The 144,179-nt window shown below is 38.6% G+C and overlaps 1 protein-coding gene across 2 annotated transcripts; it reads left to right on the top strand.

Moving 5' to 3' along the window:
- The first annotated feature begins 29,509 nt into the window (after positions 1–29,509).
- On the top strand, positions 29,510–132,259 carry CDYL (chromodomain Y like). 2 transcript variants are annotated; one of them, XM_062491864.1, is made up of 8 exons: positions 29,510–29,829; positions 74,917–75,583; positions 109,809–109,853; positions 120,924–121,180; positions 121,775–121,947; positions 124,888–125,098; positions 129,180–129,323; positions 130,368–132,259. In XM_062491864.1, the coding sequence occupies exons 1-8, from the start codon at positions 29,806–29,808 to the stop codon at positions 130,524–130,526; spliced, it is 1,680 nt and encodes a 559-aa protein (XP_062347848.1). In that variant the 5' UTR covers positions 29,510–29,805; the 3' UTR covers positions 130,527–132,259. The 2 variants fall into 2 exon arrangements, with proteins under 2 accessions (XP_062347848.1, XP_062347935.1); XM_062491951.1 differs by lacking the exon at positions 109,809–109,853.
- The last annotated feature ends 11,920 nt before the right edge of the window (positions 132,260–144,179 follow it).

The following is a 144,179-nucleotide window of genomic DNA, read 5'->3' as shown; positions in this document are numbered from 1 at the left end:
TGACTCTCTCCTCTAGCTCCTTTTTTTGCTATCACATAAAGAATTAGGTGGGTTTTCTTGTTGTTTTTTTGTTTTGTTTTGTTTAAAGAATGCCTTCCAGGCATATTTCCACTTTTCAAGCTGTCTTGTTCATTCTTGGTATGTCAGTTTTTGTCTGCAACTGATTACCTACAGGAGTTTTCTTGAGTTTTCCTTTACTGCTTCATAGGTTTGAAAGGATAGCCCTGCAAATGACCAGCCCTACTGCCCTACTGGATGTGCTAAATATTGGAGTCACTGGTGCTCCCACAGTGGAAATAATAATAATGATTAATGTGTACAACATGAATTCTTAACCCAAGGTCAGATATGTGTCACTGAATCAGCACATCACATAGGCTGGAACAGACCAAACAATAATCTCTAGTCCAGCCCCATGCCCAAAGCAGACCCAGGTGGAACAGGATTCCCAGAACTGTGTCTGGATGGGTATTACATCCCTCCAGCGTGGGAGGATGGACTACATTGTCCCCTCTGGACATCTGCTCCAGTGTCTAATAATTTTCATAGTATCTTGCCCTTTCACAATGTCCCTCCAAGAGAGCAGATTCCTCTTTTGTACACCCCCCTTTTGCTGTAAACAGCAAAAATGTGCCCAAACTTCTCTTTTTACAAATAAAAGTGTCGCCTGAATGAGTAAAAAGAAATCTAGAGTTTGAAGTCAATACGAGATATATTCAGGTAGGAGAGGGCATGTCCATTTTTATTTTTAACTGACTGCAAATTAACAACTAATTAGAAGGATATATTTGACCTTTGTCACTTGAGAGCAAAGTTAAAGTTAGATGTCTTTCTCTAAGAGTCTCAAAGATACATTGAGGTCTTGGGAAAGAAATTACAAGACGAGATTTTTTTTATTTGCATTATAAAAACAAAATGCAAAATCAAGCATCAGGTCACCAAAATGCTAATTTCTTTTTTTTTTAAAGAGGATTTTCCCATTAACAACTGAAAGAAAAAGGGAGGTGATTTGAAGCCAACAGACTTTTCTAAATGCACAGTGCTACAATGCTAATGTTCCTGTTACAGGCGTCTGATTTTACAACAGTGGAACTGTTCAGCCCATATCATACATAAGATATAATCTCAGGTAATTCATATGAAAAGTTCTTCAGCCCTAAAACAGCGATACTGCCACACAATTTTTAAAGGAACATTAAACTTTCAGGGTTTCTTAGTTAAGAAGACAAATGACAAAAGAAGACAAAGCCAATCCTTGTGGTGGATTAACCTCAGCCTGATGCCAGGTGCTCACCATGTTGGTCTATCACTTCTCCTCTTCAACTGGACAAAACAGAAAACAAAACACAAAACAAAACCCAAAATCATCCTTTTTGCAAATTCTTTGGCACATTAAGTTTAAGTGACTTAGAATAAAATACATTGACTCTGTTTCAACTGACCAATGCTTCCATGTATGTGTGTAAACAAAACAAAATCTCTTCACCCCCACACTATTTCCTGTTCCTGACTCACTAACATCCTCCAGTCTGTGACAGGCTCCTCCTTTGTCCGTAACCAACCAGTTCTTTTGAGGTCTATGGAGAGGTCTATAGATAATATGGAAGTCATAAAAAATACAAATGTCTGCTCAGAAGGTGAGTGGAGCAAACAATTTGGTAGTTGTTTTACCATTTGGAAATCTTTCTTTACTACATGTCAGCGCCCCATCAAAAGCTTCTGACATTAGTTGTCTGTTCCAGAGAGCTGCCACTTCAGTGCTGAGTGATTGATTTTGCTTGTCAGGGACTAGTAAGATTTAACGTTCCTCCCATTGCCTTAACGCTGATTAGCTTCTCTAAAAATCCCACCTTTAATAATGAAATTGGAATGCCTCAGCAAGGCTTATGATCAATCTCACCTAATTCTACCTCATAAGCCTCTCTATCTGAGCTACTCGTATTGGGCTCACTCAAGTCAAAAAAGACAGAGAATTTACAGGGAATGATTCATTTCACATTTAGATATTTACCTTATACTTAAGCAAATCATATCTAGAAGTGCCATTTTCTCTCTCATTTATTACAAAAGGAGTCTAGACAAAAAGTTCAAAAGATAGACATCGCTGACATCTAATTCTGGTCAGACAAATCCTACCTCTTCTTCTGTTGATACTTTTACAGTGACATCAGTGATAAAAGTCAGATGTTTCACTCTTAACACATAAGATCCAAGCACAATTTACTGATATGGTGGACCCTTTATATATTCTTATTCTACAGTGTTTTATATATATAAATATATTGAAAAATAATGCCTCTCTTCATAAGGCTCACAATCCAAAGTTCTCACATCTTCATAAACCGAAGTTTAGGCATCTCTATGTCACCATTTTCATAGATGAGTGGATCAGCTGTGTTTGATAGTTTTCAGATGTACAGAATGGTAAAGAAAAATAGATATTTCAGTGAAAATCCAGAGAGATATGGCCTGGTCTATGTACTATTCACATGTAAAGTTACTATCCTTCCAACACAACTCTTGAAGCCAAAACTGGAATAATCTCTGTCATTTTATATCCTTACAAAAGCTCTTTTTAAGGACTTCAAAATTACCTGGAGATGAGGAGAATACTGAGGATTAAACCAAATAGCTAAGAATTTTGGTTACTTGTCTGACAAAATACATCTGTCAAAGCAGCACGGTTTATGGTTATGTATATTTTAAATTTTACTTTTAAGTAAATTTTACTTTTAAAGTTATCCGCTTGGAATGCATAAGAAGGACATGGAACTGTTGGAGCTAATCCTGAGTAGGGAGACAAAATTGATCAGAAGACTGATGTAATTCCCCTGCAAAGACAGGCTGAGAATGTTGGGGCTGTTCAGCCTGGAGAAGAGAAGGCTGTATCGACATCTCACAGCAGCCTTCCAGGACCTGAAGGGGACCTACCGGAAAGCCGGAGAGGGACACGGCATGAGGAATTGTAGCAATAGGACAAGAAGTAACAGGTAGAAACAGAGGGGGAAAATTTAGGTTGAATTAGGAAGAATTTCTTTACTGTGAGGGTGATGAGCTACTGCAGCATGTTTCCCAGGGAGATTGTGGATGCCCCAACCCTGGAAGTGTACAAAGCCTTGAGCATCCTGGTCTAGTGGAAGGTGACCCTGTCCATGGCAGGGAGGTTGGAACTAAAGAATCCTTAAGAGCCCTTCCAATCCTTAACATTCTATGATTCTGTGGTTCTAATATGTTCATGTGACTTTCATCAAAGGATTAGAAGAGAAGGCATTAAAAAGCATCAGACTGCTGTTTTTCTAATCTCACTAAGGGTGGGATTCAGCTCACTAATATTAATCATATAGAATCTAGTCTCCTATCTGAGTTGTCAAGGCTCCCTCTATAGTCAACACAGAGAGAGACTGGCACTTCCCAACTATGATTAACCAAAATGTAGAATAAATGTCTAAAGGGCATTAGCTGAGTCCTTTTTGAAGTCTCTAATTCTATTGATTGATTAAAGAAGATCTACCCGACTAGCACACAGCAAATAAATAACTTTTAGATGACTAGAGGCACAAGAATTAACCTTGATAAAATTTTATCTTACTTGTGTAATAACTGTTAACTTGTAATGGCTACCAGCCTCTGGCCAAAGGTAAATAGGATGAAAACGTTTTGGTAGTATGTGGCAGTATTTTAAAAAGTCAAATTACAATAGCTATCTGGATATTAGGGAAATCTCCACAGACTTATCATTTCACCATGCTTATTGTAGACAGTATTGAAAAAAATGCACTGAGCAACCTATAGAGTATCTTGAGTTCATTTGTTTGAGGCAGAAAATACAGTATAATCATCATGCATGAATATTAAACACTATTTTCAAAAGAAAAAACTTTCTGAAATATATCCTGCTATCTTTAGCTGGAGATATTTTATCTAAAATGTTAGGGAATTACAAGAGAAACACTTGTGAATCATTTAGCGCATTTTTTAATAAGCAACATCCCCTTGGCTTGTTTAGAGCTTTCTCAAAGGAGTCTTGCTCTTGGAGCATGCCAATTTAGTTGCAACATGAAATTAAAGGTGTGATTAGGGAGGGTCCTCAAAACACACCTATCTTTGATCCAGTGCACTGTTAGAACAGTGATCTAATAGTCAGGACAGGGGGATGGAAGAACTATTTGCAGCTCTGACATTGGCTCTCTGTGACATTGCGTAAGTCACAATTCTGCAAAGTCAGAGAAAATTATTAAACCAGGGGGAGGGGAGAAGGCTCCTATCCACTTTCAAAAGCACAGTCTCCATCTGGAAAGTGAAGAGACTGAGAATAAAATTCAGTCCTCACAATGAATCTCAGGACAGTAATATTTGCCCTAATTAAGGGTTGAAATAGTACAAGCACATTTTATCTCCCAGCACTACTGAAATGGCACACCCATGACCTGTTAGCTTTTTTTACAACTGTATTTGAGTTCATCTCTGTAATTGTTTGTGATGACCCTGACTGGCATTAGGAATCAACATGTTCCAGTGGATGGATTGGAATTCTCCAAAGGATGCAGAAAATACTATGTGTAGGAAAATTACATACTTGGTTGCTAAAAAATAATTTGTTTCAACAATGAATACTGGGCAGGTTCTCTAGAGATGACTCTTACACATGCACAAGATTCCATTGCTGTTAATGGGGCTTCATCTGTTGTAAAGAATCGACCCACCAGATGAGGCTGCAAAATTAGAGCTTTAAAGCAGTCATTTTTAAAGCTCCGTGACCTCGAGCAGACAGCTGAAGAAATAGATCATAAGAAACAAGCTCTGTTTAATCAGTGAAGTCTACTTACTGCCAAGTTCTCACCCTGCTTCTTTCCTTTTCCTCCTGCAGTGAATAGAATATTGACCACTACCAAGAATACCCTCCTAATTAACTTCTAGACTCAGTCCCTACTGTACAGGTTAGGAATTGCCTAAATTCTATCCAAGAGCCCCATGGACTAATGAAGTAGGTAGGATCTGCCCCAGAGTCAACACTTCACTTTTGTATGCTTCTCTATCCTCCCTTTCCACTTTGGACTTTTTTTTTTTCTTAAGAAGGGAAAGAAGAAAAAATAAATGGGTTTTTTTTGCTTAGGTGAACTAGGTGACAAAGGAGCTACATAATTGGGTCACTAATATTGACAAGTCAGAGGACTTCTACCCCCATTTTAAATTTCATACATCATTGCTAAATAAAATCAGGAAATTGCTGTTGCAGCCAAAAGGTGCTTATTGCCATTGGCTCATTCACTTTTAGAAAAAGTATTTTCTTTGACCAGAAACTCCACTGAGACTTCAAAGTAATTCACAGGTAGGAAAAAACATATAGATATATAAGTTAGTAATTCGGTTAACTTGCCAAGGAAAAGTGACTGTGCTAATTAAATTATTATTCTTCTAAGATTAGAGTACTGGAAAAGTGTTGATAGGAAACAAGTGGGACAGAGGAAGTAAAGTAGTTAGGATAGGTTGAGGAGGAGGATATTTACTGGTAGCAAAGGAAGTGAAGAGACTGGGAATGAAGAAAACAAACAGATTCTGTTTGTGATTAAAAAAGTGAGAAAGAAGAAATCACAAAATAGGAGACAGGAAGAAAATGTAGTCAGAGAATATAACCCTAAGGATACACATGCAGTTCTGTAATAGATTTTTAAGTGTGTCAGAGCAAATTCAAACACAGGGCTCAAGGCCATCAGTCCTGACTTGACTTCAACCCTTTTCTTCTTTTTGCCCTTTTTTTTTCATGATGACATCATGACCATGGCATAAAGAACCCGTATTTCCTCAGTGCCTCTAGAGCTGTGACTGCCCTGAGAACAGCCAGTACACTTAAGCTTGTTATGTCATCCATTTGTTTCCAAGGCCTCCCTGTGACATGCAATGAATTTTATCAGCATTCCAATCTTAAATGTTTTTAGTATAAGAATAAGGAAGTTTTGCATTAAGTTGCATGCTGCCCATAGCCCTGTAACATGTGGATGACTTACCTAAGTCATGTAGGAACCTACATCAAAGGGTAGAGAAGCTGACTCAGTGAATATGGAAACTATTTATGATACATACCTGGTACTCATGCTTATGTTGGCAACTATCCCAGACTTATGCCTTAACTTCTGCTTTGTCCTCCCAGATGTGTCATCATTGTGAAATTTGCAGAGCTCGGCTTACAAAAATGGATTATATATTACTTCAAAATAATCCTGTTGTACTGCAAACAGAGATCATTCCATGTCAGGTTCTTTTCAAGTACCTTTAAGTTTTGAGTGATAGAGATGGAGAAGTAAAAATGGGTTAGAAGTTGCAGCACTGAAGAAACACCAGGAAAGAAACATGATACGGTTCAGAAACAGATGCTTTGCCAAAACTGTGTGTGGAGTAGAGAATGTAGCCATCTTTGTGTTTGGCTTTAGTCACATACTATTCAGGAAATAATGTAAATCTAATCATCCCAAACAAATCATGTGGCTGGTCTGGAGGCTGCATGTGTTATGATGCTACTCTGGGAAAATTGCTGGACATGGGCAAAAGGCTAATCATTAGCACTGGTGCTTGTGCTCATCTGGTCAGAGACATAAACAGGCAAAAACAGCCATCCACCCCACTCAGTTGGATATAACTCACACTTGAAGAGCCATATGCAGGATCTAGCCAGTTTGTGCACTCCTATGCATGTTCGCCTTCCAGATGCACACTTCTTCAAAGTCTGCTGGGCAACTCAAGCCTCGAAAGTATTTTTTTTTCTCATTGGCTCTTGATCTATCTTATCCACAATGATCCAATGGGCAAAGATTTGCAGAATCTGCTATCTGTACATTTAGAGACAGAAGCATTTGGTTTCTTCTGCAATGGAAGCCCATTGCAGGGAGGTGCGAGACACTGCGAAGGTGCTGCTGATATTCCGGGATATTCTCCAGACATAAGACAGCATCATGGGATAGGCGGAAAACTGAATGAAGGTGACTCTGCTATAGGCTGCTAAGACCCAGAATACATCCAAAGTTAGATAATTTTCTTCTTAACTGGATGATATTTAGTATTAAAGGAATATTGGAATAAAAGGACACTGCACTGAGAAACCCGAGCTCTCACCTCATTATTGTACCACAAACAGTGTAGACCATTACATTATTCCCCAGGAAGAGTGTGAACAGGCATGTCAGTGAAAACTGTCCTATCAGACAACACTTAATAAGATTCTTCCTACTCTTATTCTCATGTCACATCAAGTTTTATGCTACATATGTAATGTAGCATCACAAATTACAAAAGTACCCAATGTGGTTGGATCCAATGAGCATAACAAAGCTGGATGTTGGTGATTACATATCTGTTGTGTTCTGTTTTGGTGTACTACAGTTCTAACCTACAAAGGATCCAGCTAAAGTTTATGATAAAAGCATGAGACTGAACAAGACTCCCTAAAAACACAGTTCCTCTGAAGCACTCATATAACATCAAACTGCATAGATACTTCAATATCTCAGACATTTTTTGCCCAAATTTTAATGATGATCCTTCTTAGAATAATTGTAGGTTTCAAATCTGGTCAAATTCCAGAGGCAAAGCAGCATGTTAAAAGATCCTGAGAAAAGATAAGAAAGGAGTCCAGTCTAGGTAATGACACAAATAAAATAATTTGTACAGCAGGAGTAGGAGTTCAGTTACAAGCCTGTTTGCAAGACAGTCTAATACAGAAGAAATAGGGGATTTATGGTAACACACAGAAGTCATCAAACAGCACTTGGATAGTATGAATTCAAGCTTTGCCATTGTTAAGAATTTTATATGTATAGTTTGCATTCTGAAGGAGCTCTTTCAGGAACACTTGTACTGAAAACAATAATTCAGGTGTAAGAGCTAATACTTCAAAATGCTTTCTAATCAATGTGCATATCCAGATTATTCTGAAAATTTATGTGCCTAGGAAAGAATTAAAAGTGCAAGTTTAAGGTAATTTTCTTCAGTTACCTTTCTGCTCAAAGATACTAATTTTCATAAACAAGATGCTTGATTTACATATGTAGGCTCATGGTGCTGAAAATTGCAATAGTGGTGGCTGAAGCAGAACTAGTGGTAGAAACTCAAGATCTTTCGACTAAGGCACTTCCAATATGCAATGCACACTGTACAACACCTTTCAACTTTAAATGTGTTCTGAAGTCTATATAAATAACTGAATGCTGATGTGTCCAGACAATTAATCATTTTCTTCTGCAGGAAAATCTTGAGACATTTAGTCCAAGAATTCCTCAGATGTAACTCTCCTCAGGAAATAGCTGATTTTATTATCAAGAGTGTTTTAAATTCCATGTTGACAGTGCAGTTGTTTGGAAAACTGTCAAACTTTGAACAAAGGTAGGTGAACACATTAGGTTGACGAGCTGCCTTAACCCCCAAGAACTCATGTGAACATCTCAGTTCATTTCTATTGACTCCTCTCAGTACATCTCCTACAGGTATGTATGAGCTATTTCATATTTAGTCCAAAGGGGCTAAGGTCCCTTTCTTAAATATTATCAATTCAAAATCAAGTAAAGGATCTAGAGCTCTCTCATACAGTCATTATTCTTACTCTAATAATCAGGAGATGTTTGCCACATTGTCTGTCAATTTACAATTTAGTGTTTGCTGTAGTCCATCTTAGAATTCAGCACACAAACCTTTCCCATGGTGGCAAAAACAGATGGAAGAGTTTTTATCCTACCCCACCCCAAGCCATTCATTTCTGCATTTTTCATAGGATTTCACTGCTCAGTTTTGCTGTGCTAATAAGACTGTGAGGCTCTGTTATAACATGGACCAGCAACCTAATGTGAGGTTAAAAATTAATGTGTTTTTTTTACCCTAATCCAAGTTTCTGACAATAAGCAGAACTGAAGTATGATTTGATATCTGAGTAGCAGAACCTGAATTTATGTTCTGAAGTAATGTTGTGCTCGCACATATATCTTCTGAACCTTGAGAGTGATACATTTCACCTTTCCCCAATAAGATGCATGTCTGTACGCTTCTTCTTCACTCCTCGTCCCCATGCTTACTACTGTTGTCTTGAAATTGGATAAAATGGGTATACATTTTAAACTGTAGGAATACTGCATGTCAATAACAGCAGTATAACAACATTAAAAACAGTATAAATAACAGCAGTTTTGACATCCAGGTTTCACTGGAGCAATTGTCATCTGGCCGACTTTCCACAGGTTTCCAGATGGAAAAGTTATCACATAAAAAAGTTCACCCAGCCAGTTTCCTCAACTGATCATCCACTGCCTGTCATGAAGCTTTCATGTGGCATCCTACATATAAGTCCCAGGTGTGCATCTTCATTGGCAACACTTTTCTGAAAAGAAGGGAAACTGATTGCCACTTACCTACTAAAGTTCAGCCTAAACAATGACTTCTTACATTATTCCCAAATGTGAGCTGTACTTACGCTTCAAATCACTGAAAATCTATAATACTAATAAAGACCTTAAATCTGAAGGGACCAGAAATAGAGGATTGAAGTAATGCTAGGGAAATACTGACAGCAAAGGAATGATTGTTTTCCTCCTATCAGTGCTTCTACTTGTAGGCATGGATAATACACACACAGCAAGGAGCAGGAGATTTATTTAGTACTTAGATTTTCCTAAAACTTTGAGCAGGAATGAGCCGAGATGCTTTGGAGAGGAAGCTGTATGAAACAGAAGTATGTGAAACAGAAGAGTGTTATCATACTTAGCTAGAAATGCTCTCTGGGCTTTCCCAAAGAAAGCCTAATAATTACTGAGTAGATTTTTCAAGAAAGAGTCATAACCTTGCCAAATTAAATTCTTTGTCCAAAATTACTGGAATGTAACATCTAGTTAGTTAGTTTTATTCTAACACAGAGGGAGAAAAATCCTCAAAGGTTTTATATTTTGTTTCAGAAGAAAATTGAAACAAACCTTCTGGAAAAGGATAAGTCCAAATCTGAGTCCAGATGGCCTTTAAGTTTTTTTAAAAATAACAGTAAAATGAAAATAAACACATAATTGAACATGTGGAGCAACTACTGAGGCTCCCTGCAACAAAAAATTACTTCTTAAATTGCCTACCTTGAGACGGAGGTTAAGCTACGTAGAAATGAATTCTTTAGTGAGCAGGAGGAAGTACTCAGGAAGCTTGTTTTGCTTCAGTCCTTTGTCCCTAAACAACCACAGTCCTTCTCCCAGAGGCAACATCATGGGATTAGCTACCTTGCTGCTGATTTTCAATACATATTAGGGAACTCTGAGATCTTTATCCTTCTGTTAATTTCATTTGAAATTATTTCACAGATTTATAGGTCATTAGAGATAATCCATTAAAATATATCACATAAACTGCAATTTATCAAGCTACCAAATACAAACATTCTTTCATTTCCAAAATGAGGAATTTCCTTATGAGAGAGAGCCTTATAATACATGGCTATATAATTAATATAAAAAGCAATTTTCTTCCATGCAAACAAACAGTTAGGATTCAATCAGGTAGCAAGACTACAGTGGAAAACAAAGCCAGGATGCATCTTAGAAACCAGCTCTCAGGTAAAATGCAGCAGCTGATGGTCTCTGTATTCTCTGCTATGCAAACTCAAAATAAGTTAGCATGTAACCCTGTTAAAATAGAAATAAAACTGTTGTGACAAAAACTTATACTATATTTTCACTGTAAAATAACTATTCATTAGTGACTAATGGAATGTCTCCCTCTCACCATTATAGTGAAAAATGTTAGATTGTTACTAAGCAGTTTTTTTCTAAACCTCACAGGAAAATAATGTATTATTTTCTTAATTTTCCTCTGAAAACTAAATAGATTACCAGTTGATAAGTGATGACTTCTATTCAATGCCTTTATTTTTAAATTTTTTTAAATTTTATTTTATTTATTTTTTTAATTGTTGTGACCTGTTTAAATACTGAAATTATTTGTATGAGATTCTCATATGCATTTCTTACATGGGTGAGTGACTCAAAAATTGGCAGCAAAATAGCTTCTGTGTCAGGGATGAGCCTTTCGTAATCTCCCTGATGAACTGCCACAATGATAAGCCTTTTATGAGAATCACTCTTTGCTCATGCCCAGCAGTGCCTCTCCACAATTTGACAGCTACAGTTCCTTAAGAGTCATTCTACACTGAGGTGCTGAGCTGGACAATCCCTTTCGTTGCTCCAGGTAGAGCACTGTGGGAGCCAGCATCTGAGCTGGAAACAGGAGGACTCCTCTCTGTGGTCTTGATATTTTTGCACTGATGAGTCAGAGTAAGTACCTGAATGTGATAAATTTAAAAAAAACCAGGAAAGCCAATATGTCTGAAATGCCAAAATGTAGCAAAGCTTGGGCTGGGGGAGTTTGGATGGACTATGGGGACAAGACAACTGGTTGTTCTTATTGGTAAATTAAGAAAAGGGTATCAGCTTCAGGAAAGCAAGCTTGGAACTAAGATAGCTAGCAGATGAGCAGGCTGAAACAGAATGGGAAGTTGAAGGGAATCCTGGGACTAAACAAAGAAACTGGAGCAAGAGTTGAAGGAATGAAAGAGAGGTTGGAAGTAGCAAGGTCAACCATGCTCATGGAAAATTGCAGCAAGACTGAGAGAAGTGGCTGTGATTTTGTGTGTGTGTGGGTGTGTGTGTGTGTAGGTGTGTGTGTGTGTGGGTGTGTGTGTGTTTGAGTAGAATTACACAGAATAGGGAGCAGGGAGCCAGGGCTCAGAATCCTGCAAAATGGCTAAGCACTCTAACCAGAGCAGGAACCTGGTGGTGAGCCACAGCCAAAAACACAGAATGGGGGTTGGGAGTCCGGAGCTGCAGGAAGAATCCTGCAATTGCAGTCATACCACTTCAGCAGTAAGTGAAAGACAGAGAGACCATACTCAGATTCTAAAGTTAAAAAAAAAAAAAAAAAAAAAAAAAACACAAAAAAAAACCAACAAGAACAAAAAAAAAACACAGAAAGACTGATCTGGGTGGATGGAGACAGAAAAATCAACTTGTGGTCCTCCAGCAGATCACACCCTGGAGGCACTTTGACCTGAACCCAGGTTTCTTGACTGTTCTGCTGTCAGCAAACACTTGTGAAAGTCACTAAGGTTTGTTCTTCAGTGGATTTTAGATCACACTTCCACAGGAAAGAATGAGCATGCACTGTCTCTTGTCTCTGGCTGCCCCTTCCTTGCTTCAGTATTAATGAGTGTGGATGCAGCTCATAGAGCTAATCAGACACAGCACACTATTTTTCAGAGAGAGGTTTCATTAAGATCAGTGAGCTGATCTGATTTACTGTGTTGCCACTCAAATGTTCAGGTTGACAAAAGTTAAAATGGCAGAAGCTGCAGCCGAGACAGATGTGAATGCAGGGAATATCTCCACTCTGGATTTTTTTGGACTCTCTGGCCCTACATTCACTTATACCAACCCTGAAATGATGCCCTCTTTCCCTGCCACCTATGGACTTCATGGGGGGGATAACTTACTGATACTTTTACTCACTAATTGAATTGTAGGAACCTTCTTTCTGCAACTAAAAATTTTAACCCTGCTGGTGAATGGCAATGCTGCAATCTGCATGGTGGCACATAAGATTTTGAGTTTCACTTGCTTCTTTAATTGTCTATAAAAAAAAGTAAAATTAAAAAGTCATCTGAGGTAGCAGGTTATGAAACTTGCAAAGTAAGGATTCTGAGATAAGGAATTAAAGTTGCCTTGTGGAAAACCAAAATGTAATTGTATAACTAAAGTCAGTGTCATAACAGCCATAAAATAGAGCTCCCTCAAAGCGGCTCCAGAGTTTTTGATTTTGCAACTTTCATAATGTTCTTTCAAGGTTTCCTGTGCACATGTAGTAGAATACAAACTCATTTGAACCTCTGATTAAGTATTTTAGAAAGGCTGAGAAAAAAGGAGAAAGAGGCATGTGTGTTTTATAGGTATAAGCCAGCAACGAAAGGCAACATAGCTGAAAGAGAGTGAAATGAAAGGCACATATATCATACAGCTTGCCTGCAATAAAACTCTAAACACACCAAGAATTCTTGAATATTCCCTTGAGGTGGCTTATTAGCACCTGCAAATCAAAAAGAATTCATTGTATTCTATTAATTATAATGTCTCTGTACCACTACAAATAATGCAAAAGTACTTGCTTTTTTACTCTGAGGGAGAAGGGAAATAGTCTGTACCAGTCAGCTTTTTAAAATAACTATTATATTAATTACTTGAAATTCCATTTACAGAATTCATTTTACTGCACTTAGAATTTGATTGAATTGTATACATTTCAATAAAATTTTAATCATTGATTAGGGAAAATGTGTGAAGTTTGCAAAAGATGCCTCTAAGTCAATAGAATCACTCTGCCTTTACAGGAAGTGGACTTTGGTTTGGTAACTAAATTTATTACCAACAAACTCATGGAGGAAACATTTCCATTGTACAGGCGTATCTACTTGGAGATTGTGTACCTGCATAAAATGAGTTTGAGTTTGACTGGAGCAGGCTGGAGCTACATTTGCAGAGTGGACTTCGGAGAATTATTGGGCTTGTCACCAAGGGCATGACAGATGATGGTCAGGCTGTCATGTTGGTCACAGCCTGTCTCAGAGCAGAATGCTGAACCAGCTAGTTGCTCAAATAAGTTGGTTTCTATAGAGGTGATTTTCTTTAGACTGGACCACGAAAGAAGAGGCCCTCCCTTTGCTACTCTTCATATCACCAAAGCCAAGCAGATTGAAGAGTAGGAGGAATTTGCATTTGTGTGGTTGAGCATACGCATGATGGAAAGTTTTTGTACAATAATTATTCCCACTTTTCTCCAAATAAAGGACAGCTGTATTAATGTTCTCAAAGGATATTGTAGATGGAGAAAAGTAATTGAGAGTGATAACTAACAAGGTTTAGTTTCAATTTTCAGACCCAAAAATTAACGGCATTAAATGGAAGTGGAAGGCTCTAGGATTTAGTAATTTTGTTTTTTAGACAGGGCAATAGGATTAATTCACTTCAGCCTTTATTGCTCGCTCTGGCACATAGCAGAAGAGACATAGTTTAGGATTTAGCAAGACTGAGTTAGCAGCTCATTTCATCAGAGACTTGTCCTTGGGATTTAATTGTGGAACATGTCCTTTTTTCTGTGTTTTGAAACTGTTATATATATGATTTACACAATTAATATTCTTATCTGGCAGCAGACAATACATCAGAGGATAAATGCACTGAATGTGTATTGATCACAAGAATCCCCTCTAAATCATTATTACAGAAACTTACAACAAAAATTATTTTGTGGAAGTTGCAAATTGGTTGAGCAAAAAGTAGACTCATTTGGGGATGGGGAGCAAAATATTTATGCCAATTTTCATGGGCTGTCAACAATACTGCAGGCCCTCTGAAATACCTGTGAATATTAGTAAGTTTTAGAAAATGGTTCCATCACTACTGTAGTTGCTCCAAGTGAGTAACAGCCCACTTAATTAGAAATAAAAAACTCAAGACTCACACATTTGAAAGGTTTGTTGAGCTGTAACTTGGAAGCAGATTTGGTGGATACTACTGTATCACAGAATGAGTTAGAAAAGGCTTCAGGGAAAGTGTCAGAACAAACTGTACAGGCATTTTTGCCAAGCGTCATTACTTTCTATGAATGCATTGCATTATCTGGTAAAATAGTTTGAATGTGTCACCAGGTATGTCATGCCCACCTGCACTTGGAGATAATGTCTGAAAAGATCAACAGAAAATCTCTAAAGAGCAAATTTCACATTATTCACACTTTGAAAACCAGAAATGTCAAAGCAAGTTGCCACAAGTGTATAGCAGCTTGATAGTATGGACAGTGATGGAAATCTCTATTACATATTTCTCAATTCACTCTATACATAGCAAAAGTATAAAAAAGCCAATGTGAAAAAGTCTCAGTAAAAAATTATCTGTATCAGACTTAATTTGAAAGGTGCTTTTTTTTTTTTTACAATTAATTATTTGGTTAGGGTTGCAAAAATAACAAAACTTACGTACTCTTACTCAAGTGCATATATAAATTAAACTAAATTAAATTATGCTTTCTGAGCAAAATCACTTACAGTGGTGGCAGTGTTGGCTTCCAAAATATTGTTAGTGAGTACTGAAGTGCAACTATACTGCACTAGAGTTTAATGGACTAAGTTTCTGACATCAGAAGATATATCACCTACTATTTAAGATGCCACAGTGTAAACAGAATAGGAAAAATGTAGATGGAACTTTATTCCTCAAATCACATTTTGAACAACTTTTTTTTCTGTGTATAGCAATAATGATAATCAATATTATAAATTATAATATTTTTTCTCTTCAGATTGAAAGGATCTTAAAAAGATCTTGAAAGTAACAACTTTTCATGCCACTTAAAGGAAAATAACAGCCTCTTGCAAAATCCAGGGGAAAAAAGAGTCTTACATAGTCAATGAGGTCCTCAAAACTTAGAAGTGCCTGAAAATGAAAACTCTATTCACAATGAAATCTGACTGAAATGTTCATCTCTGAATGAAAGTCATAGCTGACCAGTCTTAGTCTTTTAGACCAAGGTTCCTCTCTGGGATCCATTTTAGGCCTAGTGCTCGTCAATATCTTCATAAGCTGCTTGAGCACAGAGCTTGAAGGAATACTAAGTGTGCTGACACTAAATTGAGAGGGACTGTTGTCTCCCTTGAAGGCAAAGAGGCCCTTCAGAGAGAACCTGATAAATTAGGGGGCTGAGCAATCAACAGCTGTAGGGAGTTCAACAAGGGCAAGTGCTGGATTCTGCACCTGGGATGGGGCAACCCTGGATGTACAGACTGGGGGATGAGAGGTTGGAAAGGAGCCCCATGGAAAGGGACCTGGGGGTCCTGGTCGATGGCAAGTTGAACCTGAGTCAGCAGTGCCCTGGCAGCCAGGAGGGCCAACCCTGTCCTGGGGACATCAGGCACAGCATGGCCAGGCAGGCAAGGGAGGGGATTGTCCTGCTCTGCTCTGAGCTGGGGCAGCCTCACCTCCAGAGCTGGGGGCAGCTCTGGGTGCTCCAATGTAAGAAAGACATGGAGCTATTAGAGAGCATCCAAAGGAGGGCCACAAGGATGGTGAAGAGCCTTGAGGAAAAGCCATGTGAGGAGTGCCTGAGGTCACTTGGTCTGTTCAGCCTGGAGAAGAGGAGACTGAGGGGAGACCTCATTGCAGTTACAACTTCTCATGAGGGGAAGAGAAGGGGCAGACACTGATCTGCTCCATGTGACAGGACCCGAGGGAATGGCCTGGAGTTGTCAGGGAGGTTTAGGTTCGATATCAGGGAAAGGTTCTTCACCCAGAGGGTGGTTGGGCACTGGAGCAGCTCCCCAGGGCAGTGATCACAGCACCAAGCCTGACAGAGCTCAAGGAGTGTTTGGATAATGCTTTCAGGAACATCGTGTGACTCTTGGAATTGTCCTGTACAGAGGGCCAGGAGCTGGGATTGATGATCCTTCTGGGTCCCTTCCAACTCAGGATGCTCTATGATTCTATGATTCCATATCTCTAATTACTACTGTCACTAAAAGAAAAACTGTAGACATACGTTCATTTGGTTTTGTTGAATGCAGGAAAGATGAGAGCAAATTTAAGCAAAACTGACATGTTTCATGACTATGACCACAGAGGACAAGGTGATAAAAGAAGCCCAAAACACCGCAAGAAATTACAATCGGATTTTTCAGATTTTGTCTTTTAGTTGAAGACTTAGAAATAAATTATGTTGATGCTTGATTACCATTTGCTAGTAATCCAAAAATTTAAATTTCTCATCAACTTTTACCTTATTAGACTCTTAGCAGCCAGAACTTGAAATTCCACAAAGAAATGGAATTGTTTGCTCTCTTTCCAGGCATATGACTGTTTTCTGAATTAATATCCATGTGGAGACTTTTAGTTTTTGCCAATTACTTCCCCAAAAAAATATTTATAATTCCCCAACAAGATTTAAATAGAAATTGCATTTCTTCAGCAAGCCTGAATCAGCAAGACATCGGTCTACGTGTTGAAGACTATTTATAGTGAAGGGGAAAATCTGTGTGTGTGCATAGATGTCTTGCTTTAAGGTTTGTATTCTACTGAAAACAAAAATTCTCTCTTTACATACTACAATGCAAAACAAATTTTTACCTTGGGCTGCTCTTTAAAACCCAAAGATCCAAACAGCCATGCAAATGCTGCTTTAAGTATTTTTCAGTGTCAGGAATTGCATAGAGTATGGTTATTTATCTTCAGCTTCATGAATTTCCCCCACGCCCTGAGATTCCAAATTAGCTGACAGGGCCAAAAATTCTCCTTAACCAGTTGGACAGAAAACAGACCTAGTTACCTTGTTCACTTGCTACATTTTCATCAGCAGCAATGTAATTGTTTCATGTTACTGAGATGGTACCCCTGTTGGAAGATGGCAAGGACTTCCATGACCAGAATAAACAAGAAGATAGAAAGTGGAATACGAAAATATATATATATTTATCTTCAATAACTGCTGTGTTGTTTCATCTCTGTTGAGAACATACCTACAGATGTTCTTCCACTTTCTCTAAAAAAACTAGTATTATATTTCCTTATGTGACATTTCCATGATAACACTGAACATATGTTTTAACTGACCTTAGAATATCAGATAAATGCAAAAATATTGTAATCAGTTCTTTTATTCATGTGTCTGTGTTTATTTTATTTTTGTCAGATATTGTCTTCTTCTCACACAATGTAATAGGAATGTGATAGTGACAAGCGCAGGTGTGTCTTTGAATAATTTTTCATGCTGAATTTGGATCTGTCTTCAGTATGAAATTCTGCACTATACATAAGGCACTGGACACAGGACTTTCAGACCTTGATGTGAATTTTCACTTCCAGCTGGGTGACAGACACAGACATGTGAACACCTGCGTTAACCTTCTGTGGATGAGAGTATTCCCACAATGGAGCAGTACCATCATTAATATCCCCACTGATTTTTAAACTCACTCATATAAGTCGGGTTATTTGAGCCAATATACCTTTTCAGAGCTGATTGTGCCAGTTTTTAGAGGTTGCTTGTCCTTGGTGGGGAAGGAATTGTGAGAAGCCATTTGATGACTATCAGCATGACTATGTTATTTCTGCATACCCCTATGCAGTGGAGTGGTTCCAGCTGGACCTTAACCAAAACTGAACTAAATATGTGCTTAGGCTCTTTGGTGTTTCTAGAATCACCATTTCTCTCATGCTTTATTCCAGCTGCTAAATAAAGATGTCTTCTTTTAAGGAGCTGTTTGTCAATCAAAAGAAAAACAGGTGCCTGAAACCAGTCAGATGTGCAGCATGATAGACATTGGTATATACAGGATAGCACTTGCCTCCTTACTGAAAATAAAAGAAAAGCAAGATGGCACACAAACACAAACCCAGCATCAGACAAGTCAGAGAGGAGCCATAGGTGAAGTCACTCCTGTAATACTGGAAATTACATGTTTGGACTCTGGAAAAGGCTGGCACCAACTCCGTTGTCTACTCCTGCAATTACAACTCTCTGCAAAAAAAACCCCACCCACAACACTTTTGACTTTATTACCCCTCGAATACATATAAATTCTCTGCCTATGAATGAATACTTATCTTCAGCAAAAATTATATTTGCTCACTCTAGAAGTTGCTTCATAAAACTTTGACCTTTGAAGTCGATGAGAGTACTATCACCTGACTAATGGAGTATGTCCCTAAAGCATAAAAATCTATTTTGTCTTACTATATGCCACTTGCTGATTTTCCTTGGCATGTTTCAAGTATGCTCAAGAACAACTAATGTAAAGAATAGAATTTGAAATAAGCCCTGAGCCCTTGGCTTCTCCTGTTTCCTGCAGAAGCAGGGAAATTTCTTCTGTGATGCCATCTCCAGTTTCCTTGACACGTTCCACATGACAGAGTCTCTGAATAGAGCCAGGAAGATGAACAGTTACTGTTTTCTGCTCTGGACTGAGACAGTTTTTAAAGAAATGTAAGTAATTTCTGATACATTTTTAATGGTTGACAGGGTTTTTTCCCCTTGCCATTCTTCAGAGCCTTTAGCAGAAAAAGTCTATTCCTTTAGGATATCCCAGTGTTCCAGACTCTTTAGGTGTAAGAAATCCTTTATTGTGTTTTAGAATCATTTCCATGTACAGAAACAATTTTAAGTATTTCTGAGGCTTTTTGCAGATATTTCTTTCAAGACTTCATCTTATCTGAACCTTGAACTATTGCAATCAAGTTAATTAGAGCAGCCTTTACAGGTTCAAAATATTCTGACAACAATTGCAATACTGTTGTAATGGTTTAGTTTGTTCATTTCCCAGCCAATGCATCAAAAATGTAATAGTTTAAGGTTTGCCAATTGTAATATATTTACCTTTTGTTGTGAAATAGAATTAAGAGTAAAAGTAAAGCATGCCTAAAACTTAAAAAGGGAATAAAGCAAAAACTTTATTAATAACACAAAGAATGATGATGATGATGATAATAATAATAATAATAATAATAATAATAATAATAAATTCAGAACAGATCTTCAGACCAGTTTTTCTTTCCCCCTTTGTTACAGCTTAACAACATACAGGGACAACTCAGTCAATTCCTTACTTAAATAATCTTTTTCAGTTCCCTTTAGGGAGAGGAGTTTCTTTTTGTTTAGCTATAAGGATCTTTTACCAAGAGAGGAAACGACCAGTTCTCTCCTGACTCCACTTTGTCATGATTAACAGCCACCAGGGATCTGCTATCATGAATTTCCTCCCACTTTACAGTCTTTCCAGAACTGAGTTGCGGGCCATGTAAAAAAGTCATGGCGTATTACTTTTAAGGATGAGCTACTCAAAGGCAAAAGTTCTCTTCAGCTCACTTCTCTCTGTTCATACTTCACTCCCAGGAACAGAGATCCCCCTTTTTCCATCGGGGCAAAGGCTCCTTCAATCACTTTACACCTTGCTCCACCCCCCTATGTCTCTCTTTTTTTCATGGTTTAAAGAAATTTTTCGTGAAGTACAGTCCACCCCTATAACTTACAAAAAAGATATTTCAGCCCACCTTCATGGCATTTCCTCATTCTCCTTCCATTTAGAAACTTGGCTTTTACTTCATTGACTTTGTTGTATCCTTTCTGTTCTTCCTCTCACCCAAGGAAAGATGAAAGTCTATAAGTCTTATCTGAGCATTGGAAAAAAAATTAGAACCTCACACAGAAGTTGCAGGGGCTGTGCCAGGCCATGCCGGAGCTGTGTCGGGATCTCAGGGTGCCCAGGCCACGCTGGAGGGTGCAGGTGGACGAAAACTGCAAAGTGCATCCAGAGGAGAAATGGGTGCCAAGGCCGTGTGTCCATGGCTTTCCCCCGGCGCTGCCCGCCCCCAGCTCCAGCCGCAGCCCGGGGGTTCTCCCTCTGCCCTGCCCAGCACACAAAGCCCTGGGGGCTCTCCCGAACCGGGCCCGGCTGCCCGAGCCGGGACAGGGCAGGGATACACCGGGAAAAGGTGAGAATCCCAGCAATGGGCCTCTCCTCCTCTTGACCACTGGGGCCCCTGGTTAAAGACGGGGCCCAGCAGCCCCTGGAGCTCGGCCCTCCACCCGGCCCGGGTTCCCCACTAGAAGGGACCCGCGCTAGCCCAGTGCCACACCGTAAGAGGCCGAAAATGCAAGAGAGCTTTCCCGGGGGTTACTTGCTTCAAATGCGATTCACGGAGCGAACTGACTTTTCCAATTAGGTTTCTCAGGCTGTCAACAACTAAACCAACCTCCAATTGGTCCCATCAATCCACAGAGGAAGTTCTCATGGAGAAAAACTTCCTAGTGTGCCCTCCCACCAGGGTAAAACCAGCACAACTGTTTTCACAAATTTTCAAATACTTTTCAAATAATTACTCTGTGATATATGTATTATATGGAAAAAAATGTAGCACTATGATGTTATAAAGATATTATCTTCTGCACTCATTTGGGCTTACCTGCATGACTAATTCATAACTATGCTCTTTGTGAGGAATGGCATCATCCCACATTAATCTTGAAGAATTTTATAATATCTATGCCTGTGATGATCTAAGATTGTATCTTTGGGTATAGATACACTGTTTTATTACAGTCAATTCATATAGTACTGCCTACAGTTAACGCTTCTTGACAGTTTCTAGTATAAGACATTTTATGTCAGCATCTTTGCTGACTTCAAACCATTTGGGTGGCAACTTCTGAATATATGACCCTTGACAAATTCTTTGAAGGAATACTTAATCTGAAAAGATTCAGTTTGAAGTTGGGTTTGCGGGTTTTTTTTGTTTGCTTGTTTGTTTCTTTATTTCTTTTTTCCAAGAACAAAGTTTTTTAAAAATGTTATTCTTTGAACAGCTTTTCTAGTTTTCATTATTGGGACGTGCCAACAATACAACCTGGCAGTGGATCGACTCCTTGAGAAAGTACTCACTGGAGTGTCTTGATATCTCCTTTCCTCACTTATTTTCCTCACTGCTGCCTAGTGATCTTAGGGTAAAATTACAAAAGGTAAGGAACTTTTAAAGGCAGGAGTTCCTTACAAACTGTTCAAACTATGTTCAATTCAGCGAGCCAAGATGACAAAAACACAACAGCATCAGCCAAAACCACCTCAGGCATTTAGTTAATTTCTGTTTGATTAGGCATGAGTTGAGATAATTTTGATTTATTAACTTTATTTTGTTGCTTTTAAAAATAATGAATGTGCTGCAACACAAAATAATTAATACCAAAATATAATATAATAATTGTGACTTTGTATGCTGACTTTCTAGAGGAAAACTCATTTCCTATTACATTCCTAGAAAGATTGATAGAAACATATCCATGCTCTTCTAAAACATGATCTCCTTGTGTGAGGACAATGAACACAGTCCAAGCTGACATAGAGGCTTCATGGCAAAACCTAGTGAAGTATTTACTAGTGAATTTACCCTTGTTTATTGATAGCAAAACTTGTATTATGATGCCAAATGATCACCAGTGAGCAGCTGCTAAAATATAACAGAGCAAATCCAGTAGAATTCAGCCTATCCTAATACAGGCAAACTTCTGGAACAAGGCCTTTTGTTCCAGTGCCGCCAGTCTGAACAACAAGGCTATTGACTACATGTGCCAGCCTTTGTTACTGGGGGCTACCTGAAAAGATTAAAATTGCATGAATCTGCAATTTCGGATCCATCAATTCTCAGCTGCAAAACCTCCATCTGTAAACTGACCCGGGAGGAGCAGACTGTTGACTTAAGCTCCTATGTTAAAGAGTCCTACTGTCATAGTATATCCCTAGGAAATATATTTATTTCCAGTGCCAGTGCTAAATAAGTTTCAAGAAGCTATAGCATAGTTTTGATCTTTCATATTGCCACAATTATTGCAAAAGGTCATTAATTCATCTCTGGACCCTCAGTCAAATCAGTAAGTCCTTTAGACAACAGAAAGGAAACAAAATGAAAGGCATTCAGACCACTTCCTCTTCCACTCTGTCACAATTTTACCAAGCTATATACTGACATGAACATGCTCCTCCAAAAAGGAACTGCTTGTGAATCATCTCTAAGACGAGCCACTAAAGATTCCTTACCTTTTGCACCTCTTCTTTATGGAATATAACATTATTTTTTTTTCAGGCTACACTGAATCCACAGTGAAATCTGCAGGCTAACAATGAATCAAGCATACATTTTACTTTCCCTTCTCTATGCTGAAAGACAGTTTGCACAGTTTTGTGAAAAGTTTACCAAACACTAAGCCTAACATTAGCATAATATTCTTACATGAGTCAAGCTCCTGGTAAGAAGTATTGGTAGAACTAGGCTGCACTGCAGTCTACTGAAAAAAATCTACATTATGATGATTACAGGAAGACTAAATTGTCCTGGTTCTGGCCAGGACAGGGGTAATTTTTGCAGTAGCCAAGAGGGGCATGGCTAGGACCCAGAGGTTATTCTGTACCACCTCACATCATCTTCCAGGGATGGGGAAGGACTTCCTTCCAAGTGGGCATAGCATTGCAGAGGGGGCGGTTGGGAATCCTCTGTTGTCAGGGGGTTTCCATGTCAATCATTTGCTTTTCGTACCCCCTGTCATTAGCATTATTGATTATAGTGTTTGCTTTCCTATCTCATGGATGTTTCCAGTAAAATGGTGTTGAATATTCAAACTAGAAAAAAACCCATAGATCCTAAGTTTATATTGTTTATTCATAAAAAGGTTTTATAGCTTTAGAAGATAACTCTCCTCTACATTGTTCAGTTTTCCCTTTTTCAGTTATTTAAGAAGAAAAGACTGTTAGACATTTTTATTTTTCTCATCTAAATGGAAAAAAATTATGGTTTTCAGTCCTTCTCCATTTATCAGAAGAAACACCCTGTTCTTTCACAATGTTTACAAATGTCCTTATTTTCCTAAAGGAAAATACCTAACAGTTTACCACCCAAACTAACATTCTCTTCACTGGAAAGCACTGGTTATAGGATTCGGAAAAGACTTGATAGGCCATGATGAGAAAAAAATGATGCTGGAGATATTTACACTCTTGAAAAATCAACCTGTAAATACCATACCCATAACCAGAAAAAAACCCCAAAGCTCTCTATGAAAAAATATCTTGCATGAGCTGTAACAGAATAATGTTCTTCATTAAAAATCTGTAAGGCTCTCTGCAATCTCTGTAAAAACACAGAATTTCAGATGTCCCTATTCTCCATGTACTTACTCATTCTAAAGTGTACTTAGTCATGAGACCGCAAATTACAAATTCAAAGAGAAAAGCAAATAATGTCTGTCTTTCAGACACGGTACCTACATTTGCATCAGTCCTCAACCTACAGCTTTCTTAGATTATGACACCTCCTTTCAAAAAGTGATGAGGACATTCCCTAATTTAATGTTCAGGTAATGCACTCTTCATAATGATCATTACATTCACTATGAGAACGAGCAAATTGTTATGGCTGATCAGACATTTAAAGTGCTCTATAAGGATAAAATTATCCTTCGTCTTCACTCCATGCTTCCATCCCAACCCAACTATTAAGCCAGGATTTTGTTTTCTTCGTTCTTTTATAAACCTGTTCTCATCCTCACCAAGGCAAGAGAAGCTACATACCAGTGGTAAGACAGCACTACTTTGAATAGAGCCAAAGAGTTCAAGGAGGTAGCTAGAAGTTTTTATCTGTGATGAGGATGTAAACATCTAAACTCTGCTGGTGACCAATAGGGTGAGCTGAAAGGGCAAGCAGTGTGATTGCACAAGATTCTTTTTATTTCAGATTTCCAGTTTGAGGCTTTTTAACATAAGCTCATTTTAAGATAGCTAGTATTGGTGCATCTTCACCTTCTCCGTGTGTTCTCAAATACGCTGTTTGAATTGCCTTTTCCATGGAGCTTTTGCCTCATTCAAAGGACAAATCCTCTTCTAGGAATAAATGAGAAATGTGTAAAATATACGCAGACTAATCAGGGACGTAAAGATACTCATTTCATCCCTGTTAGCATTGGCTTCACAGCACCCATAGTCAGAACTATCTACGTCTGTTGCAGATGGAAGTTGTTGCATGTAAGATTCCAATTTCAAGTGTTGCAGAACTAGAAAGGCAGGTGGTGAAAGCATCAGGAGAATGCACAAAGAGAAAAGCAGGTACTGTAGATAGAACGTGCATTCTGTCCCACGTAATTTAGTCCTAATTCTGTTGTAAAACTTCTGTTTGATACTAAGCAACCCATTAAACCATAGTTAAGCATGGATTCTAAATGTAACTTCAGAAAGACCATTCAAGATATGGGGTATCCAGCTAGAGGTACGATAGCATCAAGTATTTACACCTATAAAAAAATATCAATAAAAATGCTACTTAGAAAAGAACAGGTACTATATTCCCTTGGGTTTTTAAATCTAGGCCTCTTTAATTGAAATCAGTGGACAACTCTGACAATATTTTCTGTAATTTCATGTCTTAGTTCTACATGGGTGGAGAATGGATAACAAACCCCCCCTTATTAAATGAGCATATTGCAAAGAAAAATCATTGGTTCTCAAAAAAATGCCTACATTGAGTCTATCATTGAAGTCCACAAGGAAACAGTGTATTCATCACATTCTTTGAAAGCAAAAATTTGGGAAAGAAACTGTCCTTATCAATAAAGAACAAAATATCACATTGTCGGTCCAAAAAATTACCATGGATATATTACTCTAAATATTGCCATTCCTTTCTCCAGTTATTTAAACTTGATTGTGCTACTCTCTTAATCTAATCAAGAATCAATGTTTTTCAGATCAATGGAACTAATGTCTCAGTAGTTTAGAAAAATAGAAGGTCCTCTCTCCCAGACTTTCATGTAACGAATCTTGTTCAACAGTTGTTCCTTCAAGTGATCCCACTTTCCTCCATGTGTTGAAAACTAAGCCCTTTTATCTGCCTGAAATGATCTTTCTTGAAACTGCACCCACTACAAAATGGGGAAACATAACTCTTAGCTCTGGAGTGTTGGAAGTACAGACTGCAAGAAATACTTTTTTCTATAATTTCTGTTTCTTAACATCTCAGACCCCTTAGAAGACAACAGACGGAGATGGAGATGAGAAAGAGGTGAGGAAACTAAAGAGGGACAGAATTTACAGAGAATAACAAATTAGAAGGATGAGCCACACCCCAGGATCTGAGGGCAAATGAGCATAGGATCAAAATAGGAGAGAAAAAACTATTAGGTGCAAAGGGATATTATGCATTTCAGATCTAAACTGTCAACATAATTTGGCCATTACAGAGTTTTAAACCATCCAGCTGTCTTAGATCAAGAATGCCTGGGTTATAGAAACATGAGTAAGATTAATCTCAACTTTCTCTAAGCAGCTGCAGAATAGGTGACATAATTCCGATCAGTTAAAAAAAAAATGTCAACAAAATAAATCAGATTTTGACTTTGATTCAGCTGACCAGGCATAGGCATCTGCATTAGGATGAGATGAAGCAGGCTGAGAATTCCACCGATGATGCTGACTATCTCTCCCTTGATTGTGAAAAAGTGCATAGGATGTATGGATCAGGTGTTAACGCCTACAGCACAGACCATCCCATTCAGCTGTATCAATCCCACCTTTTGATATCCTTTAGTTAATCACTGGCTGTATCTCAATGACTAAATGCTTCCTTTCTAAGTCTTATTCCCAAATACCAAAAGGTAGATAATCACCTTAACATAACCAAACATAAGTTACTGATAGTCTCTTTATTATCAAGAGTTATGATCTAGTGGATAAATCTCTGCATATTAAGTATGTCTGTGATCCCTCAGTTAGAGCAAATCCTAAGAGATGTAGACCCATTCCCATTCAATACAGATATCCATGATATTTTCAATACTGTAAGCTTTCAATTAGCTGTGACCTACCACCACAACTATTTCAAATTCAGCTGTTCCACCATCTATGAAGATCTTTATGGACATTACAGTACCACACAACGAGGTCAAAATTGAGTTGACCTTTCATATGAACTTGATTCCATTATCTATATTTTGCCCATAAATTAGAACATTCTTTATTCTGCTAAACAGAAGAACAATTGTCCTCCTGACTTTACCAGGAGTGCCACTAAGGCAACTGTCCACTTCAAACTGGAAGCTCTGTATGCACATTGCAAAACTTCCTGCCTGGCTGACATGGTCTGGCTTTTTCCCAAGCTGGATTAACCGAGGCTGTTCAACCACCTCTGAAAACATTTGCTGCCACTGTCAGAACTCAAACTGGCCTGGCTTTCCAGTCTTCCTAGACTGCTCCGTTACTGCATTCCATACAACTTTTCTTCTGGAAATATTTACATGCAATATTAGGAAAGCCATGTAGGAAGCTGGCAGTAAGGTTGGTTTCAACAAACAAAATATTGTTGAAATTTGATGCGTCCTGCCCCCAGTGAGGAATTATAAAACATCTTAAGAAATAAGAAAGAAACAATGACTTTGTCAATTCATCATGCAACATTTGGACAACTTGATTTGTTTTCTAGAGGAAGCAAGATAAGAAAAAGCTAACATGGAACCTTGAGTAGCAAAAGACATCTGCAAAAACCCGTCACAAAAACCTGGTGCCTCTCAGATGCTTCAACCATAGCACTGTCTCATGGTATTTTTGAAAGTGTGATGGATTCTCCTGGAAATTCTTACCAAGCAACAAGGACAAAAGGTTAGAATGGAAGGCAAAAAAGAATTAATGACAATGCAAGTAATGAATATGTGTAAAAGAAGAAATTCTTTCACTCTAGTTGAATTGTGGAGCACGGCCAGAACACTACAACCTAGTGTTAACTTTGGCTCTTTCCTTGAAAAACTAAAAATGGAGAAGTACTGATGAATAGTATTTCTTTTGAATGATTCAGAAACTCAAAATGCCTAAGACCCAGTTTACTGCAATGGTAAGACCCTTAGTACAAATTAAGATGTTCTATTTTTATGTCTTTGCAAAGCAAAGTAATATCTTCAGCAACCACTGCTGCCATCTCTTTGCTATCATGTGAATACTGATTACCTTCAAAGACTGTCCTTCAAACAGAGGCTAGAACAGTGACAATATGCTGTACACAGCTCAAAAACTGTTTGTCCCACTTCCTAGGAATGGTGATTAAATGCTCATCTCCAGAAGGCAGTTACAGAGTTACTACATCTTAACCATCTTAACTTTCTATGTAGGCCCATCCTTCCACCAACGATCCTGCTACTGTCACTGAGCAACCCCCTCCATTACCACCTGAGATTAAGCCTAGCCCTTAAAGATACCAAAGAATGGTTTAAAAACCTTTTTGTAGAGTAGTTTAGAAGATTAAGAAAGTAATGTAAAGTATGAAAGTTCTTAGATGTTTTATCTGCACAAATGATGTCCATCTCGAAAACCAGTACAGAATTTCAGTTATCCACATGAAGGACGTTGACCTTGGAGACATTGTTGTATTTGTCATAAAGAATGGGCAGATTGATCAAGCCTGAGAAAGGAATCTTCAGCTCTTTCTACATAAATCATCCAAAGCCCATAAATGAACCAAAATTTTCCGAATGAGTATCTGCTGGCCAAACGTCCAAAACTTGCCATCAAAGTAGAACGTTTAAGAACATTTTTTTTTTTAGAAAGACCTATGAAAAAAGAATAAAAACTTTGGTAAAAAATGAGTTGACTGAACGGGTCGGTTGGTTGCACAAATGTGACAAACTCTAAGTCAACCTGTCCTGTTGTCCTGTTCTGTGGCAGAGAATGGCTCCTTGGTGTGGCATGGAGTAAGAAACACTCGCTGCGGTTCTGGGGGAACAGTTTTGGTGTTCCTGTCCTGACACGGAACGTGTCAGCTTCCTCCCGCTTCAGCCCTTTTGAGATCCGAAACTATGCCTTGAAGAATTTTCACTCGGAGAAGTAGCTCCTTACATCTACCTTTGCATAACAAACCCTTCTATTCATCAAGCTAATGGCGTGCTACACAGCACCTCAAGTGAGGCAGCCTCAGATGACACACGAGGTGACAAGAACAGGTTGCAGGGTGTAGCTAGCGATGGACTCATAAGCAAGTCAACAGTTCAGCTACTTTCTGCTGGCCCATCATCCCACGGAGGCTTTGGCAGGGCCTTCCCGGCTTGGCAAACACGGTCAGCCGGGAGATGGAAGGCACACATCCGGTGTTGGCAGCCACCGTCGAGGGCTGCTTAGTTTCTTTTACGGCAAAGGCATCCAGCCGAGGAAGTTTGGACGGGGAAGAAGCGCGTGCAGGCGCGCTACACAAGGCGCTGCCGACGGGCGACGGACCGGGCGATGGCGGAGCCCGCGGGGGAGCGGAGCTCGGGGGGTCACGGAGGGGCGGGCACGGGCGGGGGCTCGGGGGCGTGACGGGGGCCCTGCACGTGCGTGGGGCCCCACGTCCTCCCGCCTCCGCCCCGCTCCGAACTCCGCGCCCGTCCCGCGGGCGCATCCCACGCCCGCGCACCCCCCCCGCCCACCCCGTCCCCCGTCCCCCTCCCCCGCCTCCCGCTCCCATCACCCGCGGCTTCCCGGGCGCGCGCCCCCGCCGCCCCCCGCGCGCCGCCGGGCTCAGCTGAGCAGACAATGGGAGATCAAAGCCGGGATGGGGTGGGGGGAGGAGGAGAAGGAGCAGCAGGAGGAGGAGGATGGTGCCGGGCGGAGGGGGGGTGGCGGCTGGCGGAGCCGGCGGGGCGGAGAGCGGCTGTTCGCGTGTGGCGCTGCCTCTCTGCGCTCGATTAGTGTTCCTGGGGAGGGAGCGAGCGAGTGTAGCCGGCGGCGGACGGAGGGGTGCGGGGGGGGGGGGGGGCGAGCGCGCGCGTGAGTTCTGTGCGCGCGGGTGCGCGCGCTGCGTGCTCCCGCGGGCGCGCGCTCGGGTGCGTGCGCGCCGGGCAGCGCGAGGGCGAGCGGGGAGAGCGAGCGAGTTGCGCAGCTGCCGTGCGCGCACCCCCCCCCCCCGCCGCCGCCGCCGCCGCCAGCAGCAGCAGCAGGGGCAGGAACAGGAGCACCTCACTGGCATTTAACGAGCGGAGCTGCTAGTTGCGCTGGAGAGAGACGCGCAGGGAGGAGGAGGAAGAAGAGGAGGAGGAGGACGGGAAGAGGAGAAGGAGGAGGGGAAGAGGAGGAGGAGAAGAAGAAAAAGAAGAAGAAGAAGAAGACGAGGAGGGAGAAGAGCAGGAGGAGGCCAAACGGACACCAACTGAAACAAAAGTATTTCCAGACCAGCACCCAACTCCACCTTGTGAGGCTCCCACAGCATGGCTTCCGAGGAACTCTACGAGGTAAGAGCCCCCGAGCCCCGCCGGCCCTGCCCCCGGCCCCACCGGCCACCCCACCCCACCCCACCGCACCCGAGAGCGTTTTTGTTGCTCCCCGGGAGCGCCGGCGGGCTTGTCACCCACACTTGCCGCGGCTGCTGCCCCTTCCCGCTGGGCCCAGCGCCTGCGTGTGTGCCCAGCCTGGCCCCCCGCCCCCCCTTCCCTCCCCAGTTTTGCTGGAGGAGGACGGAAATGTGACTGAACGGAGGAGACGGCAAAGTGTTACCGTGGCCTGCGCTCCCCCCCGCCAGTCCTTTCCCCACGTTCACACAACACTTTGACTCCGGCAGGAGAAGGGGGGTGCTGGATGGGGCTAGCAGCTCTGACAGCCCCGGCAGTGAGCACGTCGAAGTGCGAGCCCGGCGCTATGCTAAAATGTGAGCAAAGCCGAGTTATTGCCTCTGTCCGGGCCGGGGGGTGGGGAGGAGGGCAGAGGGGCTTTCCTCTTAGATTTGTGTCCGTGCCAAAGTCCTGTGCCACCATCGTGTGCCTTGGCCGTACAGCAAGCTGCGGCGGTGCAAAATATTAAAATTCAAACTCCTCGGCTCTTCGTGCTCCAACGATAGGGTTGAGGTTGCGAGAGAGAAGCCAAAAAGATTGAAAGTTAAGGCTCTGACACGCCATCCTTCACTCGTCGCTCGGGAGGTGATCAAAGCCTGTGCTGAAGGGAGAGGGAGGTCTTGGGGTGAAGAAGGGAACAAGGTGACAGCCGAACTTTGAATTTCCTATCTTAGGAGTGTCGATTTCACATCCTTGCCCTTAACTGAAGAGCATCATGGTCCTCTTGGATTGAACTTCCTTGTTTTTATTTTTACAAGAAGTCATCCCTGGGAGTGAAAAGCCATTGTTGTTTTGGAGCTGTTCTTTTCTTTTGGGTAGAGAAGTGGCCTCACAAAACCAAAAATGTTCTTATCTGATAGTTAATATTCATCCAGACGGTGATTTATTAAAAGTATATATCCAGAGGCTGGAACCCTTGAGGTTAAGAGGAGGCAGATAGCCTTCAGGACACCTGACAGAAGATGTCTTACTGAACAGCTGGTGCACTCGTATCTCTCACTAATGGAGTTACATCTGTGATGCCATTGGTGAGCAGATGCTGTGGAAGTCCGTGGAAGGTGCCCTGGGTGAGCTTGTATTTTAAGCAAGTTGACTGTCAAGCAGAGGTGCTGAACTGATAGACTAGAAAGAAGACCAAGGGCCTGTATTCTCAGGACAGATAAATCACGGCTAATTGCTTCGGCAAGTTTCCCCATACACACAATGTGGCTTACGCCAATCTAGAAGGGATCATCCCTGGAAGTAGGAGAGAAATTTAGGAGCCACTCTGCCTCTCAAGGGATTGCCAAAAAACTTGCTTTGACTTTGGAAAATGTTTTGTTGGGTTTGTGGAGTTGGGCCTGTAGACTGTGCTGCGGCCCATATTCGCTCTACGTTGCTGTGTTTGACCAAAGATGGACAATAAGATACTGGTTGCGATGGGAGCAAAGAAATGACCAGGAAAATTCTGTTTGCTGGGTATTGGGCTGAGGGAGGCTAAGAACGATCACTGTGCATGATTCTTCCTGGATCTCTTAAATTGTGTTCAAAATGTTGGCTTGTTGGCTCAGTAGTCTGTGGGGCGCAGTTGTCCTCTGGGCAGGCTGCACCTTGTGACCATTGTGCAAATGCCGTTCCTGAAAAACACCTGAAGAGATACTTTTAAATTTTAAAAGTCAGGCAGATTCTTTAATCGTGCAAGTGCAAAGTTTATTTAAGATGCCAAAATGGTTAATGCTTTTGGACTTGTATGTGGTCAAGCCCTCTTTTTTCTAAATTGTTGCTCGTTTTTGACAAGTTTCGTCTTATAATGAATTTTCTAGCCACGTCTGAGAAAATTGTAAAATAATAAGTGATTTAAATATAGTGAGCACTAATTTGGGAAGGACATTGCTGCAAGTTGACCTGAAATGCTAATTATTAAGTAATTCAAACTTTTTTGTCAACTGCCTATGTTATTGACATGGTTGTCTTATTTATAACTCATGCCATACAATATTGTTTGAATCTGGTGTTTGAAATCCGGTGCCATTTGTTATGCTTCCATTTTTTCTTCTGGATCTTGATCTGGTGTCTTGATCAAAAAAATGTTGTGTAATCTATTTGCAATTGTTAGCTCAAGTATGAATGCCAACTATTTCTGCTGATATGTGTCATGATTCTTCCAAAACACAAATGAAAAATCCTCTTACAAGAAAATGAAGGTTAAGAAAAAGAAAGAAAAATCTTAGTGGATTCACTTGTTTGTGGGATTCTTTTTATTCTGGATGTCATCCCTGAAGAGAGGGAGCTAATCTCTATGTAGGCAAGTGATTTGGAATTCAAAGATCAAGACCTTGAAATCTACTAATGGACTGGCTGTGTGATTGTGGGTCTGGCTGCTGTGTATCCTCAATGTCATTTGTTCCCATGCATTTTAGAGGTTATGGTGATGACTACCCACCTTTTTTTTTTTTTAACTGGAATACAGATGTTGAAGAGACTCTTTTTTTCTTGATGGAAAATTAAACAATCAGTAATGTTGCCAGCCTTTGTGGATGAGGCAAATAACAGATTTTCTGTTTGCAAATTGTTTCTTCAAGGGACAACCCATTTGTTAGTGAGGTGGACAGACATGCAGAAGCTGGTGAACAAGACAGGTGAAGGAAAACATAAGAACAGGTGCATTAGGTTTTTATTTCACCAAGTTTGTTTCAACAGGCATTGGCATCTTATGGCACCTCTCTCTGTATGTGCCTGCTGCAATTTGTTAGTGTGGTTTTTGAAAGATCCTTTATACAGCCTTTGCAAAAATGGTGGGGTTACCTTCTTCATTGTGACAGCTTTCCTTTGGCTTACCAACCTGTTTCACATTGTTACTTGTTATCGTCTTCACTGTAGTAATTAGAAGTAGACCTCATTTCCAAGGTTGTTTTGGAAGCCAGCTATGTTTGCTCTCTCTGCAGTCAAATCCCTTGACCGCCTTTGGCAAACTCTGGCAAGTGGTGTCTGGGATTGAAGTCACCCCGATCTGTGGTTGGCATGACAAGTTTGTTTGATGAAATGTTAAGATGATTCTGTACAAGTGCTCTATGGGAGCGCTGTGTGCACTAGCCAGCAGGTCAGATGTACCAAGTCGGTAGACAGCTAGTAATCTGTGCTGGGTTTGGAAGAGTCTCTTTCTCATAAAGTTTAATAATTTGTTTTTGTATTAGGTGAGGTAGAAATGCAGTGAAGTTCTCTGCTGTTAGACATTGTATGTAGTCAAATTACTGAGTGTTTCTGCCTTTCCTCTGGGAGCTGCTGGTACAGCTGACACCCATAATATATATACATGGCTCGCTGGATCCATTTGTGTAACTCAGGCTAGGCTTGGGCCATGATAGCTGCTCATACCAAAACACTTCTGCTGGGTTTTACTGATAAGTAAACAAAACATTTTGTGTGAACTTTGTTGGTGTACCTATGCCTTGATGCCTTTTCTTTGCTCTGAATTTAACCTTGGCATTGGTCATAAGACCTAGTGTTTTAAGGTGTTTTAACCAATTTCCTTTAAATATTACAGATTAACATATTGAAAGTCCTGTATGTAAAAATTATACATTTTTGTATGTTTTACAGAATGGAAGATATATTTTTTTTCTAATTCTTCCACTGCCTTGCAAAAAACACGTGTTGTTTTATAGTGGTGTCTAGCATTCTCAAGGTGATACTTCACTTCCAATGATGATTCAGTACTTTTGATTTCTTTAGAACTAAAGCCTTTGACATGAAATTATACAGGTAGAGAAACAAATTTCAGGAGCAACTGGCTGAAGTTCTATGGCCTGGCATTAAGCTATGTGTCAGGTTTAATCACCTAATAAGTAAGCCCAAAGACAAGTATTCCAAGAAAATGTAAGCTTTGTATATAGAGTAGTGGCCACAAGTCAAAAAAGTGATCCTGTGGGCTGTTCTTCATTTAGTATACTAGTTTTTTAAATGACAGAGTGTAGAAAACTGATGGACAAATGCTGTCATTTTGTCGAAAATTTGATACTGCAGAGAAATTAAACTCACTTAAACCCAAAGTTTCTCTCACAGCCCTAGTAACACTACAATGATCGAATCTTCATTGTGTTTTGTGTGCATTTACTGGAAAGTTTAAACATTTGTTTTACTTAAAGTAACTGAAAGGGTAAATCCATTATCTACAGTATTCAGCTACAGAGTTGTAGTTTTTTATGGCTATTTGATGAAAAATTACTATTAACAAATGAGAATTGGCTGTTCAGGCAGTTTTTTTCCTCATTGAAATGGGTTGTTTTAATTCAACCTGTCTTGCAGGAAGTCAGTATGTCTTGGGATCTATCTTCTGCTGCTTGTTTCTGACGTGCTGATTCCGAAGACCTTGGTTAAAGATCTTCTTCATAAAGAGGGTCTTACAGTCACTGAGGTGTAATGCCTGAGTTTTTATGAGTTTATTTTGACCACTGGTGGAAATGTTACTGCTTGTTTCAGGAGAGGTAAAAGACTTAAATTTGCTTGACTGACCCTACCCAACTAAGTAAGATTGGGAATTTACATCAGATGTGTTTGTGTTGCTTCCACCCCTTAGGAACTACACATCTGACTTAAAGTAGAGTTTGAGGATTAGCTGTTCATCCTCCGTGGGTGACTTCCACTTCTTTAAACCAGAGCACGAATACAAGAACACTGCAGGAATGGAGCCATCACATTTAGTGCAAGAAACTTGACTTTTCCATGTCCCTTGCCAAGCTGCTTTTCACCAGCTCAATTAGCCCCAGAACTCTGGACAAGATTGAGGACTAGTGCCCTGTCTTCTGGTGCTGCTGCAGGGGAAGTGTCTGAGGTGCCCCTGGGGTTTCCTCCAGTGTGCCCTGCCCTCCATGGTGCCACTGGCCTGGCAAGGCTCGGGGCTGCTCCCATGGTGAGCTCAAATACATGCGAGCAAAGGAATGAACCTCTGTGTCCCGGGTGGAATGCTGACAGTTCACAGATAATGGAGATGTCTTAGCAGGTTTTATGCACAAAACTCCTTTGTATGTATGTGTATAAAATCAGTATAGTAAAATAAAAAAGTGTTAATTTTTTCTGTGTTATTTTGAATTGCTCATGTCCATCATAGCAAAAAAAAAATTGTGGAAGGGAAAGAAAATGGGAAAGAGATACTTCATCCATGAAGCATGTGATAATTCTTAACCTTCACAGTTCTGTCTTTTTTACTGTGATTTAATTTCTTGAGTTTATTTGGTCAGTCAGAGATTTACCACTGCAGTGCCAGTCACGTTTAGAGTTACAGAACAATTGCTTCCAACTTGCAAGACTACTATCACAGAAGGTTTCTTCCACTCTGCTGACGTTCAGTACCTCTTGAATGAGGATAAATTATCGGACACAAATAACTTAATGAGACACGCCACAGTCCCTTGTCCTTCAGGAATGTTGGTGTAGCTGGAACAGCATCTGTGATGCTGCATCCCTTTTAGACCTCTCAGTAGGTGAAGCTTCATTTCTTCCTGACTGCTGCAGCATTTCTGATCTGTTCCAAAGCAGTAGAGAAAAACAAGTTACTAGCAGTTGTGCTTTCATCTTATTCAGCCAGAATATGTGATAACTGGATGTGCCGATCTGTTGGATATAACAGATAAGCAGCCCTATAATGCCACTCTTATTCTTCTGTAAGAAATTTCAAATCTGCTGTTACTGGGTAGCGTATTATTTTCATGTATCTGTTGGAAGTGCAAGCTCCACAAACTGTATTTGCAGGGTAAAAAGGGATGCACAAGTCTCTCCCTGTTCTCTTCTGTGCCTTTGAGGTTTTGAATAGCTGGATGCCACGTGATAGATATTATGGGTCAATAAATACAGGGTTGATTTTTTTTAATCTCAGAATAAAATATTTATAATTCACATATTAAACATACCATGTGGTTTCTCTGGCAGTATGTTGTTAGTCCAGAAAATATATTATAAGTCTAGTATTTTATGTTGTCAGTTGTATTTTCCAGAGCTGTAGTATCTCTGTAAGAAGAAATCTAATTTTTCTAATTTCTGATGATCTTTTAATATTTACACACAAGAATTTTGTGCTCTTTGAAATTACTTCTTTGAACTTCTCTCCATATTAGTTAGAGGAAAAGAAAACTGGCATGTTACTGGCTCAGTACACTCTAAAGTCAAAAATATTTACTGTTTCCATAAACATCCTCAAAAGATTTACATGTTCCTTAATAGTGACCTGTGGCAGATATTTTTCTAAGTGTCTATTAGTATGTATGAATACATAGGATAGATGTGGATTAAAGAAGTTTTTAATCATAGATTTACATTTTTAAGTTACTTTAAAGTCACTTTAGTAGGATTAATTGCAAAATAAAGCATCTATTTTCTAAGTATCTTTTGACTGTAAATTAGTTGTCCTGAATAGTGGAACTACTGTAACTCAGTTTTGTTGCGATTCTTCAGTGAGTTTTCACATTTTATTATCACAGTACATGCAAATAAATTAGTAAAGCTGTGATCAGATCTTTCTTCTTGGACATGTTAAGTCTGAGGGTTTGTTTCATTTCTTTTGTGGGGAAAGATAAAGTATCTATTTCAAGTGGCCTGACCATGTTTGTAGTTGTGCTTCTCTAACTCTTCTGCCCCCACAGTTTCTTTAAGTTTGCACCTTTTAAGGAAGTTAAGTGTTAATGCTCATTCTTTACTGATTGTCATAGTAGTGCATAAAAAATGAAAACTCTCTTGTTTTTTTAATATCCTGGATTGAAAAGGAAGGGAGGAGCTTCTCTTCTCCTCTTCTCCTCTTCTCCTCCTCTCCTCCTCTCCTCCTCTCCTCCTCTCCTCCTCCCCTCCTCCCCTCCTCCCCTCCTCCCCTCCTCCTCTCCTCCTCTCCTCGTCTTTTCCTCCTCTCCTACTCTCCTCCTCTTCTCCTCTTCTCCTCTTCTCTTCTTGTGATTTTCATTTTGCAGACATCGAAAGACTTCTCTAAGCATCCCCACTTCCTGTAAAATACCAGATTATGGAAATTTGCCTGGTTTATGGAAAAAGGAAAAAAAATTTGCTTTACTATGGAGATGCCACAGCTTAAAGCAAGTTGTGGGAAGTATAGTGTGATGTATTTATCACAGAAAAATGTTATATGCACATTTTGTAAATACGTATGTAGGGGAACCACTGAGGTGCATTCTTAAGAGTGTTGAAATGGAGATATATCAACTTCAAAATACTTTCAAGATTCTGATGTGTTGAAGTTTGTATTCAGTGGATGTTCAGAAGTCTGTAATTTATGAAGTTCCTTCCATTAAATGCAGTTCTTCAATGAAGCATCGTCAGGATATTGATAACATTTTTGTTACTAATAACTAGATGTAGGGTGCAAAACAATTCAAAGTAAATTTGTGAGAGTTAATTGGAGTATAATTTGGCTAGTTGCTAAATCATGCTCATTTGTTGTGTTTTGATTTCAGCACCTGATTTTCCCCAGTTCTATTTATGTATAAAACACAGAATGTGATACTACAGTGTGACAATGCCATTTTACTCTAGGGGCGAGGTCACTGACACAACCAACAGACCTAGGACTGTGTCTGTAAGAAATAATGGGAGTGTAAGGCTCTGTGTGCTGATACAAAAGATCCATCCAGTTCAGCACCCTGATTCCTATCACAGGTCCATAATGTCTTACTGTAGAGCAAAAAAATGGGAAATGTGGCACAGCAGTAGTCATTGGCAGCTGTCATGGCTGTCTTTCTTGGGACAAGGCAGATTTTAGCCTTGGTTATAAAATACTGGCAGCATAACCTGAGCTGCCCAGATGTTCAGAGCCCACCTTCATTGCCTGTGCACATCTGCCAGGGGGTTGTGGCTGCAGGCCGCAAATACATTGTTGTTCCTGAATTCTGTGTTAACTTGAACTCAGATTTTTCAAGAAGTAGTTGTTAGTGTATGTGATCAAAAAAAACAAACACTAGCTCTGTGTAAAACCTCAAGTCATCAGCAGTATATGCTCTAGATACCTACAGATTCTTCAGCACACACTTGATGTGCTTAAGGTCTGTATCCCAAAATAAAGTCTAGCTGGCAGCTGTATGTGAGTACAGTCAGCCTAGAAAATCTGGAGAGAGGAATGTGCCCACAAAATAAGACAAATTGTAATAGCACTTGTAATAATATCTCTAGGAATTAATCTCATTGTAAGTATAAACCATAGTACATTGAACTGAAGTACAATATATAAAATTAGGGAGACTGATGGAAAACTCTTCTGAAAACAGGGGAAAAAAACATAGTTTTTTTCTCCACTGTAGGCTTTTTGCCATATAATTACTTTATAACATAATTCTTAGGTGGCCAGTCATGTTTCCAAGACTAGCACATTTTTTTCCTCACTTGTTTAGGTCACAGATAAGGACTAAACTTGGTCTTGGATTAGAAGAGCTTTCTAAAAACCAAGAAACATAAAGTAAGAGATGTTTACGTCAGACAGAATCTTGAACTTTTGTTCTTAGTGTATTTTTCTGTGGAATTAGTTTGTAAATATAGTTATGCTAAATAGATATATTCGAAGGAACTTGTTGGTTGAGTGAGCATTTCCAGCAAAACAATTCCTAATTTCCTGAAAATGATGCTTCAACCCCAGCTTGCCACCCTCTTTTGCAGCTGAAGGAATAACTAACTAGATGTCCAAGCATTCCCAGGTATAACAGAAGATTTAATGGAGTGCAGTTTTAGAGCAGTCAGTCAGTTTTCACTTGTGATATAGCAAAGTCAGATGTTTCAAAGAGAAAATTTAAACTGTTGGTGCACATCAGGTTTTTTGTAATATATGTATGTAGAGAGGTTAAAACCCAGCTTTGAAATTTGTTCTCTTCTTTGTCTGGTTCATATGCTTACTGTTATGTGCTTTGGTTTTTGATTTGATTGTACAAAAGGGAATGTGTTGAGTGGGAGGAAAAAGGGACACTTGATCTCTATTTGGTTTTAATCTGAAAAAATTTCCATAAGACAATATAATATGGAAGTCTAGGACAAGTTTATCATTATATGACTTATGAAGGCATTGGCTTCCAGAGAATTAACATTGGAATGAGCTTTATTTTTACCCAGGTCATCAAGGAATGATCAATACCAAGAAATAATTTTTTTCCAGATGCCAAAGGCAAGTAGGTTAGCTTCCTGATTCAAAAGATCTGTCAGTGTTTCAGATTCTATTTCACTCCTGTTAGAGGCAGCTCTCTTTTATCAGGGCAGCTCCTTAATTGATTTGTTTTTCCTCTCTCCCACATTGTACTCATCAGCTCTCCTGAGGTTTGTGCTTATTTATTTAAACTACCCAAGAATAAAATATTAAGTTCTGAATGAGAAGATGGAAATCACTGCATTTGAGGATGCTTCTTTGAGATGTAATATTGTAGGACTGTTAAAACATGGAAGCTGGTGCATCAAGCAGGTGTTGATTTGACAGCTTATGTCCATGACTGCAGAAACCCAGTGCATATAAAGGATTATGACTTAACAAAACTTGAAAACTATACAAAGATGGGATCTTGTTCATTTTTTCACCAGCAGGATACACATCACAGGTGTATGCAACCTGTGCCATGCTTCTCTACTTTCATAACAATAAAGATTTAATAACACGGTTGCTGGTCTTTTATAGGATTTTTATTTTAAATGCTTATTGAGGAAAATCATTGAAACACCTCATCTTTCAAACAAATTATTTACAGAGGTTGATTTAGATTTTAAGTTCAGTTTTGCCCTGAAACTGGTGTGGTGCCGAACAACTATATTGAATAAGATGGTGTTTTGGGGGTTATTTGTTGCTTGCCACAAAACATGGATTTAATGGGGAGATAGAATGAGCACTGGGACATGATGTGGTTTCTGTCCCCATGAATGTTAGGTTTTGAGCCACTCATAGTGACAGATGAAACTTTACTCTTATTCATTTATATCTATACCCATATTATTTTCCTATATTTATCGAGATAAAATCACTTGCTATGCTCTGTTCTTCATACCTTCAGATACTTATGGAAAGAAAGCAATGATGGACAGCTATCAGTTAAGTTATACTTAAGGAGTGTGAGATGTATTTTTTAAAGTACAAGCGAACATCTTAGTTTAACATAATGCTGGTATTGGTCTGTAAAATGTGAAGTTCTTTATTGGTGTGTGTAGTTTGAATATATTCAGTATTAATTGAATTATCCTACTATAAGTTCCTTGCTTAAGTAATTACAAACTAGTTCATTCTAAAATATTAAATCCTTCACACCTGAGCATATATATAGCTAATCAAAGCTGAGAAATGTAACAGAACTTTTCCTTGCCCGCACACAAAGTAATTTCTTCACTATAGCATTCTTACTGTCAAGCAAAAATAATGGCAATTAATGAGAGTGATCATTCTAGTATACTGAGACAGTAAATTATGAGAAGGGGAAGAAGAAAATAGTGCTTGACTAGAGAACCAGTGGAATTTTATCTTGTGCTTTTTGCTAAATTAATGCTCCTTTTCTATTAATTTCCCCCTTTTGTCCAATATTTGAGTTCTACCTTCCCGATGTCTTTTCAATACCTGCCTCTCTCATTTTCAGTCAAACCACCAGAAAATTCTTTTTCCATCCAACTTGCTCAGAAAAGGACGCTTTCAGTATAGAATTAGTTGTCTGTTGATTGTAAAATAAGGATGTCTTCTGTTTTTCTGCAAGAATCTGGAACTTGGTTATGTAGTGGAAGAAAGGCCTATGTGTTAAAATTGCTTTATCTTTTGTAGAAGGATGGGTAGGCAGGGGTTTTTGAGTGAAAATGGAGGCTCTCATCATTAGGACACCTGAGTGCCATCTCAAAAAATGTAATCCTCTCTTTTCTCTGTCACAGTCTAGCATTGAGCATATCACTCAGGCTCGGTATTTCAGAGATGATTGCTCATCTTCCTGACAAAGTTTGAATCCCTGAGCCAAAGCACAAGCTGAAAAAAGCCTTTTTCTTTTTTGTTTTTCTTTTTTTCCCCCAAGTAAATATTGTCAAAAGATCTTAGAAAAAAGTTCTAGAGCAGGCTAATTGGGTCTGATAAAGAGAAGCTGTGGTTCAAGTACAAACTACAGACAGACTTGTCCGCTTTTATGTCAATGTTTGGTTTGGTTTTCATGGGGCTAATCACAGAGAGGTACTCAACTTGCAGGCAGTGTTATCTTTGATGTTGTCTGCAGTCAGTGAGGACTTGAGACCAGAAGGCCCTTCAGACATTTAAGTGAAATTTCTCTTAAAGGTCATAGACTTTATCCCCTTCCTCTGTAAAAAAAAAATACAGAGAAGCTAATTGGGTTAATTTAGTCAGTTAAGTTAAATATACTTAAATGTGGCCTCCTAAGCAGTAAGGTTTTGCTTCCTTTTTCTACAGTCTTCTGATCCTAATGCAGGATAATACCCAACTTTTCATTCATTATAGGCTTTCCCTTGGGGCTGTAAACTGTGTTAGTAGGTGAATGTTGCTCAGGGATTGTATTGTTGAAGCATAAAGACTTCAGGCACAGCACTGAACTAGTATGGTGTAAGCTAAGGTTTGTTATCTGAGTGACAAGAATTGATCAAGTTATGTTTTTAAATAATTGTTTTTACTTCCTTTTATATTAAATCTCAGAAGGTATTTGGGTGGCTGCACTTTATGATTGACTTCAGTAGTCTTTGTTCAGATCACTCAGCTGTTCCTTCTGTTTGAGCTACAACAGCAGCTTGGCCATGTTTTAAGAGGATTGGAAAATTGATCTGGCATCATTCAAAGCAACCAAACAAAAAACTCTGGCTCAGAAATGTTTGGTTGGTTGAAGCAGTTCCTCAGCCTGTTTCTGTGCATGGCTGTACATGTACTTGCCAGGATGACAAAGCAGGTATGGAAGGTTTTTGGAGCTGTTGAGCTTCTTAGTGATGGCCACAAAAAAAACAGCCTCAGTGAGCAAGCCCTGAGACCAGGGGGAAAACTTTGTGTATCCTGACTGTGTTTGTATTGTTTTTTCCCTTAGTGTTTCTTCGAATGGTGTTATATTTAACATTTAGGAGACTGTATTCCTTATCCATTTTCAACTGTGAGCCTGCTGGTGTTCTCTTCTCTAGAGCTTAAACAAATTTAGGTGCCACAAGCCTTGCTTGCTGCCACTGTCTTCTCCAGGAAGCCACTCATTCTTCCTCCTTCCTTTGCACCCACACCAATTTCTGTCACTGGGTGAGGTGAATGCTCATTAAGGAAACTTGCCTAGCTGAACGTTGCCCACTGCTTTTACAGAAATAGTTTTCTGGCAATTTATTGACTGGCCAAGGTTGAAATCCAAGAGGTGCCACTTCAAGGGAAGAGACAGGAATATATGGCATGTTGGAAGAGAGACAGGAGAAAATGGGTTAGATGTGGGGGGGATGGTTGTAGCAATGATTTGGCTCTGTTAAATGAAAAAAAAAAAAACAAACCCAAAAAAACAACCCCAAACCTCTGTCAAACTGTAAGCTTAATTTTCAGCTGGATCAACTCGCTGAACAGACTTGCTGTGCAACTGCACAGCTTCTTGCCCATGGCTTGAGCTGACTCAGAGCCGTGTCCCCAGACTCCACCTTGAGGTCACGCAGCCGTGCGGGATGGGCTGAGGAGCAGCGGTCAGAGCTGAAGGCGCTGTGCTGGGTGTTTCAGTGGCTGCTTACCCTTCCATTTCTTGTGAAAGTGGCAAACTCGTGCTTGCAAGAATTTTGGATTCCGGTTACTACTCAGTGTTGCAAAACGTTTATGATTCCCTGAATTTTACTTTCACCATACCAGTTGCAAAGCTCGGTGAAACTTATTACCTTTAATGTGCTATGCAAGTAATGAAATTTCTGCAGCAGTGTAAGGTTGGATTTTCCTTGTCCACCTTGATTATACTGTAACATGCTCCGAGGCTGTTGTGCAAATCCAGCTGGAGGAATGCAGGTGACATACAAGTGTAGTTAAAAAGTATAATTAATTTCTAAGTGTTCTGGTTATTCACTGAGTGGGCAGTGGGCAGGGAGTGGGATGGGACAGGATGTCTCCTCGTAGCTGAGCTCGCTTTAAGCTGCATTTCATTTAAAATGCTGATATTCATAGATTATTTTTAGCCACTCCAGTGGAATTAAATTTCAGAGTACAAGTGCTGTCAATATCTTTTGGGTAGAAAAACTTAGGCTTTAATTACTTTTGGTTTCAGTTTCACGATCAGGAGCAAATTATTTTCGTTTTGAGTGTGTTTATGTGAAGGTGGGAAAACTGATAAGGAAAGTAAACTGCGTTGCTCTCTAAGTCCTTCCAATATATAAATAACAAACTGTCAGGAAGGAAAAACATCTATTAATACTAAAGACTACAAGGCCAGTACTGTGTTATGGAGGTATTTAGGAACATGGAGATGGTAAATGAGAGTTTAAAAAGCAGCTGAGTGCTTTAAGTGCCCCAAATCCAATGTCCTCAGTTCTTTGTGTGTATGTAAGCCCCTTATTTTGCTTATATTAAGTAAAAATATTCTCTCAATTATTTAGGTATAGGTAATAATTAAGAAATTTATTATTTCTGTATGGTAAATATTATTACAAAATACTAGAGTATGTATTCAGCATTTTAAAGACAATTTTATTAAAAAGATTTAATATACTTATTACAAATTCTGCATTTGTATGCAGTTTGAAAACATAAAATAGTTTAAAATATGGTTATCCAAGGGTGTAGCATGCAAAAATTAAAATTGCCTGAATGTACATTCAGATGACTCATTGTTTTAACAGGTGCATGTAGCAATAAGTTTTAAAGCTATACTTAGGTTCTAAACCAGTACAATTTAATAGTATTGCCAGCCATTGACATTGGTCCTTCATTTAGTTAAAAAAACCCCAAACTGACAAATTATTAAATAAAAAATTTAAAAGTAGAAAACAGGATTACAGTCAGGAAAAAAAAAATCTATTGATTGTTGTCTAGAAACTCAGTCGAATATATTCAAATTTATTTACTTGCCAAGAAAGTATTTAAAACAAATCCAAAACCAAGCTGTGAACACTTTAGACTACTTATGTGAAAGTTACTAAGTCAAATAAACTTTCAGTGTGCCAATTTTTGAGTGCCACACTTTAGTAAGAGTAGAATCTAATTATAAAATTGTCCATTATTATTGGCCCTTCCACTCTTCTTCTGTTCCGACTTAGTTTTAATAACCGTCCTAGCCTAGACACTGGGTTCTTTACACACAGAAAACAAGGAATAAAATACTCGGGGTTTGATTTTCCACAAGACAAAAGTAAATAAATAAAGTATACACAACGATAGAAAGTTGCCTGAGAGGGTTTTGGAAAGTTTTTCTTTTTTTTTAGAAGGTACATTTTCCTTAGATTTATGTGACAGAGTAATCTTTCTCTAAATGTTTAGATGCAAAGAAATAACGCACTGTTATTTCAGAGTGATTACATTAGCTGATGATTATTAATATTTTCTTGGAATTGCTAATATGTGTAGGTCATCCATCATATTTTTCTGAGAAAAAAGCAATTGTGTTCTCTTCAGTTCTACTCTTCTGACAAAAGTGAAATGTTATATAAGATTACTTCCATGAAAATAATCAGCCCGGATAGTTATCATTGCTTATTTCAATGCTCTACCAATATTGGATTTGCCAGTAATACATAAATCACTCTAAAGGGATGATGTCCTAAAAATAATTTAATACAGATTTTACTGAAAATATAAAGAATGCAGTTTTGTCTCAAAGTTATATTACTTCCAATAAGAGTTAGTCAGGTGCTTTTTAATTCCTACAATGAGAAATCATTAGAGATAGTTACGAAACTGTCATAGTGCAGTAAGGCAGAGGTGAATAGTCAAATGTATGAAGATTCAGAGAAAATGCCATGAAGAGTAGTGGCTATTAGCTGTAACAGCAAAAAGACCATTCATAGTCAATTATATGGATGTTAATCATAAATCTTCTATCCATGGGGTTAAGAACAGTATGAAAATTCTCTTATCTGTTGAAAGAAAAAAAAAATGCCAGTAACGACATGTGTCTACTAGATAGAAACACTAGTAGTTGAGACAGAAATACTGAAAAAAATAGTATTCTATGATTTTTTAAAAAACATGCTGTGAGTCAGACTGCTGTTGTTTTCTGGCCAAAATCTGGATGCCTTATCTCAGTTTACAGTGATTTACAAATAAATATTTCTTTAGTCTGATAGAAGCAAATTAATTTAAGTTTTTCTTTTGTCTACGGGAGACAGGATTTAAAACAAACAAAAAAAAAAAGCCCCAACCAACTGAAGATATGTAAGGGTATTGTGGTTTGTATTTTGTTTTGTGTTAGTTTTAATTGTTTAGAAATGTAAATTAAGTAAGATAGGCCAGGATGTAATGCAAGTACTAGACTGGACAGGTTGATTTTGATTGCAAAAAGAACTGTGAAAGGTTGAGAACTGCTTAGCAGAAAGTTAAAGAAAGCCGAGTCACTGCTTTCCTGAGTGTTCATGACAATCTGATCTGTACTTACTTCATTATTCTGAGGCTGAAAGTTCTCTTTGGCAAAGATACTCACGTGGGTATAGTAAGCTTTTGTAAATCACCTGATGCAGTACTGCACGGTGTTCTGATTTCTGAAATCTGTCTCCTTGCTAAGTCAACATGGTCCATATCAAATTAATTTCAAACTGGTTGACTGACAGATCATAAAGCAGCAATAGATTAAGGACATTCATGCTGGATTTTATAGAATTTTTTCACAGCCCGTTGCTTTGAGGATTTGGATAATGATCTGGAGGAAAATAGAATGTAATCTCTGGTAAAACACATATGTGCAAAAGTGGACAGATTCATAAGTGTGAGGGATGGTCTGTATTCAGTTAATGGGGATCATGTGAAGATACATTACTAGAGCTGAGGATGCCTGTCCTGGTGGTAGGGTCCTAATACATGCAGAATGGAGAGTGGTGCTTTGGAAAGGAGTAATTTGGTGATACAAGTACACCAGCTAAAATGCACATTGCAGTCCCTTGGTATGGATGTTGGGGATCTCAAGTGGAGTTAGGTGTGCTGTTGCCTTGCTATGTAGCTTTTAGTGAGATGTTAGAAAACTGCATCTTATGTAAGCTTAAAGTGAAAAAAAAACCCAAAACCTTGGTGAATTTACAAAGATTCAGAAAAGCATGTCAAGGACAATTGCAAACCTTAAAAACAAATAAATTGGCAAACCCTGGCATACAGCAGGAGCCTAGAGAAGCTCTCTCTGGTATAGTATTTAGCAAAGGTGATTGATGGCCTGTAAGTACTTACATGGGACAAAGATTTCAGACAAAGCAGTCCTTTAGGTGCACTAGGTTTCCTGCACAAAATGCAAGAACTCAAAGCTGAACTCAGGTGCATTACTTCTAGAAATATAACAAATATAAAATTGAAGTCAGTTATCTATCAGAATAGCTTATTTAAAGATGTTCTGTATACATCAGGAAAAAAAAAGCCCTGTGAATTTTTCCAAAAAGCTTAGTTCTAGCTCAGTATGATGATCTGATACAGGAATTTTGGAGTGAAATTATCTCTTATACAGGAAGGTAGACTAAGTAATTGTTACTTACAGAGGTCATCTACAAAATCTGATCTGAAAAGTGTTATCAGCATCAAAAGCACACTGTGCTCCGTTGTAATGTACACCTGTGTTTTTGATGGGAAGGCTGAAAAAAGAGGGGGAAAGGGAAGGTTAGGAGTGTAATGAGAGGATGTAATAAAGACTGGTTTAAATTTTATTTTACACATAGAGAGCAACTAACTTTGAGATTTATTAAATCAAAATACGTGATCATCCAAGCAACACATACATCTTCCATACAGCATTTAGAAAGATTTTTGCATGCTAATTGTGTGAATTAGCAACCAGTTGGGAACAATACCCTGCTATTTGTTAAAGGAGAGACAATAAAGTTCTTCTAGACAGGAAAGAATCTACATTGTTAACAGATGACCTGAAAGTTCAGCTCATTGAAAAGGCAAATATTTTGACCAGGAGAATAATTCTTCCTGTGGAGCAGTATGAGTTGGTGTGCTAAAGCTATACAGCTATTTTTAACTCTGTCACAGCTATTGAGCTTAGTCTTCAACTTAGTTCATAAACAGTGTAAAAAAGACTAAGGTGGTCTTTCTTTTAGATAAATGCAGAGGTGAATATGTCAGAATTCCTCTTTTTTTTGCAGTTTTTGTTTATTTTGTGCAATTTCTACATTGGTTTTAACAGTTTGGATGTAGATTTTTGTCATTTGTAGTCACTATCTACCACATTCTGTTTCATTAAACTCCACAAACACTATTGCACTGGAGTAACTGTGGTCAAAAGATCAAGTTGCAAGTGAAATGAAGGTTGTTGTGGTCTAGGGGGGAAAAGGTAGAGGCTCTGTATAAAATCCTACTTCCTTCCAGATGACACAGAGTTTTTCAAAAGTTTGTTGTTGAGCACTTCCATGGTTTAAAGAGTTTTATTTTAGTTCTGTTTTTTAGCAGTTGTACAGCAGAATTTGAGGTCAATATGTAACTTCCAAACTTGCCTAGATTCTTTTGGATGCTTGTCTTGAGCATTTAAAATCTTTATCAGAAAATCAAAGATTTTCTGAATTAGGGTTTTTCTGTCTTAAAGGCTGATTTTTTTTGTTTTGTTTTTTTTTAATTTTGTTTTGTTTTGTTTTTGTTTTTTTACTAGGATAAAAGTCTCTGAATTACTTCAGTGCTTACCAACAGTGAAGTTGTTGCCTAAATTATGTCTGCAAGTTAAGGTCCTTCACAAGATATGCTTGTAATATAAATAATATCTTGTTGAAAAATATTTGTGGGAATGAAATGCGGTTTTAAAGACCTACACATATTGTAGATTTAAGATATCTCATTTTTCAAAGACATTAGACTGGAAAATGATACATCAAGGTAAATGTATTTTAAGTTCAGAAATGGACATGACTGACAGTCTTATTAATCTACATAGGTAGGTTTTTGTGGCAGTCTCTGAATGTTATTTTGTGGTAAAACTGTTGCAACTTTGTGTTGTGTATTTAGATTCTATATGATTTCTTTGGGACATGCTGCAGATTTTATGCTCCATCTGTATGTGTGTACTGAATCTTTTGGGAAGAAAACAAGCATCTTACCTCTTTAATTATCATTCCTTGCAATGTGGAAAACATAAGAAAATGTGACCCAAACAGGAGAAACACCTATGAATTGCACAGAATGCAAAGCCCTATGAATTTTGTTTCTTTCTGCTTTTGCAGTTAGTGAGTTTACTCACTGTATCTATTGAAATGGTGAAATTGGGTCAAGTGTAATATTTTCCTTCTTCTTTCCACCACTTCTCCACTCCAGTGCTAATGTTTGTGGGACAATAGAAAGCAGGTACAATGTACTAAATTTCATGATAACTTGATGTTTTGGTCGCATGCTGAGAATATACCAGACTACCTTTAAATATTATTCATGGAAATGAACTGGAAAGTGTAACCACACACACAAACGTTCCTTATGTTTGGCACATTTTGATAGTTCACCATAATTTTTTTAATAACTGCTTTGACAAAGACCACTTGACTGATCAAAAAAAAATTTGATACAATATAAGTGAAATTATACTGAGTCTTCTCTGTGATACAATTAATTGACAATGAATAAGTGTTACCACCAGAAATTTAAAAAAAAAAAAAAAAATACCAAAAAACAAAGAAACTTCAAATTCAGCTTCCACCAAATTATGAGACAATTACTCTTGCTTGCCTGATAAAGACAATATAAGCAAACCAAATTTAGGTTGGCCCCTTGTTCATATATACTAGATAAATCTAATAAAACTCAAGGACTGTTCCTAAGCATCTTTTTTTTCCCTTTATAGATTATGTACCACATTGTAAAAATGCTGTTATTTACATCCCAAATTGAAACACTTTCAATTGAGGAAATGCCAGATTAATGGTTGCCTGTGTGTTCTTAATTCTCTTTATATATATATTTAAAATACATTAAAATATATAAATAAAAATAGTTTATATATATATATATATATAATTTATGCACAGACTGGATCATAGGTCTTGTGGTCAGGGAAGAAAACCATTTGCAGTCATAATTGACAGAGAACTAGAAGGTGCACAGCTGACCTACCCTTTTGGGTTAATTTAGTGGGAAGGGATACTTCCCCTTTAGTGTTCCCAGAGGAGAAGCATAAGCCATGAGCAAAACTCTGCCATGCTTAAGTTCTGCTGTTTATCCTTATTCTCAAGGACTAGAGATTCCCACATATTTCCGAGGCAATGTATGTTCATATCCTTCCCTGTCCTCATCTCCTCACTTGGGTATTCCCTCTACCAACATGTGTAGTCAGGATTCCATACGGAGACATCTTAGGGAGTTTATCCAGCTGAAAAGTCTCCCTCATAACCCCCAATTATTTTTTCATTTTTTTCCCTCCTGTTTGGCTTAATAGCGTTAGTTTGAGGCCAGATTTTCTTCCACAAACAGGTTCAGTTTAAATTTTGGCAATCCCATGCGTATTACTTTAAACAGCTGTGAAAAAGCCTCCTTGGACTGTTAATCTGCTGAGTTTCAGAACCTGCTGACAACTTTGGAGGTGGTATAACTTCTAAATGAGACTGCCATTGTAAAGAAATTTTATATATGCCATTATTTCACTAACAGCTTCCTTATAATGAGATATCTTTAAAGTGGCATGAGAATTTTGTTAAAGGTAAAATAACTTTGCAGTAGAAATACCAACTTTTTGTATTGGTTGCAAGCATCTAGAATGAATTTGTTAATTAAAAGCTGGAGTTGTATCTACTTAAAATAAAAATGGAAAGCCCAAGTTCTCAATTTTGAAGTTAGGAAAACTTCCTAGAAATTTGACTGAAGACTGCCTGTTGTTTTATTAGAAGAGAGCAGATTCAAAGTTTGCTTCTCTTATAGGATTTGCTCTTTACTCATTGATTTTCAACAGTTTCTTAAATTGGATAGCATATGAGGATCTCATGCTTTTGTTGGGGTTTTTTTTTCCCTTTGAATAGTGAGAAAAATTACGGACTAGGGAGGCTACTTCTAAGTAGCACTGCTATGTTTCAAACAATCAATGTTTGAAATTGATGTACTAATACAGTGATCCAGCTGTATTGGTAAGGAGTTAGGTTTTTTTCCCGTACTATCAGGCCTGTAATTCATAATAATGATTTTATTTCTCTTTGTCTACATGGATTTCAGTTAGTGTGCTGAACTTCATGTTCATGGGATCAATTTTGTCAGCTCTTACATGCTTCCTAGAAGCCATTGCTCCTTGTCTTTCGCCACTTGAACTTGAATGTGCCTGTTTTTCAGAGAGTAATATATTTCCTGATGGAACATATTTCCATATAACTTCTCTTCATATCTCTTACCAGGCTTACAAAGCAGCAGCAACCTGCCTACAATATGTATATTTACTTCCTTCTTCAGCAGTAGCTTTGTTAATGGAAGAATAAGTCCACCCCAGAGCATTCATCACTGCCCTCTACCTGGGGTTAGTGCCCTCTCTGGTCTGCTGGCTGAGCTGCTCATGGGAGCTCTCCTTAATCCAATTCAGTCAAATTGAGCCATGTTAGGAAAGATTTGTTATTTAAATTACTTAAGCTGATCTAGCTTATTTTGACTGACATGTTTAGGGAGTTCTTATATATGCAGCTCAGCCAGAAGATTTGAGAAGTGGGAAACGTCAGCAGGATGTGATAATAAGCTGGGCCAGGGGATGGCAAAGAGCAGGTCGTTCCCAGCTATGCTCAAACTGGCTGATGTGTACTTATTTGCAGGCTGAAATTTGGGAACCTGGCTTTTCTTCATGGAGCACTCTGAAGTTTTTTTGGCCATTTAAAAGGAGAAGTCTGCCTGTGCCAGCTCCTCTCTGAGTGTTCCCATTACCCACAATTTCACCCAGAACCACCTAGAGCATATTGGCCAAGAGGCTTTGATTGTCCACTTTTGAATGCCTCCTGCCAGCATTATTTCACAGTTGAACTAAAGTGCAGGTCTCCCTCTGGTGCCTACTTTGTAAAAGCACAAGATTTTATAATTGGGCTGAGCAATTGAAAACCAACTGTATGAAAAGAGAAAGGTCTCTTTGTTGTCCTGGTAATAGCAGTTCTGAGAGCACTGACAGTAATGTTAGACAGTAGACTAGTTTTTTTCTTGTGGTACATAGTGCTAATCTGGACATACTTTCAGAACTCTGTAGTCACTGTCAGCTGCAGCAGTGCTCATCCTGTGCACCTCTTCTAACAGCAAAATGTTCTTTTTGGGAAGTGGGTTTGTTAATATGTGGATATGTGGGTAGTGGATATCAGGATGCAGATGCATATACAGAAATAAAAACATAAAACTGTCATCAGTTTCTAACCTTTTTCACTTTCTTACGAGTTCCTTTTAGCTGTTCATTTTTGGAAATTAGTTGGCCACACAAGCACTGATCCTTCTAATACAACTCTTGGAAAGGCTTAGACATGGGTACATTGAGAGGAGCACACCGCCACACATCCCCAACAAAATGCTAAAAACCGATGTCATCACTGTGGGAGGAATTTTTTATTTACATCACCTTCCACTTCAGGGCCTCTGCCCCTTTCAGAGAATCACATTTTGCATTATCAGTCCTACCACTCAGGGCTATATGTGTGCAAATTTTCCCATTCATATTCTCAAGAACACACAGCACAAGCATTTCTCAGAAAGATCCTGGTTATGCCATACATCAGAAGATCTCCATGCCTTTTGGACTTCGTACCTTTTGGTTGTATCTTGCTGACACAGAGGATTCTTTGGCAACGCCTGCTATCAGCAGGGGTTTCTCAAACACAAGTGATGTGTATGACTCAGTCCAGCAAGTCGCTATTTTCTGATATAAGCCTGCTCTAAAAATGCCTCGAATAATTTTTTAGGAATAAAGTTCTGGGGGAATTCTGGTTAGTGTTTCAGACACATGATTTTTTCATCCTTTGTTGTGGACCAACACATGCCTAAACCCTTCCCTGGTGTAAGAAACAAAACAACACAAAATAACTCGTTTGGACTGCCCAGCATGAGCAAGGTTGGGTTGATGCTTAGAAATGATGAGCTGAAGGCTGCCCACCATCAGATCATCTGTCTGATACAGTCTTACAGCGCAGCCTAATCCTGCATTTGAAGCTTGCCTGGGCATATCTCTGGGGACAATGTCTGGCACAGCAGCCTGCTTGGCTGAGGCTTAGGATGCTTAGTTCTAGAGCAGAGGGACAAGAAGCCATGTAGGACAGGAGTTCACTGCGGGAAGTCCAGTCTATTTGGGATGTTCATTGTTGTCTACGTGTGGGACAAGCTGGTACCCCTGGAAAGAAGACAGGTGGTCATTTAACTCACTCTCTGGAAATCTGCAGAAGGTGGTGATGATCGGGTCCTTTGGGGTTTTGCAAGGGGGCTGGGATGATGTTTGCCTTTAGTCTCCCTGTATTCCTCTACTCCCTTGATGTAAAACTAGTGTTTCTCCTGTCTGTTAGGCCATAGTTTTTGTATGTATTAAATCAATACTGCAGTGGAGGGAGGAGACAACATTTGTTTTTTGGGGATTTTATTTCAGTGCTGCTTCCACTGTGCTGGCTAATCTGTTTTTATGGCTGGATGTGAACCAGGTCCAGAAATGCAGCTAAAATATAAATATTATCCTTCTCAGCAGAATTAGTTCTGTGAATGAATACAGCACACATCTGTTCAACCACTATGCCAGTAAAAGAATCCCTAAAAGGAGGGAAGCAAGGAAGAGCAGGTAGCATGTCACCCAGTGGGGAATACTTTTCTGCAAGTTGCCATTAAAGGGCTTCTGTTCATTCCCAGTAGAATGAATTCTCAGCTTGAGCATCTGGTTGTAACTGGTCCTTGTCTTGTCCTCTTGTCACATATTTTTCAAAGTTTTTTCATTGAAAACAAAACAAAACAAAGTGTTGAAGAAACTTTCGCACTTTCCTCATCTTCTTTCAAAAGGAATAATTTGGCCTCAAAATGCTTTGTAGTTGTGTTGTTCTGCAAGGCAGGTCAGTGACCTCCTCTAAGAGCAAATCAGAGTACTGGGTTACATCCTCACTGCTAGCACTTAGTACCTCCTTAGATTCTGCCCTTGAGTTTAAACATCCTCTGAAAGAAATACTATCTGTGTTCCAGTGGTTGCAGATGTACATGGAGAGGTGGCAAAAGATTGCCTGGAAGGCTCTCAGTTTTCCAGTGGTATAAACAATTGTTTTGTCCTGGCAGCTCAGACAATTTATAGGGCTTTTGAACCTTACTCCTCCATTTCCTTCCCAAGAAAACTTCATTTATTGAAGTAATTGCTCTAAGAATTTGTTTGTTTCTAAGCTTCCAAAGTGTCTTGGAATCAGAGAAGACCTCTCTAGAATACTGTGTTCTCAAAATGCACTCAGTGCTGTGAGGAAATATTGCTCACAAAAGCTTCATAATAAAAGAAAGAAGTCACAAAAGATTGGTGGAGGGTACCCAAATTTCTGTAAGTGCCTGATTATGGGAAAGTTTGATGAAATATAATTGTCCAGCTACCTGTTTATACCTGCACTAGATCCTTAAACTGGGAATCGCAGTAACGATGGCACTACAAGACAAATAATGAGAACTATTTTTTTAGGTTGAGAATTCAAATTCAGACTGCTAGGGGACAAGGAGGTGTTCAGAATATGTGCACAACCATAAAGATAACCCAAAATATCCAAAAGCTTTTCTTGGGAAAAAACAACACCTTTCTGGAAGGCAATACTTAAAGATGATAATTTCAGTGCTGTCCAGTTTCACTGTGTAGAAATAATTCTTGTTTAGCCTGAGAGAAAAACTAAATGGTGATGCATTTCTGTTTTTCTCAGAGTGGCCCTTTTCATAACTTTTTTTTTCAGAATTGCTTAAATTATTTTTACACACATCTTGATCAGATGAGTTTTGTGTAGACTTCAGTGAAATTTGAGTGTTACTTGTAGTCTGAGCCTATCTGCTAGACCACAGTCTTCACTGGAGATTTTATATTTGATCTTTTGTGAGCATTGATTAAGTGTAGCCAGGAACTCGTGTCTCAAAACACTCTGCCATGGAGCATCAGCCAGGCAACTTCTATGCTCACGGTGCTGTAGCCCACTTCTTCATCTGCAGTGTTTTTCCAGCTTTTCCATTTGGCTGGTTTATTCTCACCTTCTACTCCAAGTCACTTGTAAATCTGATACTGCATGCAGTGCTAAAAAGTCACCTGCTTGTCGCTTTGATGACACTACTGCTGTACAGGACTTTCTACATGCAGTCTTCATATCCTTTGTGCTATCCTAATCCTAACCTCCTTTTTACTTGGCTTCTTTCACAGACACTGTTCTCTCTTCTCTTCTGCTTGAATCCTTTTTCTCAAACAATATTTCCTTAAGCCCTTTTAAAAAAAAAACATGCCTTCTATTTTTCCACCTTAAGAAGTGAACACAGCAAGGGATTTGGAGTTTTCTTTAATGCTCTTTTTTTGAGTGTACAGTATTGTTCCTTTCTGTTGACCCTCTTGTCCTCTTTACTCTTTTCTTTCTCTTACTGTACTATCAATCTTTTTGGATCAACGATGTAACTAAGTGCTTACCAGCAGGATTTCAAGTTTGTCAGGTGCCAAGCTGAGCATTTTTTAGATTCCCTCTGGTGTCACAGTATGATCTGGTTCTTCTGAGTTTGATGCATTAGTGTTGTTAGTAGTCAGCAAAATCTCTCTCAAACTGCATTGGTGTGATTGAACCACAACACTAAGTATAAAACTAAGTATTTAAAATTGCAGCAATTCAGAATAAAGTAAATGCTGGTGTCTTGCCAAGTAGTAGGATGTCCATTTCTGTTCTCTAAAAGAATACAAAGCCAATCCTGCAACTTTTACTTTTGTGGAAAATGCATACTCAAGCAAACCAACCATTGTTTAGACTGAATATTTATTTTTTTCCCAAACAATTTAAGATATATTCAAAAAATTGTTTTCTCACATATGAAACATATATGTAATGTTTAGGCCAGAAGAAGTTACAGAGGTGTACATGTACTGGATACTTTATAATAATATGTAAAAGAATCATATGTTGATTCATGGATCTGAAAATGATTATCTGAACAAATCTTCATATACTCTGCTTGGGGCTCCTAATGCTCCTTGACATAGTTCCCTGTTCATTTCCTAGGTTTCAATAGCTGTCCCCAGCTGTTGTGCATTAGCAGATCCTCACTGCTAGTCTAAAAACTGGTTGAAACCATTCTTTAAATTTAGAATTTGTTCTGAGTTTAATTTAGGCAATGTTTACTAGTATAACTTCTCTTTCTCTGCAGAGAAGCTCAGGCAGTGAGTAACATTTAGCAGATAGAGTTGACTCCTGTGTAGCTGTAAGAAAGCTGAACCTGAGGAATTAAAAAGAATTATTTTTGACAGAACATTAAAGTAACTATATTATGCTAAATAAGCAGAAATACACAGATTAATATAAAAATCTGAATATGTGATGATATGATTAGGTGTATTTTAAGTAAGAATTTAACTTCATTGAAAAACTTACTTAAAATATGATACATCCTTTAAAATCTGAACTCTCTATAACTTATGAAGGTACAGAAAACAGCAGAAAAATATAAAATGCTGTGTATTTTTCTGCCATAGAACCTACATCACTGAATCAGTCATGCACAGGTAAATTTAAGTACCTAATCCATTCTTAGCAGTAGTGGCAAAACTTTTGTAGATGCACACGTTCTTCATTCCAGCTTATTCAGCTGTCAATAGAGTAACTTACTAAAAACTAGGAAAATACTTTGCATTTCAGAAATCAAAGTATTGTATGTTCCTGTCTAAATTAAAGAATTGCTATGAGTTTAGATATTTTACTTCCAAAATCTTGAAGCATAGACACAAATCCAACTTAGCTCCCTGCTACTGAATACATTCTTAAAGTGATTTACAATAAAATAATATTAATTTAATAAAGCAAAGTATTTAAGTGCATAACCTATTTTTAGTTAAATAATTCTAAAAAATAATAAATGTACGCTTCATTCATTGTAGCAAAATTTCAGTTTACATACTTTTAAAAAATAAAATTTAAATAAAACCCTAGGTTTCCTTAATTTTTTAAGGATTAAGAATGATGCATTTCCCGACTGAATAAAAAAGCAGTTGAACCTTTTCACACCTTTAACGTCACACTGTGTTGTCCTGTTCAGTTAAACCCACCAACTATGCTTAAAAGACTTTATTTATCATTTTGATTATACAATACCAACCATCAAAAGTGTTTTTTCCTTAAAGTGTAGGATGCAGCTGCTGTTAAAACGTAAGATTCAAGCCAGCAGAAAACCTTGATTGAAACCAGGATTACATCTGTGGTGGTCTTAGATTGGTTGTTTTTGTTTGAATTGTGGGGTTTTTGTGTTTTTTTGTTTTGTTTTGTTTTGTTTGGTTGGTTTTTTTTGTTTGGTTTTGGTTTTTTGGGTTTTTTTTTGTTTTGTTTTTGTTTGGGTTTTTTTTTTTGTTTGTTTGTTTGTTTTTGTTTTGTTGGGTTTTTTTGGTTTGGTTTGGTTTGGTTTGTTTGCTTTTTTTTTTTTTTTAAATTCCGGTGAATCTATTCTGCTGCTCCCATGCCTCTGAGTTTATTCATTCTTATTAAAGCACCTATCTGGTGCAGCAGGGAAGGGTATACCTGTAAAGAAGAACTGAACAAACTGAATCATAAAGGATTTGTTCCCAAAATGTAATGAAAGAAACAAAACTGGATCTTGAATCTTTGGAAATGACAGATATGGTTGAAGAGGAGTAAAAAGATTATTGAACTGAACCAGAGAAGCAGCTCTCACTAAATTGAGTTGATTCATTCCCATTGTGTGTGTGTGTGTCCTGGGTAGTTAAAAGGAGTAGGAAAGAAGGTGGGGAAAAAATTGAGTTAAAGTAAATTTGATTAGTGGCTAGATGGAGAGAAGGATAGAGTGGGAAAAGTAAATTTAAAAAGCAGGTTGAGCAAGAGCCAGCTGAACTTTGTTCTAGCCCATTTGCAGTACCTGAATTTTACTTTATTTTCTCCTTTAAAGTGGGCTTTCTGTTTGGTGTGGTTTAGTTTATTTCTTATTCTCTGTCTGCAGTTGCTGGGTTATGGGGTGGCTTTTTTCTGATCACCTACACTAAAAAAGCCCCACCAAACTCAATTTGAATTTAATTGAGAAAGCTAATGTGGAGTTAACTGCTCATCAAAGTGTAGGATGACTCATGAGTCAGGAGACTCTTGGATTGAAAATGTCCTCAGTTACCAGGGGCTGGAACCAGGTATCCAAACAATAGAGGATGGAGCTGAGTGGCTTCCAGGTGCATTTCAATTGCAGCTTTTAGTCTGAGCTGAATGGAGACAAAAGTCTCTGAGGTTTCCCTTTTGACACTTCCCAAGCTTCAGTTTCCTGCCTTGTGTGAGAGCTGCCGGTGAAGTAGTGGGACTTCAGAGAGCTGGTGAGTTTTATATAATTTTTAAGAAGTATGCAAGTATGGGGGGGATAAAAAATTTCCTAAATCCTCCGTCTGAGATCAGATGAACTCCAGTGCTGCTCCTAAGGAAAGGGTTTGGGGTACCCTCGGGTTGGGAACAGTAGGACTGCCAAATACTTGCCAGGAAACTTCCCTTACCAGAGAGATAGTGATGTGATGTGATGTGATGAAATTACCTTCTTTAAAGGAACATTGCAATACTTAAAAATGTATTTAATATTCTATGGGCTCAGTTAGTAGGGGGCAGTTGATTGTGGAGAGGAAGAGGGGAGAAGAGGGAAGGTAAAACCTGACTGTAAGACATATTGGGACAGTGGGACAAAATGTTCCAAAGGTATTTGTATTTGAGGACAGTTGTAATTGATCACTGAGTGGTGCCTTTTCTCAAGAGTCATAAGAACTGTGAAATTATGTCAGGGAGAAGGGAGAAATTGCAATTTCAGGGAAGAGCTGTCTTCAGTGGGAACTATATCTGATGCCTGCAAAGGCCAACAAACCCAACAAAAAGGTCTCTGAGTTGCACCCAGCTATGATTTTTAAAGACCTTTTTCTCTGTTTTGGTTTCATCTGATTACTGTCAAAGTTCTTAGTTTCAAAGTAAAACAAAAAAAAATAAATTCTGATGCCTGATAACTGACAGAAAAAAAAATAGTTAAAGGAAAATAACCCAGTTATTCCCCATAATGACTAGCTTTCCACTGATTAAAGTAATTAAAGTGATTTTTCAGGAACTGTAATATCCTTATAATTGATACAAGTGGTGGGGAAAAAGTAATAGTGAAATTATACCGGCCTGTTTTAGTTCTTGTTTATAATTCATCTGCAACATAACAGCTTACCTGTAAGCATCTTTAGACCTTCATTCTGTTCCAACAGCCCTAAATGGAACAGCTAAAATTAATGTTTTGTTAGCATAAGTTATCACAGGTGCCACAGAATGTACTTTTCCTGCTCTTGGCTGCTCCTTCCTGCCCTTCTGCATGGCAGAGATTTTGATCAATAGTGATGCAACATGATACTGGAAACAAAGTTAAGTTTAAAATGTTTTTTTTGTTTGTTGTTTAAAAGATTTTAAACCTGGGTCTGTTTCCCCAGCTAGTTTGTTGTGTAGCTAAAAAGCCCTGTGCTACTGTTTGGGGGTGGTCTAAAGAGCACCAGCACCCATACCAAAAGGAAAATTGTCTTAGGTGCCATTGTCTCAGTTATCCTGGTACTTTTAACATATTCTTATGAAAGTGTGGGGGGACGGGGAGGGGTTGTGTTTTAATTTAGGAGGCAAGGCTTTTTGCCTTGCCACAGGTGTCTGGCATTGGTATCCCAGGTATGTGATCGCCTGAACATCACTTTGTGTTGGGGTATGACACCCATTGAGGGTGTGAAGTGCTGAGACTGGGTGGAGCATCTCACTTTTGGGGTCAGGTATCTGTGTGGTGGCATTCTGCTCAGAAAACTGTTGTGTTTTCAGGTCCTCTGCTTTGCCTGATAGGAAGCTAATTAACCTTCAGACATCAGGGTCCACATGAAAGCATTTCTATGAAAAGCTAGCTAATACTTGGAATTTTCAACATGGAATTTCTGACAAACACAGTTTGTTTTTTTCTAAGGGTTTGGGAGGAACCATAGAGGTCAGTTGGGGCATTTTTCTTGGTGGAATACAGTTGAAATTGACTTCTTGACAGTGGAAATTCTCATATTTTTTGGTAATGTTGTCATTGAACTGACTTTTGATCCTTCAGCCTGCATTTTGCCTCTGTGGAATATCATCTTCAGGGTGCTGTTGTTTAGGAACCTTAGCATATTATTTACCCAAAAAGAACTGAGAGCTTCGACCAAGTTATTTCTCACAGAATGTGCTGGGAGTTTTGTCTCTTTTGTGCTTCCTGGACAGGCAGGTGGGGAATATTGCCTTCATATTGAGGAAATGCGTAATTTTCTGAGGAAGGACTTGTGATTCTCTGAAGAGTGGAGGCTTTAGGAGCTCCAAAAAGAGGCCATGGTGTCAACTTTCCTAGGAAAAGGAAGTTAAATTTGTTTTGAATTCCATTAAGGCAGAGTGCATTAAGTGGCTTTAAGTATCATGTTGAGATGTTACAACTTGTATCAGACAAAGAATGAAAAAATGTCTTTTGATTTTATTGATCCCAGAAAATAAAATTCGCAGAGTAATTGAAATTCCTCATGATAACATTGATTTAATGAAAACAGCCTCACTAATAAAAAAATATTTCATTAGAAAAATTCCTGAAACAGTTAAATTTAGTAAGTAGTTGTCATTATGTTGCCTACACTTTCCAAACTGCCTCTGTAACCCAGACTCTGGAACCTCACTGGTCTGAATGAAACTGAAAATAAGGGCTAATACTCCAGTTCAAGCACTTGATAGATCTGCTGGTGGCCTTAGCTTTTCCATAAAGCTTCTTTACCCTGCTGTCAGTGAAGTGTTAATCCTCATCTTCATACGTCTTCAAAATTCCAAGTAGCTTTTGATACAAGAAATGCTCTACAGGACTAGCCCAAGAATCCCCCTAGATCCTAGTGAATGGAAAGAATAAGAAGACACCACAGAGTGAGTCTTCCTTTGGCATACCCTTCTTGTCACTGGGGAACAGTAATTTAAGAGCTTCCTGAGTTATGGTCTGCACTTCATGTTTACGAATCTCTAACGGATCTCTAGATCCTGAATTTGTCTAGTCGCTCCACTATGCAATGAGACAAAAAATTCTGCAACTTGGCTGTGCTTTAATAGGTTTTTGTGGGGTTTTTTCACTAGGTATTCCCTGCTTTTTTGTTGTTGTTGTTGTTGTTGTTATGGGAAGTATAAGAAACATTTCTTATTCATTAGGAAATATTCCCTATTCATTTTCCTATTCATCATATCATACACCTCTTAACTGAAGAGGTGTTTTGTCTTTTCCTTCTTTGGAGACTGATAGTTGTTGCTACTTCAGATCATCTGTTCTCAAAAAAAGACAGAAAGACAACTGCACATATGATGTGGATGGTATTTGAGTTTATTCCATGCAGTTCTTGAAAAATCGAGGCAAACTTCAAAAATTTTTTTGTGTTTTGGGGTTTTCCAAGTTGGAAGAAGGTCTGATCCCCACAGTTAAATATTTTCATATTTGTGATGTGTGGTTTAAAGATGAACCCCGTGGCAAACAATTAATACAAGAGAAAAATAGTGCTTTAGGTTTCCTTGAGGAGAAGATGGGGTGAACTAAATTAATTTTGGACAAAACGTAGGAGAAAAGCACACTCGGAAGGCCACCGGTCCTCATAAAGATGTGTTTAGAGGCTTTGAGATCTCAAGCTTGTTTTGGCAGAGGATTCAGTTTTACACGTAGGGTAGTGTAGCACATCTTGTCATTCCTTGCAAGTGTCAGAAGTTTCAAAAAGAAGCCCCTCAGAATACCCTCTGTTCTAGGAAGTTAGAGTGTAAACTTGTCTTGTCTGTCCAGTCCCACCAAGGTGAAACATAGGCCTTTCCCTCCCCTAGACATGTAAATTCTAAATACTGTCAGCAGAACCGTAATTTCAGTTGTCATTCTAGCAAAGTCTTGAAGATTTTCACTTTAATTCTGGATGTCACCACTTTCATTCTTCAGAACTTGCTCCAAACTCTTTGATGGAGAGAATCACAGCACTTTAATGTGGAAAGCTGTGAAGGTGTAAGAGAGAACCAGCGTGACTTAGGCAGCAGTGATTTTTGGGTGATAGGAGGCAGATTGAAACAGTAACTTTACTGCCGCTGTTGAAGCTGAGTGACTTTTCAAAACTCTTACATCCTCATGCATTTGAAGACATATTAAAAACAAGGAGTGAAGGACAAACATGCAAGCAAGAAATTTAAGGCTTTTAATTCATACACTTCCCAGTACATTTAAAATGTAAATAGTCTTTAAGAATTCTTGATTATGCATTTAATTATATATGATACTTATATACAATTTGTAATTCTTTTCATGCATATAAACGTAGTATTCAGTCTTTAAAGCGATCTCCAAAAATAATTCATTCCTTCAGGTAACTCCCTCACCTCTGGGGTGTTTTTCACATTAAGCTACCTGGGGTTAAATTTCCTTTCTGGTCATGGCAAACCCATATAAATCATACTGCTATGGAACTGCATCCATTTTCATCATAATTCTACGTTATATTGTTCCAGAAAAACTCACCATTTCTATATCTCCACTTCCTTTTTTCTCTGCTCTGTCTCACTTGCATCACATAAGGGGGTGATTACACAGTAAACCAGCTGAAAGCCAAGGCCATTTGGATGTATTTAAGTTTAGGGAGATTCATTCACCAGTTTAATTTGTAACATTGCTACTTTTTGGAAAAGGGAGGAATCAGCTATTTTCTTCACAGTAACAGCCAAATTGTTCCATATTCAACAGAATATGAAACAAAGATGTTTGTTGTCATGGATTATAACTATGAAAATTAGGAAGGTGGATTTTTTAAAGACTTTCTGTTCAAGGAAAAAAGCCCTAAATAAATAGTGCATTCCCCCAGAAATTATGTTAATAAATTACTACCATGTCCTAAAAGAAAGAAAAATTAGGAGAAAAACATTTTGTTAAAGAAAAAAGTTGGAAGTGCTTTTAAATGGTATTTACCTAACAGTTAACTGTTTTGAGCTAAAAAAAATCTATTTCCCATTGATGGCATGACTAATCTCACTCAATATTATAAAAAGCTTAGCTTTAAAATGAAAATCTAAATTAATCAGTGATGTATGTAGAACCATGGAATTATTTCCTTTCAAAGGAACCTGAAAGATTATCTAGTTCCCACTCTGTAGCCGTGGAGGTTCCTTCACTAGACCAGGCTGCTCAAAGCCCTACCAGCCTGGTCACAAACACTTCCAGGAACAGGGGATCCACAGCTTCTCTGGGCAACCTGTTTTATTGCCTCACCACCCTCACAGTAAAGAATTTTTTCTGTATATCTAACCCAAATGTCTCTTCTTTCATTTTGTATCCATTACTCCTTCTATCTAGAGTTCCTGATGAGGAGTCCCTCTCTGGCTTCCCTGTAGGGCCTTTTCAGATACTGGAAGGCTGCTGTGAGGTCTCCATGCAACCTTCTCTTCTCCAGGCTGAACTCTCCTCAATCTAGATTTTAAAAGATCTAGAGGGAAAGCCATATGAAGAGTGGTGAGGCCACTTGGTCTGTTCATCCTGGAGGAGACTGAGGGGAGATCTTACGGCAATCTACAGCTTCCTTACAAGGGAAGAGAAGGGGCACACATTAATGTCTTTCCTGTGGTGCCCAGTGACAGCAATGGCCTGGAGTTCTGTAAGGGGAGGTTTAGGTTGGATATTACAAAAATTTTCTTCACCCAGAGGGTGGTTGGACACTGGTATAGGCTCCCCAGGGAAGTGGTCACAGCCCCAAGGCTGGCAGAGTTCAAGAAGTGTACTGATAATGTTCTCAGGCACATGGTGTGAGTCTTGGGGTTGGTGCTGTGCAGGGCCAGGATATTCTGTGATAACCTTCTCAGCCTGTTTTCTGGCCTACTCCAGTCTTCTTACCAACTTTGTGGCCTTCCTCTGAACTTGCTCCTATAGTTCTCCTCATGTTGAGGGCCCCAAAACTGTATGCAGTGGTCCAGGTGGAGTCTCATGAGAGCAGAGTGGAGTGGAAGAATCATCTCCATCAACCTTTTAGGCAGTCTCCTTTGGATGCAGCCCGGGGCTTTCTGGGCTGGGAGCACACAGCGCCAGCTCATGTTGAGTTTTTTGCCAGTCATCCCCACCAAGTTCTTTTCCACAGGGCTGTTCCCAAACACTTCTCTGCCTGACCTGTGTGTGTTCCTGTGATTGCCCTGACCCACGTGTAAGACTTTGCACTTGGCTTTGTTGAACTCTGTGAGGTTGGCACTGTCCCACCTCTCCAGCCTGTCCAGTCCCTCTGGACGCCATCCCTTCCCCTCCATGTGCTGACCACCCCACACAGTTCAGTGTCATCAGCAAACTTGCCGAGGGTGCCCTTGATCCCACTGCCCATGACGAAGATATTGACCAGCACTGGCCCCAGGACCAACCCCTCAGGGACACCACTTGTCACTGGTCTCCACATGGACATCAAGCCATTGACTGCAACTCTTTGCATGTGGCTAGCCTGCCAATGCTTTATCCATTGAATGGTCTGTCCATATACCCATATCTTGGTGACTGATTAGTAATTATAAAAATAGCAAAGAAAAATATGAGTTTTTGAGTTACTCAAGTAGCAAGGTGTAGAAGATGCAGTCTCATGAGTTACGTGATAAAGTGCAGTAGTCTAGACAGGGTTTACAGGAAATCTCTTTGCACACAGATTAGTGCTTTGGATTGCATCTAAATTTTTGCGTTTGTTTTAGAGACTAAATTCTGTTCTCTGTACCACTCCTGTAATGGTAACAATATGAATTAATTTAGTTTAATTTTTAGTAACTATAGAGATAAGGTGAAATCCTGTGCTGAGTATACTATGATGCTAAAGTATTAAAAAGGCCATCCAAAATGATCACTGAAGACCTCTTATATACAAACATATTTTTTAAAGTTATTCTTTAAAATATATTCAAGTTAATAACTTGCTGTTTTGAATTTACAGATGGTACTGGGCATTGACAAAAATGACTAGATTAACTAGCAGCCCCTGATGAAAGGGAAAGTAGCTGTTTTAAGGAAGATTCTGAATTCCAAGTGTTTTTAAAATGTGACTATTTCTATAAACATGGACACTTGACAAGGAATTGGCAGCATAAATTCTTTAGATACACTGTAATAGGGCTAAGCATAAAGACAAATATATAGGGGAAAAAAAAAGGAGCTCTTACCTGCCCTTGCAGGCAAACTTTAAAGAAAGCAAAATATGTTAGAAGTTTGGAAGACCAACCAGCTCAACCTTGGCCGAGCATACCTTGAATTTGTGGACTTCTTTGTGCAAAGAAACTGACTGGCACTGCTTCTGTAGGAAAGAGGTTTTGTAAGGCAGTAACTGTTTCTGAATGGTAGCTCCCCACTGGTGACATTGGGCTGTGATGACTTTCTCAGTGCAGGCAACTGTAAATAATGCTTATATTGTAATGTGAAGATAATGCTGTATAAATTTTCACGTTCTCTTTGTGGTATAACTTTGTATATCAGTGCTTTTTGGATGGAGAAAACACGATATGGCTAGGCTATTATACATAAAAAATAGCTCTTAAGTAAAAAGGTGTTCACGATTACAGTGCATAATTATACTGACTTCAGATATGAAAAGACAGTGGAGGGGAAGATAGATGCCAGTGTATTACATGCTTAAGTCTTAATTCTCCATGTACACCTGAAATTAGTGAATTTGTCCATTTCATAAACAAGGAGGTGAGATGGTAGTTTATTCTCTACACTACAGAAATAATTTGAGATTTATTAGTTAAACAGCTAAGGAAAAAAGAAAAGTTTGAGTCTAAATTGAAATGCTTTCCATATAATAAAACCTGTTTGTGAACAGTTGCTGCACAGATTGAAGTGAACGTGATGATTTTTAAATTTTTTTATATAAATAAGTTTTATTTTGCAGAGTGTTTTGGAAATTACTTTATTGTTGAATCTGGAGAAATGAGTAAGGGTTTAATACACCATTACAGTGAAAATTATGAGGAAAATAATTGTCAAAGCATATTTTGGAGAGCAAACTGATGTTGGATTAGGAAAAGCACTGCAAATAGCAATGTCAGATTCACACAGCAATGCAGGGATAGGAATTAAAAGTGACCAAAAGTGAATGAGATGCCATGGGAGATGATTTTATCATTTTCCAAAGAACAAAAGAAGTCCAGAAGGTGGGTAAGGATACACCAAAAGCCAATATGGTATCCATATCTGGAGGAAAATATAGAAAAATAATGTTCTTCCTCTGCAAAAAGCACGTGATAGTTTGTTCACCATATTTTTGTAGTTATAATAGTAAGTTGTCAGATTATTTTATTCGACATCTGTGCAGAGGGAAAGACTGGAATGCAGACAGAGAAGGACATTTGTGCTTGTAGAAGGTAACTCTTGGTTCCTTTCCTCTTGAGGGAGGGCTTGAGCAAGTTGCAGTGCTATATCATTTCTGCCTAAGTGGAGATTTCAGTTGTGGTCCTTTTTTAGGAAGAAGTGCTGACTATTCACAAACTTTGTAGAGCAGTGGCAAAATCTCTAGCACAAATAGTTCAGGTTGCTTTAGTATCTGTGTTGTGGCATTAAAGGGCACAATTTTTAAGTGTTTTATCAAGAGTTAAGTGACTACTTCATGCTACACCCACTGTTGAGTTGATGCTTTCTGGAGAAAATAATGTTCAAGAAGAAGTGGTTTGAGTAAAAAATAACCTTTTAAAATATTTTATTACCCAGTTCTGCATGTGCATGTGTTTTCCCTTATCCTAATCCTTCATTCCAGTTTACAGAAAATAGAAGATGCTTATGGAGAAGGTTTTTACATGCATATTGCTTCAGAAATTCATGTTAACCATGTAATAGAGAAATTGGAGCTACCCAGCTTTTTTTTTTTTTTAATGAGTTACTGAATGATGAGTTTAATTACCTCTACAAAAGTTGCTATTAATAAAGCTGGCATTTTCCAAGACTAAAACACTTTGCTTTTTCTGCTTTGTTTTCCTTGCCAAAACATAAGGGATTTTGAAATGGGAGGTGTTTTATTGACCAACATCAGAGTAATCAAATTAATACCTAGTGTCTTTTAATATGCATATATGAACTGATGGCGGATAAAATCAGTAAGTAACAGAGCTTAAGACAGTGCTTATTTTCAAAAGACAACAAAAAACAATCTTAGTCACCAATCCCTTTGATTCAGGAGTTTTAATATCAGTGTAATGTGTTAGGTTGAGTAATTAGTGATTTGATGTTAAAATGTATGTAAGCACTATATGCATTTCAGGAAAATGGTAATTACTGGGAATATATCTTCATGCAGATTACACCAGCAGGAGGTATATGTGTGTTAAAGCCAGCGGTGAAGTGTAGGGTAGTTTTATTTCTGATTGACATGTTTGAAGGATAAAGCTTAGGAAGTTGCAAATACTAGTGAAACAAAAAAGTTATTTGAGTACATACCTTACTGCAGAACTTACACTACTCATGTGTAATGTTCAGGCCTGGTAAAAAGCTAATTATGTGAAGATCATGAACTTATTTGTATTTACACTGAGTCTTTTTTTGTTGTTGTTGTTAGGAAGGTACACAATGGATGAACATTGTAGAACTTGTCTTTACGAGTAAACTTTAAAACCTTGGAATTTTGAAGAATCTTTGCCAAGCAAAGTCACCAGCGATCCCACAGCTTTATTTGTACCCCATAGTCTGGCTACAAAAGTGAATGGGAGAGTGTAATCATGGAAGCTGCAGTAATATTAAATAAGAAATGATTTTAGGTTTAGACTAAAGATGGAGAAATGAAGGAACTTGAGACCCAAAACAGAGAAATAGCTTTTTCCATTTGGAAAAAATAGGTCATCTACTAATAAATCTCTTCAAGGAATAGAATGTCACAGCTAAGAGGCAGCTGTGCAAGCACTGAGTTTGATTAATTAGGGGCAAGTTCCCTATCATCTTTTCCCTATCACCTATCCCTATCCCTTTTCTAGATCAATTATTGAGAGAAGTCCTATTGCAGGCAGAGTGACCAGGGATGCACATTCCTCTTTGACACGTTGGCATTGAGATAAGGAATACAGAAGGAGCCAGCAAATAATGTTTTTCTTAACTGTGATCTAGAATTGTTTAGCATCTTAGTATTTGAAAAGAAAAATTCAGTCATGGTCTTGTATCCAGAAGCTTTATTTCTTACGGAAAGAAGCTTTTGAAGCAAGGGTGAGAGGAGCCAGGTTGGAGGTTCTTAAGTATGTATTGTGCCTTCTTGGATGGAATGATTCCAGAGAAAGCTCTTGCTCTGTAGAACTAGCATCCCAGGACCTCTAAGAGGAAAAAGGGAAAAGAGGCTGCTGCTGAATAAACTTCTGAGAGCTGAGGTCTGTGTCCCTTCTTACTGCGGTTTTGTCAGGTCTACAGTAGATCTGATCTACAGTTGCAGATTTGTCACTGCTGCTTCTGCAAGCAGTAGGCTGCTGAAAAGCCTCGTTTGGTGTAGGTAGATGAAACCATAGTAGAATTAAATGAAATTTGATAAATTGACTACAGCATACCAAGTTCACTCATCCTATGATTTTCTTTCTTCTGGTCCTCTTTCTTGTTACAGTTCTCATTTCTGAAGTTTGTTCAGCTGTGACAAGGTGTTCTCTAAAACTTGGAGTGCAGTTTTGCTATGATCTGCTCTCTCATTAGGGCGCTCTTTTTAGATAAAATATATTTAATCTTTATCAGTCATTTGTACTTGAGCACTGTTGAAGGTCCAGTTTGTCCTGCTTCAGAAGCAAGTCTGTTGTCCTGATGCTTAATATGGACAAATTCTTTATCTGCTAGTCTGTATTATTCTCACTGAAGGACTAAGTGACAATATTTCTCGTGGCCTTATCCTTTAAGTAAATAGTTGTCAAGCTGTTGAAGCTGTGAGGTAGCTTTAGATTATTTCTACATTTTCACAAATTATCACACCCAAAATATTGGCATCTTTTGGTGAAAGTTTTTCTTTCACATTGCCAGAGTTGCCAATTGCATGTATGCATTTCCATTTTCTGTATTTTTTTTATTTAGCAAAACATTGGTAGCACCAAGTTTTGCACCTTCACTTTTTTGTACTGCAGTGGAGACATATAAGCAAGAGAATTTGGCAAGTGCAGAAAGAATATTTTACCTCTGGGAAAAAAATACCCAGGATTTGTCTCCTGACATGTTGGTTTTACAAATGAATTGAAGATGGGAAGAATTTCCTTTGGTGTTCTATATGTGGGTGATGCTGAAATCTTCCAGTAATGATAAAATTTTGAGTAACTTGGTAACATAGTAATACTTATGTAATATCTTTGACTGCCAAAAATGTGTATCCTAAATCCAGTGCTAGTGGGTTTTAATAGTTTCTTCTGATTAGGACTTTTTTCCATTTAAGATAATAAGCCTATTTGATGCTACTTGTTCTTTTTTCAAAAAGGAAAACAGTATATGTTTGGTAAGAATCCACTGTTGCAGGTGTTTGTTTTGATTATGTTTGTACAGATATTATCAGCTTTGCATGGATTTTCAGTCTGCTTTTGTGCAAAGTAGAAAATGTCTTAGTTTAGTGTCAATAAAAGGTTAGAACTGTTGCAAACACTGAGTTAAGATTTTCTAGCCATTCTTGCAATAGCTAGGTGACTATAATTACGGTAAAGCAGTTGATAAATTCTGCTGTAGGCTGTAACTTGCATCGCAACTGTTGTAACTATTTTTCTGTAAATTATATCTGGAAAGGTCTGTGATGCTGACAGTTTAGCATCAATCATCAGTGGTGACTTGTGAGGAAGTAAATCTCAGGCAAACTGTTCATCCAGGGAGTTAATTCTGTAAAGCAAAGTGGCTTTGTCACAGGTCCTTCCTCCTGACAAATAACAAGCTTCACTGGGACAATTGTAATTTTATAGGCAACTTGATTAGAAATTTATATAGAGGGTGAATTAAAATGTGAATTATAACCCTTAGGCCACTATATTAATTGAATGTTACGGATAGCCTCAAAGGTAGCTCTTGCATGACTTGTGTCCAGGGATCCTAAAGGAATGGACAGCCTTTGATTGAAATAGATCTTGGGAAAAAGAGAAATCTTAATATTTGTTTTAGCACAGCTGTTTAATTTTTGAAAGGCGGTCTGAGCTATGCAGTTCTCTTTATTGCACTTGCTAGCACGAAGGACCACAAGAAGTGCATTGTCCCTTATAGGACTCCTGCTCCTAGACACAAAAGTGCTCCAACCTCACTGCGCACACTGCTGCCTCCAAAGGAGGTTGGGAGTGGCTGTGGGTTGTGAAATGATGATCCTGTATGAACTCATCCTGCTGGTCCTGACTGCCTGAAGACAGTCGACTTGGTAGGCTCGATATTGTCAGGCCTTGGGCTAGATCAGGTGTCATCCCTCATCGCAGAGCTGTCACAAAAGCAACACAAAAGCTGCAACGTCTGCTGTAGCTAATTTGACAGAAAGGCAATAATCTGCCCTCATCTAATCCACATTTATTTTGTACAGTTCTGGCTTCCAGAACAATATATATGTAATACAGCCCTCACCATGGCCAGTGCTGTACTGTACAGACACTCTGGTCAGTCATGCCATAAGGATGCAGTAGCTCAGTTTACAGCAATTCATCGACTGTTAATCCAGTCGGTCTGTTCTGCTAATCAAATCAGTCAGCTCCAGGAGCATGTGGCAGCAGGCTTATGTGTGCTCTCCCAGGCTTGTGTCAATGGAGCAACGTGGAGCTGCAGTGAAGATGAATTCTTGGATTTATTTTATATCCTAGTGTCATTTTTAAATGATGCTATTTGAAATGAAACCATACAATATTGTTTTTTTATATTCTTTTCAATACAGATTTTGGTATTCTAAGTGTATGTGTTAAGCTGTTTCTAAAATTTCCCTACTGGTGCTAACTGCAGTGAGCAGTACTCTGACTTGGCCTTAAGTCATCCTATGAGAAATTATGTATTTTCTAATAAAAGGTGTCTATTTAAGGTCTTAGTGCACATTTTATGGACCTTCAGGTGTGTTTTGATGTCCTCATCAAATAACTTTTTGAATAACTGTTTTCCCAAAACTACTTTAAGCAAAACATGGCATTTAATTGTTTTTGTGTGGTATGCTGCTATTTATTAGTTGATTTTTAAAAATGTAGAATGCATTTATTTTATTGACAATAAAGAGCATTTGAATACTGTTTATTGTTGACTTCTGCAAGATTTTAATAAATGGAAGATACAACCACTTGTTAAACATTGCTGATTGCTTATGTGGGATCTTTTAGGTCTCATTTGTGTATGAAATAGTTTCCAATTTAAGAAAGGGTGACTGTTCACTAGTAGTGCATACATACATCATGTAAGACTTGCATTTATTCTAGTTTTCAGTCTCTGAATTGGGGAATAACTCCAGTAGTAATTTGGCTCAGCTGAAGAAAATCAATAGAGTAAAGCAGTTGGTGCTGTGACCTCCACCTCTACATATTCTGCTGTGCAGCATTTTTATTTTGGACTAGATTTTGTGGAGCCTCTCAGGATCAAATATCCATGCCACTACATGTATTGAAACTGTTCAGAGGTGTTGCTTGCTTGGATCTGTGTGCCCCCCTTAGGAAGTATGACAGATGCATTGGTACATTTCCATTTCCAGTTTGTATTTCTCCATAAAGAATCCACATCCCGTATACCAAAACTGTGAATAAAACCATTCCACAGTAAGCGGGAATAGTGCAGAGGAGGGAAGGATTTGGTTCCAAATTGTACTACTGCTCTGAACAAAAGCAGTAACATAAACATAACCTTCAGCTAACAGAACAAGGCCTTCTCCTATATTTTACAGACAGCAGATAGAGTGTGAAGTCCAATAAATTCTGTTCTGTAAACTTTAAATTAATTTAGCCTGACGTGAATGTGAGGGCAAAAGGAACATGATGGGAATACACAATGGTTTTAATATAAACAAAGCAATGCTTATTGAATATTTACATGCCCACGTGTTTTTATTTCAGTCTGTTTTTTGTTGTCTTCCCACCCTCTGACAGATGTAACTTTAGTTTAATTTCTTCAGCTGTTCAAAGTATGAGCTTTTTAATATATATACATACATAATGACTGAGAGCATGCCTTATATGAAGTTTACAAATGTGCCCAAATCATAATGCTTTAGATTGAGAATGTTCATTTGAATTTCATTCTTTTATTGACCTGAACTAAAGAGCTGTCACCAGGGATTAAGAATGCATGCCCTTTTCCTGACAGTGAGGTTACTGGACCAGCCCAGCCCATAGGTGTTTGTTGTCCTGTGCTGAAAGTTGCGGTCCTCTTAGGTGTGTCAGAAAATACCGCAGACGTGGCTGCTCTCTAAACCAGTTATTTCAGGATGCCTACATTAACTCAGGTATTCTTAATTTCTAAACCAGGTCACTTTGACAGAACTACACTAGGGAATAATTACCGAAGTAGTTGTGCTGAGAGATGGGGGGAGGAGCTGTTGTCGCTGAGCAGAAGACAAGGAGGAGGAGTTGCAGTGTTGCCTTTTCACCTGGTGCAGCTGTAGCCAGATAGCATTTCAGCCTGCAACCATATATTGCTTTTGTTTGTTTATTCGTTCATTAGTTGGGATTTTTTTTAACATAATTCTGTAAAATTTGCTAGTAAAAGCATTTAAAATCCTCAGGGAGGGAGAGCAAGCATGACCCAATTTTACCACATTCATGGAAGGAAGGGAAATTTACCATTTTACAGATGGGAAATCTCAGGTATAGTTATGGTGGGTGGGATTATAATTTGTGCATTTCAGTGTTGGATTGTACATCTGAGCACCTCCTTGTTTTTCTGTTAGTTCTTCTGCTATCTGAATTTTTGAGTGTCATTGATTATTATCCCCCCAGGTGGGGAAAGTGATAACTTAGCATGCTAAAATAAGCTGGTTGGTGTTATTTTTTTTGTCACCCAGGTGGTTTGGCTGATAACTTTCCCTCACACCTGTTTTATCTTTTTTTATGTTATTTTGTCTTTTGTTGTGATTATTCTATAGCCCTTGAAAACTAACCATTAATGGCAAATCCTGCAGTACAGAATCGTTTAATCTCTAAAAATAAGTACTACCCCATGGCATAGGGCATGGGATACTGTAGAAATGGTTGTTGTCACAAAGTACTACTTGGTATTTGTAGTGTGATTATGGCAAAGGATGCATCTTGCTCCCAGCTCTGGATGAGAAACAATTATGTAGCTGTTATCATCAGCAAAAGTATTGAAGCAGAATATTCCTGAGCAGTTTTTCAAGTGCATCTAGGGTAGTCAGATTAATGAAACTGAGTCAATCCAAAAACAAAAAGTCCCTCACTAAAGCTCTGAAGCTGAATGATAAATTGTGTATCATAGGTTAATTGTTGTAATTTTTGTACTGTAAATGAAACAAAAAATGTATTCAAGAAAAAATAAAGGGTTACAAAAAACATCTTTAATCAAACGGAGCAATGTCAAAGTAGGTCTTGTTGCAGACTTGGACAATACCAATAAATATAACTGTTTTCTTTATGCATTTCTGCTTGCTCCATAAATCATCAGGTTAAGAATGGATTTTTGTGTCTCCTGCTCTAGAGTTTATCTGTTATCTCTGCAAGGTGTCAGGGTTTTTGGATGAGAGGGATGGCTTCCTACTTGAAAAGGGCATGTCATTAATGGTTGGTCTTTCAGTACTGAAAGACATTGGTAGACCTTTGTGCTTAATAATAGATAGTGTTCATTGCAAGGATTTTGTACTAGAGAATAAAAATACCTTGGTAGTAGCAGTGATCTTTCTCTGAGAATTGTGCTCTTAAAGTCTGTTTTAGAAGTCAAGAGAGGCAGAGAGGATAAGCAAGACTAGCAGTAACTGCTTTTTTTGACAGGATTGGAAGTTTGATTCATGAGTTTGTTCTTATTTTTAATTTAACATTTCTGACTTAATATTTGAATATTTGAAGGTCTTTTTACTCAGTCTCTACTAAGAAAAAATTGAAGGCACGTTTCTCTGCTGTGACTTTCTTCAGCTCTTTGTTGCATTTTCTTTTAAGATGTGTTTAAATAGTTCCTTGGAAAAACAAGTTTCATTTTTCTAGCTGCATGTTTTTTAATCGCAGTAACTGCTAGAAAGTTAAATAATCAGAATAAAAAATAGTTTTAATGTATTTTAAGATTTTAAATAAAATTTAGACAATTTATATTGCATGTCTCTCTGTAGAATGCATTGAACTGATTAACAAGGCAAAGGTGGAACTTGTTTGTATTTGATTCTTATTTTTGTGTTGTTGATTTGGTTGAGTTTTTTTAAGACCTATGCAGACGGAGCTGAGCAACATCCTGATGACACAGTACAACACCTGCAGGGTATCACATGCAGTTGTAGGGTATGTAGGTTATGTCCTTATATCACTGCTGAGATTATAATAATAGTAATCATTTAACGTTACTGTTGAAAACCAGGGAGTACATTATGATAGCATGCCACGTGTAAAATTGAGATGCACTCTCAAGAAAATCTGTTGTCAGTAGTCATATGATTTGGTAATGAATCATATACCCTATATGTACACTGTTTATTTGTGCACCATACGTACTTCTGTTTTCCTCCCATCTTTCTAAACTGTTCTGTAGACATTCCATTTGGTTAATGCCACTCCAGTAAATGTCACTCTTTCTTCAGAGGTACTTCTAGGTAGGTGTGATCTTGGCTTCTATGCATGGATTTTGTTCATGAAGGGCTGAGAATTAAGTTAATAATAGTCCCAAACCCCAAATACCTGCCTTTTTTATTACCAAAAGGAGGAGAGAGATGAGCAAGAAAGCTGTATCAGTCCCATAACTGAAATGAAGTTGGATGGAGGATTTACCAGAAGAATCAGCTTGGGTAGGAAAAATGAAATAAAAAGGGGAAACCCTAGGACTAGCCTTGCATTTATATCTTTTTTTTTCTGAAAGAATTCCCTTTCCACAGGATTAGCATGATTGGCATAAGTTTTAGTCCGAGGCATGAGCCTCTGTTCCTGCAGCTGCTGCTGTCTGCTGCTGTCTGCCCTCCCTGCTTTACCCCAGCGCCTGAATTCCTCCAGCTTATGGGTCCCACATGCAGTTGTAGAATGTGCATGCTTAATACTTGTGACATAAATATCACCTCTGTTTGCAGATAAGTGAGGCATGGTAATTTGTTCAAGTATGTGTATCAAAGGCTCTGGCAAAAACAAATTCTCTGTTTTCACAAGAAGCCTCTAAAAAAATCATCTGAATTTCCTTCCTAAGCTGTTCTGTATTGTCCCTGTCAGCTGAAGGTTAGCTCACTGTAACTAAGAGATTCTCACATATGCCTTATGCTAAGCAAGCAGATTATGCAAACAATATAAAATTGATAAGTTTGGTAAGGTAAACACACTGTATTTATACAGCGTATTTAAACATGCCTTCTATATTGAGAGAGGGAAATCATGTCCACATTGAAGTTGTTGCAAGAGCTTCTCTGAGGCCAGTACTGATTGTCAATTTTAATATGTCATAGTCAGATTCTTGTGCATGTAGAATACTTAGTGAAGAACAATTCTGGTATTCTAGAACATATTTTTTGAGATAAAAGTAACAATCTAAAGTTTAAAGCGAGGGATTTCTAGTCAGCAGTGAAGATTGTAATACTATAGAGCTACAGTACAGAATTACAAAACTACAAGACTATTTTATAATCTGTCTACGTTTAAATTATTTACATGCTGGTCACTCTCTTGAGTTGTATATCTGCCCATGCCTAATGCATATGTTTGTTTTTTTAACAGGTAGAGAGAATTGTTGACAAGAGGAAAAACAAGAAAGGAAAAACAGAGTATTTGGTGCGATGGAAAGGATACGACAGCGAAGATGACACTTGGGAGCCAGAACAGCACCTTGTCAATTGTGAGGAATATATACATGAATTTAACAGACGCCACAATGAAAAGCAGAAAGAAAGCACATTAACCAGGACAAACAGGACCTCTCCAAATAATGCCAGAAAACAAATTTCTAGATCTACCAATAGTTCTTTTTCAAAGACATCTTCTAAATCTTTAGTTATGCCTAAAGAGCACGAATCGAAAAACAGTCAACTTTTCCCTGCCACACAGAAGTTCCGGAAAAACAATTCACCATCGCTTTCTGGACGTAAAAATATGGACCTTGCAAAATCAGGCATTAAAATCCTAGTGCCCAAAAGTCCAATTAAGAGCCGGACAACAGTTGATGGCTTCCAGAATGAAAGCCCAGATAAAATGGACCATATAGAGCAGGATCAAGATGATTCAGTAGCACCAGAAGTAGCAGCAGAAAAACCTGTGGGAGCTTTGTTAGGACCTGGTGCAGAGCGTGCTAGGATGGGGAGCCGACCGAGGATACATCCATTAGTGCCACAATTGCCAGTGCCAGTAACAGCCACAATTGCATCAGCATTAACAATAAATGGGAAAGGTAGGTGTACGAGTCGTCATTTTGGTGGTAATTTTTCATTTGACTGGGTTTTTTTTGCTGTTTAGATGCAGACAAATTATCCACTCTGTTTCAGCCATGCTAAATCAAGTCTGGAGAACTTTATTTTACATAACTATATGACTACAAAGCCATTTCGAATTTTACCAGCTTTTGGTTTCTTTGCAGAGATTCATTGGTGTTTGTGTTTACAGAATCACCATAAGATACATCTGTGTTTGCCTTGACACTGTGTGGTACACATATTTAGTGTACCATTTCCAGATATTACATCATTACTTTAAGTTTATTTAAATAGGTCAACTTTGATATTAATGTTAGAAACATTATTTATTGGAAGAGATGAATGGTGTGAGCAGGGGTTCTTCATAACAATTTATGTATCTATTTTGTTATGAATATTGCCTAGAGAAAAGAACAGTGAGAGAGACGTTGCTTAAAAAGCAAAGTTCCTAAGCTCTGTTTCTGTGAAAATTTGAGCCAGTTATGGAAATACCTATGCCTTCTGCCTGGATTGAAATTTGTTTTAATTATATTTTATCAATATTTTGTTGTTTATACCTCATTTAATATTGAGCACTCGTTTAGGTGTGATGTCTGTCTTGCTAAATATCTCAGTAGATCACAGTTAATTCAATTTGTACTGTAAAATTTGTGACACCAAAATAACCCAAACTGCTCTTCTGGGAGGGAGCTGTTTGTCCCACATCCAGCTGGGACCCTTTTTTAAGATTTCTTGGTCCTTATTGTTGTGCCCCAAACCTTTGTTCTTCCTGGACAGACTCAGTTGTGTGCTAGCAAGTGTTCTCATAAGTGTGCTTTTGAGGCTAAGTTTCCAAGTTCAAATCTTCAAGTAAAGACTGCGCCCTCAAATAAAATGTGGCAGGTCAAATGTGCAGGCAGGTGTGCTATTGATGACAGCTTGCTGGAAAAATTGTCTGGAATTTTTCAAGGAGTGGGCCTGCCAAAAAGCCCACTTAGGGACACTGTATAGTGAACAAATGTGCTAAAGACTTTGGGAGAGTTTGTGTTGGGTACCTCACTGTTGCTTGCATTGAGATTTTCCGAAAGAACAGCTGCAGCCGGGGTGGTTGAGAAACGGTGGACAAGGGAGGAATGTGTTCCTGGAGCTTCAGTGTCAGGTCATGGACCAAGCTGCTGCAGATGAACTAGGTAACCATGGCAATGCACACACGGATGCCAGGAATATCTCTTGCTTTGCATGGGCTAAAGAAGGAATGCAAATCTCAGAGGATGTAAACAAAGCTGAAGGGGAAGATGGAAGAGATGCCAGGATGAGAGCTCTCTGAATAGGTGAGGTAGAGGAGTGTGTTTTCACATGGGATGGTTTTATGATAATTAATAGGTGTTTTGGAGTTTGGGGAGTTCCTAGTGAAGTGATTGATAAGTTCTGCCTTTAGCGTCCCGTTTTTTTGCCTCACGGCATCCAGGAAAAATACCTGGGACATGAAGGACCTTTTTGGGTAGATCAGATTAAATCGTTCCCACCAGCCTCTCGCTTTGGTAGTAGTGGTATGGCCATCAAATGGAAGCAGAAATGCATGCAGAGGAAAGGGATTGATGCAGAAGGTGTTAGGTGAGATATATCCGTTTCACTGCGGTGTGAAAATTTCCTCAACTGCCACCACCTCCTTCAACTCTTCCTAGCATTTGTCTGGGCAACTAACAAGGAAAGCTATTGACTGGCTCTAAGGATGATGGCAATACAAGAGTTTTCTCACACTTACGTGTTCACGAGATCCTAAGGTGTAGATCAAAAAGGGAGAGCCAAGGAGATAGTCACAATACGTGGTGGATGAAACATACACAATATGTTCCACCTTCTGTCTGCTGCTGGAGGCATATCAGTGCATTAACTGAGGCTTTCCCTGTCTGCCCTGATACACCACTGCCAATCCCCAAGCTGAGCTGTGCAATCTGCTGGGAAATCGATGCTAAATATCCGTATTTATTCGGGCTTTATTTTTTCCACTTTTGGGGGTAACTGTCCACTATTTGTGATTGTAAAACTTGGAAAAAAAAGTTGCAAAAGAAAAATACTTTGCACTTACATCTAGCATCAGTCTCTCTTCCTGACTTTTCAGGATTTCTTTGACCCATCTTCCTCATGGAAGCCCAGGCTCCAACTCAGCCATTATGCATGGCCTGAGTGGATTTATTTAGAGAGAAGCAAACAGAAACTGCCCTGTCTTCTAGAGCTCTCCTGGCCTTGGAGCTTCTTGAGCTGACACATTTGCTGTCTTTTCACTGCTTGAAGATGCAGTCTTGTCCTTGCTGTTTTTAACTTCACACTGCAACTCATTAGAAGTGTAGTAAATAGGTGCTTCCCTCCCCTGTATGGAGCTGCTGCAGCTTATGATCTGTTTTGCTCCTTACTCAGGACATTCCTTCAGTCGTAAATGGATACATCATCATTTTCAGCACGACCTCAGGAATCGTATATCATGAGAGGTATTCATTACACAGAAATGCATCTTCATATGCACCAGATCTGACATATTAATAATACAGATGATAGATCTGGCATTTGGAGCACTCTTTCCAAACTTCTCACCTCCTCTGCATATACCTTGTGTTATTTTAAGAATTCCTACTACCACTTGGAGGATGCTGTCAGGAAGACAAAAGCATGTTTTGAAAAATAACTTCTTACTTGAGCTGGTTTAGGATTTTTTTAGCAAGATGTTTTTCTTGGTGAACTGAATTAATCAAAACAGAGATCATTGGTCATAAAGCATAATTTTGAAAGATTCTAGAAAAATATATATTACACTTCAAATAAATTTTAGACAACTTATAAAATTAAAACTGAATTACAATTTTTAAACTAATACCAGAAAAATAATTCCAAGTTTTAGTGTGAAAACAGTGTTCCTAATTTTGAGTATACTGCTGACTGCTTTGAATAGTGTGACTCAGGTTGACCTTTAAGTCCTAGCTCAGGATGGTGAAACTCCTCACTGTTTAGTCTGTTGTTTGTTTTCCTGAGCCTTGTTTTTACTTTATTGTTTGTTTAATTTATAAGAGAAGTGCGCACCAAAAATCCCAGAAACCATATGAAAATGCCATGACAGCAATGAGGAGGACGTATTAGTGTTATTGTAGCACTTAACCCTGCTTTTCCTGTGACGAGCTTCAGTGGTACAGTTCATTTTCCAAAATCTTATAGTCTCAGAAAAGGCAATCAGCAAGTGTTCATATTTTATGAACAATGTTGAATGTTCATATTTTAAAGGCTTGGCCTTGAAAGCTGAGTCAATGGGGTAATATATATACAAGGCTAAGAATTAGGGTGATGGAAGAAGTGAGGACAGATCACTGAATTGAACATGGCTGTGCTTCTGGTGTTTTGAAATATGTGGTGATCGTCAGCTGTTACTAGAAGTTAATACAAGCAATCCTGAAGTGGATGAACAAAATGGAAAGGCAGCAAAGAAATGAAATGTTGTGGTAAAGATGTTAGTGGTACCTACAAGTAAGGCATGTTACTCAAAACTAGGCAAGACAAAAAGTGGCTTTGTGTCTAACAACAGGTTCTGATACTTTAAACGTTTCTGAAAGTTTCCTTCATCAAAGTGGTATGGAAAAGTAGCTTTGAAATCTTATTGCAAATGGTTTCAGCATAGTATGGTCATAATAACCAGGGAAGTTCTATTTAATAGAGTGTACAAGAAGAGAAGCTGTAAAGGGAATCTGATCTGTCAGTCACAGGGCTGGAGAGTTGTCTTGAAATTTAGAAAGGACCATAAGCCAGGGGAATACCATTTCTTGGCAAATTTTCTAGTATTTTTTTCTGGGTAACCCTATAGTTGCTACAGTTTTTATTCAGCTAGCAATGTCCAGCATGTGGATGTAATTGAGAATAAATGCCACAAGAAGGGAAATTTTGCGCAGAAAGGCATGCAGGGCTCAAAGTCTTAAACAAGGAAGAAAAGCACATCTAGCTGCATATGTTGTCAAAATTAGAATAAGGCAGGCTGGTGCTGACGTATGGGAAGAGAAAAAATACAAGAAGTGCAGTGAATTACATCACTTGTTAGTCAGAAAGGCACCACCGGTGTGCATGGTGGCATTCGCATCTCCTATTAGTTCAGATAAACAACTTGCAGGAGCAGCAGTCTGACAGTATGAAGATGCTTACAGTGTAGCACTCTACAAGGAACAGGGGTGCCTACTGATTTTTTAGTTGGAGAATGGTGCTGTTTTTAATCTCAAAACAATTGTACTGTCAGCAAAAGCAAAGCAGGCATTAAAAAAAAAAAAAAAAAAACAAGAAGACTGAAGTTTTGTTTGTTACCTGTTCTCTCCTTTCCTGAAAGCAGTTATGGGATTAAAACCCACAGATTTGGAAAAGATAAAAATCCACTCGGACACCAAAGGAAAATAATGTCTGTTTGGTTAAGTGTCCGATAGCTTTAGTTTCAAAAGGAATCAAGCAAGCGTGGAAGGGATTGTGGAGGCCACTGGAACTGAGGAGAAACATCTCCATGCAATACAAAACCCAGCTGAAAGGAGTTCAACTCCTCCCTGCTCATTAGGTTGAGGGAAGCTCACACACTTCCCTCCCAAATTCTCCCGGTTACTTTTTCAACACTGCCTGGGTGTGCTTGGATGTTGAATTCTGCATGAGGAGTGGTCCGCTGTTGCCAGCATAACTGGCCAAGCTTAAGAGTCCCATGGGAAGAGCACAGCAGCTGACAGAGCTGTGGACCACAGAGTTGTTCAGATGGACCACAAGCCATGCATATAAACCCTCTGAGAAAGCAGAATTAAGAGAAGGGTTGAAGAAGTTCATTGCTGTGAATTTAGAGTACAACAAAAGGAAAGTTAGGATGATGTGTTGCAGGGGTTTTTTTTATTTCTTTTTAGCATCCTGAAAGGACAGAAGCAGCTCTGAGCCCTCCTTTTGTTAGCTGGGAAATTGTTTTGGTTAAATAGTAAAATGTGATTAAAAAAAAAAAAAGCCCTAAGAGAAGAACTCCCTTTTTCAGTGTGTTTTGTACATTGCACTTGGATGGTGGCTTGATCACTGCTTTCCAGAGTGATCTGGAAAGCAACCAAATATTTCATTAGTGCAAACAAAAGCCTATGAAATTTTATTCAAAAAATTTAAAGTCCTTTGCAAAGCCCTCTTAACTTCTAAAATTACTGGTTAAACTTCTTTTTTCAAATGCAGATGTGCGTAATTTTCTATATTTGGTTGTGTATCCATTTAGCAAATCACTAAAGAGTAAAGCATTTTTCATTTAATCAAGTTTAAAGACACCTTTGGGTTGTTTTTTATTTCTATAGAAATTGACTTTTTGTTTTGATTTTATTTCTTAAGAATTCACATTATTATGTCTTATATACCATATTGCAACATTTTAACCTAACATCAAATTTTCCTTCTGTCTTGCAAAGTCATGTTCCTTCAGCTTCTTTACTCTTAATTAAAAGTAATCCGAATTGTTGCCAAATGCTTCTTTATCTGTATTTTCTGGCCTAGTATAAATGCAAAAGTTTTAAGCAATATGGTAGAGTGCAGGGTATATGCCATGTGGAACATTGATCTGTTGCTGTTCTTGTTTTTTGTCTACCCTCTGCCCTATTGCTTCTGCAGTTTATAATACACATTATTGTTACTTTACATGGAGCTCCAGGGTTGAGAACTTGCCGTGAAAATCTCTTATCTTTAGAACCATATTGGTTTATGTCAACAGATAATCATTGTAATAGTAATCAGAATCTAAGTGCAGATCATTTGCTTTCATTTTAAGGCTTTATTCCTGAGAAACATAAGGCATAAGTGACTGATTTCTTTCCTGTTCTGCCTTCTGCCATTTTCCAGTACTCAAAATGGAGATGTCTCAGTTGGATGCTACATTGTTGTAGACTTTCAGTGCTGCTGAGCTAGTGTAAAATGTAGTTACTTTGAAAAGAGTGATCCCTTTCCTTTCCCCAGTTCCAGGTATGGGAGATGTATTTATATATATGATTAATCATATATATATGGCCTAACCAACTGCTCCTTTAAGGGCAGGCTTATTTTTATCAGCCTTCTGGAAATGACAGTGAGGTAGAGGATATGTCCTGGGTAAGGGAGACAGACACTTTTTTCCTTTTTTAATTCTGTCCCTGATAAACCTTTAAAGGAAACTGTGAATCAAACATATTTTTTAAAAACAAAGGAAAGGGTAAGAAATTTCCTAATAAATTCTCAGATTGAACACAAAAACCTCGGCCTAAGTTGCTAGTAAAACTCCTGTGTTGTTTTCACTGGAATTTGTATTACTGCTGTAGCCCACATAAAGTTCATAGTTGTGCAGTTCCTCTGATGGCACATCAGTTTACATGAGCTGAGGATCTGGAGTCTCAGTCTCTCTTGACTGACTGCTCAGATGATGGAGTCAGCCATTGCATTCTCCTACAGCACATCTGCCAACATGAGACAAAAGTAAATTCTGAGGACAGGTTTGTCACACCTGCTGTGCCAAAGCTTAGGAAAGATGAAACACAATGAAGCAGAGCCTCCATTTACAAGGCAGCCTTTCAACCTACTTTGCATACATTTGCACAGAGAAAGTGTGTCGAATATCAGACTGAATGACAGAAAAAAAATGTTGAGCTAGATACAATTCTGAAAATGTTGGATTAAAAAATCTGGAACTTCAGAGCAGCTTTTGAAATGTGAAGTGCAGTCAGAAACACTGATGCCTTTTGCAGTTGTCCCTGGTAGTTACTAGCCACTTTTTTGGTCCCTTGCTCTTTCAGTTTTTGAAAAAGTTTAATCTTCTATCTCTGTTAAAGCTGTGAAATGAATGGAACACATGTTTGCTAAGGCAACTGCCATTATGAATCTATGTTCTATTGAAAAGAAGATTAATCTTAATAGTTCGATGCAAAAACTCACTTTAAAAACTCGACTAAAACAACCATGATGTGGTTTGTGGAAGATTTACGTAGATCCCATTGTCTACGTAAAATAAAGTCAACAAACATCCTCACAGGGAAACTGCTACAGGTGGGATAAAATATCATGTAATTAAGACAAAACTGTGAAATAATTTGTTTACAGCAGTGCTTGTGAAAGAAAGAAAATAGATTTAAGAAGATGCAAAACTGTGATTCAAAACCAATTTCTTTTTAAGGCTAGCTGTTGGGATAACAGCTGGATACAGTCTTGAATGTTACAGATGTTAATAAAAATACCTTTTATTTTTATGTAAACATATTATTATATTGCCTTGGAATAACTACTTCCTACCCAGCCAGAGAAATTTCAGTACTCAAGGTGATGTAATGATGATCTGGAGCTGTGAGTTACTGATAATAACACAATGAAGTACTGTTATTTAAAAGATAACAAATACAGAAGCTGTATGTTTGTAATACTTTATGCATTTTGTTTTCCAAACATAAACGTCTACATTATCTTCTCTACATACTATATATGTTGTAAACTATTTTAAGAACACACTCTGAAATTCATTAGGCCACAAAATATCAAATGGTTAATCCTTCTTAATAACTGTTTTCTTCTTTAGTGACTCTTTGCTTAATTTTGCAATCTTAGAATGCATAAAAAAGTTTTTGTCTTTAGTAAGTAATTTAAAATGCTTTAGAATTTATTATGTTTTAGTCACCTTTAAGAAACAAAGGCAAATCATTAACATTGGCACTTTGAACTATAATATTCTACGTTTAGATGCATCTCAGAAGTCTTAAAATTTAATGTGGAAGAAAAGGAAAGACAGCATCGTACTACTGTATTAGGAGTTCTTTAAAGATCTTATTGAAACATGGATAAAGAAATACAGACTGTCATCTATTTTCTTTGAAAATATTCCTTGAAAGGGGCAACTAAAGAAAGTAAGAAGTTGTGCTTCAAAGACTGCTCTGAAACTGGCTGGAAAGAAGGAAAGAAGAACAGGCTTAGTGGTTCATTGTAGTTGTATCACAAGGTTGACAGTGGGATCTGTGCCTATTTATATATTTTAAAAAGTGTTGCAGTGAGCAGCAAAGGTACAAAACTTGCAGAGAAACACTTTATTACCTATTACTTTTCTACTTAAGGTACAAGAAGACAGAAATTTCAGAGGGACATACCTAAAGCAGGAGGCTAAATGAAGTGATGAAACAGCAGGAAGATAACTTGAGATGATAATTTTTCTTGTTGGCTCCTAAACAGAATTTTTAATCTGGGATGCAGATAGGAATGCCTGAATACTACTAAGAGCAACTCCAAGAAGACTTGGCCTAGTACTGGACTAAAGACACTCTCAAGGTTTCTCTTGTCACACACATTTGTTGTTATTCTTCAGTCACATCTGGTGTGTAATCATTCTGGAGATAACACATTGGCTAGCACAATGTCTTCCATGCCTTAGCACTGCTGTCCTTTGGATTTCAGCTTGAATTCCTGTGTTGTTTGAAAGATGGGCTAGAATGAGAGGGAACAGAGTAAGTGGCTGACAAGGTCCCTATGAGAGATGTCCCAATGTGCTTCCAGTGCATACACAGTTGGGGAATCTAGGCCAAGCCATTGATGAAAGCTGGCACTATGGGATCAAAGAGGATAGTAAGTCATTTGTTTAAAAATCCTGTATCTAAAGGGAATACAGTAAATATTTTGGTGAAGAAACAAATTATAGACATGATGGAATGATGACTGATGTAGCTGGAAATTTCTGTTTTGGAACTGAATGAATAACACAAGGGGACATCTAGAGAATTCAAAAGAGAAAGATTTAGTTAGAGCTTTAATTGTGGCTTCCATTTAGTCCTGAGAAGTCTTTTCTGAAACATGTTTGAGTCCAAGAGAGGGATGTAATGGCCATTAAAAAAATAGGCATTTATGAGAATAATAGGAGTATACTGTATTTATTGGCCTGGTATAGTTTTACAAAGAATGTAAGGTCTTTTTCCTCAGAAGTAAGGAAGTGTTTTGTGACATATTTGAAAATTGTTAATTCAGTCATTTTTATGTTTTTCTACACTGTTAGCCAATATTATTTATGGAATTATTCTCTTAACTATTATTCCTAGAATTAGCTTTCTGCTGTGCAGATGTTCAGAGATTGTAATAATTATCCTGTTAGGGCATCAGGATAGGCACTGGAAAAGCAGCAAGAAGGTAGAGCTCTGCTCTGGTTCCTGCTGATGTCTTCATGTGAAGCACCCTTCCTTTACAAAACTTGCTTATATAAATGTATAAAACAGTAATTTTAGGAAAAGAAATGCTTCAAAGTTCAGATGCTTTAGGTGTAAAGAACACTGGTTTGGTATAGTCAGCTCAAAACCCCATCCAGTGTAAACAGAATGATTGTGTTGTATTCTCCCCTCGTCCATTGGATTTCAAATTCAGTGGGCACTTTTGAGAAATGCAGGAATGAGTTGAAAGCAACAGCAAATGCAAAGCTTATTTTACCAGACATAAAACTTTATTGACAGAGCTAATTTAAAAACAGTTTTCAGCAAACAGAAAGAATATCCTGCCATGGCTTCTCTCAAAGTTGGTAAGTGTGTGAAGATATATTTGTGGCAGTGCAGGGTAACACGCTTTCACCAAGGAATTAAAAGATAGTGGGTTTTTTCTTATATTAGTACAAGCAGGCAAACACAATATGGTCATAATGGATGTTTCAAACAACTTATTACGTGGTTTGTGATTTCCTGTTTCAATTTCTGATTAGAAAGGACAACAGATTATTTTGCATTCTTTAGAGAATCATCTGTTTTTACCTCCTGTGCATGGACAGGCAATTAGCTTGGAAACTTGTTTTAAATATTTAAAAGTTTATACAAAATGCAAGTTACTTATTTCCTATTATTGAAAGCCAGTGGGACATTTTGTTTTCTTGTTTCTTTTCACATTGGTAGTGCTTTTTGTTGCATTAGCTTCATTGAGTCCTGTATAGTCAGTCAAGTTTGGGAGGGGTTTTTACAAATGATCTTTCTGAGCACAGACAGTGGAGCAGTAGAAAAAATGTTTTTAAATAGGTGAGAAGGAGAGAAAAAATAAATCTAAACATTTCTCATTCCACATCCTTGGAAGAAGTGAAAAGTTTTCCATTAAAAAATTGTTTAAAGTAAACAGATTAGAAGTCTTACCATTAATATGTGTAATATTAATATGTATTGTGTAATAACTCTATAGTAAGAGAATGGGTTTTCTCAAATGGTCATATAGTACAAGATAGCAATGATAGGAAGTGGAGGGCTTGCCCAAACCGTAGGTCAGGAGCCAGTACCTCTTCTGAAAGAAATACACTGAAAATAGGGTTTTCTGAACTTATTTTCTGCTCTGAAGAATCAGAGGAAATGTTTATTTAAAGGATTATCTTTCTCTTTCTGGAATGCTAGAGTCCACAGCTCTTTAGATGCTCTGAAGAAAAGGCAGAAAGTAGTAAGTGTATTATGTTTATCAGCTTTGAAAGCAGTGGGTGAAATTATTCAGGTATGGGTACCTTTAAGACTACCTTTATTAAGAAATAAATGTTGTGGGGTTTTTTATTCTTCAGATTGGTGGGTTTTGGTACCTGCTATTTTTCGTGACCTCGTGGAAAAGTGCTGATGCTTTGTATTCAGATTTTTTTTGCATTTCCAAATATAGATGTGACTAGCTAACATCAAAGACTGAACACTAAGTCTTCTGATAAAGTAATACAAGCCAAAACAATTAGCATTGCCCACTGATCCTAATTTTTCAGATTCCTGTGAAGTTTTGAGGAAGAAAATGGGCTTGTAACAATATGTTAAGATATTTTGCTCTTTCTTTTTTCTAGTATAAAGTTTTACTCTGGCACAGTGGTCATCTTCAAGGAATCATTGTTCCTCTCTTATATCTTTTAATAGCTAAGGATTTCCTGCTGCTATTTTGTTGGCATAGTCCAGTTTGAAATGTCATTTTGTCATTAAATAAGGTATATTAATAGAGTAGTGATTGGTGCATGACATGTTAAGGAGTAGTCCAGTCTCTATTAAATGTTTTAGGCATGTCAATAATACACAGTTTTATAAAACAGTAATAAACTCCAGTGTCTTTTCAGTTAAAGTATAATATGAAGAAATTATCACCACACTATTGTGTATTATAAATTAGAAACCTTATAGGCTGCTGTAGTATAAATAGGACAAATACATATGTTCAGGTTAAAAAGGGTGGGAATAATAAATAACATTTATTTCAGGATAAACCTGTATAAAAGTCAGTGGGTCTGTAGTTGACCTGAAATTAACATCTCTATACTTCTCCTTTTGTAATTTTGTCTATTGTTTTAGTACTTAGCCAGTGTCAGCATTTGCTATACTATGACTTTCTAACAACTCAGTCAAATTCAGTGATCACATTTTCAAACGTTTCAAATGTTTTATGTGCTAGGGGTTTTAAAATATACTTAGGTTATCCTGTCTTTCTCCTACAACTACTACATATACTCTTTGGACAGACCTCATACTCTTTGGAGACTAAAACAAAAAAATTCAGTATTCTGAGGCTATTCTAGATTCTCCTGCAGAGAAGTGACTTGGGCAGCACTGTGTCAGGTCAGGGAAGGCCCTTGAGGAGGCTGTTGAAACCTTTGGGAAACTGGAATACTCCAGCATCCCTGGCAATTCTCAGCAGTTCAGGAGGGTTTCTGTTGGTTGCAGGATGATATGAGCTGCTTTGTGATCTTTGTGTGCTTTCAAAGACCTTGTTTATAGGTCAGTAAATTCCTTGGTATGTGTCCAGTTTTCACAGATACTCTTGTAATTCTGCTCTAATTGTATTGTAACTTCATTTATGAATAAAATGTTTTTGTAGAGGGTGAAGTTAGGCAGGCAAATTGGTTTATATTATTTAAGTTTCTTTGTATTTAGATTTTTCAGAAATTGCTGTGAAATTCTAGTACTGCTCTGCCAGTGTTTGTTGTACCTCAGATCAATCTCATTTACATCTCTTAGATACTGTGAAATTACTGTTTTGAACAAATCAACAAATTAAATGCAGTTCTGCTTTGTAATATCTCTGCTACTGATAACCTTGGCTGCACTGGTCACAATATTGTAGTTTGGGATCCTGCTGAACACACTGAAGGTAAACATTGAGACAAGTGTTTTAAATTTTAGGAGAGAATACTTCAGTTTGCTCAGAACTTGGTTGGGAGGGATTCTGTGTGAAGCTAACATGGAGGATAAAGGAGACAGCAAGTGCTGGGAGGTTTTCAAGAACACTCTCCTGGAAGCACAAAAGCCATTCATGCCCTTTAAAGGTGAGGGAAGTAGGGAGAGACCTCCTTGGTTTAACTGCGAGCTTTTGAGTCTGCTCAAAGCCAGGAGAAGTGCACCATAGATGGAAAAGCAGACGGACACCCAGTGAGAACTACAAGAATGTTGCCAGGGTGTGCAGAGATGCAGTTTGACAAGCAAAAGCTCAGCTCAAATTGAAATTGGCCAGAGATGTGAAAAACTACAAGAAAATGTTCTTTAGGTAAGAAAACAACAAGCAGAAACAGAAGGAAAGTACTGGCCCACTGTTAAACAGGAGAAGTGAACAGTCACCAACAGTGCTGGAAAGGCAGAGAGGTTCTCAACACTTTCTTCACCACCGTCTTTACCTGCACTGCTGGGTCCCTGGCCTTGGGAACAAAAATCCAGGTGGATGCAAACGCAGACCATCCATCAGGGAAGGTAGATTTGGTGTGTGACCTGTCACAGGAATTAGACCCATACACACTGATGGGCCCTGTCACTGTCCACCAGAGGTGTTAGGAGGCTGCTGACATCATCACAAGGCCACTCTCCATAATTTTAGAGAAGTTGTGGAGATTAAGGATGTCCCAGGAGGCTGATGTCACCCCCATCTAAAAGAAAGTCTAGAGGAGAATCCAGGAAATTATAGGCCCGTCAGTCTAACTTCAGTCCCTGGGAAAGTGATGGAATGAGTCCTGCTGGGAGCCATCACAGCTCAGATGAAACGTCATTTGGAAGAGCTGGCACAGATTCACCAAAGGCAAATCTTGCTTGACAAAGGTGACCACCTTCTGTGACAAAGTAACCTGCTCGGTGGATGCGGGGGGAGGGGGGAGTGGTGACATTGTATACCTGGATCTCTCCAGGGTTTCCAAGACCGTTTCCTAGAGCCTCCTCCTAAAAAAACTAATATGTGACAGTCTGGCCTGGTATCCCTTGGAAGGAAAATATAATCCAGGAATGTGTCATAGGCTGGGATCTACCCAGCTGAGGGGCAGCTCTGTGGAAAGGGACCTGGGAGTCCTGGTAGACAAACAGCTCAATCTGAGTGAGCAGTGTGCTGCTGCTGCTGCAGCAAAGAAAGCCAGCGGGATTCTGTGCTGCATCAACAAGGGCATCACCAGCAGAGATGGAGAAGTCATTGTTCCTCTCTAACTGGCACTTCTCAGGCTGCACCTGGAATACTGTGTTGGGTTTTGGTCCCCACAATGCAAAAAGGTGTGCACAGGCTGGGGAGGGTCCAGAGAAGAGCATCAAAGATGATCAAAGTCCTGGGAAGGCTGACATGTGAGGGAAGGCTGAGAGAGAAATGGATTTGTTTAGCCTTGATAAATGAAGCCTCAGAGAAGACCTTATCACCATGTCCCAGTATTTGTAGGGTGGCTACAAAAAAGGTGGAGACTCCCTTTTAACGAGTCATATAGAAAAGATGAGGGTTGCAAGTTGTTCCTGGGGAGATGGGTCACAAGAGGAAAAGTTTCACAATGTGAATAATCAGATACTGGAATAATCTCCCCAGGGAAGTGGTGTATTCCCCAGCATTGGACACTTTCAAGAATCAGCTGGACAGGGTGCTAGGTCTTCTTCTCTTGACCATGCTTTTGCAAGAAAAGTTGGGCTAGAACATCTCTGAGGTCCCTTCCAAGCTGGTGTTCTGTGACTCTCTGGTGCTGTTTGTTTCAGTGATGAAGTTTCTGATACTTAGGCATTTAGTTGATTTGTTTAAAACTAATTTGTGTATTTTAAAATGTGGTGTAGGAAGCTGAAGATTTATGAAGAAAAATATGCAACTGAAATTTTATTGACAGAGTATCTACATTCATGGAAAAAATATCTAAAGTTAGGATAAAGCCCATTAGAGGAACGGATGAAAATGGGATTGTACTCTAGTCTTCATGGAAGGTGTAATGCCCTGCTTCACTTCTGAATTTTTATAACCACAGTAAATTGCAATACCCCAATTAGCACAGGGATCCCAACTAGTTTTTATTCTCATTGGGGATCAAATAAAAGACTAAAGCAAAAAAGTGACTACCTCGATTTCAGTATTTCTCAGTTATAGTAGATGAGGGGGGAAATGCTTTTTGTTACTGTCTTTTTCAGTTACAGTACTGGAAAGAACAGCAGCATCATTCTAGTTCCCTGAAGGAATTATTTTCTCATTCATTATATTTTTATATATGTTATATAATTTGTTGTAACCATTCATGCTCCAACTATATGTTTTTTCACACACAAACAGTAACCAGATTTATCTCTGAAAACACAGGAAATCTCTGGCCCAGCAAGTGGGTTTTTCTACTAACTTAAGGGCAGGAGGCCCAGATCCCCAGGTCTTCACTTTCTTTTTCTCTTGGTATCTCATGAGATTCACATTCAGAATTTGGTTTAGGTTTGTTGGGGTTATTTTTAGGAAAAAGTTAAGAAGTGCAGACAGGTTTGAATAGCCCTTACAGGTTCGTTTGCTAGATTTTCACTAGTGTTGAGCTGCTAGTTGGCTGCATTTCCATGGGATTAGTTGTGGGAGAGCCAGACCATGGAGGGAAGTTGTAGCTTGGAAGCTTCATAGGAGCTATTGGAGCTCAATCATCACCTCAGCTGTTGTCTCTTTCCCAAAAGGGGACAGAGAACACAAAATCAGACCAGCTGAAATAGTCTTGGAATTAGTCTTCACTATGAAGAACCATAGAAGAAAAACTGTAGAAGTATCAAAAATTTAATTTTCAGTGTTCCTTTTCAACCTCCAGTGATATTCCGGTACTTGCTAAGTCCCTTCAGTATTCTGGATATAGCAGAGGGGGAAAGTAATGTTGCAGGCTAATCTTCACAAGGGCACTTGAGTTGGGCAAAATCATCCAAATGATAATGGCCCAAACTCTTAAAAATAATAATAAATAAAACCTAGCTTTTATTCTCTTACCTGTGTTCAGGAACAACAAAGTAAATTGAGAGTAAGTAATTGGTAAGAAATGGAATGTTCACAATGAAATTAGTTTAGATTTACCTACTCAATTTACCCTTACAAATATACTAAGAGAAAGAGGGTGACAAAATTTCTTCATAATACTACTACAATTTTGTAAATGTTATCATTCTTTATCATGAGAACTTTGGGTCCAAGCTAGCTTGTGATGCAGTAAATTTGAGAAAATACGCTTTTTTTTTTCCCTTATCATTTTTAACTCCATATAGTAGTTCATCCCAACAGTCAGGTCATAGGCTGAGGTGTTCCCAGGGATCCATTCTTGGTATCTTCTGCCCTTTCCCAAAGAGATGGGACAAAGTGCAATCCAATTCCTCAAGTCCTTCCCTTCCTCTGCTTTGCCAATGGAAGAAATGAAAGGTATAGGGGACAGGAGGGGGAACGACCTCGTTTCACGGAGGGTGCAAGCTGATGATCTCAGGTAGGCGCACAGGGGAGGTGTTGAAAAGGAACTGGAAACACTGTCAGGAAAAGGAAGGGACCTTAAAAGTTTAATGTGATTTCAATGACTGCTGTATTTGAACCACCAAGTATATAACTTGCAAATTCCTTGAGTTGGTATTATTATTCTTCCAATGTGCTCTTATTTAGAAAGAAAACCAGTAAATTGTTACATTATTAGAAAATATTAGGACTGTGCACATTCTTCATGCAGAAAATCCTAAAATTACTTTAGTTTGTGGGAGTCCCTTATATTTTAATTATGCGTTGTATGAGGCCGTAATAAGAGGATGACTCACTTTTGGTGTACTGCACTGTACCATTGTGTGTCCGATTAATCTCAGTACATCAATACACTTGGGTATGTATGACTTTCCTGTTAAAAGGAAAACATGTAGTGTTTATCAGGGATGGCACACAGTGGTCTCTTTGAGTTGAGGTGTAGAGTAGGAAGGGTCAGGAGAGAGGGGAATATTTGATAATACTTGACTTTCTTCTAAATTGCATTTTGTCTGCATGAAGTGATAACATTTTCTTTAACATGATATCCTTCTACAAGTCTTTGTGGTTGTTGCTTAGGTTTTGCAATGAATGGAGATTAAAGGTCATGATTCAGCGGGAATTACATAAAAACTTCATATGAAAGCTATCAGCAATGTCACGCAGATTCCTACAATACAGTGATTGCATGGCAATATTACTAACACTTTCTGACAAGATTTCTTGCCTTTTGTTCTCCTTTGTATAAATACAGAAAATCACGTTAGGCACTTCTGAGTAAACATAGGTCATGGGGCTTGTCTGTCAAATGTGCTCGTCAACACAGAGGCTGCAATTTGTAGTATTTTTTTCCTCCACTTGGAATGCTTTTTTTTATATAGCATTCCAAGTCAAAAGACACTGAGGTCATCTAGTCTGCACTCCAGTGCATTACAAGTCATTACATTTCATCACTTGCTGCTGTATCCTGAGTAAGCTTCAGTTAGCCTAGAGTATCATCAGACTCTGGAGACTAAATTTTTGTTTGTCACTTAATGATGAATAGCAGGGAGTTGATTAGAAAAAATATGTTCAGATGAAAATACTTGTTTTGTGTGTCATGTTCTGCATAACATCTTGAGAGGATGCCATCTGCTTCTGAATAAATAAATAAACTGGATTCCTATTAAAAGAGCTTGCTTGCAAAAAAGCAGCTTATGTTTCAGTCATGTACACATAGCCCAGCTTTGGTAATGTGCCCTCCAAACACTTTCTTCTGGCAACCTCTGCTCTTCCCACCAAGACCCGTGCAGATTGTTACGCCTCCCTGAATGCCTGAGTGTGCTGACAGTGAAAAACTGTGTAGGATGGTTATTAAAACTTCAACTGAGGTCATCCTAAAAAAGGGCTTGCCTTTGCCATTTGTAATTTCTTCCTTTAGCCTCCATCTCAGCTGAGGATGAGAGTACAAGTGGACTTCTCTGACACCTTGGTAGACCTGTGCTGCTAAAACTCTGGACTTTCTCTTGTATGTGAAAGCTCACTTGGCATAAGGGGCTTGATGAATACAAGAGAAGAGTGAGGGTTGTTTGGTTTTTTTTAAATTGCTGTTTCCGATTTTAACAAAAAAGGATTTGGGTTGTTTTGTTTTGTTGTGATCTTTTTGTGATTTTTGTTGCAATTGTCTATAGACTAGCATATCACCAGAGAGACTTTTTAATTTTAAATGTGTCAGGCTGAGCTGTAGTCTGGAAAGATACCTGCAGGGAGATCCAGTGCAAATAGATTTTAAGATAGAAGGTCTCACAAATACACTGGGGTTTTTTGCCTTTTTTTTTTCCCTTCTTGTATTGTCTAGGTTGTGAAGGTTCTGCAAAAGGAAAAAATTAAGTGTCTTCTTGAGTTTCATTCAGTATGTTGTATGCAGCCTCTTTGAAATCTTCATTCTGTACTTCTTTCTTGAAGAGGAGAAATATGGCCACAGGTTTTCTATTAGGCAACTTAGCCCAAGTCATACTTTCCCCCCTATTAAGTACTGTGGTTAAACATTAAGTAGAAGTGCTTCCCTGCACTTGCTTGCACAATGTCTTTTTTCATTCTGTCTTTCCTGCTTGTCACTCCATGGTTTTGGCTGCTTGTTCTTGTCCATATTCTTTAATTTGTGACAGCCTATTTAAAAGGACTTAGCAGACTGAAACCAGCAGGCAACTGGGCAAAGTAAGACCTTGAAATTGACAGTGCTGCTTACTGAAACGTGCTCTAGGTGTATTTTGAAAAGGTTTAGTTTCTCTTTTTTTCCTCCAAAAAATAGCTGAAGTTGTGGGGGGAGTTACCAAAGCTGATTTCTTCACTGAGCAAAAGCCCTTACTGCAATGAGTAGAGAGATGGCTCTGAGGTCCCCTAATTAACAATCTCTGAGTTGCCCATAACCTGATGCAATAGACCAATCTGCTAGCCCCCCTATAGATGCAATCAGTGTCACTAAGCAGCTTCTTCGTATACTGGCAATATGTAATATGTGAACATGGAAACCTCTGAACTCTTAGCAGTGGAAGGATCGCTTTATATCTCAACTCAGCTAATACAGAGCCTTTTAAATGACAATTTAATTTAGCCATTTTCATTCTTTGCATTGGCAGCTGTGTCCCTATGGATGGTAAGAATGAAGGTACTTGACTCAAACCTTTGCCTCAGATAACTTTGCAATTCAGACCCAGCAAAATGTGGCCTGGGCCATTAGTCTGTGTAACTTTTTGGAACTGATGAGGGAAGTTGCTTTTTGACTGAATTTATAATAATGTGATAGCAGGTCATAGAGAGATAGAGGTTAAGCAAATTTTAAAAGGCAGTATTTAGCAGGTAAATATGTCACCATTCTTTATTCAACTCTATAATAAGAATAATTACAAAGATCTAGAGTTAATCCAATGAACAGAATATACTGGGTTGTATTTGGTTATTGAAAAAAAATTATGTGATTCAGTCTTGTGCCTTAAGTTCTGAAGTTGCTTTTCGTCATATATTTTTATGTCCTTGTGAAGGTTGCTCAGGGCTTGTTTAAAATATATGCAAGGACACTTGTTCTAGTACTTGAGTTAGTTCTTTGTGAACTCTTTTTTAAACCTAATGTCAGAATTTCACTGGGTTTTTTTTTCACAACTTTTCATTGCCCCACATACCTTAATGTGCATCTCCAAGAATAATCTGTTTGTGCTTCTGCAGTGATGTATGTCTGGTAATTAAATCCAACATGATCATCAGCTCTTGTGAAGTGCTTTTTTCCTAATGTGTCATGCCATCCTACATAAACTGCAGGAACCAAAATTGTAGTAGTTTTTACTTGTTAAGTTTCAGCACTGGAAATATGATTTCAGAGGGAAAAGAGGGACTTCGTTCAGAGAATGTCCCATCTACTTCAGCAAATAGTCAAACTGAGCTTGTGAACTCTATTCAGACCTTGTTAAGTACTAGTCATGCTTGAATCATTTGATTATTTGGACATGCAGCCTTTGTTACAAATTTGGAGAGTTTGAGAGGTCAATTAGGAATTTTCAAGCAGGTGTTGTTAACCATGTGGGAATTCTGTAGTGTCTGCTCTAGAGTAGGTTAAGATGTCTTAGGGAGTTAATGCCCATATTTGCTCCGTCTTTAGTGGTGCTGATTTCTACCAATAGCTTCAAACAAGCTAGATGGTATCTGTTTATAGTAAGCCTGCTACTCCAACACATTTTCTCCAGTTAGAAATACCAAACATCTTAAGTTTAAGAGCTGTGTAGAACAACATGTCGCTGAAGCAATAAATATTGGCTTTCATTCAAAATAAGATAGCATTGAAACTGGAACTATATGTGTGGAAAGCAGAATTTATTTTTAAACGTCAGGGATTTTGTATGGGCTACAGCTTGGACTCAAGGAGATGCTGATCATCTTAGTCCATTCATGTCCTAAGGCAGAATTGAGCACTTGTTTTCCCTGACAGAGGTTGCATGATCAGTTTCTAAAATACATCCATAACGGGAATTAAACCATCTCTAACTCTCCTTTTATTTGAAAAGTCCACTTGTCTTCTTTGCTCAGTATATTCTAATGGGTACATGGCCACCCAATGTTTTATTTTTCTTCCATACAAACAAAAATTCTCTTTTCAAGCTGTCTTTCAAATTCAGCAATATAATTTAGAAATGCGATACTCCCCTTCTAAACATTTGCAGTCCTTCCAATTTGATGTAATCTGTTCATTTCATGAGTATAGTTTCTCTTACATTGTCGGAGTCTTGATTAAAAAGTACTGTCTTGAATTGGGCCCAAGGCAGACCTTTGACTTGAAAAGTAATTTTAGTTTGATAGTGTGTGAATTTCTTAGTGTATTTTTCAGTTATTCAAATAGCTTGCTTCTGTCGTCTTCCAATGGTTGTTACCTTTTGTGAATAATTCCTTGTTTTACCACCAGTCTCAAAAACATCTGTTCTCTTTTCTTTCCTCTTTACCCTTTATCCTTAGTTTTTTTACTTGATTTCATACAACCTGTAGAGGTTGGTTGTAGGTATGTGGGGTGGTTGTGCTGGTGGTGACTGTCGATTTTTTGGGGGCTGAAGATTGTGTCTCTTCAAAATTGGGTAGCCAAGAGTAGGAGCCAAAATTTTATTGAAAAAATAACAGCAGTGGTGCAAGTATATTTAGAGGGGGAAACATAATGCTTCTGCTGGGGAGGGTTGCACCCGTGTCATCCCCCCATCAGTTCCTATAACCAGTGTCCCAGTCCCTCCTGATCTGTCACAGCAAGCTTTTTGGCCAGACTTGTCTAATCCAGCAGCCATGACCTTCTGAGATTTCCTAACCTTGTTTTGTTGCTTCTCAAACTTAGGGGTGACATTAGCATCTGTGAGACTTTTTAGAGTCTGAAGACTTCCTGATTTTATCCTTATAAAGCTAAAAAGGTGCTGAAGACAACTCACATTGTTCACAGGGCAGCTTAATACCTTAGCTGCTTCCATTGCACTAATATATATTACACTGTGGCAAGAAAATATATTTCTTTTTTCTTTTTAGTTTTGCCCTTTTTTCTTTTCCCTCAGTGAGTTTGGTAGGTTATGGTTATGGTATTTTTGACTGGCACTAGGAAGGCCCAGCATTTTGCTGTCTACATGCTGGACTGGGCTGTGCTCACTGCCTTTTTCTCCACACACAATTCCCAGTGCTTGTAGTGTACTGACTCTTACTGCACAGTGACCTGCAGTTTCAGTAGTTGACACTGCTGAATCAGTTGCACTTTCTGTTTCATTTTTATCTCCCGTCTTTACAAAAAGCTATGCACTGCATCTAAATAATCTGTGTTCTATGCTTGTTCCTCCTCATTCAACAGTGACAGTCCTCTATTTTCTCACATACTTGCCAGTGATCCTCATCCTTTCTTTTAAAATGGTGCCATATTTATTTAAATGTCTTTTTTCATGTGAGTGTAAATGATTTATAGACCGCTTGGGCTCTAGGTATGTGAACTAGTAGCCTTGTTACATTTATATTAAGGCTGTTATTCAGAGGGTGGGGGAAATACTCATGCTCAGAGTATCTCACATATTTATATTATACTAGAATATGTGTTGAAATAATGACTTTCCACTTTATTTTTATCACTTCTAGCTTGACATCATTCAGGAAAGTCATCTTCTAGTTTCATTTTGTTTCTTAGCTATACAGAATTATGGAAAATGTTTCTGGTCAAACAAATGCCTGGTTAAGTTCTAAAAAGAAAAAACAAAACATAGTGATTCAGGTCACTAATTATAAACTGGCAGAACTTCAGTTAAGTGAATTCTGCTAAGAACTTTTCCTGTCCAGGCTCTGGCTTCCTGTCTCAGGTTTAAAGATACAGCATGTGTATTCTGTAAACTCACTTGTCCTTGTACCATGCATGCTCTTCACTTTAAGACTGTTGAATTTTTTTTTTTTGGACCTATTTAGTGCCATAAGCAGTCAAGCATTACCTGAGACTTTGCTGAAAACCTTTGACTCTCCTTGGTTTTAAACGTACTCTAGAAAGTTGAGAAATCTAGCCTGTTTCGGGTTTTTCTTGTTTGCAAAGTAAATATGACCTCAGGCTTTTAAAGAACCAGCTTCATGGGGTCACCACTGAAATGGATTAGAATACTTCATTGTTAAATGTAAGCGAAAATTCTCTGTGCTTAAAAAAATGTAAAGGAAAATTCTCTGTGCTTAATAAAAATATTGGTAGTTTTTGTCCTTTATATTTTCTTATCAAGATACCAGTAAAGACCACCTTATTTCAAGTGTTTGTGCAAGAATTTGACAAATAAAAATGCATGTCTCAACATTTAAATATAGTCTGCAGTTTATGGGCTATGGCAGGATGTTTACAAGGATCTTTATAGTTCTGAAAGAGGTAACAGTTTGCTAGAAGAAAGAGGCAAAATGCTCTCAAGAGTGATATAAGGGAGTAAAAGTACTACCTTCCTAAGAGGTAGTAGTCCAGAAGGTTTGGCGTGTCGAGTGGTACTTTTGACACTGGACAGTGGCAGAAAAGGTACCCTGGCTCACTGTGCAAATGAGAAAATTGTCTTCATTTACAGGCTGAGCAGAAGTACTTAATTTAAGGGCCTCGTCAGTGGCAAATTTTGTCAGTGGCAAATCTTAACTGCTGCTATGTGAAAGCTGCAGTGGGGTAGCTTCCTTCTCGTGCACCTGAGAAGGAAGTGGCATAATAGAATTGTTAAATGTGGATTTTCTAAGGTGAAATATTTGTATATTTATCTGATAGTGCAATTTGTGGTGGTGTGTATATATCACAGTAGAAACATATTTGAGATGACATGGAAAATGAACTTGTGTCTAACGTACACTTTGTCTAATACTACCTGCCCCATAACATTACAGAAACTGATGCTCAGTTCTGAAATGACTGCTTCAGAAACTCCTGCTTTGTAGATTCACAGAACAGGATGGCTGCTGATGTAGTACATATCCAAGCTAATTAGCAGGCTTTGTGGTCTAGAGGTAATAATATAGGTAGAAACCAGTAGGAGGCCTGTAGTCCACAGTGTTCCCCAGGGAGCAGTACTGGCTGCAGTCTCACCCAACTTGTTTGTGAGTGACCTGGGTGAAGGGATGGAATGTACCCTCAGTAACTTCCCTGACAAAACTGGGGGGAGTGGCTGGAACACCTGTAGGCTGTTCTGCCATTCAGCAGGACCTTGATAGGCTGGAGAGTTGAGCAGAGAAGAACCTGATGAGGTCCAACAAGGGTGAGTGTGGTGTCCTGCACCTGGGGAAGACCAGCCCCGGGTACCAGAGCAGGCTGGGGGCTGACACCCTAGAGAGCAGCACTGTGGGGAAGGACCTTGGAGTCTTGGTGGGTGACAAGTTGACCATGAGCTAGCAGTGTGTCCTTGTGGCCAGGAGACCCAATGTTATCCTGGGGAGCATCAGGAAGAGAGTGGCCAGCAGGTGGATGGAGGTGATTAATCCTCCTCTGCTCAGCCCTGGTGAGGCCACATCTCAACTGCTGTGTCCATTTCTGGGCTCCTCAGGAAAGACAAAGAACTCCTGGGGAAGTTCAAGTGTTGTGCCACAAAGATGAATTGGGGTCTGGAGCATCTCTTGCAAGGACAGACTGTGGGAGCTGGGCCTGCTTAGTCTGGAGAAAGGAAGACAGAGATCTCAGTAACGCATATAAATATCTCAGAAGTGGGTGGGTGTCAACAGGATGGTGCCAGACTTGCTTCAGTAGTGCCATAAACTGAAACACAAGAAGTTCCACCCCAACATGAGGAAGAACTTTTTTAAATTGATGGTGGCAGAGCACTGGAACAGGCTGTCCAGAGAGATCGAGGAGTCCCTTTCTCTGGAGACATTAAAAACCCACCTGATGTGTTCCTGTGTCACCTGCTCTGGGTGACCATGCCTTGGCAGGGGGTGTTGGACTCTGTAATCTCCAGAGGTTCCTTCCAAACGTAATGACTCTGTGAATAAAAAAGGGGTGTGTTACTCTATCTCAGTTAAATTATATATGCTTTAATCAACACTGTTTGGTTTTTACTGTCAGTATAATAGGCTTTTGCCCACAAAATTTACTGGACAAACTGTAGAATCAAGTGTTTGGGGAGATTTTTTTGCACAACTTGGGGGAATTCTACTTTCATTGCTTGAGTCTGCTGCTCTGAATTAGTAACATGAGTAATTCTAAAAGGGAGTCAGCTCCAGATCTCTACTGTAAATTTAAGACCATATAACTTGATAAATTTGGTGAGGTATCTTATCTTTTGGTTGAGACTTTTTTTTGTTTGTTTGTTTTAGCATGTTACTAACAGTCAGAATAATAAGATATCCTAAGCCTGTGTCTGTTAAGTATATAGAAAATCCCTACTTCTCAGCTGTTCTGCTGTCTGGTCATGCCAGGGATCTGAGATCAACATGAAGTCATTAAGAAAGCTCTTTAGGTTGGTTGTAAATGCTACAAAAGTATCAGGCTGATCTAAATCCCTAAGTTTTATTAAGACAGTTAATATGCTGTGAAGAGTAATTTCATTCATGGGTATGAAGGGCATTTGCTGCCTCTTCTGTTTCTTTTAGTCTTCTTGTGATTTTTCTTAGGTGATTATTGAAAAACTCAGTCTGGGGAGAGAAAAGCTCAATAGCAAATCATTGAATGATTTGTGACCTACAAAATTAAGAGTGTTTCATAAAGGAGAAAGAGATTTTTGTCCACTATTTTTTGTGACCATCTCATCTGTGCTTTCCCATTACACTTCTGAAATTACTTTTCCTGAGCCTTGTTTCAGTACGTAATATAAATAAAATAGATGGTTCCAGCTGGGAGGTAGAAGCCATCTTGTTTACCTTACAGGTTATAAACTTAACAATTTTATAAACGTCATCCAGTAATGTGCTATAATGGGTAATTAATTGTAGCATTCCTGAGATTTCAGTTTTTGATTTAAAATAAGCAAATGCCAAGGACATAGTACTCTTTCAGTATCAGGTGGCCTGTCTAATGTTTTGGAGTGTATATGTTCTTTTTTACAGAGATTCTTTGCTCATTTCCACTATGAATTTTCATTAAAGTCACTGGCATGAGTGATTTTTCTCATAATTATACATAATTATGCATAGTTCTGGTAGTTAATTGCCTTATAGTAATGCAGATAATTTACCATATTCTGATCTTTCCATGAAAGAGCTAATATTTCTTCAAAGTTCTATTTTGTGTTTTATTAAAAAGTTGAATTTTACTTATGATGATGATGTGGATGCATTTTAAGGAGCTTTTGGAACATTTCTGTCTCTTTTTTCCTTCAAAGTGAGTTTATTCTTTTACTGTAGAGGCAAATACTGCGATGCTTTTCTATGCTTATTGCTACCCAAACAAAAAAAAATTATATGGTACCTCACAAATAAGTTCAGATTTATACTTTTTATTTTTCTGTATATTGTCTTCACTTTTTCTGCCTCCTCCCCCGTCCCGTTTTAGCTTTTCAGTACAATCCTCAAAGCAGGGGTTTGGGTTTTGATAATAATAGATGTCTTTTGGCCCTTATTGTGTAACAGTTTTTCACTTGCTGTGAGGTGAAAAGTCAAAGGGTATGCATAGGCAGTGGGATAGAAATAAAACCTGCAGAGAATGTTTCACTTTGATTTCCTGTACTTGAAAGGATTTAAGCAGTAACAATCTGGAAGACAGCAAGGAATGCTATATAAGAGCACCACAGGCTTCACTGAGTGCAGATTTCTGTAAAACGTTTCCTACTTTGAAAGCTTCTTCCCTCAAACCTGCCTAAGTTTCCTGGGCAGATGACACTCTGCTTCATCTGATGCTTGCTGTTCCACAGCCCCCTTTTTCTGCCAGTCAATTTTATTGTGAAGACCTTCAGAATGATGTTTTGTCTTGGTTCCATCCTTTAAATATTTTCATTTCTGTAGGATGTCAGTATTTGTGGTTGTCTGTATTTGTTTTTTTGCTCTTGCAACCATTGTTAGACTTTTTAAATTGTGAAACAGAAGAACAGCTTAAATAGAAATATTTTAAAGTTTGGAGGGTATTTATTTTCTTTGTCTGTGTATCTTTCAAAACATTGTACATTGTTACAAACCAAAGGAATTCCATAGACAAATACTGTTTTACCAGATGGGTTTGCCTGAAATACCCCGGATTCTGTTCCATTCATTTTATTGCAGATGTTACCAGCAGAGTAGAAGTAATATTCTATCCTTCAGTGCTGTAGTGGTTAGGACTTTCCTAACCTTGGTGCTACCATAATATTGCTATTCTTACCCTCTCATGAGGTTATGGTCTGGTGTTTCAAGTTGCACTGGCCTTTTTTGCTCTAAATCTCATGTATAGGCTCACGGACTACTCGCAAATGTTTTATTTGTTTTATTTATTTATTTATTTATTTATTTATTTAATGAAACTTCGGTACTTGTAACTTTCAATAAGGATGTGAATACTCGAATGACTAATTTTTTCAAAATTAGTATCAAGTTTGGGATGAACATGTATATACTGAAAAATGTCTGTGTGCTTCTGATTGTTTACACTTGCTGTTTTATAGTAATACTTATGAATATGTACTTTGTCATATTTGGTGAAAGAAAATACATCTTTAAGTGGTCACATTGTTAAACTAACTGAGAAATGAGTCTTTAGTAATAGGTAACGAGCTATTTTTGGAATATGGGTTATAAGTGTAAGTAAGATGAGACAATGTTAAATGACTTTAATGAAGTTTAATACTGAAGTCCGCATAGTAAAAGAATTGATTGCATTTGCAAAAAAAGCCTCTACAGAAACTGAATTTAACAGTAATTGACCCTTTTGAAACATAAATGCAGCTTTGCTGAACAGACAAGAAGGAACACTTTTCATTGCAAATTAACATCACTTAGTACTATAGATAAAAGAGCACGTTTTCCAGGAAGACGTTTTTAAAACAAAAGAAAAAGTTTTGCAAAGAACTTTGTGTGTGTGTGTTCACGCAGGTGAACTTTCAATGCAATGTGTGATGGTTAGTTTTTCATTGAAAGTGTAACAGGGAGTCATTGCTACATGTCATATTTTTTGGGGCTGGATTTGTTTTTAGCTATCTTGCTTTCAGTAGTTAAACTTTCACAAAGTGATGAAACTTTATTGGCTTGAGATTTTAGTCTTTTAGAAGAGGAAGGTAAAAACCTCAAGATCTTTCCCTATTATCCAAACTTAAATTACTAGAGAATAAAGGAGAAAAATGTCAATAACAGAAAGTTCTTCAGTGAGTATTGGGCTTGCATTAGAGGGAATTGTATGGTAGAAATGTATAGGATGTCAGGAATTGCCGTATTCTTAGAATGTCATGTGTTGCTCTGCAGTTTGCTTTCTGAGTATCTTTGCTGTCAAAGGCAGTGGAGTCCACACACTGCTCCTCACACAAGCCTTTGTGCAATGATTTGTGCAATTTAGCAGAGCTTTGGCCTGTGTATCAGAGATGTGCTTTTGCTATCATTATCATTTATAATCCATTCAGACTTGGCCACCTTTTAAGTCTTTCTAAAAATGTTTGGCTGTGTGCACACTCAGCAAAACCCTCTTCGTTTTTTATCCATTACATTGCCTGAAGATTGCCTACACTGAGCTTGGTCTGGCTTGGAAATGAATGTAACAATGCCTGCAGATGTTTCCTACTAACACGATGCTAACAGCAGAGGAAGCAGTCTCCTTTTCAGCAAACAGATCTCCTCAGCATAGAAATAGATGTCCTTAAAAAGATATTCTGTTTGTTTTGTGGGTGGATTTTGTTTGGCTTTGAAGTGACGGGGGTTTGTAACCAGCTCCTTTTGCTATGGGATGGCTGGACCTGGGGCAGCTGAACTCTCTCTGGACAGACCAGGTGGGGAAGGGGCTGCTCCCCAAATTGCAGCCAGCTGTGGCCGCCTCTGCTGGCAGACAGCTAAGTGCTTTTTCTGCTTCAGCTCCTTTCCCATCCACCTCCTTCCTCCTTGATTAGTTTAATCAGCCCTTTTTTATCTTTCTCTAACATACCTCTGTGCCTCGCTGTACAGGGGTGTCTCTGTGCCCTTGCTGTATCCTTTCCATTCCTGTCCTGCTGGGAGCCCATCACCTCCTGCCTGCCAGCCTGGGACAGCAGCTGCGAACTGGCAGAGGGACAGAAGCACCGACAGTCTGGAACAGCTTCCTGCAACTCTTGTTCAGCTACTGAACACTCTTGTGGCTCATGAGGATGTTTCCCTGGCAAAGTATTCCTTGATTTAGTGGAGGGGAAAAGGAGGAACCTAAAGGCCCCTCAAGAGAGAACTGGCTCTGCTTTGGCTGAGACTCATGGAAAACTAATTTCCCCCTTCCCTCCCCCATATGCTCTGTATATCAGTTAATTTCCAGTGTTCATGAGTAGCTAGTAACACTGGGCAGTGCTGGACAAAACGGGCAGTTGCAGAGCCACTATAAGTGAAAAAAAAAAAACACAAAAACAAAACAAACAAAAAATACCCACAAAAGTTAACTGTTGTCATCCCACCTCAATCAATGCAGTAAGCCACTCTTGAAATGTATGTGTCCACTCTTGCTGTTGCTCTATCAGATGGTCCAGACTCCCACAATGTCAGGGGGAAAGTGATTTTTATTGTGGTCCACACTTAAATGCCAATATATTAGGGGAATCAGACTGGCTTTACTTCTGTCTGTAACCCTGCCAAATTCTAGTTTAACACCAAGCAGAAGGTCATCTCAGAGAATAATTCCTAGACTTAGCCATGAACTCTGTTGGGCAGTCCAAAAGGTATTGCACAAAGTTTATCCAATAAAATCACCCATATTTAATTTAGACAGTATGTTGGTTGTGCTGAGACTAAGGAGATTAGCAGTTTCCCCTGATGAATGGCTGTTCTTGTTCCTTACCCTTGAAGAAAAATGGAATTGTCATTTTTAATCTGATCATCTGGAAGTTTCCTCTTACCCCAGGCTGTCTTTTGCATCATTATTTTGAAACTGTTAGAAGGCTATCATTTCTTGTATCCAGTCACAGATCCAGTCTGCCAATTTGAAAGTATTTTGCAAATAATGTGTAAACCAAGAGTAATTTTTATAGCACTGAGATAATTGCAGAAATTACCATTTCAGAGTGGAGATCATAATCCATAGGAACATTTTTACAAAGAGCTTACTAGCATGAGACCCTAAACTTTATGGCAGAGGTACAGATACATGTATTGGAGCTGTGGTTGTGGCTTCCCAGATGAATATTCAGGCCTCTCCACAGAAGAGGATTCTTTCCCTCCAGGGTTGATCCAAGGACACAGGCAGAGCTCTCCCCATCTCGGCTGAAAGCAGCAGTTAGCTGAGAATCCAATTGTCACTGTCCAATTTGCTACTCTGCACCTGATCCCATGGATCCAGGCACCTGTCTTAGCATTCCAGCTAGTTGAAAGGCAACTGCCTTCGAGGGGGGGGGAAGGTAGAAGTGTTACAGTGTGGTCACATCACAGAATACTAGGAAATAGGGTTGGAAAAGACCTTTGTCATCTAATCCATCCTTCTTCCCCTCAGACTGCTCTGTAGATGCCATTGTTGATTCAATCAAACTGTTTTCACATGCAGAGGAGTCCATCAGGGTCTGTGAGAACCACCTGTAGCTCTAGGGTTACCGAGTGTGCCAACTAGTAACTCTTGTGTCAGTGTGCAGGAATAAAAGCAAGGAACTGCAAAATGGAGGTACATTTTCTCTGAGGGTCATCTGGTGGAACAGAAGGTGTTTTAGGCAACGTGATGGAGTCAGAATGCCATCTGCTTTTGTAGATGCCCTCAGGACATCAGCAGCATTGATAACTCTAGCTGGTCAAGGAGGTATTGGAAAAGAGTTTTATGAGCAAATTCTTCATTGAAAATAATGTGCATGTCATTGGAGATGCTTGGGTTACTGTAGAATTTTTTTTGTCTATGAGATTACAAAATGCGGGGAATTTTTGTTTTCAGTGTTTGATTTGAGTTTATTTTTTGAAGTGTTTCATTGTATCAGGACATTATAAGGCAGTTCTTGGGCATATAATAAGGTGGATTACAACACACAGCAGTGGATGTACATTATTTTAAATGGACTGTACTTCTCTTTCTTTGCTTATGAGTCCTGATTATTTGCTTTGTTGTGTAGTATGGCTGTACAAGGCTGTCTCTGCTAGCTCTCTAGAGAACCTATGTGGGACAAATGCTTTGGCTTTTGTAGTGGAATCCTACCAGGAGAGGTGGTATTTTTTTAAGGAAAAGAATTGTTGTTTCCAGTTGCTTTGTAACTGCTGACATAGTTTTTGTAAATTACCAAAGCAGAGCAAAATCACTGACGGACCCTTTCAAAGGGTGATCTAGAAATAGCACAGGCCTGAATTCAAGCCACTAATTTCCCTTTACCACATAAAGAATACATATTTTCAATTAAATAATTTCTGTCTTTCAACTAAGCACATGTGGGACTAAAGTTATCATCAGTTTTAAATATAGCATATAATGCTGGGTTTCTTCTGCTTCAGTTCTAACCTTCCTCAAGGAGAATACAGTGAATTAACAGCTGTATTAGTGTTTGCAAATTTTATTATTTCTTATTCATTTTTGCTACAAGTAACATGAAGACTATGGATGATTTGTATTTATACACCAGAAGATTTAAAACTGCTACAGTAGCTCCAGTAGTAAATGCTAAAATTATGTCTGAATGGATACAGGCAACATTCCTTTTAACAGTAGAAATTGCAGCAGAAGTAAAGCTTTGAACATGCAAACATAGAATCCTATTTACATATAACTGCAACTTATTAAATACACATCTGACCCTGATTTGAAGCAGTATTTTAACTTCAGAACAGTTTGAAAACTGATACATAGAAGGAGTAAATCTCAAAAGAGCCACCTGTTTAGGTTTGTTGTGCTTCCGGTTCACCCTCTGAGCCAAAATCTATTATTTGCCCAGTTCTGCATTTGATTATTTCCTACTTCATGGTCATCATACTGGGTTTTCATATTTTATAGGGAGCATACATAAGCTAGATGAAAAAGAAGGGGAAATTTTGAACTTTGAACTCTTAACCATCCTGAAAGGAAAGGAAAAGCTCTGCTTCCTGGCTAATATGCACAGTGAAAGACTTACCTTGGGGAGAAGCAATTGTGAGAGAACCACCCAAGGTGGAACACTGTCAGTCTGTCTCTGGAAACAAAATTATTTGATGGACTGGTAATAATAGAATCATTTAGGTTGGCAGGGGCTTTAAGATCATCTTAACCCATCACAGCCAAGTCCTCTATTAAGCCACGTCCCTAAATACCACATCTGCATGGGCAGTGTGTTGCGGCATTTGAAAGGAATGTTTTACAGTGAAATCTACTCTTTGCCCTAGCTATTCGTTTAGGAATAAAACCTTTCCCAACAGCTTTAGAGTCTATATCCTTTGCACTGTTTTCTGTGTCCTTCAGAAGATTGACAAAGTTGGCAACTAAATAATCCCAAATCGGCTTTTTGAGTACACATGGCACTAATATAATTCTCAGACATGTCAGGGCGCTCTCTAACAACATTTTCTGGGGGCTTACTGGAGCATTAGTTAGACAGATTTGTGAAGCCTCAGCTTGAACTTTAGTTCCTTTTCCTCTCCCTTGTCTACTCTAGCATTTATTGCAGTCTGAACTCTTGCTGCCTAGGCCTAGCAGGCAGGGAAGTCCCTGCTTGTGAAGAGGAGGTGATAAATAGTCACACTTGTCTGACTGCCCCTGTTAGTTCTTCATCCCACTGCAGACTGTGGCAGCTTCAGCGGATGCAAGGCTTTACCTCCCACTCTACCTCTGTCTCAGCAGGACATCCTGTTTGCAGTTTCTTTCCTGGGGCAACTTTTCTCCTTCCTTTTTTTTCTCTAGCTAAGTATTGACAAACTACAAATTGATGGCGGTAACGAAACTGCACTGCATTTCTCTTGCAGATACCTGCAACAGTTTTTCTCGCGATTTTTTTGGGCGAGTTTAAGGAGTTTACATTACAGGCTGTTTTCTGTAGTGAAAATCAACTAGTGAACAGACGTGGTCTAAAGTACAAGTAGTGTTGTGTTTGCAAAAGTAGTTCCCAATCGCAGTGTATTTTGTAGTCACGGAACTGAAATATTAGAAGATAGATTCACAACAGGATGCAGGTTTTGAAACACCAATTGTTATTTGCTAGCCATTAAACTGGAGAAGAATGTGTTAATGTTATCTTTAGACATGGTGCTTTTCACTTTGCTCTGTTATACTGTCCTCTTTCCCCCTACCTCTTCCAGATGAGTTCCTGGTCAGTGGCAGCACATGGGAACAGATCATGCTGAAAGCTAACCCAACATACCCTGCAAAAAATGTTTGGCTTGTTCCTGCTGTTACATTATTTTTGTCATTTTTTGTGGGGGTTCTGGCAAGTCTTCATTTCTTTATGTCAGTTTATTACTCATTTCTTGACACTTAGTCAGAAGTTGATATTTCTGTCCAAATAATGAGCCTTGAGTAGGAAAACACTAATATTTTTGCCCAGATACTCAGCAATAGTTGAACTGTATTTATTGCTTCTAGTAAATTTGGCTTACTATTCCATTGGTCTTACTCAAGACTGGGAAAGGGAAAAACAAAGGAGGTAAAAGTACAGGTGATAGTTTTAAACTGGAATTTGGTTGAACTCTGAAGGGTTCAGCAAATGCATCAGTGGATGGAGGGATGGTATTAACAACCCAGCTGCCTTGTGTGTGGGTTAGGCAGAAATACCTGCCATGAGTGACTCGTTTCTGATATGGCAGACTATAAAAGGAAGAAAGAGCAGTGAAAAAAAAACAAATCTTAATTTTGATGTTATGTAAACTAGATTGCTAATTAAGTACCTCAAAGCAATTCAGTGTGTGCTGCTTGCTCAGGTCACAGGAGGTTGCTGAGGCTTATAGAAGGAGTGATCTTCCTGAATTTTTCAACTAAACAGAGTGTCAGTCTGCAGCAAGAGTGATCAAGCCTCAGGACTTAGATGCAGCAGACTTCCTCCTTGTAGCAGGAATGAACTTGGTTACTCTGTTTGCAGTGTTGGTCTGATATGAGCAAGGGGATGATCGTACTGCTTCTTGCTTATAGTCTCTTTACCTGATTTTGTGAGGTGAGAGATGAGGTCAGGAGGGGAATAATCCCTCTTTGAAAAACAAACCCCACGTTAATTCTTCTAGAAATTTCAGTAAGCTTATAACTTTGTTTAAAAATAGTTGAGAAGGGATGATCTTACTGCAACATTTATCTTAATTGTAATGATTCAAAAGAACAGCTTAAAAATACTTTGAGATTGCAAGCATTTTAACTGAGCTGTAGGGGGAAATATGTAATGGTGTGGTATCTTTTGTGATGTAGCTGGTGTGGAAAAGTCATCAACTATCCTAACTGAGAAAAGACAAGGTGTTAATGATTGCAAAACACAAATATGTTGATGTAAGAACTAAGTGGAAAACTATAAGCAATAACCTTTGTTCCAGTTAACTGTTAATATTAGGGCAACACCATTAGTGATGTGGTAGCATATTCTGAGATCAAATGGAGATGCAGAGTTTCTTATAACTGTGTATATCAATCTGCGAGTTACAGAGAATGTCCACAGAACAACCTTACACAATAACCCTGAAATCTTTGTTGCTACAAATTTCCATTTTTTAAGCGTCAGTACATTTTAGGATTTTTAGGAAGCAAAATTAATTTTGGTTAGAAAATTCTCAGTTTTAAACATACTTCCAACTTGACAGAACTTTGCTCTGTTTCAGTGCTGAGCAAAATAGGGTCGCTTTTGTGATGAGCTTATTATTTTTAAAGCCTGAAATTCACATGTAAGTATATATGATATCAGGGAGGCTTCTGATTCATAATTTGTAATGGTATGAAACTGCAAAATATTGGTAAAATATATTCCAAGTAATGAGTGATCTCTTGTAAAAAGATGAAATTTCTCTATGGTACCCATTGTGGCTCGCCTGAGTATTGCTTTGGATCTCCAGTAGGTTTTAACTGGAAGGACACTTCTGAAACTTGACTTTGAGAGCAGTCTTGTTTATAAACAGAAGTAAACTTCAGATGTTTAAGGCTGCCTTTTTTAAAAGGTGTTTCTTCTACCTGTATGTGAAACTACATCACTACAAATTTTATTACCCAAGGTACCTTCCAAATTTGCTAGTCTTTAAGCAAGCAAGTCTTGGAGGTATTGCAGTTATGATACATTTCCCATATAGACTATTACATTGGTCTGTATCTCTTTTTTTTACTGTCAGCAGTCTTGCCATGGTCAGTTCTTTTAGTCTGTCATTTGTTGTATGTACAATACATTCATACCCATTATAAATATTTTTCCAGTTTCTTATGGCATGCTGGTTTCACCACTAGTATTTTATTTGACTTTGTAAATTACATTACATTTCACTCTTGATTTTGGTCTAATTCTCCTCTCTTTTTTCTTTACCACTGGAAAAATAATTTGTGTTTAGCATCTAACTATGAGAACTTCAGAGTTTTACTTTGCATTTCTAATACCCGTTCTTTATCTGTTTTAGCATCTCCCTGTATTCTTCCCAGTGTTCTTTACTTCCTATTTTCTTGTAAGTATAGCATATTCTCTTTTTCCCCTCAGTTTCTATTGACCTGTTTAATCATGTGGAGTTAATTGAAGCTACATCTCACTCCTGAAGAAAATAATTCGATTATTGTATTTGTTTAGTTTCATTTTTACACCCTCTCCTTATGTCTGGGTTATCTTGTTGTTTGTCTGAAAAGTATTTCATGCAATATCTTTTTACATAACACAGCTACCTAAAATTTCACAGCATTCATCTTAGTAGAAATTCAATTTGAATTCCATTCTGTTTGTTTAGTGGTTGGAATCTGACATGAACAGGTGGGTCCCTGGCAGGTTTCAGGAAACAGCCAGTCATGTAATTCATCTATCATTCTGTCTTACCTATGACATATTTAAATGGTTTCCAAGTTAAAATTGAGCTCACAATTGTGGCTGCTTATGTACTAGTCCCATTATTTTTGTGTACAAGATCTTTGCTTTACTCAGTAGAATTCTACTATCTTTTGTGTCGTGAATCCCCTTGATATCTTTGGTTTCTCTGTGTGTTCTTAGTAGGTTGTATCCTAAAGCAAGATTTAGTATTGTAGGCATCTACTGTACCTAAAAATGTTCAGACCTGTCACCCATGAACCACCTCTTAGTAAATAAAAGTCCGAGCACGGCTTTATGAACTTCCTGCTGAACATGAGGCTTCAGTACTGGACTTTGGAATTGCAGCAGTGGGAGTTGTAACAACCTGCCCAAACTTCAAATGGAGATTTCTTTTTTTTTAACCTTTCCTCTGCTTTTTCAAATAAGTAGGTTGTGGATCTAAGACCTTCCATGAATTTGGAATAATAATATATTTTAAAATCTATGAATTTGCTCTTGAACTGTGAACACATCAGTATGACTCCCATGAAAATATGTGCTCCTGCCCACATCACCAAATAGTCAGATAAACCTTACTTTCCTATTGCCAGCTACACAAACTGTGAAATTCTGTCTGAGGCCAATGCACACTTTGATTTAAAGTATCAGACATGATACACTTTGTTCTTGGTTTTGTGTAGCAACAACCTTTATGGTACCTAACTAAAACTCCTTTGGTTTTCATAGGGTTGATAGTAGTTGCTAAGTCCTGCTCTCTGAGACAGACTTTAACTGGTTTGTCTTTTATGAAACTTTGTTTGGAAATTTGCCTTAAACCACATGTTGGTTGGTTGTTTTCTCTACCACAGATGTAACTTCCTAATTTCTTGATTTTTTTTTTTTCTTGCCCTTCCAAATTTCAGCCTCCCGGTATTAGTCTTTATAATAATTCAGAGGCTGTGGTTTCATATTTATACATTGGTACTGCTGAAATAATGTCCCATTTCAATGTCACCATGCTACTTCTGTTGCTTCTTGAGCTGTCTCTTCTGTATAGCAGTAATAACGTTGTTGGTACTTGTATTTTAATCTAGATACTAATAATTTCTGTAAAGAAAAAAATCCAGTACTTGATAATACTGATGTACTATGCAGATTCTTACAGAAAAAATAGCTTTTGGGTATAGGGACCACCTGTAACTAATAATCCTGGCTTCTATATTCCTTGTTTTGTAGCCTGAGGGGAGCCACTTTGGCAGCTCTGAACCATTTTCTATGTATGGCAGCATGTGTTAACTACTTAATTAGTGGTTTATGGACTTATTAGTTCAGGTTTTTTGTCTGTGAGATTTTTCCTTTGATAATTTGTTCATAAATATGACAACAATTAATGAAGTAGAAAGCCTAAGGTCTTACACAGATGCTTCTTGCTTTCCTCAGCAATATGAAGAGCATGCACCCAAATAGAACCATGTGATACATCCTGCTGTGTCAGGGCAGCCCTTAGCCTCCAGCCCTTCCAGCTGCTGGCTGAGATGCCTTCTCTGTTCACTGCTTTCAGCTGTGGCTATTTCCCTGTGATTTACTATGGGCTTTTTTTGGGGGGGGGGGGGTATTTATTTACCCCTTTGTTGCAAAATTTGATGAAAACTTTTCTTATGATGGGGCATTTTCACAAGGCTTGTGGCCATCATCATAGAATGGTTTGGGGTGGAAGGGACTTTAAGAACCATCCAGTTCCTACCCCTCTGCCAGGGGCAGAGACACCTTCCATTAGACCACAATGTTCAAAGCCCCATCCAGCCTGGCCTTGAACACTTCTAGGGGTGGGGCATTCACAATTTCTCTATCAGGTTGTTGCAGGGCTTCTAGATTTGTTTTAGCACATCTGTGTCCTGCTTATGCTGTGTGCCGTGTTGAAGATCTTTGTCTCTGCAAATCCCAGGTGTGGAGAGCTCTACCATTTGTACTGCAGTCAGGGTGAAGTTATGTGACAACAAATGTCTCCTGTGTTTTCTAGTAATTGCCTGCAGTGATACAGGAAAAAGCCTAATTGAGGGAGATGTCATATTTTTACCTCATGCAAAGCATCCGATCTGAATGTTACTCTTGATAGTCTCCTACTGTTGGCTTTAGGACTTTCTCTGAGGTGTTTATTTTTTAATTTTGTTTCAGTGGAGTAGTGGAGTATTTTTTTATGATGATGATTATTATTATTATAAGGCTATTATTGGATATGCTTCACAAGTTCTCCAGTTGAGGCAGGTCCTCATATATGTGCTGATCCTAGCTAGCATAGCCAAAAAACGAACAGGAGAGACCAGATTCAGCTTCAAAGCACAGGTTGTTGCTTACTCCTTCCTATCATGCCTCCTTTTAGCTGTTGCCAGTAGATCATATCCTCTGCAACAGTATAAAAGGCCAGATTTGGCAAGGTGATACTGTTCTGAATTATGTTTTCTGTTAGAGCATCCCAGTATCCAGCACCTGTTGCATGGGATACCCAAAGATACTTTTCATCACCCCTTCCTCAGACATCCCTAAATCTGTGTTTACATTTTCCCAAGACTTGTAATCGTCTTTTCTCCCTATTTTCTCCCACTGGTGCCAATGCCCAGCTCTTGATTTTTGCTCCACACCCCTTCAGGCGGCAGAGGTGGCCAAGGAGCTGGCAGCTCTCTTGCTTAAGTGCAAGGATCGGGACTAAATACCCAGCACTTCAATGTTTAGTTTTTCACTTGAGGGTTTTGGGAACCTCTTAGAAAAGTCAGAGACTCACTCCTCTTCTGCTCTTCCCCTTCCCACCCCAGCCAGTTATTTCTTCCAAGGTCAGTAAGTTCTGGTAAGAGGGTGCTGCTGCAGAACAGTTTGCCTGTGTGTACATTATGTATTGCAGGTTTCTCAAGTATAAAGTGTAGCTGGTGGTGTTAGGGCCTACAGCTGTGTGTCCTTGTCTACTGGAAGATGGCTTCGGGTTCATTTGCCACCTCTTAATCAACCTCTTGTTGAATATCCCACAGGAGGTTGAGACAGCTTCTGTGAATAGCAGGCATCAGATAGTGGCTGTAAAGACACTTGTACCTTCTCGAGGTAGATACCTAAAAAATAGAGGTGCTTTTTTTGCAGCAGGGATGCTCACTCCAGCCCTCTGGGATTCCCTGAAAAGTTTTAACACATCCATATGAGTGTCTTGAACCACTGAAAGTCCTAAGACTTCCCTGTCTGCTGCTTTTCCGCATTGAAATGCCAAATGGTTTTGGTGGCAGTTGTGAATGGAGCTCTTGCAAACTCTGGTAATGAAGGCCTTGTCTGTATGATAAGAATGAACCTGTCAATTGGTATTCACATTTGTTTTAAAAAACAAGGTAAATGAAAATGTTCTGCCAATACAGTATTACAGCCATCTATTTAAATTTCATTCATAATCCAGCTAAGATATTTTAGAATATTTTTATGTCCTTATAAGCATTTTATAATGTGCACTGCAGCATGTATATGTTTATGTCTATAGTTGAAACTACTGGGATGTCTTTTGGCAGTATCTGTTCTAGACAAGCCTTACATTAGGACACTGATATCCCACAAAAAGAGCCATTTTTCATGTCACTCAGGGGATTGGATTAAATTGCGATGAAGTGCTCTTAATATAGAATGTCTTCACCTTAGGAGTTCATATAAAATAGCTGGGTACACTTCAAGTTTAAACCTTAGCCTATTTTGTAATAGCTTCTCTCTGTAGATGAGCCCCAAGAGATGTCCTTGCTTAACTCTCAAATTTTACAGCATTTTGAATGAATGCTGTGGTATCATAACCTGCAGCTCCAAAAATATCAAGATAGAAGAGTTTTCCCTTATGAAATGCTCCCAGTATTAAAAGACCTCAAAGAGGAGCGAGTCTGTAACCTGGGAAAGGCTTTTCTTGTTTGGCTTATTAATGAAAAAGAAAATGAAACTCTTTGCCTCCCACATCAAATACTTTGGTGCATGCTACTGTGAAATATGGCTGGTTTTTCATGACTGAGTTAATACTGGAGGGACTTTTATATCTGTTTTTTCTTTTCCATCTAAAATGGTGAGAACAGTCATGTGCACTGTTTTCTATTTGTCAGTAGCATCTTGACTATAGATTCAGTGGAAGACAAATCGTTCCAAAACAACGCTAAAACTGCAGTGGAAGGGGAAAGGAGAAGAGTTCTAATTTATCTTTATGTTTGATAAAGGAGAACAAGATTTTACTACCTGAGTAGTATTTGTTTCTCTATTTTTGGTGAAATAATGAGAATAGAGATGTATTTGGAAAACATTTTGGTGTTAGGAGGGGGATATTTTCTTTCCACTGTGAGACTGTGGAAAGCTTACTTAATACATTTTGCATAAAAATGCACAGTTCCTCTTCAAAGGCAGTAAAACTTAATCCTACTACTTAAAAGATATGTTGCCAATTTATCTATTATTTATGTTATCCTTGCTGATTTTGTGAGCATGGTCTTAGCAAATCTTAGGTCTAGTGTTTTGCTGTTCCCATTTTTGACCTATGTAATTTCTTTTAAAATGTCCAAGCGTGCAATATAATCAGGCTAAGGTAAACCTATTTAACTCAAGGGTGAGGAAATGCCATTTTCTCTTGTATTGGTTACCCGCTTCCAGTAACAGAATTTTATGTTCTGATTAGTTGCATTTGGTTGGCATTATGAATTTATCTTCATGGATGCTTATGCTCTGAAAAGGAAAGATAGTCAAAAGCAAAAATAATTAATAGCCTATAACCTACTAAAGTCCAATACAATCAGTAATGCTGCCCTGTTCCTAACAGTATTAAAATAATGCATAAATATATTTGATTCTCTAAGTAATCTAAGAAATCGAGAAAGCTATCTACACAAGGGGGAAAGACGGCTGCTGTAGACAATATTACTCTAAATGTGACATGGCAGCCAAGATTAAAAGCTAGTGTAAAATGGAGAAACTTCCAAAGTTGAGTAGAGAAATATTACTGGGGCGCACGAGTGTGTTTCTCTTCTCTTATTAATTTTGTCCACAACAGCAGTGTCATGTATGAAATGTGGGTTTAACAGAAGCAATATTTCCAAGTGACGTTTACAATTAACACCTTTACAAATTTTTTTGAAAAGAGTAGTAATTAAACAGCATGAGGAAAGGACTTCTTAACAGTTGAAGGTAGACATTGACAATCAAGCCTGCCAGCCACTCCACAACAGCTTGCTGCTGTGTCGTAGTTTCCTGTTCCACCAAGTTCTATCATAATTTGCCAGTTCATCTGTTCTTAAAACCTACAGCCATTGTATTGAAATATGACATATTTGCAAAGACAACAGAAGGTGGCTGCAGAACATCTAATGGATCCCTGTGTAACTATTTTCCTTGAAACAGAATCAAAACTGGTGAACTTCATTTAGCAAGGATAATGTTACCCTGCACAAACATTTCCTCCCTCCCCACAGTAAGAGTTTTGAGGTGAGTGTCAGCAGCAGGGTATTGCAGTGATCATCAGTCTATAATTTGAAAGAATATTATCCTTTGCCCACCCCTCTCCTTCAAGGCATCTTTGGGGATGCCTGTTCTGATGCTGAGGTGTGCACAACTTATTACTGATTGCACTGTTGGTTTGTGCTCTGTATCAGTGGAACACCATGTTCTGGAACTAATTAACTGAAGTTGCATCTTTCTTACGTAAGTGACTGGCACATTTTGAATGCTCTTTCTGAAACACAGAGCAATTGGCATTTTGGTGAAAAATACAATAAATTGAGATTTCCTTTCCTTGCAAATGTTTATTGTGACGTTTCAAAGTAAGTGGAACTTTTGTTTGATTAAAAATGTACTATTAAATATACATACTCAGAAAAAATACATAGGAGGTTTAGAACCCTCATTTTTAGTTTCTCTAGTCTGTGCCAATACAGTACAATTCTAAGATATTTTCTGTGTAATCACTGAAGAAAAGTGGAAAAAATACTGGAAACTCTTCTGTGTAATGTTTGCATTGTGGTATCACTGTCTGGAATTCCTGTCTCCTGTGAAATATTTGACGTAGTGCAGAATTAAGACTGGAACAACTTAACAGTGTTTACAGTTAGACATTGCTAATACATATGAACATGTAACAAAACACCTCTGTTTGTAGGCAAAAAATTAAATGTGAGGCATCCTGCACCAGACAACTAATGCTGAACTCCTGTGGATACAGGGTGCAATGAAGAAGTAAAAGTACAGAAAGGACTTAGGGGAAAAATGGAACTTACTTCTAGAACCAGATTTTAATTTCTTTTTTTCATTGAAAATTCAAGTTGTTTTTACCAATCAATTTTCTGGATCATATTGCTCCCTGTTTGGTACTTGAGTTGTAATCAGTTACAATTGCAGTTTTATTTCTGCAGTTAACACTTTAAGACTTGCTGCTGCCAGTGTTTGTTCATTTGCTTATTCAAGTGGGATGCTTCTCATTAACCCCCTCATCACTTAGTGTAGGAAAGGACATAAGTGGTGCCAGGAATGTACAGGAGAGAGAGACATGGGAGTTCCCAGAGCTCCTTGTGAACATGTCAGGCTTCTCTGAAAATACTGAGTGATTTAATGATTAAAATGAGAGCTGACTTTCAGTGCAGATGAATGCCAGGCATTGAAGAGGAGACAAAACAGGCTTACGTACCGAACTGTGCCTATAGCAAAACATAGAACAGTGACTGGTTCCTGGCTGTGTGTTGCTGCTCAGGGAAAGGGCATTGGGTTTGTTTTGGATAGTTTTCTGCAAGCATCTGTTTGGAAGCAGTTAAAAAATAAATAAAACATATTGAATATTGTGTCCCATTTTGGGCCCTGCTCCAAGAGTTAGTAGAAGAGGAAGAAGAATGGCAGGTTTGGACTGGCTTCTGGAAGAAGAAAAGGGAAATAAGATTGGGGCTAGTCAATCTGGAGATGGGCTATGATGAAAGGAATGAAGGAAGTCAACATGTATGTTCCAGAGCTTGCTGCCAAGAGATTCTTTGGAAAACAAACCCATAGTGGTTTCAAAAGTAAATTGGACAATACCATGGAGAAGAAGAATTTCATTACATGGAGTTTGGTGCAGCCTATGATTCTGGGCATGCAGATTTTAGTAATTGATGAGTTTCTGGTGGCTAGAGTTGAACAAAATACTCGAACAGTATTATTCACACTTCTCATGTTCTTGGGTTTGTTCCTTAGGCATCTATGCTAAGCTTTCACAGACAGCATGTCAGTCAAACCTTGAATTAAGAGCACCAACACATCTATACCCCAAAAGAAGCTTGGCTGGTTTTAGACCATCTCTTTGGATGTATGCCCAGTATTGTTGCAGGGAGGGGAGTATTTGTATTCAAGGTTTGATATGTAAGCTAAACTGAACTTCTCAGTAGCAGTGAGGCATGAGTATCTCAGAGAGGTACTTGGGATTTTAATTTTGGATTGTTGTGAAGTTAATGTAACTTGTGTTTTGAACAAAAACACCTTTGTTCTGCCCCTTTCCCAGAACCAGTATTTTGTGTCTGTCTTCCTTTGGATAAGACCAATTCCTTTCTTATCTGTTGCTCATAGCTTTAGGTTTTATTTCCCCTCCAAGGGCAGTTGCAAGAAAATTGCTGACTGTTACCAGGTTGTGGTCAGCAGCTGCAAAACAAAGTACTTCTCTTAACTTCCTTTTGCATCTGTATAGTGGAGCTTTGGCTTTGTCCAGTAGTAGTGCTGCCTTCAGCTCTCAGATCACATTGGTAACAATATGCAGGTAGAGAAGTTTTTATATAACTAGAAGCTGTTTGCTTGCACCTTAAACAAACAGTTCTTCATTAGTTGACAATATCCAGGGTAAACTGCCTTTTTTTCCAAGTCCTTACTTATTTTTGGAAGCTCAGTTTGAAAGGAGAGGGCTGTGGTGTTTTATCTTTGTTACGCTATCTCCATTAATATCTTAAAATGCAGAACTGCATTTGGTTCGTTACAAAACTCTGTTTTAAAATACTAAAATATAGCTGTAATTATCCTGAAGATAAGTAACCTTAATGTAAAGTTTTCATGTGAGGAAATCTCTGCCAATACAGTTAACTCTCAATTGGACTTTTTTTATTTTCGTCCCTAGTTGCTGTACTATGTGGTCAAGACTGAGCAGCAAAACCACCTTTGCCTGTGTACTTACAAAATGAGATACTGCTTTATGTCTCTGAGTTGTCCCTGTGCTTCCAAGGACCAAATGCCAAGAGAAGGAGTGCTGTCAGGTGTATAGGGTCCCAAACTTCCATCAGTAATAACAGATATGTTTTAATCCTTTTGATGCCATATTCTGATCTATACTGGCTGGCCAAGTCTCCCTGGGCAGAATTATGGTTTCTAAAGCTGACAGATTTTTTTACTACTGTTTAAATAGCCTAGAACTGTGTTTACATGATTGGAAAGAGGAGGCTTCTTCCTCTGAACTGCAACTGTCCCTTGCTTGTGGTTTGAAACTCCCCACTATTGATAAGTGTAGACAGGGTTTGTATTAAAAATCAGGAGGTCTCTTGCCAGTTCAATAAGCATGAAAATAGGCCTGTGGTGTTTACTTCTTGATCTTTCTTGCCAGAAGTTTTGTCTCTCAAAGTATATAATCATTGTCTCTTGCATCTCAAAAGTAGTTTTCTGGTATTTGAGTATATCTTTGGAAGAATGAGTTGTGGGAAAATACAGGCTCAAAGGTCTTGCACAAGTTTACTGACTCCTTGTTTTGGCCTAGTCTTGTCCATCTTTTTCTCCCAATTTTCCACATTTTTCACTATGGCTAGGACTTTGATCACAGTTTAAAAATCAGAGGTGATTTCAGTTGTTTTAATTGACATTTCCTATGGAAAACCAAGCCAGTGATACCATTTCATCTTGTGTTCCTAATGAAACACGGGGCAACATTGGTGTTCCTGCAAATTCCCTTTCAAGAGAATCCTTTTAAAAGAATGCAATTGCCATAATAGGATTTACAAGGGAAAAATCTGAAAGCATTCTGCATCAACTTGATATTTAATGTACACCAAATTTTTGTTTATTCTGCTGTAATAAAAAAAAAATAAATTTTATAAGCCATGGAAAATTTGGGAATAAATGTGAAAATGTGACAATACAAAATGCTAATTTTACATTTCTTTTTGTTCATCTCTGTATCTAAAACTGATCACAAACTGAATCCAGTTCTTACTCTTCACTTTAAACTAAAAAATTCTTAGTTGTCTTTAACTTCTTCACAAAGAAGTGAGATGGCGAGAGGATTAAATCACTAATACAACAAGAAAGACCTTAAAAGGTAGAATAAAATCTTATTATTGTATAGATCCTTAAACAGACAACTCACCTATTTTATCATATTTATTTTAAAATATTAGATATAAAAACTTCATTTATATCCAGAGACAGCTTCTGCAATATAATTATGTAAATGTAGAATGTTCTAAATTTTAATTAGTCTCTTATTGTTTCTCTCATGCTTCATATGAGTCAAGGTAAGCAGCACTTGAATGTAGTGGAAATATCAAGATATTGGACATTCCAGTTACTTAAGTGACACTCTTTAATGTCTTCATTGGACCCACAAGTATTTGAAGTATGTTGTAGTTAAAACAAAGTTTGAAATAATTTAATTTTAAATATAACTTCTTCAGAAAGATAATGACAAATTACCCTAATGTTTAGTTAAACTTCTACATGGCTTAACTCATACTTAAGGCATTGTATGCGTGATGTTCTGAAATACCTGTTAGTGAGATAAGGCCAGTGGCATTCCACAAGACTTTAGTCTCAGGGCTCAGTTTTCAGGAAAAGTCTTCAAAAACTTTACTGTCTTGGATTCTAACACACTTCCCCAATTTTTTTAACCCCTCTTCCTATGCACACTCCATTACTTTAGTATGACAAATTCTGTGGAGATTTTGCTTGGAGACATCAACATACAGAGGCATTATAACTCCAGTATGTTCTTTTGTTTTTTCTCTATTTGATATTATATTTATAATGTGGACTACAGAAAAACCTGTCCCTTCTGTGACATGAGGAATAGCCTGTTTACTCACATGCCTTCAAACTCTTTCTGTGTGAGGGATTGGGATTAAGAGCAGTAAAACTTAATTGTCTATTTGCCAATTTCAATAGCAAAAAAATGTTTAACTTAATAAATATCTCATTGTCTATGAATCCATTAAAATACACATCAGTGCATGGGTCTTGTGCTCCTCTCAAAGAATTATAGTCTACGTTCCTTCATTTCTATTTTTCTTTAAAGACTATTATGCTTTTTGTCAGTCAAGTTCTTTATTTGCTTTATTCTAAGTGTCGTTATAAAAACTTCTGTTGTTTGAAACAGAAGGCTTCCGCTTTCTCTTAGCAATGTTGATGCTGTTAAATGACTTCAAAATGTGGGAAAGGGAGAAAGCAGACCATTACCTACTGAAGTGCATTAACATTAGAACCATTAAATACACCTTTCTCCCCTTCTAAAAATAAGTGTATGACAGTTGGTCTGTTTGGCTTATTCTAATTGTATATTCTCCAAACAGTAAAATTAATTTATTGAGTCCCTTTGTCACTTAAGTTTTGCTCTGTGCACAGCGTTTCTTTCAATAACTTCCAGGAGACTGAGTTTCATGTTTACTGTGTGTTCTTAATATGAGTTGCATGTTTTAGTGCTAATAGGGATTTTGAGATGGGTGAGCTAATGAAATGCAATTGTACTTGCTTAAACTATTTCCAGGTACACCCACCTTTATGGAAGCATTAGCAGCCAATGGTACAACCAACATCCAGACAGCTGTAACAGGAGTGACAGCCAGCAAACGAAGGTTTATTGATGACAGGAGAGATCAACCCTTTGATAAAAGGCTACGTTTCAGCGTGAGACAAACGGAGAGCGCGTACCGGTACAGAGACATTGTTGTCAGGAAACAAGATGGATTCACACACATTTTGCTATCAACAAAATCATCTGAAAATAATTCATTAAATCCAGAGGTCAGCACAGTTCTCGTTTTGGATGGGGAGGGGAATTTTAAATCCTTGCCTCATTTCTGTTTGTTATTCAGGCACAAGCATACACAAAACACAGTACAGGTTTTTACTTGCAAGATGTTACATGTACTATTGACATGGTGTAATTCACTTGCATTTAAAAACTCTGTTATCTGACCATGTTGATGTCTACTGTCTTTTGTAAGATGTGCAGTAATTTACAAAGTGCAGCTTGAAAAAATATTTGGCCTCAATTAAGGTTCTTTGTTTTTCTATACTGGTTGCATATGCCATCTGCTGTCCAAATTACAGAAATGCTGAATGACTGCTTTAGTTACAGATAACATCTAATAGAGCCTTCCTTAATGATTTAATTATCTTTGTATAATTACATTTTGAAATTCAAAGCTTCGAATACACTAGCTTCCTTTTTTTGGATAATGAAGAAAGTTAACTTTTCTAATAAGATGCTTGAGTGGATCTTAAGGAAAAATTTTAAGACGTTGAAGGGTCTCATAGGGGGAGGAAAGGAAGAGAACAAAATGCTACTTTGTAATGATGGATTGAAATGATTTTAATGAAATTTTTATTTTTCAGGTAATGAAGGAAGTCCAAAGTGCACTGAACACAGCAGCTGCAGATGACAGTAAACTTGTGCTGTTCAGTGCAGTTGGTAGCATTTTCTGCTGTGGTCTTGATTTTATTTATTTTATACGACGTTTAACGGATGATAGAAAAAAGGAAAGCACTAAGATGGCAGAAGCTATTAGGTATGTATAACTATCTTCAGTCATCTGATGGGTACTGTTCATCATATGGCCTGGCTTGTTCTGTCTTTATTTCAAAAACCTCTTATTCCAAAAGATCTCAGACATTCACCTGTTGCATTATAGTGTGCAGCATTTCTTTATGCTCCCTGTCCTTTTCTATTTGGGTTGTCGTTTCATGCATTTTTAATTTTAAAATTTTACTGTGAAAACTGAGTATTGTTACACTCCTCCAGTTAAAACAAGTATTAAAATACTTCAGTAGCTATGGGGTTTCAGGAAAACAAACTTAATTCACCAAAATTCAAGATGTGTATTGAATGAGTAAATTTATGTAGTACGTTCAGAGAAGTGGAATGATGGATATTTTCGAGGAGTAGATTAATTCTGGTGATCATCATCCCAGTGCTAGGTAGCAAACTTAACATTTATACAAAATGAGCTGTGGTACTAGCAAGTAGAAGAAAATAGATGGAAAAAAAGCATGGATCTTCAAGACACATTTTAACAATACAAACAAGTACATTTGAGCAGTGGTTTTAAGATCCTGGTCTCTTGCGTTCTTCCACAGGATCTATATTCTTTCAGAGCCCTTCTTAAGTTGCTATTATCAATGGTCATGTTTCTAAAAGAAGGCCATGGACATGTAAGGTCTGGTTCATTGGAGGTACAGTTGGTTTGTAAAGATGATTATAGTTATTTTTGTCAAAGGAAATTCTTCAGTCATTTCATGTAAAAGTTGCTTACGCAGTGACTTCAGATATGCCCAGAAGCTCTTAGCACTGACCTTCTGTCGCTCTTTTAATTTGGGCACTTCCAGAAACCTGTTTTTTCACCTTATATCCAGTGTTATTAAAGTGTACAAAGGTGACTTAAAAGACTTGCAGACACACACCCTCCCTTTCAAATAATGTATTTTTCATCTGTATACTAGAGATGGTCCTCTCTGGGATATTAAACATCAGTAAAATTATCTTAAGTCTCTGGGTGGCGTGTTTTTATGATGACTTGCATGAAATGGTTCCAGGTTCGGATTGGTTTTTTTGCATTTAGCTATTTCAGCTCACTAGACTGAGTTAAGAAAAAGTGTGCTAACCTTCAGTGCTGAATGCACTATAGTAAAATTGTCCTGTTTTGCAGAAATACGAAAATATGTAACACATATAGAGAGCAAACTTTAAAATTACCTGTGTATGTATTCATGTATTCACACACATGACTATTTTTTCCTGAGAAGCTCCTGGAGGCATTACTGTTTGAGAACAGAGAAGCATCCATATTTTGTGGGTAGTGGAATGAATTATCATTTTTTGTTGTCAATGAGGATAAGAATACGCATATGTCACCTAATAGCATTTTTACCAACCAAAAGAAGGAAGATGAGATGGGGAAGTTTACGGGTGTGTGATATGGGATAATAGAGCTCTGCTATCTATGTTCATAATTTCAAAAAGTAGATTTATTTGTTAAGAAAAGCTTCTCAAGGAAGATCAATAATGTTCTTTGCCCATCTTCATTTATACCTTATTACTGTCACTTAGAAACACAGGTAAATACCTTATGCCGAAGCCATATATAAATACAGTGAGGACCAGGCAGGGCCATGCCACAGTTGTGGTGCCCAGAGGTGAGGAAAGGCTGCAGCCTTACCTGAAAGCTGTGGGACACATGAATGTGCCAAAGTGCCCTATCAGCTGGTGCTTGTAGAGGGGTGTTAAATCTGCACCTGCTGTGATGTGTTGGGCTGAGACCAATGCTAGGCTTTTACAGAATCAGAAAAGGGTTGAGGTTGGAAGGGACATTTGCAGGTCATCTTGTTCAACCTGCTCAAGCAAGGTCACCTAGAGCAGGGTTGCAGGACCATTTCCCAGGGTTTTTTAAGTGTCCCAAGACTGAGACTCCACTACTTTGTTGACTGCTAGTTAGGTCACCCTCACAGTAAGAAAGTGTTTCCTGCTGTTCAGAGGAACCCTCCCGTGTTTCAGTTTGCTTCAAGGGGTCCCACTGAAAAGAGCCTGGCTCTGTCCTCTTTGCATGCCCTTTCAGGTACTGTTACACACTGATGAATCCCCCTGAGCCTTCTCTTCTCCAGGCTGAGCAGGCCCAGCTCACTCAGTCCCTGGGTCACCTTAATGGCCCTTTGCTACACCACCTGGAGTCTCCCTTTCCCTGAGAAGTCCACAATGACACTAGGGCTGAGCAGAGGGGCAGGATCAATTCCTGCAACCTCCAGACAACGTTCCTCCTAAAGCAGTGTGGGATACCACTGGCTCACTGCTGGCTCAAGTTCAGCTTGGTATCCACTGGAAACCCTAGCTCAATTTCTGCCAAGCTGTTTTCCAGCTTGTTGTCCAGCATACATTGATGTCTGGGGTTGTTCCTCCCCAGCCAGGCACAGTGCTTTGCACTTCCCTTGTTGAGCTTTAGGAGGTTCCTGTCAACTCATTACTCCAGCTTGTCAAGGTCCCTCTGGATGGCAGCACAATCCTCTGGTGTATCAGCCTAGTTTTGTATCCTGAGCAAACTTGCTGAGGATGCCCTCTGCCCCATCAACCAAATCATCAGTGAAGCTGTTGAACAGTGCTGGACCCATTACTGACCCCAAGTGGGGTGCAACACTTAAATCACTGGCCTGTGCCATGAGTCACCACCCACTGGGCCAGCCATTCTGACATTTTTCAGTCCACCTCACTGTCTGCTCATCCAGCTCATACATCAACAGCTTGACTATGAAACTCTTATAAGAGACAGCGCTGAAATCCTCTCTCTGAACTCTGTGTAGAGTATGCACCTCTCTCCCTTCATCCACTGAATAACCACCTCATTGTGGAAGGTTATCAGGTTGGGTTTAAAAGTGATATTACTGTGGAGATGAATTACAAGGGCTGGTATGTTTTACACTCTTGATATATGTAGTGAGCACATGTTTCTGTTTCTCTTCAGGAATTTTGTGAATACTTTTATTCAGTTTAAGAAGCCTATCATTGTAGCAGTAAATGGCCCAGCCATTGGACTTGGAGCATCTATATTGCCTCTGTGTGACGTGGTTTGGGCCAACGAGAAGGCCTGGTTTCAGACACCATACACTACTTTTGGACAAAGTCCAGATGGATGTTCATCCCTTACATTCCCTCGGATAATGGGCCTGGCTTCTGTAAGTAGCTTGCAGGGTAGGGGCTGACAGCTTCACAGTTCAGTTGGGATTATTTATCCAGTATGATTTCAAGATGTTTTGCCTTCCTGTGTTGTCTTTTTCTTAATTTTTTTCTTTCTCTCATGAAAACCTTTCATGAGAAGCCACCCTTTATAGCTTTTCTGCTCCATGCTCTTACAACTTACTCTTCACCTGCATGCACGGAACAGAAAGCAGGCATAGGACTTAATCCCACCTTTGACCCTGATGGTGTCAGAAGGGTCATGTCCTGTGTACCAAGGCACACCTTCCCTGCTACTGCCTCGTGGGGACCAGCCACAGGTGTCCTGGCATTCAGCACAGCACCAGTGTGGCACTCCACAGCAGAGCACTGTGGCACCAGCCAGGAGCAGTCTTATGCCACTGTGCAAAAGAACTACTTCAGCTTCCATGCACTCCTAACAAAAAGCTGTTTGAGAATCTCGTACCTACGTTATTTTCATGTTGCTTAGTGGTTTTTTGTGCTGTGTTCTTTGAAAACTTAGACCTATGTCCCCTTGCAATTTGGACAGTATGAAATAAGTGCTTCTGACTACACCTATTTTCCAAAATTGCTGTTTATTATAAAAGCTTTTTTTTCCCTTTAGGTATTTATTGATTTAAAAATACTATTTTCAGAGTATTAAAACACCAGTTTTAAAAGATCTTATAGCTAATTGTGTCATATTTGGATTTAGTTACTAGAAGAGAACAGAAAAGGTAACTGAAATAGAATAACAGTTAGAAGAGTATCTTTAATATCCTAGCATGTTTCAAATTACTGATTGTTCCTTTCCCTTTTTATTTGGCCATCCATCCATTCATCCATCCATTCCATCCATCCTCGTCCTTTAAAGACTTGTGGTTGTTACTTTTCATTTCTTTAGAAGTTGTACAAAAAATACAAGAAGCTCTTCCCTAGTGTACTCTTTCATGTGTGTTTGTGAATGCTCTCATTCTTAAATATGAAGATTTAAATTGAAAGCTTCCAGTGGTAACAATTCCATAATGATCAGTGCAAAAAAGGGGAAAAAATCCACTGTTTTTGTACAATCGTTGACTCTCTGCAGCATAGCCGTGTCTCTATGGGATAAAGCTGAACTTTACTGAGCACATTTCATTAAATATGTTCAGAATCCATACTGAAGACTTTGATAAAGAAGCATTCTTTCTGTTTGTAAAAGAGAGAGAGAGAAGTCAGCAGGAAGGTGTTATGAGTGAAATGCAAAACATTCAGGGGGAAAAAAATATATGAAACAAAGAATTAAGGCCTCTGTATGCATCATAATATTTTCTACAAATGTATCAATTCAGCAGGAGTAGTGCCATCCCTAACTCTTGTAGGTCAGTCTTACAATGCAATGTTGTTAGCTGCAGCTATGTAAAAATGTTCTATTGCAAGATTGCTGGAAATATCTTCCGTGTGGGGTCAGTCACTTTCTGTGGATGAGCATGGGCAGGGAAGTTTTGTCACAAACATTTTCAACCATAGGTTTATTACAGGAAATTTGAAGCTCAAACCTTTGGATTCAAAACTGATACCATCTTGGAATTACCAAGAATTGTAGAGGTGTCCCTAAACTTGGCTTTTAAGTTTTGAAAATAATCTCTAATAGACATTAAGGTGATGTCTGTATGGGGAGGTGTTACTATTATGTCTGCCATGGAGTTCTTGCTCTGGTTGTCTGCTCCTAGATATAAAGGAGCTGTGTGATCACACATCACACACTGGGTCTCCCTGCCAGTCCCCAGCACGCTTGGCAGGATTTCTTAGCTTTTCTGTCAGTCATGAAGGAAACACAGTTCCATAGTGCCTGGAGTCCACATCACAGCCAGGATCTGGGGCAGTTCAGAGGCCAGCTGCTTCCTGATAATAGTGCAGGAGAGCTGAGGTGCTCCATGGCCCCTGGTGCCTGTGGCCTTCCAGAGAAGGACCCTGGTGAGCATCAAAACCCTCACTGGAAGAGAGTCCAGAGGTCCAAGTGAAGTTCCTCTGTGGAAGGAAGAAGTACTCAGAGTAGAAAATGAAGGTTGCTAATGAGAATCTTAGTGAAATATTTATATCGTACCCATTTCTATTCCTGTAGTATATTTCTTGGAAAGTAACTACTGAGCGAGTTACTTTTTACAGCAGGTATGAGGTATGATTATGTTTAAAGCTTATTTAGCAGTTGCTCTCCAGCACATGTTTTGTATAGATCGAGAGTGAAGATACTAGAGCAAGATATTTCCCTTCAAAACCTGTCAAGTGAGAACATCAATAGGAATGCTCATTTTTTGGTGAGATTTTATGCTAACACTGTGTTACAGCTGGCAGAAATAAGATAGCTGCACCATTCTCACTTACGGTGTTTCACGTTCAGGAGAACTCAGAGGTGCAACTAAGTTTTAGGGGGAAAAAAAGGGTTTTCTAGCATTTGTTTTTATCCTTGCAAAGATACATGTGAAGAATATGTAGACCTGACCACCTGGCTTAAATGTTTGCTTGTCCTAACTACTAGTTAGATTGACTTCACATTTTGATCTTTCTTAGAAATATTAAGTGTTGTTTTTAATTATATTGGAAGAATAATTTTTCCCCAACTGTATAGGAAAAAGGATTCCTTTTTTAGACAACCATGTGTACATCTGATTTTTAGCTAGTATTTCAAGTTTTTATTATTTTTCACATACATTGTGGAAAATGAGAAGGGGAATAGTTAATGAACCTTGTGTATTTGATATTGTGTTCACGGAAGGTGGAACAATAGGATATGGAATTTGATCATAGAGCAAGAGATTTGGGTTTTTATGAACTAATATATGCAATTCACAGCTTTCCATAGTAACTGTGAGAGATGTGCTGATGGTAAAATCAAAGTAAAATATGCTAGGAAGCTGGTTGGGTTTTTTCCTTGCATTCCTAATGGCTGGCAGTCAGGAAGTGAACTGTCATGAGAACCCAGACTTTGTATTTTGTTACAAAGGAGCAAATAAGAGACTGCAGTTTCCAAATTGCTTCATTTGTAAAATGGCAATACCAGGAACATGGTAGTATTGCAAATAATTAGTTAATAATTATTTGAGATCCTTAACTTAAAGTTGCTGAAATAATTAGCAAAATTTCCAGTATTGGAAAACATTAAAAACCTCAGTATTTTTCCTTCAGAAATGTTATACCTGTAACATTTTGTGCTTTAGAGTGGCCTTATTTCCTATATTTCAAGAATCCAGTAATGGGTTTGTCATATTTTTCAGTGCAAATAAGTAATTAAGAAACAATAACACTGATTGGTTTTTTTGAGGTTGACTATTCAGACTTTTTAATTTCCACTGCCTGTTTCCATGTAAATGTCACTGCAAACTGTATAAAAAATTTCACTAAAGCTACACTTAAAGTGGCTGTAGGACAAAGCTTTAATGGGAAAGTTGGTAAATCATGAAGTGCATGATAATTTCAAATAAAAAACATTTACAGAACTAGAGAGGACATCTTGTTGCATAGAAGGTAGTGATTGATTCTGTACCTTAAACCATGTGCAAGATCTTTTAAATACTGTGGGTTTTAATAAGACTGCTGTATCAAATTGTGAAAGGATTTATGAGTTCAGTGTTGGGACTCTTGACGAAAACGTCAATGTTTATTTTCTATGAATTTGATCAGAAATTGGAATACATCATTATAAAGGGCAAGCTGATGTATTCTTTGCTGTTTTACGGATTTGCCAGGCATTGTAACCTATTCCCACGTACACAGATTCAGCAAGTCAGCAGTACTGCAAGAAAGCCAGAGCTAACAAACATTCACGGCCAGGAAATGACAAAAGACATTTTCACATTTAACCATTAATCATAGACATCCACATTTCAGTAACTACTGATCTAGTACTGGTCAACAACACGGAACCAGCCAGCTGTTGGCCAGTGTTTTTCTTTTTTTTTTTTTTTAATTAAAACTTGGAAGAGCTGTAATAAAACTATTTCAAACCGTGCAGGCATTTTTCTTATTTGTTTTGAACATTTTTCCTTTGATGAGTTTTGTCTCATTACATTTCATACCAGAAGTAACTTTTTATCCCTTCAGGCCAATGAAATGTTGTTCAGTGGAAGGAAGTTGACGGCGCAGGAAGCTTGTGCCAAAGGACTCGTCTCCCAAGTGTTCTGGCCAGGAACATTCACGCAGGAAGTAATGGTTCGAATTAAAGAACTTGTCACATGTAATTCAGTTGTAAGTTCCATTTATCTTCTTGTATTTTTATGATGAGGTGAATAAGAATTAATCTCAGTAGTATTAGACTGCGTCTTTTTGTCCTGAAAAAAAAAAAAAAATGTATCTTTTCATGAAACAAGGGCTGTATTATGCTATAGCTGTTTTTTGACAGATTTTTATTTATCTTTTTGGTTTGGGGTTTTTTAGGATTCTTTTAAAAGTTTCTATCTGACTCTTCTTAACTACAGTGAACTGTGGCATTTGATAAGGAACATAAACCAGCACTGTATTTTTATAATAAAATTTGGTATTAACTTAGCTGCTGAAGACCAACTTCCTCTAATCAACATTATAAACAGTTGCCCTGACACCTGCACAGAAACACAGGAATCTTGAGTTAGCTTGAGTTCTAATTTAAATTACCAAGGAAATAAATACAGTCTTTGGCATTATGCTGGACTTGGTTTTATGGGTAACACATAGTGGTTGTGTGCACTACTGGCAGTTGCACAAGATAGCACCAAATAGTGATAACTTTCTTACGAGGCCAGGTGCAGTACAGATTGAATCTTGTGTGCATTAGAAGTTTTGGATTTTAAAAGGAAATTATTAGTTCTCTAAACAGAAGAAACAAATGAGGATTTTTTTCAGTCTATTTTAAGTGCTCAAGAAATCAAGATCTGGCCACTTATTAGAGCAGTTTGAGGTAATAGTGCTATGATTAGCCTTCACTACTATAGATTTGCACTTTTCTGTAGTTACAAAACCATGTATATAATATTCATAGTTATTCTATGATTTTCATTATTGTCACACTTCTGTGCACTTTGAAATTGTGCTGACATAAGGTAAAGGAAATGTTGTGGGATGACACAAGGAAGATGGCTATGAGAAACATTTCTTACAGTCATAATATGTCCATGAATACTGATAAGCTTAAGCTGATACTCAGCTTCAGGATTTGTCATGTAAACTTGTTGTATGCCCCTAGAAGCATGTGGGGTGCTCAGTTCTCAGGCTGAGATACTAACCTAACTCCCCCCTTTTTTAATTTTGGCCTAGGTACTTGAAGAATCCAAAGCTTTAGTACGTAACATCATGAAGGTGGACTTGGAACAAGCAAATGAAAAGGAGTGTGAAGTTTTGAAGAAAATTTGGGGCTCAGCACAAGGGATGGACTCAATGTTAAAATATCTGCAGAACAGAATTGATGAATTCTGATGAGATGCCCATGACACTGGAATTGTATTTCTTGGACATCAGGGCAAGCAAAATATGCCCCTTTATAAAAAACCTTATATAAACTAGCCCCTTGCTCAACTTGGGAACAGGAGTGGACACATCCCCCCTCCCCTTTTATTGTCAAGGGGTTTAAAAGTACTGTAGCTCTTAAATTTGAACAAAACTCCTTTCTCCCTGATTGTTACATGCAGATATATACACACACAAGTGTGTGTGCATATATTGATATATGTATTTTATATATATATACATATATATATATAAATGTAATATGTGTGAAAGTGTGTATGTAGACACACACACACACAAGGTAAAAAAAAAATATAGAGTGCACTACCAAACATCTCTTTAAAAGCTCTAGTTTTTGTTAACTTTGGCTAGTACTGTATCAAATAGAGAATTAATTAAAAAGTGAATGGTGTTGCATTATTTTCTGTGTGGCAGGGAAGTCTGGAGTAATGCTTTTCTTTCCATGAGAATACAGAATTGAAACGGGTATTAGCCAGCCCTTGCTTTCTCTGCCCAATGAGTCAGCTTAGAGAAAAGGCATTGTCTCAGAAGAAGGTTGAAATACCTCAAGTAATAAAACATTCTAAAATTTTGGGGTAACTAAACCCTACTATGCTTAAATCACACTTACCCCAAAAAGAGAGTGTGCTCAGGATTAATGCTAAGGAAACACTCTTGTTATTTTTTGGGGGAGAGGTATAGAGGGGTGGCAGGAAGGGGCAGGAGTATGTCTGATTCTTACCCAGACACCATGAAGAAACCACTGTCTCTTAGGGAAAGGGAATAAGGGAGAGCCGGAGGGAAATGGAAGGGGGAAGGAAAAAAAGATTAAAAAAAAAAATTAAAAAAAAAAACCAACACAAAAAAGCTTGTTTTGCAGTATTAGTGAATCACTGAATATCTTATATATGAATATCCTAAGTTATAAGTTAGTTTTAGTCGGTTTTTAAAAAGCCTCTCTGGGTTTTTTGTTTGTTTGGGGTTTTTTTGTTTATTTTGGGTTTTTTTTAATAACTACATAAGTGCTCCTGTTGCTGGGTGAAAATACTACTTTATATACAGTTTGGGGTTTGTTTTTTTGGTTTTTTTTCCTATTTGCTGTTTTAATTGATGTATTACACCAAAAATACATTTTATGTTCATAAATTTTAGGTTCACTTAGAATATATTATTTAATAAGTTAAAATTCTTTTGGCACACTATTAAGTAAAAAAAACTCTTTAAAAAAAAAACTACCTTATATTAGATGTTTAATGTTCTTCGTCTATGCTTTTTTTATTATATGAAATATACACTATATGCAGTATGGTGTAAAAGAGTGCCCTGTGTAAATAGACCTATTTTGCATTCCTTTCAGGAGTGGTTATTGATTCCTGACTGCAGATATCTATTATTACTTGGGTATCTGTGCTTGCAATCTTATTGAATGTATTATGAAGAATGAAAAAGAAATCAAACCTTATTTTTGTACAGTTTTGAACTTTTTACTTGGAACTGACCCACCTCCCCTTCCCAGTGGAGAGCTGTACAGTGTGTAAATCTGCCTTTACCTTGGATTGGTACAGTATTTTTGCATCTGTGGGACCTACTGCTTTGTTCTAGTAGTTTGAACTATATATAAACTGTACAATCTGTAAAGTTTTTATAGAATAAATATTCAGCTGTGAAAACTGATTAAATAAAACTAATATTTCTTAACACATTTTAAATGCAGTTCTCTCACAGAGTTGTCTTTTTCAAAGACACTTCCATTCTAATTTTAAAGTTGCTGAAACAAATCTTGTAACTTAGAGGTTTTAATATTTATTTTGTTTAAAAAGCTCTTCATTTCCTTCAGATTAAAACTTGAATATTAATTTATTGATGTAAATTTCATAGAAGTTTTCTCTTACAGAAGGTAGATGGAGAAAGAAGACATAGGGAGTCATTCTACTTTAAAATATTTTGTTAGAATTCAAACTAATGTTCAGTAAATGCTTTTTTTCAATCTCTTTAAAAAGACTATTTTCCTTACAATAGTGGGGGTTAAGTTAGAAATCCTTGGTTGAATTTGATTTTAGTGAAAAGGAGAAGAAAAGATACCTTTACCTACGAGTTCTGTAATGTTAAACCTGTCGGACTTCAGTTTGTATAAATATTGCTTTTCTGGCACCTCTAAAGCCATAGTGTTCATATAGAATGTATGTGTATCAACTGGAGGATTATTTATGCTTTCTTTAAACATGAAATAACTGGCACAGTGAAGACATTTAGAATTAAATCAGTTGAAAGTCCAGGCAACTCAGCTGAAAAAATAATTCTATTTCTTTTTTTTTTTTGTGTTGCTGTCAGGCTGTTAAGTTGTCTACAATTTGCATGATAAAATTGAATAATTTTTTGACTGTTTAAATTTATATTTGACTGGACAAAGTCATTGAGGCCACTTCCTATTCACTGTCAGTAACTAACTTGATACTATTAACAAATTATGTTCTCCTGCACAAATAGCAGACACCTTTTGCTTTTGTCTGTCCGCTGGGCTACAGGAATACTATTTCTTCAGGAAAATGGCATCCTGTTCTTTTCAGTATGGGTCAGTAAATATCTTTTGATGTATGTGAAGGTTACAGTCAAGTCTAGTTCAGTTTCTGCAAAGCCATAATGGAATAAAGACAGGAACATTATAGACCTCTACGGACAAGCAAGAAAACCTGAGAGGTCGTAAAAACTGACTTAAGACATTTTTAATGAGTTTTTTCAAGGCATTTCTTCACAGAAGAGACAGATTTTTGTCAAGCCTGAATCATTGCTGATGCTTGTACTGTTTTATATAAATTTGCAGTACTGCATGGATTACCTAACCTGAAGCCTCAGATTCAGGCTCTGGTGTTTGAATCCAATCAAAGTCTCAAATGTTCTCCCACAGGCATGTGCAAACTCTGCAGCCGTCATTTCTTCTAAAGCTCCAGGCTTGGGATCATAGCCTCCCAGAAGTAGTGGTTCTTCAAAATGGCTGTTCTGTGTTAATTCTAGGGTGAATCTGGAGGTTTTTGGAGCAGCACAATTTGTTAAACCCTCATATAATACAGGAACTCAGTGTCTTTCTAAATAACTGCCAAGAACTTCCACAGGGCTTTTTTATTTTTTTTTTAACAAAAAGTTTCCTGGTTTTTCCTCCTTCAGGCATGAAGGCAAATCTCCTGTTTGGGTGCCCCTCAATGGCTAGCAAAATTAGGAATAATGGTATTGGAATATAAAATTCATTCCTGACCCCTGCATCTCCTGTGAAGAGTATCCGTTACCCTGATTGTAACTGCACTACACAACTTGTTTAATTACTTATGGAACATAGAGACAATCTGTGAGGCAGCTGGATGTGTTGGTGATGAAATTTAAAAGCAGCACAGGAGCCTTGCTAATGCAGTGTAGGAGTCCTTCCATGACATTTGAGTTCTCTTTCTGAAATAGGCAACAACCCAGGCACTACCCAAAACAGCAAACTGACAAGCATTGGCCACTGGACTGCACTAACCACTAAGGCTTTCCCCACAGAAGTTCTATCAGATCTAAATTTATTTTTGGAAGTAAATAAGAGAATTTTTCTCCTGATGAGCAAATAGCAGCAGAGACTTCAGGTCTGCTGAAGGGACTTGGAGCTGTTTGAAAGCCACCTGTGTGTACTTAATCCCATTCTTTGAGCAAAAGTGAGAGCAAGGTCTTAACTGTGGGTAAACTAAACTACAACATTTTGGGGTAATCTAATGATCTAAACCCACCTGTAGATTTTTTCCCATGTTCACACTCCCTAATTTGCGCTAATCCAGGATTTGAAACAGTTCCTCTGAGCAGATCCTCTCCCAGATTGACAACACTGTGAAGAGACACATCCCTGTAATTCAGAAACTGCACCATTATTATTATGGAAAAAAGGGGAATTAAATTACTTGTTTAGGTGGGATTCATTTCCTAAAGTTAGGGATACTTGAAAAGAATAGAAAAAACACGTAATACTCATAATACTGAGCTCTAGCTTGCTTGACTTTACACAGATAGAGTTCATACTTTACCCAAACAGTGGATGAACTAGGACTTCAGCCAGTCAAGTAATGGGGCAGCAAACGAAACATTTCTGGCCAAATGGACAGGTAAAACTTTAATAAACTGAGCCAATGCTCTACCTAGGTTTGTTACTGGAAGTTAAAGCACTTTCACATTCATCTGGGACATGACAAGTGTCCTGCTGAGAGTATGAGGAGAGAATAGGAGGAGGGAGGAAATGCCTCAACTCAATTACAGTTGGCCACATGATTTTCCATCCTAAGGAACTGCCAGCATCTGTCAGCACAGCCTGCAACAGAGTCAGAACTGGCAACCTTTGGTCATGCAGTGCTGGAGCTCAGTTCTACTGGAGATGGCATGCTGGTGAATTTGCCTTTCCAAGGAAAGAAGTATCTAGGAAGAGATCACCCGCATAGTACAAGATCACCATGGTCCTGCCTTGTCCTGCCCCTCCAACTTCTCGAGAAAATATTTCACTCACAGCCCTCTGCATTTTGTTTCCTTACTCAGGGAGGATGTGACTGAAGTCATGCACCAAGCTTGTTAACAAACCCCAAATATAATTCTCTCTCAAGGTCTTCACAGGATGAAAAGCAGTTTGATGGTTGAAGATACTGAAGTGTGATGCAAAATGAGAAGATGGTGTTGAAATTCTGGTGGTCCTCATCCTTCCTGCACAGGGAAAAACACAACAAATAAGCAGAATTAGAAACCACAAAAAAAAAAAAAAACCAGTGTGTAGTAAGTAAAAGGAGCTACAGAAAGAAGTAGAGGAGTGGCAGCTATTCTCTCTGAATCATTCTTGCTGTGCTCAATTCTGGAAGAGCTACAGTTGACAGGAACACCAGGTGGATGTATACCTTTTTGCCCACAGTCTGGAGGACATTGTCAGTGCCTGTGTCTAAACTCAGATTTTAAGTCTCAGGCCCTAGTCCTCATAGGGGACTTAAACCACTCATGGAAGGAGAACACAGAGAAGGGAAAGCTCAAGCAGGATCTCATTAATGTAAATAAACACCCAGTGGGCAGTGCTAAGAGGATGGAGCCAGTCTCTTTCCAGTGGTGCCCAGTGACAGTAGTGGAGCAGTGGGCACACACTGAAGCACAGGAGGCTCCTACTCTGAGCAGCAGGGAACCCTGTCTCAGTGTAAAGCTGATTTGAAAACTGCCACAGGTTGCCTAGAGAGGCTGTGGAGTCTCCAGCCCTAGAGGTACTCAAACTTCTGAACATGGTCCTGGGGTGGAGAGCTCATGGTGGTCCAGCTTGGGCAGGGGTGGGTGGGACCAGATGACTGCCAGAGGTTCCTTTCAGCTTCTGCCATGCTGCAAAAAGAAACAAATGCCAACTTGCATTCATTTTCCAACTCTCCAGTCATCATCACAAACTTCCTCTCTGGCTTGTGCTGCAGGGTCATCCAGCTCTGGATCACTGCAGGCTTTATAGTCTTTGAGAACCCAACTTCTGGTGGATGATGCCAAAACACCCAGAGCACACATAAGTATAGCTCAACTCACAGGATTGTGCTCAACTAGTTTCGGTGAAACAGGGGTCATCTTTTACCCTGCCTTGAAAAAAACACCAAGAAAAATTATTAATTAAAAGAAAAAGATATTTATTTCCTTTAGGATAAACAGGATTGCAATACTTAACCAAAACAAATCCATTCCTTCTATGTGAAACATTGCTTTGGCCTCAGCAACTCCTTGAAATTTTGCATTTTCTTCCAAATTCTGCCGAAGTCATTCAAGCTGGACAGTTATCCAGCCATGGCAGTCATGCTGGAGCAGAACCACATGGACTACCCAAGAAGAAGCAGATAGTGTGAGCCTTTAGAGCCACTGTAACTCATCTGTACCATGTTGTCTGGCTATAACTAAACACTCACTATAGAGCAACTGTGCAACTCTGCAGGGTGAGAAGTCCACTCACAATGTTCTAATAAACCAGTATTTCCTAGATGCTGCTTTCCAAGACTCATAACCCTCTCCAGCAAACTATTCTGCCAGACAAAGCTATACAATTTTTTTCAGTAGGAAAAGGCACTCGCTGAGGCCACCTCCCCAAAGTCATGTGCTGAGTAAACCAGCTACTGACAGGAGCAACTTTTGTGAAATAAGATGCTGTTCCTTACAAATACTAAGTTGTTGGAATTCACTGTTTGCCAAGGTGAGCTGAGATCTTTGACCAAACAATATTACTAAAAAAACCCCAAACAAACCTAAAACCACCTGCTATGCCAGGAATAACCAAAACAAACACTTCTACAGACATCATGCTTGCATTACTATGTGATGTAAAGTAGAAATGACAAAATTATATTGTTTTCTTTCCATGTTCAAGTGTCAAAAAATGTAATGGCACCCTATTTATTTCTTTCTCTCCACTGTACACACACACTCCCACTTCTCCTGCCTTTATGCTCAGAAAGATGGGTGGGGATTTAAGCTTGAAACTTTATAAACCCAGAATGTGCATGCTGGAAGCATTATTTTGGATGCTAAATAACGGTTAACAAAATTAAAACAGTACAAAGCTGGGAGTTCTTAAACTGAATGACCCCTTGTGTCATGGGGATCAAAATAAGAAAACAAAGGGAAGCCACCATGGCCCACTAGAAATTTTTCTGCTTGGTTTTTGGTAGGCTTCTCAGGGCCAATCGTGTCAAAATAAGGCTCTGCAATTTTAACTTTGTAATCTCAAAAGCTGGGCTGCAGCACACACAGAAGGATTTCTGAAGACAGTATTATGCCATATCTGAGAATAATTGAAGTCACACTTCCATTTGTTAATGTTTCTGAAGGAATTACATGTTAGCAGAAAATTTCATTCTGGATGGGGATGAAAAAAGTCCACGTATCCAAGGGAAGAGAAAGAAAAAGGTCAGGCCATGACATGAATTTTCTTGAAGAAAAGTAAACCACACCACCAGTCTGATGGAGCAACCAGGGGCAACAACCCCATAATCTTTTGGACATTTTGGATAACCTCTTTCAGCTCATAAGAACAGGTTTAGTTTGCGTTAGAATCATAACCAACTGAAATAATTGATATTAGTCTGTGGGGCAGCAGAATTGGTTCCAATGCCTTCAAAAGATTTTTGCAAATTGCTAATCCTAATGATGTCTAAAGCAGGAAATTTGGAAATCTCTCACAATCCACTCTCAGAATAAACCCTTAAAAATAATCCAGATCACTGATCATTCTGATAGGTCCTGTCATACAAAGATAGGCTACTGCATTTAATACTTGGAAAAAAATACAGCCCCAAGGTCTGCAGTTCAGGTTCCCCTACAATGGATACCCCCATGGTCACACCAGCCATTCAGATGAAGGTAAATGTACTTTTTTACATTCATTCAATTATTTTTACATTCTGCTACGGGTTTAGCAGGTTACATCAGCAAACTGATTTTTCACGGGCATTAAGCAGTTTAAACATAATTGGTTAAAAACATGGTTTTCAATGAGGAAAAGAAAAAGCAGTAGGTGTGCTAGAGTAATATTAATGAGATACCTCAAAACCTAAAAATAAATGAGGAGTTGCTGGAAATCTGTGGTCAGCCTACATTTAAAATGCCATTCAGCTCTCTCACTGCACTTCCTAACAGCAGAATGGTTCCAACCAATGCTCACATGCCAAGTTAATGTTTTGGGAACAAAGCTCACTGAACAAGAGATGTGGCACATCTTCTAGACAGTTCTTGACACACAGGCATTGAAACTACAGTTTTGCCACTGAGCTTGGACAGGACCCAAGGGAATGGCCTGAGGTTGTGCTGGGGAGGTTTAGGTTGGATATCAGGAAGAGTTTTTATACCCAGAGGTGTTTGGGCACTGGAACAGCTCCCCAGGGAAGTGTTCACAGTGCCAGCCTGACAGAGCTCAAGAAGCATTTGGACAGTGCTCTCAGGTACATGGTGTGACTCTGGGGACGGTCCTGCACAGGGCCAGGGGTTGGACTTCATGATTTTTGTGTGTCCCTTCCAACTCAGGATACTCTGTTATAAGCAATACAGAAGTCTGTAGTGCTAACACATACAAAATAAATAAAGGAGTCAGATAAAAATTGTCCAGTAGTTCCTGACAGGGTTTGGTTGGCTGAAAATAAATGAGACCTTCGGAAATCCTCAGCAGAATTCTGTATCCCAGGAAGGTGGTTTGAACACAGGAAGTTCTCTGATGGACAGCATCTGGCCAGTGCTACACAATAACCTGACACACCATCATTATTTCCCCATCTCTGACTTTCCTGGAGCTCCTGTAAGTTCATCCTGATGAAGAAGAGCTGCAGCACCAACAGCCAGAGGTGTGTTATCACTGAGGCACAGCAGTCCAGCAGCACAAGGCACCAGGCAGATAAGCACTGGATTTTCCCTCCAGGCCCCCACCTCAAACTGAAACCACTGGCATGCAGGACGGAGAATCAGAGCATCCCGCCCCAAATCCCAAATGCAGGAAAGAGGCACCGCTCCTCCACAGGGATGGCAGCCAAGATTAAGGATCTTCTACATCCGTTGTTCCTAAGAGGCACAGCAGGAGCTCTGTTCGAGGAGCTGCAAAGGCTCCCGTGCCTGGACTGCTGCCACACTTGACCCTGCAAATCACTGATGATAAAAGAGCAGAGTGCAGCACTGCTCGAGTTACAGACTTGCCCACTCTCCCCATCAGATCAAGGCACTATCAACACCTCACAGGCTTGATCCCAGCTCACACCAGCAAAGCGAAACTGCAGCTTCCAGTGTGCTCTCCCTGATAACCAAAGCCATCCACACCCATACCTTGGATGTGGAAAGGAGTGATCCAGGAGCCTGACAGAAGAAGAGGCTTATTCCTCCTGGAGAATATGGGGCCAGAGGCAAGAGCGCACCGAGTGCTGCCCTACCCCAGGCACCTCAGACCATGGTGCTTGCAGCCCAGTGTCTGCTGGGTGTCCAACATCTCCTGCCAGCTCTTTCCCTTCGATTCGTGTTTTGTGGAGGGGCATCAAAATACCTTGGAAGTATTCACTGACCAACTGCCACAGAAACAGGGCGGTCATAAATGAGGGATGATGCAAATGCCAAAGCCTCTCAGCCTTCAAATTCAAAATATATTTAGACATTCGGTTTTGAAGGATGAAATTTAAAAAACCCACAGCGCTGTGGGATTCCCAGCAGCAAGACCTCACTTTGTAGGTTGGGGATTTGATTCTGTGGAGTGACACTTAGGCTTGTTGCTGCCTCCGATAGGATTACATTTATCAGGGAGCTGGAGGGCCCTCTGTGACTCTGTGGGAACCCCTAAGGGGAAAATCAGGGTCTCCTCAGAACTGACAGGAAAATTTAAGACTTCCTCAAAGAAGAAAAGAAGCAAGGCAGAAGAAATCCAAGGGAAGAAGTGGAACTATTCCTAACAATCATGATAATTGCAGTTTTGTAAGTTAGGCTGGCTGGGTGCCCAGAATGGGTAAAAAAGCCCCAAACCAGTTTAACTGACAAGCATATAACCATTTGCACAGCCCTGCAGCAAAGCAAAATTACCTCCAAATTCTCAAAAATCTCTGTTATACATTTTCCCCCATATCTGCTTTTAAAGCCTAGGTTGATTAATTTGCTCAAATGGAAAAAAAAAACAAAACAAAACATAAAAGCAGTGGTGCAGTTTTATATTTCTGACAGTAACCATGAGATTTAGACACACAGCTGTCAGCAAAAACAAACAGGGAATAAATATTGCTTAAGTTTTTTAAGTTCCTTATATATGTGTATGATATATAATAAGCCAACAACACACACCCAATGCATAATATTCAGTAGTCAAATGTGTATTCTGCATGGATAACTTACCCAATAAGTTTACAGGGTTTTGCCCATCATAAGAATTTTAACTACATTTTTTTCTCTTATATTCTTTTTTTAAAGGTTTCACTAACAACTCACCCAATTACCTTTGCATCATGACCACTTTAAGCTCAGTTTCATCCCACTGCCACATTAACCTACCACTGCAGCAGTACAATTTCTGAATTCAACACTTGTGAAAATAAGAAATGTTCACAAAACCGCAGAACAAGGCATCCTGGCACAGCTTCAAAAGCTTCATTTTAAAGCTTCTTGGTGCAAGATTATATAAGATGGGGAAACTTTCACAAGGAATTCCAGGATCTCCAGAGGTGGATATCAGGCATCCTCCTTGATATCCCCTGTAGTAAACAAAAAATTTCCTTTTTTTTTTTTAACACAAAGGGGAACAGTGAAATTATTTTTGACTGTTATTTGATCTGCACGGGCTTTTCCTACCTAGAAAGGTTTAATCCATACAATAGTTTTCTTTCTTTAGCAGGTACTACACATCCCCTGATTGAATCATATGAAATATAGAATTATGAGCAATGGTGTCTCTCAGGGTTACTGAGGGAAGAGGCAGGAGCCACGTGAAAGAGGAGCCCCTGTAAGGCTGGGCACTACATTCTTCCTCATGTTCTGGATCAGTACAGTGTCTACCCATGGACTTAACCCCCTCCATCCCTCTCTGCTGCATTGCCTTTGTCCAGCCACCCTTGAAGCAGAGCTTCACCAACACTCAGAACAGCTTTGCACAGGGAGATGTAACACCTTTCCCAGCTGAAGAGGCCAGCAATATCTGAAAAAGGAACATGGGTGCTGGAGGAAGCCTGGCACTTTTCTGGTTTGAGCTGCCCAGAGTTGCTACTACACAATGTTAGAGAAACTGAGACATTTAGGCTCTTAATTGCCCATTCACACTGACATGAAGTAGGCCTTGGGTATTGTTAGCTACAATCTGCCCAAAATTATATTTATTACCTAATTTTAATAAGTTTACCTTTCCTAATGATCATTTTGTATCAGGAGAGAATAACCAGTCCCTCAGGATCCAGCTCCTTTTTCCTTGAGCCTTTGTAATATACTGGTTTCTCAGCCCTTGATGCCAGCTCCCCACATGCTCAGAATGACATAAATCACAGTTTTATGTAATCTGCATATTTTCTAATAAAAAAAGCTCATTTCTCTCCTAGCATTATGTCAGTATTCATCTTTGAAGTCCCCTGGAGCTGTATCTGATTCACACCAGAGTGCAAAAATGACTGGAGCACAATCTTGTGGTTGTCTTTATTCAAACCCTTTAGTCTGTTTTGCTGTTATCCATCTTTCCCACAAACCCAATTTGATGCCTGCTAACACAATGCACAGTACTCTGGCTCAGGACTCACTGTTTATTCTGCTCTGGACACGTCTCTCTCCCAGCCCCCCCAGCATCTCCGCACTTTATTTATTCTGCTGACTTGTGCCAAATGCTGAAGTCACTGCCTGAGTTTCCAGTTAACTCATATCCCTACCTCTTTTTCCTATTCTTATTGCCTTTCCTCACAAACATTATCAGGTTTGAATAGTTCAGTCTTTTTCATACCTTCCATATATTTACATAATAGACAACTGTGGCTTCTTCCCCTTTGCCCCCTTCTCATGAAAACCTGGCAGCTCACAGTGCTCCATCCTTGTGCATTTACATATCACCTGGGATAATCTGGACCTCACAGTGACATGCGGGTTAAGAAATATGAAGCTTATTTTGGCTCTGTTGTGATTCTGAATCCTAGCAGCCAACTTGCTTCTTTCAAAATGTCATTTTTCAACAAAACCCACAGGCTTTTAGACTCTAATTCATCCCAAAAAATACATTCAGATGAACAGGCTCTAGCCAGCTCTCACTTGCCATGAAGCCAACATGCTAATAGAGCTCCATCTTTGCTTTCAAAAACTTCATGACAGGATAATTAACTTAATAGTCCAGACTTCTCTTGGGTCAGCTTCAATTCCCTTCCCAGAAAACTTCCCCAGGCTTTTGACAGTATCTTGAAACTGGTTTTCACTGTCTCACACTGTTACTGCTCTTGACAGTCTGTTTCAGGTTTTTCCCATGTACTTACCTTTTCCATCACCAAAGCAAGATGGAAATTGCATCACCAAGGCCAGATGCTACTGAATGAGAAGGAAAACAAGGAGGGATAGATTGCCTCAGTAATTCCCCAGCACCTCCAGAACCTGGTAAAGAGGGCATTATCCTGCTGGCAGCAGCACCCTCAGAACAGCTACAGGGACACAACTCAACATGGCACTTGTCCAGCTGCAGCACCATGGGGCAAGGTCATTTCTGATCCTTCTTCAAAAATGCCAATCAAGTTTAAAAGTGCTGGATTGGGTGAAACACTCTGAAGTGCACTTCCCTCTTCTGCAGCCTCCCTTTTGTACTAAGAGCAAAATATTTTGTGTGGCTTTGATACTCTTCTCCATGACTTTTTTTTTAAAAAAAGGAAGCACCAGAAGGCAAAGACTGTCTGATTTTACACATTAATTCTGCACTTGACATGATGATACTAGCAGGCTATGGCATTTCATGTTCAGTATGAGAACTGATTAGAAATTGGGCAAAGTGCTCACAAGTTGCACTGTTTCACTCTGAATGTGCTACTACCAGTAGTGAATCCTTCACTGAGGACAGAAAGTTCATGCAAGAAGGGTTTAGACAGCAGAAATAAAGTTTATACCCTCTGCAATAAAACTGACTGTAATAATTTCACATTACAGACACAGGGAAACATCTGTGGAGGTCAAAAAACAAAACAGAAAAAAAAAAAAAGGCAAACTGAAGATGAGTTAAGCCAAGAGAAACTGAAGTCCACAAGAGGCTGCTGCTTACTTCTACTTCTAAATGGAAGCAGGATTCTTTGACAAATTTGATTCCAGAAAAATATGCCCCAACTCAGGGTCACACAGAAGAGCTCAGAGTTGAGAGGACTCAGCTCTAGGGGCCACTGTCACCAGATGATAACACCCAAAGCAGTAAGTATTTATAAGCTTTGCATGCTTGCAAACAATAACAAAAACATTTAAATGCCTTTTATGGGCAATTATTAAGAGGCTTTTTTAGTTGTACAAGGTCAAGAAACCAAAAGAGTTTGTACAACACCGATCAGCTTCTTGACTTTTTTCACAACAGATTCCTGTATTTGTAGATGTTCTCTTAGAACATGTCAGTATCTCATCTCATTTGATTGTGAATAGAATAAACTTAAACATGCTCAGAAGTATTTGGCATTGTAACCTATTTGTTTATGAGGAAGAATAAAAACAGGTTCTTACCAAATTCAGGACACTGTGGAAGCACCTGAGAGTTCTTTATGCACACTGCAACCAACTATCTAAACATTCTGTTCTCTTGTGACCACGAGACTCTCAGGCTGTTCGGAGATGAGTTTGGAGAGAAACACATCAGAGCCTCATCTTATGTCTGGAACATACTGTATATCTTTCTAGATTAATATTGAAAATATTCAAGGCAAAATTTTTCATGTTTAGTCTCTGTCCAAGACCAATTTCTAAATTATTTTTCTTCTTTATCCTTTTAGATTTCTTTGAATTCAGTGGTAAAAAGGGTGCCAACCACAATCCCTTTAGAGAATTAGCTGTATGAACTGCACACCTTAGGAACCTGAGGTGCTTCTACCATGTCCTCACAAGTTACAGGGACAAGCATTTTGGACAAAGTCTGGCTCACGAAACAATTTCTATGTTATTGAAAAAGCT

This window comes from Cinclus cinclus, chromosome 1, assembly GCF_963662255.1.
Source record: "Cinclus cinclus chromosome 1, bCinCin1.1, whole genome shotgun sequence".
In the NCBI taxonomy this organism is placed as follows: Eukaryota; Metazoa; Chordata; class Aves; order Passeriformes; family Cinclidae; genus Cinclus; species Cinclus cinclus.
Note: the sequence above shows the minus strand (reverse complement) of the source record. Positions and strands in the feature narration are given on the sequence as shown.

What these genes read in the sequence shown, in the direction of transcription:
- CDYL (XM_062491864.1), top strand. Translation starts at nt 29,806, where the DNA reads ATGGCTTCCGAGGAACTCTACGAG. An exon ending in CTTCCGAGGAACTCTACGAG is followed by an intron (nt 29,830 to 74,916) that starts GTAAGAGCCCCC and finishes TTTTTTTAACAG; the next exon opens with GTAGAGAGAATTGTTGACAA. An exon ending in AAGATGGCAGAAGCTATTAG is followed by an intron (nt 121,948 to 124,887) that starts GTATGTATAACT and finishes GTTTCTCTTCAG; the next exon opens with GAATTTTGTGAATACTTTTA.